Source organism: Mobula hypostoma, chromosome 3 (genome assembly GCF_963921235.1).
Source record: "Mobula hypostoma chromosome 3, sMobHyp1.1, whole genome shotgun sequence".
NCBI classification, from domain to species: Eukaryota; Metazoa; Chordata; class Chondrichthyes; order Myliobatiformes; family Myliobatidae; genus Mobula; species Mobula hypostoma.
In genome coordinates, this window is record NC_086099.1 from 213,531,026 (window position 1) to 213,652,921 (window position 121,896).

Here is a 121,896-nt window from a genome sequence, read left to right on the forward strand (position 1 = left end):
AAACAGTCCTTCCAAACAGACTTCACTTGTGAGTCTGTTGGAATCATCTATTGCATCCGGTGCTCCCGGTGCGGCCTCCTCTACATCGGTGAAACCCGACGCAGATTGGGGGACCACTTCGTTGAGCACCTCCACTCCATCCACTATGACAGACAGGATCTCCCGGTAGCCACCCACTTCAACTCTGCTTCCCATTCCCATTCAGATATGTCCATACATGGCCTCCTCTATTGCCATGATGAGGCTAAACTCAGGTTGGAGGAGCAACACCTCATATACCGTCTAGATAGTCTCCACCCCCCTTAGTATGAACATAGAATTCTCCAACTTCCAGTAATTTCCTCCCCCTCCCTTCCTCTATCCCTATTTCACCCTGCCCCCTCCTCCAGCTGCTTATCACCTCCCTCATGGTTCCACCTCCTTCTACTACCCATTGTGTTTTCCCCTATTCCTTCTTCACCTTTCCTGCCTATCCCCTCCCTGCTTCCCCTCCCCCACCCCTTTATCTTTCCCCTTACTGGTTTTTCACCTGGAACCTACCAGCCTTCTCCTTCCCACTCTCCCCCCACCTTCTTTATAGGGCCTCTGCCCCTTCCCTCTACAGTCCTGACGAAGGGTTCCGGCCCGGAACGTCGACTCATCGTTTGCACGGATGTTGCCCGACCTGCTGAGTTCCTCCAGCGTGTAGTCAGGGTCTTTTAAGAGGCTCCTGGATAGGTACATGGAACTTAGAAAAATAGAGGGCAATGGGTAACCCTAGGTAATTTCTAAGGTAAGGACATGTTCAGCACAGCACTGTGGGCCGAAGGGCCTGCATTGTGCTGTAGGGTTTCTATGTTTCAATATTTCTACTACAGGGGTTAACAAGATGCATTTGGTTGCAATAAATTTACCGGGACTAATAGTAAAGCTGTTATGAATTGTTGAACTGCGCTGTTCGTTAATAGCTTTATGAAGGGGTAGGTTATCTGTCGTTGGAGCCTATAGGGTTCCAGTTCATTAAATACTCCAGTGGATCACATTGAAATTCACTGGTGCTGCAACACATTCTTAAAGAAATTGGCACAAGCAGCAAAAGATCCAATGTCTCAATTGTATTTTTGATGAGGTATAATCAATCAACTGAATATTGCAAAGGTTTCACATAAAATTAGAACTGAAACTGAGGGGGATGAAGAGGGGAAGCCTAAATTATTCATCATCAGCAACGGCATGCTTAATATAAGGGAGATAACTTGTCAGCAGTCCCTGTGGAATGACGTGGTCTATCTGCATGGTAAGATGATCCAACAAATAGTTCTGCAAAGAAAAGTGGCGTTGAAGGGGGAGACAAGCACCACAAAACTATTTGCAATTTTACTCCCTGGAAAGTACTGATAGTCCTTATTCTGTAACATTATTTTTAAGATACATTTTCAGTGGCTGGTCCAAGGAGCTTTGAAGCTTAATTGATTGCTGCACTAAGAGTCATCTCACTCGAGTATGTGTATTTTCACTAAATTGCATTACAATCTCTGTGTTGGAAAAGAAAATTGAAATCTGAAAACTAATCAGATTTTTGTGTTTCAAGAGTTCGGTTTCTAAGAGTTGTTTTTTTTTAAATTACTCTCTTGCACCCTCTATTTCTTTCGTAGTTCCTTCATATCGTACTGGGATGTGTACACATATACTTTATACTTCATTGTCGCCGAACAATTGATACTAGAACGTACAATCATGAAAGCGATATTTGATTCTGCACTTCACGCTCCCTGGATTACAAATCAATAGTAAATATTAAAAATATAAATTATAAATCATAAATAGAAAATAGAAACGGGAAAGTAAGGTAGTGCAAAAAAAACAAGAGTCAGGTCCGGATATTTGGAGGGTACGGCCCAGATCCGGGTCAGGATCCGTTCAGCAGTCTTATCACAGTTGGAAAGAAGCTGTTCCCAAATCTGGCCGTACGGGTCTTCGAGCTCCTGAGCCTTCTCCCGGAGGGAAGAGGGACGAAAAGTGTGTTGGCTGGGTGGGTCGTGTCCTTGATTATCCTGGCAGCACTGCTCCGACAGCGTGCGGTGTAAAGTGAGTCCACGGACGGAAGGTTGGTTTGTGTGATGTGCTTCGCCGTGTTCACGATCTTCTGCAGCTTCCTCCGGTCTTGGACAGAACAACTTCCATACCAGGCTGTGATGCACCCTAGAAGAATGCTTTCTACCGTGCATCTATAAAAATAAAATTCCTAAATATTTAAATTCCTAAAGTGCTTTAGGAAAGAAAGCAAACAGTGGCAGACCAGTCAAACATCAATTAATATCGCAAACACGAGGAAATCTGCAGATGCTGGAATTTAAAGCAACACACATAAAAGTTGCTGGTGAACGCAGCAGGCCAGGCAGCATCTATAGGAAGAGGTACAGTCGACGTTTCGGGCCGAGAACCTTCGTCAGGGCTAACTGAAGGAAGAGCTAGTAAGAGATTTGAAAGTGGGAGGGGGAGGGGGAGATCCAAAATGACAGGAGAAGACAGGAGGGGGAGGGATGGAGCCGAGAGCTGGACAGGTGATTGGCAAAAGGGATACGAGAGGATCATGGGACCGGAGGCCCAGGGAGAAAGGCAAGGGGGAGGGGTAAAGCCCAGAGGATGGGCAAGGAGTACAGTGAGAGGGATAGAGGGAGAAAAAGGAGAGAGCGAAAAAGAATGTGTGTGAATATATATAATAAATAAATAATGGATGGGGTACGAGGGGGAGGAGAGGCATTAACAGAAGTTAGAGAAGTCAATGTTTGTGCCATCAGGTTGGAGGCTAGCCAGACGGAATATAAGGTGTTGTTCCTCCAACCTGAGTGTGGCTTCATCTTGACAGTAGAGGAGGCCGTGGATAGACATATCAGAATGGGAATGGGACGTGGAATTAAAATGTGTGGCCACTGGGAGATCCTGCTTTCTCTGGCGGACAGAGCATAGGTGTTCAGCGAAAAGGTCTCCCAGTCTGCGCCAGGTCTCACAATATATAGAAGACCACATCGGGAGCACCGGACGCAGTATATCACCCCAGCCGACTCACGGGTGAAGTGTTGCCTCACCTGGAAGGACTGTCTGGGGCCCTGAATGGTTGTGAGGGAGGAAGTGTAAGTGCATGTGTAGCACTTGTTCCACTTACAAGGATAAGTGCCAGGAGGGAGATCAGTGGGGAGGGATGGGGGGACGAATGGACAAGGGAATCGCGTAGGGAGCGATCCCTGCAAAAAGCAGAGGGGGAGGGGAGGGAAAGATGTGCTTAGTGATGGGATCCCATTGGAGGTGGCGGAAGTTACGGAGAATTATATGTTAGACACAGAGGCTGGTGGGGTGGCAGGTGAGGACCGGGAGAACCCTATTCCTAATGGGGTGGCGGGAGTATGGAGTGAGAGCAGATGTGCGTGAAATGGGAGAAATGTGTTTGAGAGCAGAGTTGATAGTGGAGGAAGGGAAGACCCTTTCTTTAAAAAAGGACATCTCCTTCGTCCTGGAATGAAAAGCCTCATCCTGAGAGCAGATGTGGTGGAGACGGAGGAATTGCGAGAAGGGGATGGCATTTTTGCAAGAGACAGGGTGAAAAAAGGAATAGTCCAGATAGCTGTGAGAGTCCGTAGGCTTATAGTAGACATAATTAATATCCTTGTGTAGCCCCCCCGCCATCCTCAGGGTTGCTCGGCTCGCTGTTGTCTAGGGAAACAGCCTCAGACCCACCAAACTGGATAATTCGTTTGTATGGATGCTGTGTGATGTACCCCACCCCGCCCAAAGAACAGACAATACACCCGATGCAATTAAATGATTTACAGTTTATAGGTATTACTGGAACTATATAATTAAGAGAAAATAAAATATAACAGGAAAATAAAAGGCGCCACACTTATCAAAGTTCAAACTCTTCGTGCACCGTTGGAGTTCAAGGACCTTCTTCTTCACCCTGCGACCCCTCGGACCACCTCGACCGGCCGCCTGGGACCAACAACGGTGGTCGACCAGACGCTCCACACGAGTCCATCTCCGTCTCCTCGCCGAATGCCCTCCTCGGAGTCGGACCCCGTTAGTGGACATCACAGCACCTCGTCCATCCTCTGTCTCTCTCTCCCGCTTTCTCCCCCAAAACCCCGCACATACAGTATCTTCAAATACACCAAAACCATAACAACTATCCCAATTGGTTAATAGCATTCTCTTATCACCCTCTAAACCAAAACAATCTGCTAGCGCAAACTTTCTCAACATTTAACACAACAAAGCCGCATTCCCCAGATTAACATAACAAAGAGGCCATTTAATTAGCCTCCGCAGTAACATAAAAGTCAAAACCCCCTTACACTCTCCCCCCACCAAATAAAGTCATGTCCTCATGACTTCTAAATAACTCGCCAACCAGTCCTGCAGACACACAACACACACATACACAGATACACACAGTGACAGTGCTCCCCAAACAGTGGACCTTACTCCGGTCCCACGGGCGCTACATAGGCCAACCTATCTGGGAGCTTCTTAACCCTCTGAGACCTCCGTACCCCCTCAGCTAAACCCAAAAGGCTCAGACACTACTAGGGATACCTCAGGCCCGCTTGCCAGCTCCTCTCTCACTCAGGCCACCACTACAGCTCGGAGCCCCCAGTCCGGTGTCCGGGGCCCCGCCTCTCCTCCTTCCTGATCCTGCCGTAACTCAGACTGCCCACAGCTAGCTCTCCCCACTACACCTGACTCAGTGGGAGAAGGGCCAAAGGTCTCTTCCTCAATCCCGGGGAAGTTAGCGAAAGGCAGCATGTACCACAGGTGCAGCACATCATCCTTCGAACCCGTATCCTTCCTCATTCCCTCGATCGGTAGCTGCTGTTTGAGTTTCTCCAAACTGAAACATTTAGCCGGGGCTACCCCTTCAGCCTCCTGCAGTCAAGACGTCAGCTTCTTCGGGGACTCCTTCAACTCTCGCCACAGCCTCCGCAGTTCTGACTCAGGGTTCCCAGCCATCTCAATCTGGGACGCAGTTACCTCACCAGCTTCTTCCACCCTGACCTGAAAAGCAGCAGTTAAAGGACGTTCAGCCTCCGGTGGTTTCTTCCTGAGGGCATCTTCCAGGTCAACTTTCAGTTTTTCCACTTCATTTAAACTCGCGATTGTCATCTTCAGGTTCCTTTCAAGCGTCCGCCTCCCTTTTCCGAGATCTGTCCTCCATTTCTTCATCTCCTCGGGAGTGTAGTCAAACTCCCCTCCCTGGGCTCTCGGTTTTCTGTTGACCTTAGTAAGAACACTTCCTTGATCTTCCCTGTGTCTCATTCAGATTGACAACCTGGGTTTCCATCCCCCGGTCCACCACCGTCTGTCCCAACACCAGGAAGTTCAACTGGTATATCGGGTCATTTTTCTCACATTGCACCAAACTCCTCCGGCCAAAAACTCCTCCACATTTGACACTTCGCTTCGGTCGCCTGGGCTCAGCCACTCGCCTCGCCTCACCTCATAGTCCTCCCAGGCGAATCCAAGCTCTAGGCGGTCAGCCACATACGTCCAAACTCCACACACCTTTCACTTCCCCCATGGTCTTCCTCATGCCCCGCGGGAAGGATGCAGGGGCTCCGGATATGCCCTTGGGCATCTTTTCGGATCGGAAGAATCCTAGGGAACTAGTAACGGCCATCTTCAGCTCAACAGCCGCACTCCTCAGGATCTGGCAACGTCCACCCCTCAGACGCAGCACATTAAACCACATCACATAATCCACACACACGCTGCCTTCATCTTCCACGCCGCTAGGGTCCAGTTGCCGCGACCTCTCTCTCACTGAGGTGTGTTCAGCGGTCAACTCCCCTCCCTCATGGTTGTTCGGAGCATCTACTAAGAGGGTCTCACCCTCAGCTACTTCCCCCAAGCCATACCACCGCTGGGTCTCGCTTAAATTCGGTACCAGCTCAAGGCTGCTACACACGTCCTCAGAAGCAACTCGACACGCTGGGTGCCCAGAAAATGCCTCCATGAACTCCAGGGTCATTAACCAATCATCGTCTTCTGGTTAACCTCTGCCACTAGTACCCAAAGTCTCCGGTGCCCTTGCGGTTGTCAAGGGTAAATGCTTCAGACACCGGTTGTAAAACGAACTGTACAACAACTTGATCTGTGCCCCAGGGTTGAGGATAGCTTTAGCATCGCTTCCCTCTATCCATAGCGACACCCTGGGGCATGGCCCCTCTAAGCCTTCAGGAATAGGGTCTTTTCCTTTCGGAAGTTCATCGGTACATTGCTGGGAACGTGCTTCCCCAGAGACCCCAAGCCGTTCCCCCACTGGGCCTCCACTAAGTTTCCCGACACCTCTCTGATCAGCTGAACAACTGAAGGAGGGGCTGATCCCCTGAAATGATCCCCCTGGCACTGCAAGCAATTTAGCTGCCCTCCTAGCCAGAGAAGACGCACTGAAAACATTCCCCCCTCTTTCAAATAACTGACAGCTGTCACTACGGTGTAAGTGAACCTGACAGCTCTAACACCGTCACCAGCCCGCCTACTTAAACTTTCAACCAATCCCTGTCGCTCTTCCTCAACTGAGCACTGCCACTCATCTAACAACTGAGAGAGCCGCCCCACCCACGTCTCATACGCCTCCACCCCTCCTGGAGTGGACACTATCCCAAGCGCCAGGCGGGGCCTGCCAGAGCTAAAACATTTATTCGCAGACCCTACCTCCAAATCAGACCACTCTTTCCTCTCTCTCCCAACCGCATGGACAGCCCCGAGTGCCACCTCCAACTCGTCAATGCCAGCCCGAACTCGAACAAAGACCGCGCCCATGACACATACAGCAATCACCAGCAAATAACCCACAGAGACACGCATTACAGATTTAAACAGGGCACCCACACAGCATACCAGCAGACTCAATCCCGGACAAAGCCCACACAATGTAGCCCCCCCGGCCACCCTCAGGGTCGCTCGGCTCGCTGTCGTCTACGGAAACAGCCTCGGCCCCGGCAAACTGGGTAATTCGTTTGTGTGGATGCTGTGTGATGTACCCCACCCCGCCCAAAGAACAGACAATACACCCAATGCAATTAAATGATTTACAGTTTATAGATATTACTGGAACTATATAATTAAGAGAAAATAAAATATAACAGGAAAATAAAAGGCGCCACACTTAACAAAGTTCAAACTCTTCGTGCACCGTTGGAGTTCAAGGACCTTCTTCTTCACCCTGCGACCCCTCGGACCACCTCGACCGGCCGCCTGGGACCAACAACGGTGGTCGACCAGACGCTCCACACGAGTCTGTCTCCGTCTCCTCGCCAAACGCCCTCCTCGGGGTCTGATCCCGTTAGCGGACATCACAGCACCTTGTCCATCCTCTGTCTCACTCTCCTGCCTTCTGCCCCAAAACCCCGCGCATACAGTATCTTCAAATACACCAAAACCATAACAACTATCCCAATTGGTTAATAGCATTCTCTTATCACCCTCTAAACCAAAACAATCTGCTAGCGCAAACTTTCTCAACGTTTAACACAACAAAGCCGCATTCCCCAGATTAACATAACAAAGAGGCCATTTTAATTAGCCTCCACAGTAACATAAAAGTCGAAACCCCCTTACACTTGGTTACACAAGAATAAGTGAAATGATCTGGATATTGATTGTCAAGTTGGCCATGTGTCTACTTTGGGATCAAGATATACAACAATATTAGTCAAGCTCTTATCTACCCATAAGCTACCTGATTATCAAAGCATGATCCGATAAAATCCAAATGCATGACATTGACCACAGGTCCTAAGAGTCAAGCCAGCGAAAAGGAAGGACCAGAAAATCCATTTCTTGCATATTCTGTCCAAACTCCACCTGATGCCTTTGAGAGAACAGCAAGATGTAAGTTTTCAGGATGCTCAAACTAATTAAAAAGTTAAGAAAGTTATTTCTAGGCAAAAGTTCAAAGTCAATTTATTTATTATCAGTGTATTGTATGTATGTGTCACCATACACTACCCTAGATTCATTTTCTTCAGGCATTTACAGTAGAATTCCCACTTCTGAACACCCCGCTAGCACCCAGTTCACGTTACTTCTGACAGGGCCAGTAGTATTATACTGTCGTATATTGACTATATATTGACCCTTCCAGTGATGCTACACTGAAGAAGTTTAGATCCTCTCTTCAACGGGAGTTCAGCGAAACCATCTCTCACTGCTCTCCATCTGTAATTTCTTCAGCTCTTCTCCTATCATTTTGGATCTCCCCCTCCCCCTCCCATTTTCAAATCTCTTACCAACTCTTCCTTCAGTTAGTCCTGACGAAGGGTCTCAGCCTGAAATGTCAACTGTACCTCCTCCTAGAGGTGCTGCCTGGCCTGCTGCGTTCACCAGCAACTTTGATGTGTGTTGCTGGTATATTGACTATATGTTGTATTTGTACTTTATCAACTTGTACATCTACAGAATAATTTTATTATAGAACATAGAATAGTACAGCACAGTACAGGCCCTTCGGCCCACAACGTTGTGCTGACCCTCAAACCCTGCCTTCCATATAAGCCCCCACCTTAAATTCCTCCATATACCTGTCTAGTAGTCCCTTAAACTTCATTAGTGTATCTGCCTCTACCACTGACTCAGGCAGTGCATTCCATGCACCAACCACTCTCTGAGTAAAAAACCTTCCTCTAATATCCCCTTGAACTTCCCACCCCTTAAAGCCATGTCCTCTTGTATTGAGCAGTGGTGCCCTGGGGAAGAGGCCCTGGCTATCCACTCTATCTATTCCTCTTATTATCTTGTGCACCTCTATCATGTCTCCTCTCATCCTCCTTCTCTCCAAAGAGTAAAGCCCTAGCTCCCTTAATCTCTGATCATAATGCCTACTCTCTAAACCAGGCAGCATCCTGGTAAATCTCCTCTGTACCCTTTCCAATGCTTCCACATCCTTCCTATACTGAGGTGACCAGAACTGGACACAGTACTCCAAGTGTGGCCTAACCAGAATTTTATAGAGCTGCATCATTACTTCGCGACTTATGAAAGCTAACACCCCATAAGCTTTCTTAACTACCCTATCCACCTGTGAGGCAACTTTCAGGGATCTGTGGACATGTACCCCGAGATCCCTTGGCTCCTCCACACTACCAAGTGTCCTGCCATTTACTTTGTACTCTGCCTTGGAGTTTGTCCTTCCAAAGTGTACCACCTCACACTCCTCCGGGTTGAACTCCATCTGCCACTTCTCAGCCCACTCCTGCATCCTATCAATGTCTCTCTGCAATCTTTGACAATCCTCTACACTATCTACAACACCACCAACCTTTGTGTTGACTGCAAACTTGCCAACCCACCCTTCTACCTCCACACCCAGGTTGTTAATAAAAATCACGAAAAGTAGAGGTCCCAGAACAGATCCTTGTGGGACACCACTAGTCACAATCCTCCAATCTGAATGTACTCCCTCCACCACCACCCTCTGCCTTCTGCAGGCAAGCCAATTCTGAATCCACCTGGCCAAACTTCCCTGGATCCCATGCCTTCTAACTTTCTGAATAAGCCTACCGTGTGGAACCTTGTCCAATGCCTTACTAAAATCCATATAGATCACATCCACTGCATTACCCTCATCTATATGCCTGGTCACCTCCTCAAAGAACTCTATCAGGCTTGTTAGACACGATCTGCCCTTCACAAAGCCATGCTGACTGTCCCTGATCAGACCATGATTCTCTAAATGCCTATAGATCCTATCTCTAAGAATCTTTTCCAACAGCTTTCCCACCACAGACGTAAGGCTCACTGGTCTATAATTACACAGACTATCCCTACTACCTTTTTTGAACAAGGGGACAACATATGCCTCCCTCCAATCGTCCGGTACCGTTCCGGTGGACAACGAGGACATAAAGATCCTAACCAGAGGCTCAGCAATCTCTTCCCTCCCCTCGTGGAGCAGCCTGTGGAATATTCCGTCAGGCCCTGGGGACTTATCTGTCCTAATGTATTTTAACAACTCCAACACCTCCTTTCCCTTAATATCAACATGCTCCAGAACATCAACCTCACTCATATTGTCCTCACCATCATCAAGTTCCCTCTCATTGGTGAATACCGAAGAGAAGTATCCATTGAGGACCTCGCTCACTTCCACAGCCTCCAGGCACATCTTCCCACCTTTATCTCTAATCGGTCCTACCTTCACTCCTGTCATCCTTTTTTTCTTCACATAATTGAAGAATGCCTTGGGGTTTTCCTTTACCCTACTCGCCAAGGCCTTCTCATGCCCCCTTCTTGCTCTTCTCAGCCCCTTCTTAAGCTCCTTTCTTGCTTCCCTATATTCCTCAATGGACCCATCTGATCTATTAATATTATGTTAATATTATGCATGGAGGGATACGGCAAAAAGGCAGAAGGCTGAATGGGAAAATGGATCAGCCGTGAAGAAATGGCGGAGCAGACACGATGGGCCAAATGGCCTAATTCTGCTCCTATATCTTATGGTTGTGGTCTTATTATTGTGTTAATATTATTTTATGTGCTGTGTGTGATATATGTACTGTAAGTGATACGTAGGAACATTGTTTCATTTATCTGCAAGCATGTTGAATGTATACGGTTAAATGTACACTGTACGGTTGAATAACAACAAACGAACTTGAACTAGGACAAAGAAAGACAATATGGTTAATGAAAAACCACAAACATTGTCAGCAATCAAAATGCGAAAGAAGATAAACTGTGCGAATACAAAAAAAAACAAATAGGTAAATGAAAATTGCTGAGAACATGAGTTGTCGAGTCATTGAAAGTGAGTTCATAGGTTGTGGAATCAGTTCAGTGTTGAGATGACTGAAGTTATCCACGCCAGTTCAGGAGCCTGATGGTTGAAGGCAATAACTGTTCCTGAACCTGATTATCAAAGCATGATCCAATAAAATTCATACTTATGATATTGACTACAAGTCAAGCCAGCGAAAAGGAAGAACCAGGAAAACCATTTCTTGCATGACCCAAACTTCAACTGTTGCTTTTGAGAGGAGAGAGAGACATTTTAAGTTTTCAGGAAGAGCAAACTAATAAAAGAGTGAAGTCTGTTATTTTTAAATAAAAAGAAGCTGGGTAATGAAATAGTTTATAATCTATACTTATTATAAATTAATAATTCAGGTATGAACATATTCTCATGTGGTTTTATTCAGACTCTAATAAGAATTGTCTATGTTTTTTTTTAAGGTAAAGTCAGTTTTGACAGCAGGGAAAGCGTGATCTTATGAATCAATCTGTTTTTTCCCCACAGATGAAGTGTCTAATAGCAGTGGGCATGCATTTGAGGCGGGAGGTGATAATTTCAAAGGAGATGTGAGGGGTAAGTTTTTTTTTCCACACAGAGAGTGGTGGGTGCCTGGAATGCACTGCCTGGGGCAGTGGTAGAGGCAGATACATTCGGGACTTTTAACAGACGTTTAGATAGGCACATGAATGCAAGGAAAATGGAAGGGTATGGACTTTGTGTAGTCAGAAGAGATTAGTTTAGTAGGCCATTTTATTGGGTCCGGCATAACATCATGGGCCAAAGGAGCTGTTCCTGTGAGGTACCATTCTGTGTTCTATGAAAGACAAAATAGCAAACTCCTGGACAATTTGGATATGAATCATCTTTATTAGAGTGGTGCAAAGTAGCATTTCATCCAACTATCAAAATCTCAAAATAATTAACATTCTGTTCAATATCTTAGCTCAAACTAAACAACCCTGAAACACTGGTAATAAATTATTATACAAGCACTACCAACATATAAGACATGATATACCTAACACTCTCAACTGATAATTTAAGGGCAATTTTATTTCAACAAGGAAAACAAGTCCCAAGAGGGAACTTTTTTTTAGACAAACTCTTGATGCCATCCAAAATGCTCAGTTTGCATATATCAATACACTCATTAGGATTGTGCTTGGAAACAGTTTCAGTCTTAGAAAACAAACATTATGAAATATAAACATAGCTCTGTCACATGATTTGCAATATAACTTTTTATAAAAGGAAACAAATCCCTTTAATTGAAGCATCTCGTTTCATCAGAAGAAAGGGAGGATTAACACTGCCAGCACTGTTTTACAAAAAACTAGTATATATACTATATCTCAGATCCAAAAAACACTTTGCGTAATAAGCTTAAGTAAAGGGAATAGTTACTGGGACATGAATAGCTAGCACACAGTGAGCTTAATGAAAATGAGTCCAGTCGGTGACCAACTCTACAGCATATACATTCCAAGTACAAATGCCCAGATTTCATTTCGGCAGTGTACCAATACGTCAGTTCTCACGCCCATCCTGTTTTGCAGCCGCCCCTTTATTTCCTACGCTGGAAGCTCTCGTTGTTGTTACTACGACATCACACCAAAAACGGGATTGTGCCGACAGATACTAGGGCCAAATTCTTCATAGTCTTTTTTTGTGTGGCACACCTGGTAAAACTCAGGCTGTTGAGCGGAAAAAAGAAGAAAAATACATCCAAGCGTGATAATGTGCATTAAAAATAATACGATTTTTAAAAATTTCTCATTGGTTATTCCCAATATTCTCTTAGCCATCCCCTTGTTTTTTTGGATCTTCACGCTCACAAGTCTTACAATCAAGGAATCAAATAATTATTACGGAGGAAGCCATTCAGTTTGTACTGGCCCTTAGGTGAGCAACGCTAGCTGACTCCAGTTACAATTTGTTGCTAATGCCCAGAGATGAGTTTGCATCCCTTAATTTTGTGCTGTCTTAGCCTACTTTTTTAACATTAAATTACAGCCTTGCAACAATGAAATCACTACCCACACTGTAAATTAAGTCATCTGTATGTGTTAGGGTTGTTTAGATGTCTGCAACAATGGTTTCAAGTCAGTTGAGCATCAGGGCAGCATCGCAGCATTTCGAACAACAGTATCACTTCCCTCTCTATTAAAAGTCTCACCTTGGAGCTAAATCATTGAGCTTCCCGCTCAGCAGCGTTATGAAGCTCTCTGCAAGCAGTGGCTTTCTCGAGGGCAGTTATGGATGGGTAACAAATGCTGGCCCTGTCGGTCCATGGTCTCTTATGCCACGATGAGGCCACCCTCAGGGTGGAGCAGCAATACCTCACATTCCATCTCGGTAGCCTCCAAACTGACGGCATGAATGTCGAATTCTCCTTCCGGTAAAATACTTCCTTCCCCACTCTGACCTCTGACCTCTTCTCACCTAACACCTCCCCCTGGTGCCCCTCTTCCTTCTCTTTCTCCTGTGGTCCACTCTCCTGCCCTGTCAGACTCCCTCATCTCCAGTCTTTTACCTTTCCCACCACCTGGCTTCTCCTATCATCTTCTATCTATTCTTCTCCCCCTCCCTCCACCTTTTTATTCTGACATCTTCCTCCTTCCTTTCCAGTCCCGATGAAGAATCTTAGTCTGAAACATTGACTGCTTGTTCATTTCTATAAATTCGGTCTGACTTGCTGAGTTCTTCCAGCATTTTGTGTGTGTTACTCTGGGTTTTCAGCTTCTGCAGAATTTCTTGTGTTTATTTTATATATATAGTTAGATATAAATCTTATTGGAATTTATGGTATGTTTTATGTACTGCACTGTACAGCTATTACAAACCAACAAAATTCACGACATACGCCAGTGATATTAAACCTGATTCTGATTTTGAATCAGGGCACCTCCAGCACCCAGGACATGCCCTTTTCTCACTGTTACCAACAGGCAGGAGGTACAGAAGCCTGAAGGCACACACTCAGCAATCCAGGAACAGCTTCCCCTCTGCCATGCGATTCTTAAATGGACATTGAATCTTTGGACACTACCTCACTTTTTTTTAAATATACAGTATTTCTGTTATTGCACTTTTTTAATGTATTCAATATATGTAATTGATTTACTTGTTTATTTTTTTTATTTTTTTAAATTTTTTTTTCTCTCTGCTAGATTACGTATTGCATTGTACTGCTGCTGCTAAGCTAACAAATTTCACGTCACATGCCGATGATTCTGATTCATAAAAATATGCACTTTCAGAAGGAAACCAAAGGATTTTCCTGGCTGCTTCAATCAGAACTGCGTTGTTCACTTACCGTTGATGCCAACATGGAGCCACCAAACCAAACAGCATATCGCTGCATGTGATGCGTTATCGCCTGAACCTCAATTGGCTTCGGCTTATCAAAGAAAACAAAAACGAATAAGCAGTCTTTAAAAGTATATAATTTGCAAGGTTTTACTGCCATTATAGTGTATAAGCATTTGATTCCACTTTAAGAACATGCTCCTGTTTAATTTTTGGTTTATGCATTTTATCAGGTTAATTAGTATAATTAAATTTCAAACATCTTTAAATTGTATTTTTTATATGGAAACTAACTTTCTATGCCCCTGTTTTTATTAAGGTATGTTTCTGCACAATACAGGTAGTTAAAATTATGATTGATTTAGATTAGAAGACCATATCATGTAGTTAAAGCTATAGCTGAAGCATTTAGTACAGAAAGCAGATAAACCTCTACACATTGAAGAGGCTGCATATATCACTCACAGAGCTAAATATTTAAGCAGAATCCACAGTAACATCTTAGTTTAGACTGTTCTCTCATCCATCAATCATTGATACAAATCGATATTAAAACAGGGTGGATTAATTTAGTCAGATGTTGGGTAAAAGCTGAGGTGATTGAGTTCAGCTGTAACTTCAATGCAGTATATGTAGTAGAGCTAAGTGAAAATACTGCCAGGTAATACAAATTGGTGATTTTTTAAAATTACAGCCCAACATATCAAAGTGCCTTTTCTCAAAATGGAATACACACATCATCATCTTTATGTGCCGTGTCACATGACGTGGGCGATCGTGGTCTTTGACCATGGCTGTTCTTGGCAAATTTTTCTACGGAAGTGGTTTGTCATTGCCTTCTTCTGGGCAGTCCCTTTACAAGACAGATGACCCCAGCCATGATCAGTACTCTTCAGAGATTGTCTGCCTGACATAGGTGGTTACATAACCAGGACTTGTGACCATCCACTACCTGCTCCCATAGCTTACACACACACAATACAATCAAATCATATTGAAGGGAACACTGAAAGAAAGCTGTTCTTTTTAAAACAATTCAAGAATTTTAGGCCAACCCAAATTTATCTTTACTAAGTAACAGTGAGGATTTCAGAACAATCACTCAAGTCAAAGTTATTGCTTTAAGTGATATCATTCAACAGTAATTGTATTGTACACATCTGCTGTGATTCAACATATTCTGTCCCCTCTTTAAAGCAAAGCATTGAAGTATATCCGGAAGGAAAATTATCTTTATGGTTGTACTTTTTAAATTAACTAAAAATGAGAGAAAAAGAAGAAAATTGGAAAATATCCACCTTTATGCGACCAGCACTAAGCTGTTCACTAATTTTTAATCTTGCATCCACTACTCTCTTTAGATCTCTTTGTAGACGACGTCCAAAATCCCTAAACATTGTCGAACCTCCAGAAAGCACTATATTCTGCAAGAAACAATCAATTAAAAATTACGTTCTCATGTTGTGTGTGTCTAATTTCAGCTTAAGCTGTGTGACATATCCGTGCATATAAAGAAAATGCAAATGCTGTACAGCTGGAATGATATTAAAAATAAACAAAATTGAAATATAGTGCTCCAGTAAGCCTCTCACCCCCTACTATCAGCTTGATGAAAAGTCCGGCCTGAAATGTAGACTGCTATTTCCCTCCATAGAAGCTGCCTGGCGTGCAGAGTTCCTCCAGTATTTTATTATCAACATAAATACTTCTTTTTCACCATCATCAAATTCAATTCTCCTTAAGTATATCCAAGATAGTACTGTGCCTCCAGGTGATAGCAAGTTCCATACTCTCAGCTATTTCTGCATAAAGAACTACTCATTTATTTGACGTCTGTAATATAAGCACTCAAAATTGACATGTACGGGAGCTCTATTACGACCGTCATGTCTGTGTAGGTTAAAAAGGAGCATCACAACCACATGCCTCTTCTAATACTGGGTCTATGGCCCTGGAAATCTGAGTTTTTTTTAATGTTTTCTGCTTCTCCCATCCTTCCAGGAAGTAAGTGTCAGCATTTTTTTTCTGGTGGAAAGATTTCTTTTCATCTCCCCTCTAATGCATCTACCAAATACTTTGATTCTATGCCATCTGGTTTGGGTCCCTTGGCCAAAGGAAATAAGCCCTGACCATTATCTTTAAAGGGTCATAATTTGAAAAGTCTCATGATGCATCTTCAGTTCAAATGAAAACAACCTAATCTTTTCCTATAAAAGTTGCTGGTGAAAGCAGCAGGCCAGGCAGCATCTCTAGGAAGAGGTACAGTGGACATTTCAGGCCGACACCCTTCGTCAGCACTAACTGAAGGAAGAATGAGTAAGGGATTTGAAAGTGGGAGGGGGAGGGAGAGATCCAAAATGATAGAGGAGGCTGTGGATAGACATGTCAGAATGGGAATGGAATGGGATTACTCCTCTACTGTAAAGATGAAGCCACACTCAGGTTGGAGGAACAACACCTTATATTCCGTCTGGGTAGCCTCCAACCTGATGGCATGAACATCGACTTCTCTAACTTCCGCTAATGCCCCACCTCCCCCTCGTACCCCATCTGTTACTTATTTTTATACACACATTCTTCCTCTCACTCTCCTTTTTCTCCCTCTGTCCCTCTGAATATACCCCTTGCCCATCCTCTGGGTCCCTCCCCCTTGTCTTTCTTCCCGGACCTCCTGTCCCATGATCCTCTCGTATCCCCTTTTGCCAATCACCTGTCCAGCTCTTGGCTCCATCCCTCCCCCTCCTGTCTTCTCCTATCATTTTGGATCTCCCCCTCCCCCTTTCAAATCCCTTACTCACTTTTCCTTCAGTTAGTCCTGACGAAGGGTCTCGGCCTGAAACGTCGACTGCACCTCTTCCTGGAGATGCTGCCTGGCCTGCTGCATTCACCAGCAACTTTTATGTGTGTTGCTTGAATTTCCAGCATCTGCAAAATTCCTGTCGTTTTCTAATCTTTTCCTGGCAGTTCTCAAATCTATACGTTTCAAAACTTGGCAAAATCTTCATAAATCTCCTCTGAATTGTCTTTTCTGTGATGTAGTGACCAGAACTATACCAAATAATCAAGCCCTGGGAAAATGCCTCTGACTATCCACACGATCAAGGAAAAAAGGCTGAGTTCACTTAACATTGAAGCGACGGAGAATGAGAGGTGACCTGATAGAGGTGTATAAGATGATGAGAGGCATTGATTGTGTGGATAGTCAGAGGCATTTTCCCAGGGCTGAAATGGCTAGCATGAGAAGACATGTTTTTAAGGTGCTTGGAAGCAGGTACAGAGGAGATGTCAGGGGTAAGTTTTTTTACACCGAGAGTGGTGAGTTCATGGAATGGGCTGCCGGCGACAGTGGTGGAGGTGGATACGCTAGGGTCTTTTAAGAGACTCCTGGATATCGATATGGAGCTCAGAAAAATAGAGGGCTATGGGTAACCCTAGGTAATTTCTCAGGTAAGGACATGTTCAGCACAGCTTTGTGGGCCGAAGGGCCTGCATTGTGTTGTAGGTTTTCTAAATTTTCTGTTCTCATTAGGCATGCTCCCCAATCCAGGCAACATCCCTGTAAATCTCCTCTGCACCCTTTCTATGGTTTCCACATCCTTCCCGTTGTGAGGTGACCAGAACTGAGCTCAGTACTCCAAGTGGGGTCTGACCAGGGTCCTATGTAGCTACAACATTACCTCTTGGCTCCTAAACTCAGTCCCACGATTGATGAAGGTCAATGCACCGTATGCTTTCTTAACCACAGAGTCAACCTGCACAGCAGCCTTGAGTGTCCTATGGACTTGGACCCCAAGATCCTTCTGATCCTCCATACTGCGAAGAATCTTACCATTAATACTATATTCTGTCATCATATTTGACCTACCAAAATGAACCACCTCACACTTACCTGGGTTGAACTCCATCTGCTACTTCTCAGCCAATTTTTGCATCCTATCAATGTTTTTATGTTGTTTGGCTCTATAACCTGCTCTGAGTGCCTCACAACACTTTTTCCCCTCTAAGCATATTATCTACTGCACTCTTAATTTATCAATAGTTATATCCCTCTGAATCCCACCATACAATTTCTTTACAATATGTTTACAATACAAAGGAAAGACAAACTATGAATTATTTTTTAAATGCAATATTCACTTAAGGCGATCATTAAAAGTGCAACAGTGCCACCTAGCCCCTACACCGTCAGCCTGAGAGAGTAAATAAGGGAAAAAACAAATACAGAAGAACTTTTTCTGAAAAATAAGCTGTTAAAAGAATCAGAGAAAATGGGACCAATGATAAAAAGAATATAGCAACTGAACACAGTACATGATCATCATCATCAGGTGTGCCCAGTTTGAGCTTTGACTGCCATGGCCCACACACTCCTGTTTCGGGTCAAGTGGATCAATTCACTGGTATTCATTCCCAGTTCTCTGGCTGCTGTCTCCATCATCATTTGTTTCTGCCTTCCTCTTGCTTTCTTCCCTTTAATCTTTCCCATAATTAAAGTACATTCTAACTTCTCTTTCCTAATCACATGTCCAATGAAGTTACATTGCCTTTTTATGATCTCATACATTATTTCTCTTTTTGTGCTTGGCCTGTTCATGACATCCTCGTTAGATATTCATTTCATCCATGATATTCTTTGCATCCTCCTCAAAAACCACATCTCTGCTGCTTCAATTCATTTCCTCATGTTACTAGATATTGTCCAACATTCTGAGCCATACAGTATAACTGGATAAACGTAACATTTCAGTACTCTGAGGCATATATAGTTGTTGAAGAAAGTGCAAAAATGGGTCTATCTATCAATTGCAAAAAGACAGAATGTATGGTGATATCCAAAAAGAAGGAGATTCCTATCTGCAGGCTGAGAATAAACGGGGAAGACATAAGACAAGTAAAGAACTTCTGCTACTTGGGAAGCTGGGTGACATCAGATAGCAGGTGCGACTTGGACATCAAAATAAGAATAGGCATGGAAAAAGACACCTTTACGAGAATGAAGTGTATACAGTACATGTTAGGGGCCTATAATCAAAGGGTTTTGACAAAATAAGCAGTCAATATTTTCCTTTAAGGGATACCCAAAACTGGGTTCATTAATGCAAGGCAGGCGCCAATAAATCCAGAACAGAATACAAGACATTGGTATTAGCCCTTCAGTGATTACTTCACTTAACCATTGACCATAAGACAATAATACATAAAAGCAGAATTAGGCTATTCAGTCCATCAAGTCTGCTGTGCCATTCTATCATAGCTGTTCAATTATCCCTCAATCCCATTCTCCTTCTTTCTCCCTGTTTCCTTCGACGCCCTTAGTAATCTGGAACCTATCAACCTCTGCTTTAAATAACTTCTTAACACAAGGAGTGGTTGAGCAAGTAAAGTGGATAGATGTATAAAAACTGTTTAGATCATAACTAAATTTGGGATGGAGGCTTGCATGGTGCATAAATATGGGCTAAGACCAGCTGGGTGAAAACAATTGCATCTGCAATGCAGGTGCCAACAGTTGCAGAGAGCAGAAGCCTATTACGCCATGGAGACACAAGGCATTGAAACAGGTCCTTTCAACCTACTGTCTCCACATCAAACATCAAGGGCAGCACCATAGTATAATGGTTAGCAGCAAGTTTTACAGTACAGGTGACCCAGGTTCACTGCCTGTACGTTCTCCCCGTAAAAATACGGGCTTCCTCCAGGTGCTCCAGGTGTTTCCATCCACAGTCCAAAGATGTACCAGCTGGTAGGTTAATGGGTCATTGTAAATTGTCCTGCGATTAGGGTAGGATTAAAGCAGGGGACTGCTGGGCAGCATAGCTCGAAGGGCCTACTCTATTCCACATTGTAGCTCAGTAAAATAAAGCATCAATCCCACTTTCTCTCCTCTCATACAATCAACTCCCCACTCCCCTCCCACCGGCAACCCTATTGAATTCAAGGGACCAGTTACAAGCTGTTGACTTCTGTTGCTTTAAGCTATTTCATCTTGTAGGTTGAGCTGTCAAAAAAAAGGATGCAGACTTTTACTTTGATCTGCAGTATGCCTTTTATTTTAGCGATTTTATTACCTTATACAGTGGCCGCCTTACATCAATTGGACAATTTTGTATTACTTCATCAACCACATCTGAAATCGGCTGCATAAAATCTGGATTTGCAAACTGTAAAAATAATATAAAATTTGAATTTTCACTTTTTTCAATTGCACATACATGGGGAATGTCATCTACATTCACAATAAAGTCCCCAATTAAATAATAGCATCTCTCATTAATACAAGATAAATCTTTCTGGGATGCTAAGATTTAAAGGTGAAACAATTAAATAGTTAAAGGGTAATGCTCAACTTTAGCAACTGTTTAAATTCACCTCTTTATAATCTACAATATTATGGACCAATGCCCTCAAACTACTGTTAGATTACAGTTGCAGCATATCATGGGATCTAAAGAAGTTTGAGCTGGGGGTTACAAAGTTCAAAGTAAATTTATTATCAAAGTATGTATACCATATACAACCTTAAGATTCATTTTACATTCTGCAGTGGCAAACTTCACCCACACGGTTACCTTCAATTGTTTCTAATCAGCCTCCTTCACCTTTCATCATTATCTACAATCTCTCCTTTCTAAATCTAAATTATTGTTTCCTAGACCTTGCCTCAATGTTTACTCTGCACCCCAAACAGTCACCTCCTTATCCTCCAAAATGTTTTCAACTTTTGTTGCTGCAATCACCCGAATTTCATACACCACCCCTCTCCTTCCCCTAATCCATCCTCTCATTAGGACTTCCATTAAACTATGGCCTCACTTCTCACTTTCTGCCCATTACGCAACTGTCGTTTCGGGCATCAGCAATGATCCCCCATCTCTGACCATGTTCATGGTTTCCTTTATCATGTCAGCAGTTTCCTCTCGGTTCTCACTACTGTCAGTCATGCAAGTCCCAGGTGGAGGCTCAGGAATACCGTCGCGCTCAGATGTAGAAGGATTCTTCATTGCTGTTTCTGTAACAATTCCTTTTTACCAGTCAGGGTTGTTAGCCTGAGTTGAACTCCCGAACCTGGAGGACTGGTGGACCACTCTTAGTCCGGCCTGACTCCAGCCAACACGGCTCTCCAGGTCGTTGAGGCACACCAGCCTCCAAACCCAACAACAAGGCGGTTACACTCTTGGAGGATTAACCCTCAAGCCATTCCACAAATCATTAAAATAGAAATGGTCATTGAAAGTAATTAACAATATTCATTAAGATTGTCTTTGATCTGCTATTTTCCCTCCATCTTTTGGTTGGTTAGACACCATTAAATATTAAACTCCCTGCCACCATTTGATCACATGAGACTGTCCTCCATGACTTTTGGAACGTGGGATGAAATGCTCTTTGACTAGGAGTATTTACAGTGCAGGGAAATTACATCAGTACCAACTTGCAAAAGCACGTCTTCAGGCTCAAAGACAGCTTATATCCTACGATAGGATGGGCCCTTGACCTCAGAATCTACTTCATTAAGGCCTTGCACTTTACTTTCTACCTGTACTGCCCTTTCTCAGTAACTGGAACACTTTATTCCGCATTCTGTTATTGTTTTCCCCTACACTACCTCAATGCACTACTGTAATGAAATGATTTGCATGGATGGTATGCAAGGCAATGTTTTTCACTGACTTTTGACAACAATATACTAATTTACTAGTTTACCAAAGCATTTTCAGACTGGAACAAAGTTTTCTTACATCAGTCTCACTTCTCCTTTTGAACCCATTGCATAATCATAACTGCTCCAATTCAAAGTGCAAGATAGAGAACAAATAGGGAGGTAATGTAAGAGATTGCAAATTATGAAATTAATTGTTCAATAGTTTTCATTCACAGATAAAATCTTTTGGATTTGATCTCTACATTTTTGACCAAGCTGACACAGGATAAGAAACAAGATACAGAACACACTTAAAAAAAAGAATCAGAGCATGGTAGATACTTTCACCTCAGGATGGAAGAAGATTTCGGGCCCCAGAAACCTTTCGTAGCCAACATCCACAGCAAATTGCCGCTTGCTAACAGCATTGATGCCGACATATGGCTTAATCCATTTCCCAGGATCTGTATCATACTTGGTAAATTCCTTAACTATATCTGGGCAGATATAACAGTACCTCTCCTAGAAAAAAATACAAATTACAAAAGCTGTCATCACCAAAGGTCATAAAAATCAGAAAAATCATAAGGGTGTAATGCTGAGCGATTACAAGACTTTAATCAGACCACATTTGGAGTACTGTGGGCAATTTTGGGCCTCTTGTCTATGTTGGCATTGGAGAGTATTTAGAAGAAGTTTATGAGAATGATCCAAGGAATGAAAGACTTAATGCTTGAGGAGCATTTGATGGCTCTGGCCCTGTACTTGCTAAAGTTTAGAAGATTGAGGGGAATCTCATTGAAACTACTGAACATTGAAAGGCCTAGATATATTGCACGGGAAGAGGATGTTTCCAACAGTGGGGAGGTCTAAGACTGAGGCACAGCCTCAGAATAGAAGGGCGTCCTTTTAAAACAGCGACAATGAGGAATTTCTTTAGCCAGAGGGTGGTGAATCTGTGGAACTCATTGCCACAGACGGCTGTGGAGGCCAAGTCATTGGGTATATTTAAAGCGGAGGTTGATAGATCATTGACTAGCTGGGACATTAAAGGTTACGGATAGAAAGCAGGAGAATGGGGTTGAGAGAGAAAATAAATCAGCCATGATTGAGCGGTGAAGCAGACTCAGTGGGACAAATAGCCTAACTCAGCTCTTATAATATATGGTCTATGGGTCTGTGAAAAGTGTGAGCAAATAGCACAAAAATATTTTGATTCTTTGCTGTGAATGATACAATGTAGATGAGATGGCTAATGAAGAGGAAGATTAATCTTGGCCCTAACTAACTGACTGATTATTTGACGTGTTCAATAAAAGACCATGTTCGCACTCAGAATGCATTACAGAAAACTGAAAAAAACCTGGAATTACAGAAATATCAGAATTACTGCCAAAAGAAACTGGAATGGCACATTGGGAAACTGTATGCAACAAACTAGTGAATCTTCAGCAATCAATATTAGTGAACAGAAAATCACCAGTTTGATATAACAATCCACGGCCTCCCCTACTGTCATGAAGATGCCACACTTGGGTTGGAAGAACAATGCCTTATATTCCATCTGGGTAACCTCCAACCCGCCAGCATGAACATCGATTTCTCAAACTTCCAGTGATGCCCTCTCTCCCCTTCACCATTCCCCATCCCCTTTACCCCCTCTCACCTTATCTCCTTGCCTGCCCATTGCCTCCCTCTGGTGGTCCTCCATCCTTTTCTTTCTTCCATGGCCTTCTGTCCTCTCCCATTAGATTCCCCCTTCTCCAGCCTTGTGTCTCGTTCACCAATCAACTTCCCAGCTCTTTACTTCACCCCTCCCCCCTCCCGGTTCCACCTACCACCTTGTGTTTCTCTCTCCCCTCCTCCACCTTTTAACTCTATTCCTCATCTTTTTTTCTCTACACCTGCCGAAGTGTCTCGGCCCAAAACATTGACTGTTCTTTTTTCCATAGATGGTGTTTGACCTGCTGAGTTCCTCCAGCATTTTGTGTGTGTTGCTTGGATTTCCAGCATCTGCAGATTTTCTTTTGTTTATTACCAGTTTGGGGTTCATTACAGAAAATATTTGAATTTAAAATCTAATTCATGAAACCACTTAAATTGTGATAATGAAAGTTAACTTATTAACTTTTTGAGCTTCATCATTACAAATACAAGATTTGAGCTTTAGATATGACATCAATTTATTATACTGCCAATATTTCTGTATTATCTGGTCTGACTGCAGTATCAATGCACGTTATGCTAGAGCCTCTGGAGAAACCCATATTTGACACTTATTATTAACTGCATGTAGTTTGAATTGAGTCACAGCGTTCTACAACCACATCACTCCACCACATCCACATCAGCTTTCATGCCCCATTACGGTGCAATATCCTTCTAGTGACCCTCCTGAGCACCCGGTTCAAAATCATTCCAATTTCCCTCCCCATAACCTCAGCAACCCATCTGTTCTCCGCCTTCTCCAAATGCAAACTAGAGGAACAGCATCTCATTTCCAGCCTGGGTTGTAGATACCCCATGAACATTGAATTCTTTAACTGCAGGCAAACTGCCGCCAACCCTTTCTGTCTTCCTTGCTTCATTCCTTCCAAATCTCTGCACACTTCCCTCGTTCCTTCCCCCCTGCCCCCTTTGTATCCATCGACCCATCATCCCTCAACTGGCTTCACTCACCACCTTCCTTTCATCTCAGATTCTGTAATCTGCAGCTGTTTGTTTCTCCACCAATCACTTCCTAACCTCTGTCACCATCTCCACTCCCACCCCACCTGTCTCCATTTACCTATCAACCTCTCCACACCTCTGTCACCATCTCCACTCCCACCCCACCTGTCTCCATTTACCTATCAACCTCTCCACACCTCTGTCACCATCTCCACTCCCACCCCACCTGTCTCCATTCACCTATCAACCTCTCCACACCTCCGTCACCATCTCCACTCCCACCCCACCTGTCTCTATTCACCTTTCAACCACTCCACACCTCTGTCACCATCTCCACTCCCACCCCACCTGTCTCCATTCACCTATCAACCACTCCACACCTCCGTCACCATCTCCACTCCCACCCCACCTGTCTCCATTCACCTATCAACCACTCCACACCTCCGTCACCATCTCCACTCCCACCCCACCTGTCTCTATTCACCTATCAACCACTCCACACCTCTGTCACTATCTCCATTCCCACCCCACCTGTCTCTATTCACCTATCAACCACTCCACACCTCTGTCACCATCTCCACTCCCACCCCACCTGTCTCCATTCCCCTATCAACCACTCCACACCTCCGTCACCATCTCCACTCCCACCCCACCTGTCTCCATTCACCTATCAACCACTCCACAGATCTGTCACCATCTCCATCACCATCTCCACTCCCACCCCACCTGTCTCCATTCACCTATCAACCACTCCACACCTGTGTCACCAAATCCACTCCCACCCCACTTGTACCCATTCACCTATCAACCACTCCACACCTCCATCACCATCTCCACTCCCACCCCACCTGTGTCCATTCACCTATCAACCACTCCACACCTGTGTCACCAAATCCACTCCCACCCCACTTGTCTCCATTCACCTATCAACCACTCCACACCTCCGTCACCATCTCCACTCCCACCCCACCTGTCTCCATTCACCTATCAACCACTCCACACCTCTGTCACCATCTCCACTCCCACCCCACCTGTCTCCATTCACCTATCAACCACTCCACACCTCCGTCACCATCTCCACTCCCACCCCACCTGTCTCCATTCACCTATCAACCACTCCACACCTCTGTCACTATCTCCACTCCCACCCCACCTGTCTCCATTCACCTATCAACCACTCCACACCTCTGTCACCATCTCCACTCCCACCCCACCTGTCTCCATTCACTCATCAACCACTCCACACCTCTGTCACCATCTCCACTCCCACCCCACCTGTCTCTTTTCATCTATCAACCACTCCACACCTCTGTCACCATCTCCACCCCCACCCCACCTGTCTCCATTCACCTATCAACCTCTCCACACCCCTGATACTGTCTCCACTCCCACCCCACCTGTCTCCATTCACCTATCAACCACTCCACACCTCTGTCACTATCTCCACTCCCACCCCACCTGTGTCCATTCGCCCATCAACCACTCCACACCTCTGTCACCATCTCCACCTCCACCACCCCCCCCCCATGTCCATTAGCCTATTAGCCAGTACGTGTTGGACTGTGGAAGGACCGAGAGGAAACCCACGTACACACTGGAAGGAACATATATATTTGTTTACAGAAGACACCGGAATTGAACTCCAAACTGCAATGCCCCGAGCTTTAATAGTGTCGTGTTAACTGCTACACTACAATGTCGCCCCTTTGATCATCCCTTTGCCCCTACAGATGCTCCATGCCCAGAGAGATCCTCGAACAATTTGCTTTCTCACTCCATGTCCTTTTATACTTTGCCTATCTACAGTAAGTGTTAATGAAATGACTTTTGAATGTGGTGACTATATGCAACTCCACCACCTCCCTCTGGCAGCAAGTTCCTGATGTCAACCACTATCTGTATATGAAACTTTCACTTTAATATTCCTTTCTCCTCCTTAAAGATCTACCCACTCATTTATGATTACTCCTACCAAAAGAATGAGGTTCTGATCATCTACTCTATCCTCGACTCTTATAATTTTATATACTCCTATTAGGTCACTCCTTAACCTGCTTTGCTCCAGTGAAGAGAAGCCTCGTCTATCCAATTTCTTCCCGAAGAGAAGTCCTCCAATCCAGGGAACATCCTGATGAATCGCTGCACTCTCTCCAACACAACCACATCTAATCTATAAGGTGGCAATCAGAAATACGCACAATACTCCATGAGGTCTGACCAATGCTTTGTAAAGTTGCAACACAACATCTCAACTTTTACATTCTATGCTATGCTATAAAGGCAAGTCACCACAATGGCTATTTATGTTTCTAGTACGTATAGCCAGAGAAAAACAGTGTTGTAGAAAAGGAGCAAAATGTAAAACATAAAGATGAGTGTATGGAGATGAAATGATGCAAGGCATGGGTATGGCAATGGAGAATACGCAAAAAATGGTGGCGCATTCGATCGCAGGGGTAAACTAAAGGTGTTAATGTTCTTTTTGAACATATTTTTTATGATCACGATACCCTACTGGACATTAGGAACTCAAGGTACGGCAGGTTGACCCCATCAGCAGGTTGCTTGTTGGTGGAGAAACTGGACGAGATGGACCTGATGTAGATCGCGCTGCAGCCTGCGTCAGAGAGGCTTTGGGGGAGTCGGTGTGCAGTGAGTGACCGTAATAGTTGCTTTTCTTGTGTCTGCAAGATCCTGTTGGACATTGTTAATGTGGAGTTCTGCACTAACTTATTGGTGGAGGGCGGGGGAGCTGTGTGACCTCGGTTGTAGCAAGGACTAGGCCCCCAGCAGCGGTGTCATCTATTTACAGCTGCCCAGAAGCGAGGCGTCGGAGTCGGAGTGCTTCACCGGAATCAGCGTGGCACAGCATCCAAGTGGGAGTCGGTGATGCCTCTTTGTGTTCGCTCAGCAGAAGACAAGCTATATTGTGTTCAACTTCAGACTCTTGCTACATTCATGGACTCCGGGTCTTGGACTTTTTTTTTGTGTGACTGCATTTTACTGATATTTTATAAGTGCTATATGCGCATTGTGCTATGTATGACTGTTGGTACTGTGTTTTCCACCTTGGCCCCAGAGTAACGTTGTTTCGTTTGGCTGTATTCATGTACGGTTGAATGACAATTAAATTTGAATTTGGATTTGAAGAGTGGTGTGTGATCAAGGGAGCAGTGTCTATAATTCAAAGTTGCTGAAATCAGTGTTGAAGTTAGAAAGCTACAATGCCTCCAGGATTAAAATTAAGCTTGGCTTTACTTGTCACGTGTACATCGAGACATGCAGTGAAATGCATCGTTTGCATCAGCAACCAGCGCAGTCCAAGGACGTGTAGCTCGCAAGTGTTGGCATGCTTCTGGCCCAGCATAGCATCCCCATAACTTATCAACCCTAACCTTTGGAATGTGGGAGGAAACTGGAGCATCCGGAGGAAACTCACGCGGTCATGGGGTGAACACGAAATCCATATAGACTGCAGCAAGAATTGAACCCCGATCGCTGATCACTGCGGCTGTAAAATGCTGCACTAACTGCTCCGCTACTGTGCTTCCCTTTTCAGTGGACGAGGGGTTGCTGAACACTGAGCAGTGTGGCTCAAAGAGCTGAAAAAGTCAGCATTGGAGCGAACCAGAAAACTAACTCGGCATGCCTGTCAGTTCAGAGCAGCACAGTAGTATAGTGGTTAGCACAATGTTTTACAGTACCAGGAATCCAGGTTCAATTCCCGCCACTGTCGGAAAGTAGCTCATAGGTAAGTAGTTCCAATTGGTTGGTAGGTTAATTGGTCATTGTAAATTGTCCTGTGATCAGGCTAGGGTTAAATCCGGGGACTGCTAGGTGGCATGGTTAAATGGGCCAGAAGGGCCTATTCCACAAGGTATCACAATAAGTAAATAAATAAACAATTTTGAGTTGTATGTGCTGTGGGGGCAGTCTGCAAGTGTTGCCCGCGAGTGAATACGCTTGTTTGCTTGTTATTTTGAATTATGTTACTCGCTATTTTTGAATGTTTGCTTGCTATTTTGAACGTTGCACAACTTGGCCCCAGAGGAAATGCTATCTCGTTCAGCTGTATCAATATATGGCTCGAATTATCATTAAACTTGATTTGTTTTGACTGAATGGAGGTAATTAACAGTCAGTTTATCATCCAGTCCCTCTGACTTAGAGAAGACCATGTTAACAGCAGCAAGTAGTATATTCTGACAAATATAAACATCTGTTTCAAGTGTCTAGTGATTGAATGAGATGTAGTGAAAAGGAAAATTTGAATCTCCAGTGCCCTTGTGAGAAGGTAGTAGAGATTTGTATCAGATGTTGGTACACACAGGTAACAACATAAAGATAAGAGAGTTTCCCCTCAATTCCTACCTTGATGGCCTTGGCAGTCTCCAGGGATTGTTCAGGTGGTATTCCTATTTCCCTTTCCCTCAAGAGCTGCTGAATAAAGAAGGTAATATCTCTACCTGCTACAGGGATATGTTTAATACAACTGCCAATGACGTAACCTTCAGCCTGTGGTGATTTGGGAAAAAAAACAGAAAGAACATCAAAGAAATTTGCTTTGAAATGAAAAAGACAACGTTATATCCAAATTTCAATAACACATACCAATGGATCAAACCATAAACACAAGAGATTCTACAGAATTCCATTGTGTGTGCATCAATGCATTAAACCATCTCATATAGATTAGTCAATAAGTCACAAAAGACAGAAACAAGCCTTTCAGCCCACCGTTCCAATGCCAACTGTTAAGTACCTTTGCATTTCAATCCCCTTCACCAGAGCTTGTCCGAATGCTTACACATTTTGAGGACCTGCCTCCACCCCCATGTTGGAGAGTGTACAGCAGACTTAATCATTCTCTGGGTGAAACAAAACAACCCTCTTAACCTCTTCTCCCTCATTTTACGTCTATGCCCTTTGGCCTATTATACCTCTACCATGAGGAGAAGTTTCTTACCATCTACTCTATCGATACCTCTCTGAAGTTATGCACAGAATGGTAGCATAGCAGTTAGCATAACACTTCACAGCACCAGCGACCCAGGTTCAATTCCCATTACTGCATGTAACGAGTTTTAATGTTTGCCCCATGACCCCGTGGGTTTCCTCTGGGTCCTCCGACATTCCAAAGATGTACGGATTAGTAGGTTAATGGTCACATGGGTGTAATTGGGAAGCATGGACTCATTAGGCCAAAAGGGACTGTTAGCATGCTGTATCTCTAAATAAACAATAAAATAAGTTAGTGTACGATTGGCAGGACCCCCTCAGTCTCCTCTGTTCCAAGAAGAACAAACCCAGCCTATCCAGCCTCCCTTCATAACTGAAACATCTCAAACCCAATCCTAAAGCATCCCTAGTGAATTTCTATTGCATCCTCTCCAGTGCAACTGTGTCCTTCTTGCAGGCAACATACTGTACATTCCTGCAGTCATTAAATCAATGTTTATAAAGCTGTATCAAGACCTCCCTGTTCTTACTTTCTGTGCTCTGGCTAATAAAAGAAAGTACCCCATATGCCTTACTTCTCACTGCATCTACCTGAGCCATCACCTTCAGTAATCTTCATTCCCTTTGATTTGCAATACTCTCTAGGATTTTATCTTTTAAGGTGTATGTTCTAAAGACAGAGAGGGGGAGCCTGAGCATGGGCAACAGTTTGCTCTCCAGATCACACTGCCCTGGCTTGTGCATCATGTAGACAGCTAGGACACAATATCCATGGTTGACACCAATCAACAAAACAAACCTTGAACGGAATGCAGAAGCAGCCTCTCAAGTTTGTTCAGACACTCAGAGTATGTGGGGCGTAGTGAGACTGAGAGGAAGGACAGGCAAATGATAGGACAAAATTGTAGTGGTGGGAGAGTTGAAGTGGGACAAAATTGAAAAGGGTGATGAATGCAGGGCTGAGCGTGCTACTTGAATGCACACAGTATGTGGAATACGGCAGACAATCTTGTAGCACTGTTAGAGATTGGCAGGTACGACATTGTGCGCATCACTGAGTCATGGCTGAAAGAAGTTCAGAGTTGGGAGCTCAGCGTCCAAGGATACATGTATCGAAAGCACAGGAAGAGGGGTTACGGTGGCTTTTTTGATAAGAAATGAAATGAAATGAAATCCTTAGAAAGAGCTGACATTGGACTGGAAGATGTAGAATACTTAAGTACTTATGGATAGAGTTAAGAAACTGCATGGGTAAATGCATGGGTAAACTGATGGGGGCTATATGTGGGCCTCTAAACAATAGCGCGGATGTGGGATACAAATTAAACAGGAAATAGAAAGGGCATGCAAAATGGGCAATGGTACAATAGTCCCGGGGATTTCAATACACAAGTAGATTGGGAAAATCAGGCTGGTGCTGGATTCCAAGAGAGGATTTGTAGAATGCCTACAAGATGGCTTTTTAGAGCAGTTTGTTGTTGAGCCCACTAAGGGATCAACTATTCTGGATTGGGTGTTGTGTAGTGAACCAGAATTGATTAGGGGGCTGAAGGTAAAGGAACCTTAGGAGGCAATGATCATAATATCATAGAGTTCACCCTGCAGTTTAAGGGGGGGGGGAAGATAAAGTCAGATGTATCAGTATTACAGCAGAGTAAAGGGAATTGCAAAGGATGAGAGAGGAGCTAGCCAAACTTCATTGGAAGGGGACACAAGCAGGGATGACGGCAGAATAGAAAGGGCTGGAGCTTCTGGGAGCAATTCAGAAGATACAGGAGAGATACATCCTGAAGTATTCTAAAGGAAGGATGATGCCAACTGTAGCTAATAAGGGAAGTCAAAGATAGCATACGAGGAAAGGAGGGGGCATATAATAGAGTGAAAATTAGTGGGAAATTAGAGGATTGGGAAACTTTTAAAAACCAACAGAAGGTAACTAAAAAGAACCCACAATGAGAGAAAATATAAAATATGAAGGAAAGCTCAGTAATAATATAGAAGAGGATACCTAAAGTATTTTCAGTTATGAGACCACAAGATATAGGAGCAGAATTAGGCCATTTGGCCCATTGAGTCTGCTCCACCCCTTCATTATGACTGATCCAATTTTCCTCTCATCCCAAATCTCCTGCCTTCTCCCCGCATCCCTCCATGCCTTGACCAATCAAGAATCTATCAACTTCTGCCTTAAATATACATAAAGACTTAGCCTCCACAGCTGCCTGTGGCAAAGAATTCCGCAGATTCACCACTTTCTGGCTAAAGAAATTCTTCCTCATCTTCAATCTAAAAGGACACCCCTCTGTTCTGAGGCTGTGTCCGCTGGTCTTAGATTATTCCACCATAGGAAGCATCCTGTCCACATCCACTCTATTCATGCCTTTAAGCACTTGATGGGTTTCAATGAGGTCACCCCTCATTCTTCTGAATTCCAGTGAATACAGGCCCAGAGCCATCAGATGGTCTTTATATGACAAGCCATTCAAACCTTGAATCATTTTCATGAATGTCCTTTAAACCCTCTCCAGTTTCAGCACATCCTTTCTAAGATAAGGGGCCCAAAGCTGCTCAGAATACTCCAAATGAAGCCTCATAGGTGCTTTATAGAGTTTCAAGATTACATCTTTGCTTTTATATTATGAATGATAACATTTTATCATATACCTCCAAGTACCCTGAGACCTCATCCTTAATAATCAACTCCGACATCTTCCCAATCACTGAGGTCAGACTAACTGGCTTACAGTTTCCTCTCTTCTGCCTCTCTCCCTTCTTGAAGAATGGAGTGACATTTGCAATTTTCTGGTCTTCCAGAACCATTCCAGAATCCACTGATTCTTTACAGATCATTACTAATGCCACCACAATCTCTTTAGCCACCACTTTCAGAACCCTGGGACCAGCCACCATCTGGTCCAAGTGACTTACCTACCTTCAGACTTTTCAGTTTCCAAGAACCTTCTCCCTAGTAATAGCAATTTCACACCCTTCTAACCCTGCTACTCTCGAACTTTCAGCACACTGCTAGCGTCTTCCACAGTGCAGACTGATGCAAAATACTTAATTAGTTCAACCGCCATTTCCTTGTCCCCCATTACTACCTCTCCAGCATTGTTTTCCAGCTGTCTGATATCCACTCTTGCTTCTCTTTTACACTTTATGTATCTGAAGAAACGTTTGGTATCCTCTTTAATATTATTGGCTAGCTTGCTTTTGTATTCCATCTTTTCCTTCTTTTGTTTTTTAAAAGCTTCCCAATCCCCTAGCTTCCCACTCATTGTTGTTCTATTATATGCCCTCTCTTTGGCTTTTATGTTGGCTTTGACTTCTCTTGTCAGCCACAGCTGTGTAACCTTGCCTTTAGAATGCTTCTTCCACTTTGGGATAGATATATCCTATGCCTTCCGAATTGCTTCCAGAAATTCCAGCCATTGCTGCTCTGTCATCATCCCAGCAGTATTCTTTTCCAATCATTTTGGTCATTTCCTCTTTCATGCCCTGCAATTCCCTTTACTCCACTATAATACTGATACATCTGACTTTAGCTTCTCCTTCTCAAATTTCAGGGTGAATTTGATCAGATTCTGATTACCTTCCCCTAAGGGTTCTTTTACCTTAAGCTCTCTAATCAATTCTGGTTCATCACACAACACCCAATCCAGAATAGCACTCCGCTCTGCACATGTACGGGAAAGAGGTGGAGAGAGTAGAGAGTTTCTAGTTCCTCGGTGTCCACATCTCGGCTGACCTCACCTGGACTGCCCATATCTCTTATCAGATGGGGAAGGCCCAACAGAGGCTTTACTTCCTAAGGAAGCTAAAGCACGCTCTCCTCCCTCATCACCTGCTGATCAACTTCTATCGGACAACTATAGAGAGCCTCCTGACGTATTGCTGTGCAGTGTGGTTTGCCAGCTGCACAGAACAGAATAGGAAGGACTTGCAGCGGCTGGTGAGAGTAACAGAGCGGGTTATTGGCACAACATTACCCTCCCTCAGAGATATTTATACTGGCAGACTTCAAAAGAAGGCTACTTGTATTTCAAAGAATCCCACTCATCCTGGACATCACCTGTTTTCCCCTCTACCTTCTGGGAAAAGATACAGAGCATTAAGGACGAAAACAAAGAGACTCCTTAATAGCTTCTACCCACAAGCAGTGAAATATATAACACCCCCTTCCCTTCTCCTGCCCCCCTCCTAAGACGGCGGCAGCTAAATGCATCACACTTCCAGGAATGGCAGATGTGCAATAGTCCTACCCCCCCATCCATATATTATTAATTTCGGACTGCACTCCTGATGTTTTAGAGTTTAATTTATGTATATATTCTTTGTCATGCTGCAAAACGTTGAGCTGCTAAACTGTGTTTCATTGCTCCACAACGATGACAATAAAGATATTCTATTCTATTCTATTCTATCCTCTAGTGGGCTCAACCATGAGCTGCTCTACAAAGTCATTTGATAGGCACTTTAGAAATTCTCCCTCCTGTAATCCAGCACCAACCTGATTTTCCCAATCTATCTGCATATTGAAGTCCCTATGATGACTGCAACATTGTCCTTTTGGTAGGCATTCTGTATCTCCCTTTGTAATTTGTAAGCCACATACTTCATACTGTTTGGAGGTCTGTATACAACACCCATCAAGGTCTATTACCCTTACAGTTCCTTAGCTCTATCCACTATGATTTAACACCTTCTGACCATATGTCACCTTTTTCTAATGATTGGATTTCACTTTTTACCAACAGAGCAACATCGCCCCCCTCTGTTTTCCTGCCTATCCTTTCGATGTAATGTGTCTCCTTCGACATTAAGCTCCCAGCTATAATCTTTCAGCCACGATTTTGTAATGCCTACAACATCGTGCCTGCTAATTTGCAACACTGCTACAAGTTCTTCTACCTTGTTCCATATACTGCGCACATTCAGATACAACACCTCAGTCCTGTATTCACCCTTTTTGATTTTGTCACATCATGTTCAGCTTTTTGATTCCTAACTTTGTCCGAGGTCTTACCAACATCTGCCTTCACAACCTCTCCACTAACTGTTCTGGCACTCTGGTTCCCATCCCCCTGCAACTCTGGTTTAAACCCCACCGTGCAGCATTAACAAACCTTTCTGCTAGGATATTAGTCCCCCTCCAGTTCAGGTGTAAATCATCCCTTCTGTATAGGTCCCACCTTCCCTGGAAGACAGCCCAATGATCCAAAAATCTTATCCTACACCAACTTCTTAACCAATTATTAAACTGCCTAATCTTCCTAGTTCCAGCCTCACTGGCACGTGACATGGGTGGCAATCCTGAGATCACCACCCTGGAGATCCTGCCCTTTAACTTAGCACCTAACTCCCTGAATTCCCTAAACAAAACCTCATCACTTGTCCTACCCATGTCATTGGAACCTACATGGACCACAACTTCTGGCTGTTCACCTTCCCACCTAAGAATGCTGAGGACTTGATCCAAGATAACCTGGACCCTGGCACCCATGAGGCAATGTACCATCCGGGAATCTCATTCTTGCCCACAGAACCTTCTGTCCATTCCCCTAACTAACAAATCCCTTATCACTAGTGTGCCTCTTCTTCCCCTTTCCTTTCTGAGTCACAGAGGCAGACTCAGTGCCAGAGACCAACAACTGTGACTTCCGTTAGGTCATCCTCTCCCCCCAAGTGATATACCTGTTGTGCAGCAAGATGGGGGGATGATCACAGGGCTACTTTGCACTGGTTTCTTAACCCTTTTCCCCTCCCTGACTGTCACCCAGTCTCCTGTGTCCTGCACCCTGGGTGTAACTACCTCTCTACGTGTCCCGTCTATCACCCTCTCAGCTTCCCGAATGATCTGGAGCTCATCCAGTTCCAGCTCCAACTCCTTAACACAGTTTGTTAGGAGCCGTAGCTGGATGCACTTCTCACAGTTTTGTAGTGGTTAGAGAGACTGGAGGTCTCTCTGCCTTCCCACATCCTGCAAGAACAGCATTGCACTATCCTGCCTGACATCTCTACTATCCGAGCTCAACAGATATAAAGAAGAGAAGGAAAAAAAGAGCTTTTCTTTCCTTTGCTTTCCTGAGTGAAGCCTCAAAGAGCTAAAGCCACTCTACTACCACTCTACTCTGTCCGCTCAGCTGACGGCCGCTGTGCTTGCCCCCGTCTTTCTTTAATCTGCTCCTACCAATTAATCCCAAATGCTGATTGGCCGTTAATCAAAGCTCTATTTCGCTGCCACAAACCGCTCCTGCCTTTTATCCTTGGAAGGTGGACCTGACGATGAACCCTCCTCTCTAAACTTCCAATGTCCAGATTGGCCAGATATAGATATAAAAAGGGAGACGAGAATAGATATCAGATCACTAGAAAATGATGCTGAAGAGGTAGTAATGGGGGACAAATAAATGGTAGAGGAACTTAAGTATTTTCCGTCAGTCTTCATTGTGGAAGACACTAACAGTATGACAAAATACAGCTTTACAGGGACGAGGTCCAGCACCTGGCCGCATGGTGTGCCGATAACAACCCGGCCCTTAACACCCAGAAGACCAAGGAGATCATTGTGGACTTCAGGCATGCTAGGAGCCACACTCACATCCCCATCTACATCAACGGAGCTGTAGTGGAGCGTGTATCAAGCTTCAAATTCCTTGGTGTCCACATTTCCAATGATCTCACCAGGTCCCTGAACTCCTCCATCCTGATCAAAAAGGCGCAACAGTGCCTTTATTTCCTGCTGAACATCAAGAAAGCTCACCTCTGTCCCAGGATACCGACGGACTTTTACCGCTGTACCATTGAGAGCATACTCATCAACTGCATCTCAGTGTGGTATGGCAATTGTCCCATATCAGACCGCAACGCACTCCAGCACGTGATGAAAACTGCCCAGTGGATTATCGGCACCCAACTGCCCACCATTGAGAACATCTACCATAAATGCTGCCTGGGCAGGGCGAAAAGCATTATCAAGGTTGCATCTCACCCTAACCATGGACTTTTTACTCTCCTCCCATCCGGTAGGCGCTACAGGAGCCTCCGCTCCCACACCAGCAGGCACAGGAAGAGCTTCTTCCCTGAGGCTGTGACCCTGCTGAACCTCACATCACAGTGCTAAGCAGTATTGCACCCATATTGTACTATCTCAGTACTTTTATATTTGTGTGCTGTAGCACTTACTTTTTGTTCGCAGTTATTTTGTAAATAATACTATTCTTTTGCACTTCTGGTTAGCTGCTAACTGCATTTCATTGGCTTTGTATCTGTACTCGGCACAATGACAATAAAGTTGAATCTAATCTAATCTAATTTATTTTGTAGAGCATGTGCCCGAGCAGACGGAGTCAGAGTAGGAGGGCTTTGGCTCAATGGGGCTTCGGCAATAATGGGTCGAGGCGAGGTAAGTTACTTGTGAAGAATAGGAATAGGAAGTATGTCTGCAAGGTCGATGTTCTGCACTGGGTGTCAGATGTGGGATGTCCGGGAGACTCCCAGTCTCCTGGACGGCCACACCTGCACCAGGTGCGTCAAGCTGCAGCTTCTTAGAGACCAGGTTAGGGAACTGGAGATGTAGCTCGAAAACTTTTGTCTGGTCAGGGAAAGTAAGGAGGTGACAAAGAGGAGCTCTAGGTAGGTAGTCACACCAGGGGCTCGGAGAAACAGATAAGCGGGTGAACGTCAGGAGAGGGAAGGGCAAGGGTCAGATACTAGAGAGTACCCCTGTGGCTCTCCTCCTTAACAATAAGTACTCCTGTTTGAGTACTGTTTGGGAGGGTGGGTACCTACTTAGGGAAAGCAACAGTGGTCGTGCCTCTGACACAGAGTCTGGTCGTGCCTCTGACACAGAGTCTGGCCCTGTGGATTAGAGGGTAGGGCAAGGAAGAGGATGGCAGCAGTGATAGGGGACTCTATAGTTAAGGGGTCAGACAGGTGATTCTGTGAACGCAGGAAAGAAACACGGATGGTAGTTTGCCTCCCAGGTGCCAGGGTTCGGGATGTTTCTGATCGCGTCCACGATATCCAGAAGTGGGAAGGTGAACAGCCAGAGATCATGGTGCATATTGATACCAACGACATAGGTAAGAAAAGGGAGGAGGTCCTGAAAACAGACTACAGGGAGTTAGGAAAGAAGCTGAGAAGCAGGACCACAAGGGTAGGAGTATAGGAATAGAGTGTGGTGGAGGATAAGTGCGTGGCTGAGCTGGTTGAGTGAGTGATTGGAGCTGGAGGCAGGGATTCAGATTTCTGGATCATTGGGAACTGTTTTGGGGCAGGCATGACCTTTATAATAAGGATGGAATGCACTTGAATCCGAGGGGGACCAATATCCTGGCAGTCGGTTTGCTAAGGCTATTGGGGAGATTTTAAACTAGAATTACTAGGGGTAGGAACCAAACTGAAGAGACGGAAAAAGGGGCAGTTGGCTCACAAATAGAGAAAGCTTGTAGACAGTGTGAAAGAGAGGATAGGCAGGTGATAGAGAAGGGACGCACTCAGACCGATGGTTTGAGATGTGTCTATTTTAATGCAAGGAGAATCATGAACAAAGTGGATGAGCTTAGAATGTGGATCAGTACTTGGAGCTATGATGTTGTGACCATTACAGAGACTTAGATGGCTCAGGGGCAGGAATGGCTACTTAGTGTGCCAGGCTTTAGATGTTTCAGAAAGGACAGGGAGGAAGGCAAAAGAGGTGGGGGGCGTGGCACTGCTGATCAGAGATAGTGTCACGGCTGCAGAAAAGGAGGAAGTCATGGAGGGATTGGTTACAGAGTCTCTGTGGATGGAAGTTAGAAACAAGAAGGGGTCAATAACTCTACTGGGTGTTTTTTATAGACCACCTAATAGTAACAGGGACATCGATGAGCAGGAAGGGAGACAGATTCTGGAACGGTTTAGTTCCAGATTTAGTTCCCGGTTTAGATCGGAGATTTTAATTTCCTAAATATTGATTGGCATCTCCCCAGAACAAGGGGTTTAGATGGGGTGGAATTTGTTAGGTGTATTCAGGAAGGTTTCCTGACACAACATGTAGATAAGCCTACAAGAGGAGAGGCTGTACTTGATCTGGTATTAGGAAATGAACCTGGTCAGGTGTCAGGTCTCTCAGTGGGAGAGCACTTTGGAGATAGTGAACTTGGAAGCATAAATTGGGAGCAGATGTTCTCAGGGAAATGTACGGCAGAAATGTGCCAAATATTCAGGAGATATTTGCCTGGAGTTCTGCATAGGTACGTTCCAATGTGACAGGGAAAGGATGGTAGGGTACAGGAACCATGGTGTATAAAGGCTGTTGAAAATCTAGTCAAGAAGAAAAGCTTACGAAAGGTTCAAAAAACTAGGTAATGATAGAGATTGAGAAAATTATAAGACTAGGAGGAAGGAGCTTAATAATGAAATTAGGAGAGTCAGAAGGGGCCATGAGAAGGCCTTGGCAAGCAGGATTAAGGAAAACCCCAAGACATTCTACAAGTATGTGAAGAGCAAGAGGATAAGATGCAAGAGAATAGGACCAATCAAGTGTGTAAGTGTGTATGGAACCGGAAGAGGTAGTGATGGTACTTACTGAATACTTTGCTTCAGTATTCACTACAGAAAAGGGTCTTGGCGATTGTAGGGATGACTTACAGCGGACTGAAAAGCTTGAGCATATAGACATTAGGAAACAGGATGTGCTGGAGCTTTTGGAAAGCGTCAAGTTGGATTAGTCACCGGGACCAGACGAGATATACCCCAGGCTACTGTGGGAGGCGAGGGAGGAGATTGCTGAGCCTCTGGCAATGATCTTTGCATCATCAATGGGGAAGGGAGAGGTTCCAGAGGATTGGAGGATTGCAGATGTCATTCCAGATGGAATACCTGGTAAGGCTCTGAAAACTTGTGCCAACCAACTGGCGGGAGTATCAAGGATATTTTCAACTGCTCACTGCTACGGGCGGAAGTTCCCATTTGCTTCAAAAAGGCAACAATTATACCAGTGTTTAAGAATAACATGAGCTGCCTTAATAACTATCACCCGGTAGCACTCACATCCACAGTGAGGAAAAGCTTTGTGAGGTTGGGCATGACTAGACTGAACTCCTGCCTCAGCAAGGACCTGGACCCGGACCCATTGCAATTTGCCTATTGCCACAATAGGTCAACGGCAGATGCAATCTCAATAGCTCTTCACATGACTTTAGACCATCTGGACAACACAAACACCCATGTCAGGATGCTGTTCATCGACTATAGCTCAGCATTTAATAATATCATTCCCACAATCCTGATTGAGAAGTTGCAGAGCCTGGGCCTCTATACCAATTGGATCCTGGACTTCCTAACCTTTCGGATTGGTGATAACATCTCTTCCTCGCTGACGATCAACACTGGTGCACCTCAGAGGTATGTGTCTCTCTATACCCATGACTGTGTGACTAGGCATAGTTCAAATACCATCTATATATTTGCTGACGATAAAACCATTGTTAGGTGGTGACGAGAGGGTGTACAGGAGTGAGATATGCCAACTAGTGGAGTGGTGCCGCAGCAACAACCTGGCAATCGACGTCAGTAAGACAAAAGAGCTGATTGTGCACTTCCAGAAGGGTAAGACGAAGGAACACATACCAATCCCCACAGAGGGATCAGAAGTGGAGAGAGTGAGCAGTTTCAGGTTCCTGGATGTCAGGATCTCTGTGAATCTAACCTGGTCCCAACATATTGATGCAGTTATAAAGAAGGCAAGACAGCGGCTATACTTTATTCTGAGTTTGAAGAGATTTGGTATGTCCACAAATACACTCAAAAACTTCTATAGATGTACCATGGAGAGAATTCTGACAGGCTGCATCACTGTCCGGTATTGTGGGGGGGGGGTGCTACTGCACAGGACCAAAAGAAGCTGCAGAGGGCTGTAAATTTAGTCAACTCCATCTTGGGTACTAGCCTACAAAGTACCCAGGACATCTTCAAGAAGTAGTGTCTCAGAAAGGCAGCGTCCATTATTGAGGACCTCCAGCACCCAGGGCATGCCCTTTTCTCACTGTTACCATCAGGTAGGAGGTACAGAAGCCTGAAGGCACACGCTCAGCGATTCAGGAACAGCTTCTTCCCCTCTGCCATCCGATTCCTAAATGAACATTGAACCCTTGGACACTACCTCACTTTTTTAAAATATATAGTATGTCTGTTTTTTGCATGATTTTTAATCTATTCAATATCCGTATACTGTAAAAAGTATACTGAATAAGATTTACTTTTTTTTTCTTCTATATTATGTATTGCATTGAACTGCTGCTACTAAGTTAACAAATTTCACGTCAGATGCCAGTGATAATAAACCTAATTCTGATTCTGATTCCTTATTCAAGAAAGGGAGTAGAGATAGCCAGTGAAATTATAGACCAGTGAGTCTTACTTCAGTGATTGGTAAGTTGATGGGGAAGATCCTGAGAGGCAGGATTTATGAACATTTGGAGAGGCATAATATGATTAGGACGAGTCAGCATGGCTTTGTCAAAGGCAGGCCGTGCCTTACGAGCCTGATTGAATTTCTTGAGGATGTGACTAAACACATTGATGAAGGTAGAGCAGATGTTGTGTATATGGATTTCAGCAAGACATTTGATAAAGTACCCCATGCAAAGCTTATTGAGAAAGTAAGGAGGCATGGGATCCAAGGGGACTTTGCTTTGTGGACCCAGGATTGGCTTGCCCACAGAAGACAAAAAGTGGTTGTAGACAGGTCGTATTCTGCATGGAGTGGTGTGCCTTAGGGAATGGGGTTCAACCCAGATAAGTGTGAGGTGGTTCATTTTGGTAGGTCAAATATGATGGCAGAATATAGTATTAATGGTAAATCTCTTGGCAGTGTGGAGGACCAGAGGGATCTTGGGGTCTGAGTCCAGGTTGACTCTGTGGTTAAGAAGGCATACAGTATATTGGCCTTCATCAACTGTGGGATTGAGTTCAAGAGCTGAGAGGTAATGTTACAGCTGTATAGGACCCTAGTCAGACCCTACTTGGAGTACTGTGCTCATTTCTGGTCACCTCACTACAGGAAGGATATGGAAACTAGAGTAAGGGTGCAGAGGAGATTTACAAAGATGTTTGGATTGGGGAGCATGCCTTATGAGAACAGTTTGAGTGAACTTGGCCTTTTCTCCTTGGAGCGACAGAGGATGAGAGGTGACCTGATAGAGGTGTATAAGATGATGAGAGGCATTAATCATGTGAACAGTCAGAGGTTTTTTCCCAGGGCTGAAATGGCTAACACAAGAGGGCACAGTTTTAAGGTGCTTGGAAGGAGGTACAGAGAGTGTTGATTGCGTGGGCTGCTGGCGACAGTGGTGGAGGCGGATATAATAGGGTCTCTTAAGAGCCTCTTGGATCGGTACATGGAGCGTAGAAAAATAGAGGGCTATGGGTAACCCTAGGTAGTTTCTAAAGTAAGTACATGTTCGGCACAGCACTGTGGGCTGTATTGTGCTGTAGGTTTTCTATGTTTCTATGTTTTTAATTCTTTGAGGAAATAACGGACAGGATAGACTAAGGAGAGTCAGTGGATGTCGTTTACTTGGATTTTCAGAAGATCTTTGACAAGGTGCCACACACGAGGCTTCTAAACAAGATAAGAGCTCATGGTATTACAAGAAAGATACTAGCATGGATGGAAGATTGACTGACTGGCAGGAGGCAAAGTGTGGGAACTTAGGCGGCAGTTTCTGGTTGGTTGCCAGTGACTCGAGGTGTTCCACAGGAGTCAGTGTTGGGACCGCTTCTTTTCACGTTATATGTCAATGATTTGATGGCTTTCTGACCAAGTTTGTGGACGAGCCGAAGACAGGTGGAGGGGCAGGTACTGTTTAGGAAACAGGGAGGCTGCAGAAGGACTTGGACAGACTGGGAGAATGGGCAAAGAAGTGGCAGATGGTATATAGTACAGGGAATGCATGGGCATGAACTTTGGTAGAAGGAATAAAGGCCTAGTCTATTTTCTAAACGCGGAGAAAATTCAAAACTCAGAGGTACAAAGGGACTTGGGAGTCTTTGTATGGGATTCCCTAAACTTGCTGGTTAAGTCAGTGAGAAGGAAGATAAATGCATTGCTGGGATTCATTTCAAGAAGACCAGAATGTGAGAACAAGGATGTCAAGCTGAGGCTTTATAAGGCATTGGTCAGACCGCACCACACTTGGAGTATTGTGAGCAGTTTTGGTCCCATTATCTAAGAAAAAAAATATTGGAGAGGATCCGAAGGAGGTTCACAAGAATTATTCTGGGAATGAAAGGGTTAACATATGAGGAGCATTTGATAGCTGAGGGCCTATACTCTCTGGAGTTTAGAAGAATGCAGGGGGATCTCATTGAAACATATCAAATACTGAAAGGCCTAGATTAGTGGTCACCAACCTTTTTAAGCCCAAGATCCCCTACCTCAGCCTTAGTGAAAGGCAAGATCTACCTACTAAATAGTTTAGAGAAAAAACAGCTCAGATTGTACTTCCAACTTGAGGCTTTTATTTGGGCTAACTTTATTTGAATTACATAAGGTGCTTTTGTCAAACTTTCAAATTAATTCAACCAAGAAAACACCGTAACTAGCATATCAAACAGGCCATTGCTGTCTTTCTTTAAGAATATTACAATACTTCATACCTTTAATTCTAAGTTTCATTATTTAATTTTATTTCAACATGAAAAATAAATAAATAAAAAATTGACTGTTGCACTCAGTGTGATGGCTGGGGCTGAATACTTCATGCTAGTTCCCTAAAATTTGGCTCATGACTACAGACAGCTGGTCTGAGACAGTCTATGAGATGTCTGTTAGTAAGACAGCTCCTGTACTTAGATTTAATAATTTTCATCTGTGAAAATGCAGTTTCACATAGATAAGTTGACCCGAAGTAGGCACTGACTTTTAGTGCACATGTGGTGAGATGAGGCAACTTCCCCCTGCTAACAAGCCCCCAAAAGTCACCGTCCCTTGATCTTGCTTTAAGCTCGATGTCATTTTGCAAATCAATTATTTCCATTTCAATACCACTTGGCACACCGAATACTTGCTGAAGTTTGGCTGCTATCTGTTCTAAATCGATTGGCAGAAATGAGGTTGAAATAAATGCAGCAATATCTTTCATGACTCCCCAAAACACCAATCGAACTCTATTGCCAGTTTGTCTAGGTAAGCACAGTACTGCTCAGGGCAAAAAGCATTCCTTTCCTTGATGGCCTGTCACATCTTTTCCAAGTTGGGAAAGTGTGTCAGCCTCCCGTTCTTTAATTTTGAAATCCAAACACGAAGCTTGACCTTAAACGCATTTACTACGCTTATCATGTGGGGCAGGTGTCAGTCTTTTCCCATGAGCTCGTTGATAAAGTGTGTTTAATTTAGCCATTAAGTCTGTCAGAAACCCTAAATCCAGTAGCCACACATCATCTGAAAGTTCCTCATGCTCCTCGTTTCTTGTTGACAGAAAAGTCTTTATCTCAGGCAGCAAGTCAACAAATCGTTGCAACACTTTGCCGCGACTCAACCACCGAACATCAGCATGAAGAATTATGTCTCCATAAGCGGCATCGAGCTCATCCAATAACACCTTGAATAAGCGGTGCTGAAGCGCTTTTGCTCAAATCAAGTTTATCAGTTTGACCACCAGTGTCATTACATGAGAAAAGTCCACCACCTTCCCAGCCAAGGCCTGCTGATGAATCACACAGTGATAATCCAGGAAGTCGGGAAAATCAGGGTCATTACGGCACAGTTCTCTCCTTTAATTGCAAAAGAGTGAGGAAGTCCTCCTTTGTTGTAAAATCCTGGAAAGCCATTCTAACAAATACAACAAGCTGAGTTGAGCTGTTTGCATTACATCCAGGGATTCATCGAACTGTGGTGAAAAATATTCACAGAGTGACAAGTCCTTTAACACTTGTCGATCCACGTCCTCTGACAGTGACTCTACCCTCCTTGTCACTGTTGCAGAGCCAAGCAGTATATTATGTATTGCGGTTGTGATGTCGTTTTTGTTTTTAAAGTCATTAAAAACCGTCTCTGCGGTAATGACCATTGTTTCCTTGAATAAATCGCCATCTGTAAAAGGCTTCTTGTGTTTAGCCAAAAGGTGACTTACATGAAATGATGCTTCAATTGCAGACTTATTTTGAGCAGCATGTTTTGTGAAAAATGATTGCTGGGCCTTCAACCCCGATTTCACCTTCTCAACTTTCCTGGCACAAATTGCACTCTTTGGAGGGTAGGTGTCTTTAAATTCCTGGTGGTTGGTGTTGTGGTGCCGCTCCAGATCCCCTCTTTTAGTCAGTGCTTGTGTTTGGTGGCACAACATACATACACACCTGTCTTTCACCAAGGTAAATAGAAATTCCTCTTCCAATTCTGGATGGAATTTGTACGTTTTCACCTTCTTTCGTGAAGCCTCCGCCATGCTAGCTAGCTACCTTGCAGGATATCACGAGCAAGTGCTGTATATTGATGTTTGCGACAGTCTGTACTCTGATCTAATCTAATTGGTCACTTTGATGCAGCACAAGCTACGCTGAAACAGCAGTGCATGGTGGAGAGGCTATACACACATGCGCACTGGGCAGAAAGAACGGAACTAAAACCCCACAACCCGGAAACAATCTCTCTTTACAAACAGCTTTCCGTAGTGGGAGTATCGCTATATTACCATTATCCTAATTAATATTACTTATTTTTATAATGCTCACATTACAACAGCAACTGTGCATTTATTTTTTCTTTTTTTTTCGGGATCTACTGGGAAAATCTCAAAGATCAACCTAGATAGGCCCTAGATAGTGTGGATGTGGAGAGGATGTTTCCTGTGGTGGGTGAGTCTAGGGGGCACATCCTCGGAATAGAGGGACGTCCATTTAGAACAGAGATGTGGAGGAATTTCTTCCGCCAGAGGGTGATGAATCTGTAGAATTCATTGCACAGACAGCTGTGGAGACCAAGTGTCATTGGGTATATTTAAAGGGAAGTTATTAGGTTCTTCATTAGTCAGGGTGTCAAAGGTTACAGAGAGAAGGCAGGAGAATGGGGTTGAGAGGGATATTAAATTAGCCATGATGGAATGGCGGAGCAGGCTCAATAGGCCGAATGGCCTAATTCTGCTCCTATATCTTACGGTCTTACAATCTAGATCATTGCCAGTTGCCGGCTTAATTAAAGTTACCCGCCTTAGTTTGCTGGCATCAAAAAAACCACTGAACCAGTTTTAAGCGTCCCTGGGGACTTGACATTTAAAACAGCTCTGTAAATGCTTGTCTTCTCTCCACATCCCAAATTGTGGAGACATACGAGTAGGTGAATCACAGTGAATTACAGTCACAGAGTCACACCCATCTCCACGTGCTGAGTTTGCGCGTTCTGTCTGTGAATGCAACACTTCATGCTGATCTAATTAAGCTCTATTTTTTATTCCTCAGCTCACTAATCAGTTGATCATGAATAGGCGCAAGAATAGGCCTCAAGCTTGCCTTGCCATTAACTGAGCCTCATCATCTTCTCTTCTGTGTCAATTCCCCAGAGCCTTCAATTCCCTGATCTTTAAAGACTCCATTTAATTCCTCTTTAGATACCCCACTGATCCAGCTCTCCAGAGGATTAACTCTCCTCAGAAAATATAATTCCAGGGATTCACTACTCTCTGCAAGTTGTTCACAGTCACCTAAACCTTTCATGTAACTCTGTCAGACAAAAGATACAAAAGCTTGGAAGTGTCTTCCTTAAGGACAACTTCTATCCTCTATTAAACTTGCTCCTAATATGATAAGATGAACTCTTGACCTCATAGAACATAGAATAGTACAGCACAGTACAGGCCCTTCAGCCCACAATGTTGTGCTGACCCTCAAATCCTTCCTCCCATATAACACCCCACCTTAGATTCCTCCATATACCTGCCTAGTAGTCTCTTAAACTTCACTAGTGTATCTGCCTCCACCACTGACTCAGGCAATGCATTCCACACATCAACCACTCTCTGAGTGAAAAACCTTCCTCTAATATCCCCCTTGAACTTCCCACCCCTTACCTTAAAGCCATGTCCTCTTGTATTGAGCAGTGGTGCCCTGGGGAAGAGGCGCTGGCTATCCACTCTATCTATTCCTCTTATTATCTTGTATACCTCTATCATGTCTCCTCTCATCCTCCTTCTCTCCAAAGAGTAAAGCCCTAGCTCCCTTAATCTCTGATCATAATGCATACTTTCTAAACCAGGCAGCATCCTGGTAAATCTCCTCTGTACCCTTTCCAATGCTTCCACATCCTTCCTATAGTGAGGTCACAATCTATCTCGTTATGGCTTTTCACCTTATTACACAGCACTTTCTTTGTAACTAACACTTTGTTATTGATTTTCCCTTTTCCCTTTTCCCTCATTTACTCCATTGAGGAAGTAATGTACACCCTCAATGTACCAATGTGATGAAATGATCTGTATGGATAGTAGTTTTTCACTGTACCTCAGTACATATGACACTAATAAATCAATTTACCAATTTACAGCCATACCGACCCAGGGAAAGATTTCTGGAGTAAACCCTGAAGAAGAAATCTGGAGCCGGGGTCCCTAAGGCAGTTTGATGTTGTTTATAACTTCACTCTGGCAACCTCTGCGACAGCACTGGTGCCAAGCTGTATCGGCGCTTGCCCTTCCCTTGGATTACATCAGTGACGTGGAGAGGGGGAACCCACTGCATGGGTAAAAGCCGGTTCTTCATTCTCCACGTCCGGGCTTGCACCCTGGAGAGGACACAGTCCACCAGAGGTGCAAACCCATGATGCCCTGGGGTCGACAGCTGCCTACTACCAATTCAGCCTTGTTTGAGATTCTTCTACTAATGGAAACATTGAAACATCTCTCCTAAAAACTTCTTTACAGGGTAAGTCAACTTTGAACAATCTGGGTGAAGTGCACTTGATATGAAATCTAAATAACTTAAAACAAAATGGCTTACGATGCAAAACAATACAGGATTTTTTTTTAAATACAAGATTCAAGATTCAAAAAACTTTATTGTCATTCTAACCATACATCAACTCTGCAGGGCAGAATGAGACAGCGTTTCTCAGGGGCAGTGCAATCATAACATAACAAACGCAACACTAAATAATAAACATAACAATAAATAGTAAAACACAACAGGCACATGTCAGTTAAAATCAGTTATAAGTGTCCAGTGCAAGTTAAAAGTGTCCAAAGCAGAGTCAGGTAGAGCAGCTATTTAGCAGTCTGACTACCTGTGGGAGGAAGCTGTTTAGTAGCCTTGTGGTTTTAGTTTTGATGCTCCTGTAACGTTTGCCTGATGGCAGAAGAACAAACAGTTCATGGAGAGGGTGTGAGGGGTCTTTAATGATGTACCGTGTCTTCTGGAGGCATCGACTCTGAAAGAGGTCTTGGACAGAAGGTAGGGAGACCCCAATAACCTTCTCTGCTCCCCTAACCACCCTCTGCAAGGCTTTTTTGTCGACAGCACTGCAGCTGGAGTACCAGGTTGTGATGCAAAAGGTCAGCACACTCTCAACCACGCCTCTGTAGAATGTAGTTAAGATGTTAGTTGGGAGTGATGCTTGTTTAAGCTTCCTCAGAAAGTGCAATCTCTGCTGGGCCCGTTTCACAATCCCAGTGGTGTTCCTGGACCAGGTGAGATTGTCCGAGATCTGCAACCCAAGGAACTTGATGTTTTCCACTCTCTCCACTGTGGAGCCGCTGATGCTGAGGGGTGTGTGCTCAGGCTGAGACCACCTGAAATTGACAATCATCTCCTTGGTTTTGGTGACATTAAGCATCAAGTTGTTATCCCTGCACCAGCTCTCTAGGTGTTTGACCTCCTCCCTGTACATAGTTTCATCATTTTTGCTGATGAGCCCCACCACTGTGGTATCATCTGCAAATTTAACGATCAGGTTCTCCTTGAATCTGGCTGCACAGTCATGTGTCAGCAGTGTAAACAGCAATGGGCTAAGCACACAGCCTTGTGGGGATCCAGTGCATTAGAAAGTACATATCTCAGTTAAGTAAGTTTTATTAGAATTTCGGGTGGCTAATAAACCAGAGGGTAAAAGGTTACACACAAAAATCAATAAAAAATATAATTAATTTTAAACAAATAAATTATTGTGAGTCGGTATTGCCATGAAATAATGACAATTAAAGAAGAGCAGCGCCCCCTGGTGCAAAATCAGTCAATGTCAGGTTTAAGATACTTTTAACAAGTTTGAACATAGATTTCCCCAAAACATTCTGCATGTGCACCTGCAGTTCTGCCTTATTCTTCTGCAAATTATACTAGGCAATTTGTCAATTATTTACATAATGCTTCTGAGTGTCAGAACTTGAGAGAAATGCAGATGCAGTCCCTTGAGCTTCCTCAGACATTTAATTAGCTCATTGCCGAAAGCTGGTTTAATTAAGATTACCTATCTTCGTTTGCTGTCATCAAAATACCTTTGAACCACTTTTAAATGTCTCTGAGGATTAGACATTTAAAAACAGCTCAAAAGGGTTTAAACTGCAGAGGTTATGTTTTCTGACTGTGAACTTACCATTTCTAAACCCCTCAGAATTTTGTATACATCTATCATATCTCCTCTCTTAAACAAAGTGCTCCAAATTCAATTTTGAATGTTCCCCAAAACTTATTTTGTTTTACTAAGCTCTAATGATACAATTTAAAGCTCCCAGAGTTAAAGTCCACTTGAACACTGAGAGCTTTAAGTTGTATCACCTCAAATTACACAAGAGGAAAATATTGATGGCATAGATTGCAAGTGTCGTTGTCACAGAACTCCAGATCACAGAAACAAGCCCTTCAGCCTTGCTCGTTCATGTTGAACACGATGCCTTTCTATGCTAATCCCATTTGCCTCCATTATGTCCATATCCCTCCGCACCTTTCCTGTAGCTGTTCAAATAGTTTTAAACCTCATAACTGTATCTGCCTCTCCTACGTCCTCCAACAGATCAATCCATATAATTGACACCCCTTGTGTAAATCCTTACCGCACAGACCCCTTTTAAATTTCTCTCAAAACAGGGGGATACCGACATTGTGTATTCAGAAGGGATTAGTTTAATTGTCCATTTGATTACTAACTGAATTAGTATGGCTGAAGGTCCTGTTCCTGTGCTGCCTTGTTTGATGTTCTCTTCTCGTTCTATTCTGAAAGTGGCACCAACTCTGATCTTAAAAATATTTTCTAAATGTACTTTTCACTATCAGAATGGTGATAGAAACATAGAAACATAGAAAATGGGTGCAGTAGGCCATTCGGCCCTTCGAGCCTGCACCACCATTCAGTATGATCATGGCTGATCATCCAACTCAGAACCCTGTACCAGCCTTCTCTCCATACCCCCGATCCCTTTAGCCACAAGGGCCATATCTAACTCCCTCTTAAATATAGCCAATGAACTGGCCTCAACTGTTTCCTGTGGCAGAAAATTCCACAGATTCACCACTCTCTGTGTGAAGAAGTTTTTCCTAATCTCAGTCCTAAAAGGCTTCCCCTTTATCCTCAAACTGTGACCCCTCGTTCTGGACTTTCCCAACATCGGGAACAATCTTCCTGCATCTAGCCTGTCCAATCCCTTTAGGATTTTATACGTTTCGATCAGATCCCCCCTCAATCTTCTAAATTCCAACGAATATAAGCCTAGTCGATCCAGTCTTTCATCATATGAAAGTCCTGCCATCCCAGGAATCAATCTGGTGAACCTTCTTTGTACTCCCTCTATGGCAAGGATGTCTTTCCTCAGATTAGGGGACCAAAACTGCACACAATACTCCAGGTGTGGTCTCACCAAGGCCTTGTACAACTACAGTAGCACCTCCCTGCTCCTGTACTCAAATCTTCTTGCTATGAATGCCAGCATACCATTCGCCTTTTTCACCGCCTGCTGTACCTGCATGCCCACTTTCAATGACTGGTGTACAATGACACCCAGGTCTTGTTGCACTTCCCCTTTTCCTAATCGGCCACCATTCAAATAATAATCTGTTTTCCTGTTTTTGCCACCAAAGTAGATAACCTCACATTTATCCACATTAAATTGCATCTGCCATGAATTTGCCCACTCACCTAACCTATCCAAGTCACCCTGCATCCTCTTAGCATCCTCCTCACAGCTAACACTGCAGCCCAGCTTCGTGTCATCCGCAAACTTGGAGATGCTGCATTTAATTCCCTCATCCAAGTCATTAATATATATTGTAAACAACTGGGGTCCCAGCACTGAGCCTTGCGGTACCCCACTAGTCAATGCCTGCCATTCTGAAAGGGTCCCGTTTATTCCCACTCTTTGCTTCCTGTCTGCCAACCAATTCTCTATCCACATCAATACCTTACCCCCAATACCGTGTGCTTTAAGTTTGCACACTAATCTCCTGTGTGGGACCTTGTCAAAAGCCTTTTGAAAATCCAAACATACCACATCCACTGGTTCTCCCCTATCCACTCTACTAATTACATCCTCAAAAAATTCTATGAGATTCGTCAGACATGATTTTCCTTTCACAAATCCATGCTGACTTTGTCCGATGATTTCACCACTTTCCAAATGTGCTGTTATCACATCTTTGATAACTGACTCTAGCATTTTCCCCATCACCGATGTTAGGCTAACCGGTCTATAATTACCTGGTTTCTCTCTCCCTCAGTTTTTAAAAAGTGGGGTTACATTAGCCACCCTCCAATCCTCAGGAACTAGTCCAGAATCTAAAGAGTTTTGAAAAATTATCACTAATGCATCCACGATTTCTTGGGCTACTTCCTTAAGCACTCTGGGATGCAGATCATCTGGCCCTGGGGATTTATCTGCCTTTAATCCCTTCAATTTACCTAACACCACTTCCCGACCAACATGTATTTCCCTCAGTTCCTTCCTCTCACTGGACCCTCTGTCCCCTACTATTTCCGGAAGATTATTTATGTCCTCCTTAGTGAAGACAGAACCAAAGTAGTTATTCAATTGGTCTGCCATGTCCTTGCTTCCCATAATCAATTCACCTGTTTCTGTCTGTAAGGGACCTACATTTGTCTTAACCAATCCTTTTCTTTTCACATATCTATAAAAGCCTTTACAGTCAGTTTTTATGTTCCCTGCCAGTTTTCTCTCATAATCTTTTTTCCCTTTCCTAATTAAGCCCTTTGTCCTCCTCTGCTGAACTCTGAATTTCTCCCAGTCCTCAGGTGAGCCACTTTTTCTGGCTGATTTGTATGCTTCTTCTTTGGAATTGATACTATCCCAATTTCCCTTGTCAGCCACAGGTGCACTACCTTCCCTGATTTATTCTTTTGCCAAATTGGGATGAACAATTGTTGTAGTTCATCCATGCGATCTTTAAATGCTTGCCATTGCACATCCACCGTCAACCCTTTAAGTGTCATTTGCCAGTCTATCTTAGCTAATTCACGTCTCATACCTTCAAAGCTACCCTTCTTTAAGTTCAGAACCTTTCTTTCTGAATTAACTATGTCACTCTCCATCTTAATGAAGAATTCCACCATATTATGATCACTCTTACCCAAGGGGCCTCTCACGACAAGATTGCTAATTAGCCCTTCCTCATTGCTCAATACCCAGTCTAGAATAGCCTGCTCTCTAGTTGGTTCCTCGACAGGTTGGTTCAAAAAACCATCCCGCATACATTCCATGAAATCCTTTTCCTCGGCACCCTTACCAATTTGGTTCACCCAATCTATATGTAGATTGAAATCACCCATTATAACTGCTGTTCCTTTATTGCACGCATTTCTAATTTCCTGTTTAATACCATCCCCAACCTCACTACTACTGTTAGGCGACCGGTACACAACTCCCACCAGCGATTTCTGCCCCTTAGTGTTATGCAGCTCTACCCATATCGATTCCACATCCTCCCGGCTAATGTCCTTCCTTTCTATTGCATTAATCTCCTCTCTAACCAGCAATGCTACCCCACCTCCTTTTCTTTCATGTCTATCCCTCCTGAATATTGAATATCCCTGAATGTTGAGCTCCCATCCTTGGTCACCCTGGAGCCATGTCTCTGTGATCCCAACTATATCATATTCATTAATAACAATCTGCACTTTTAATTCATCCACCTTGTTACGAATGCTCCTTGCATTGACACACAAAGCCTTCAGGCTTGCTTTTACAACACTCTTAGCCCTTATACAATTATGTTGAAAAGTGGCCCTTTTTGATTTTTGCCCTGGATTTGCCGGCCTGCCACTTTTACTCTTCACCTTACTACATTTTGCTTCTACCCTCATTTTACACCCCTGTCTCTCTGCACTTGTTCCCATCCCCCTGTTGTGAACTAACCTCCTCTCTCCTAGTCTCTTTAATTTGATTCCCACCCCCCAACCATTCTAGTTTAAAGTCACCTCAGTAGCCCTCACAAATCTCCCCACCAGGATATTGGTCCCCCTAGGATTCAAGTGTAACCCATCCTTTTTGTACAAGTCACACCTGCGCCAAAAGAGGTCCCAATGATCCAAAAACTTGAATCCCTGCCCCCTGCTCCAATCCCTCAGCCACGCATTTATCCTCCACCTCATTGCATTCCTACTCTCACTGTTGCGTGGCACAGGCAGTAATCCCGAGATTACTACCTTTGTGGTCCTTTTTCTCAACTCCCTTCCTAACTCCCTATATTCTCCTTTCAGGACCTCTTCCCTTTTCCTACCTATGTCATTGGTACCTATATGTACCACGACCTCTGGCTCCTCACCCTCCCACTTCAGGATATCTTGGATGCAATCAGAAATATCCCGGACTCTGGCACCAGGGAGGCAAACTATCATCCAGGTCTCCGGACTGCGTCCACAGAATCGCCTATCTGACCCCCTTACTATCGAGTCTCCTATTACAACTGCCCTCCTCTTCCTTTCCCTACCCTTCTGAGCTACAGGGCCGGACTCTGTGCCGGAGGCACGGCCACTGTCGCTTCCCCCGGGTAAGCTGTCCCCCCCAACAGTACTCAAACAGGAGTACCTGTTGTTAAGGGGCACAGCCACCGGGGTACTCCCCATCACCTGCCTTTTCCCCTTCCCCCTCCTAACCGTGACCCACTTGTCTGCCTCCCATGGCCCCTGTGTGACCACCTGCCTGTAACTCCTCTCCATCACCTCCTCACTCTCCCTGACCAGACGAAGGTCATCGAGCTGCAGCTCCAGTTCCCTAACGCGGTCCCTTAGGAGCTGCATCTTGGCGCATCTGACGCAGATGTGGACGTCTGGGAGGCTGGGAGACTCCAGGGCCTCCCACATCCGGCACCGAGAACAACAAGCTGCCCTCACACTCATACCGCCCCCTCCTCAAATAACAACAAAAAATGAATACCAAACCTTCCTCGCCTCGCCCGTTTCCGCCTAAGCCCGTTGAGCCAAAGCCCTTAAACCTTCACTCTGCTCCCGGCTCACTCCGCAGCCCGATCCGATTCTCAGACTTCCTTCTCCGAATTAAACCCGAAGCAGGATTTCTGTCCTTTTAAATCTTTCGCGCTTCACTGCCCGATGTCACACGCCTGCGCAGTCCCGCCTCTCTGAACGCCGATGGAAAAAAAAACGATAACAGACTTTGTCAGGAGCTGTAAAACCCGTTCTTCCTATTTTTTTCAAATTGTCAGATAGGAGTAATTTTATCTAAATATATGAGCATATTTTTATCTACAAAAATATTGAATCAAGCCTTCAAAAATGCAAAGCCTCCCACTCATTGTGCTAGTCAGTGCTAGCAAACTCCACATAAAAGATAAATTTGCTTTTCACAGATACCCATAAAAAGAGCTTATATGGTAAAACAATTGTTTGACAACACAATTTGCCTCGTGCTCCAGTTACAAGGTTCCTTAACTAATACAGTTACATTCCACATAATGAAGGTACTGGGCCTGAAACGTCGACAGATTATTCCTCTCTATGGATGCTGTCTGTCCTGTTGAGTTCCTCCAGCATCTTGTGTGGTTTGTTCTGGATTTCTAGCATCTGTAGAATCTCTGTGTTTACAGAGGCTTTCTAAGGAATTGGTCGGACTGCACTTGAAGTATTGTGAGCAGTTTTGAGCTCCTTATCTAAGAAAGGATGCCTTGGCATTTGAGAGGGTTCAGAGGAGGCTCATGAGAATGATCCCGGGAATGAAGGGTTACTGTATGAGGAGTGTTAGATGTTCAGGGCCTATACTCACTGGAGTTTAGAAGAATGAGGGAGGTTCTCATTGAAACCTAGTGAATATTAAATTGCCTAGATAGAGTAGATGTGGAGAGGATGCTTCCTATAGTGGGTGAGACTTGGACCAGAGGGTACAGCTTCAGAATACAAGAACATCCCTTTAGCACAGAGATGAGGAGGAATTTCTTTAGCCAGAGGGTGGTGAATCCGTGGAATTCATTGCCATAGACGGCTGTGGAGGCCAAGTCATTGGGTATTTTTAAAGCGGGATCGTTAGGTTCTTCATTAGTGAAGGCACCAAAGGTTACGAGGAGGAGGCAGGGGAATGGGGTTGAGAGGAATAATAGATCAGCCATGATAGAATGGTGACAGACTAAGTGGCTTAATTCTGCTCCTGTCTTATGATCTTACATTCATTTTACCAACATCCCAGGAAGGTAAGGGATAGCTGGCCTTTGTTGCAAAAAAATTGGAGCACAACAATAATGGTGTAATTTTCCAATTATATATGACCAGGATGAGACCACACCTGGACAATTCTGGTGTCTTTGCTCAACAAGAAATACACTTACTGAAGAGGAAAGACTGTAAAACATTAGTGGACTGGTCCCTGGGATGGCAAGTCTACAATACGGAAAGACTGAGTAGACTAGATTTCTCATCTCCAGAGGACATTAGGTTGAATGATGACGTCACTAACACATACAATTTTTCAGTCACCTCAACTGGCCAATATGGTTACGGAGACTACCACAAAGGGTTACTGCATCAAAATAAGAGATAGAGCCAAGATGTAGAGAAATGTCTTTCTTCAATACATGTGAATATTTGGAAATCTCCGATCCAGAGAGCTGTGGAGGTTTGGTCACTAAGTGGATTCGAAACAGGCACTGCTAAGATTCCAGGATGTGTGAGGAACCTAGGGGTTTGACAACTGGGCATACTTTGAACTTTGAAATTAATTCCAGAAGTATATCAACCATGAAATTGTTCAATAGCAGAGTACAGCAGGCTCAGTGGACCAAATGATCTACTTCAGTTTGTGGTTCAATGATTCAGACAGGACACTGAGTACAGGAGTTGGAACATCAAATTACAATAATAACAGACATTGATGAGATCACACTGTGTGCAGTTCTGGTCACCTAGCTATCAGGAGGATGTTGTTAAACTGGGAAGGGTGCAGGGAAGATTTACAAGGACGTTCCTGGGAATGGCAAGGGGATTGGGTTATAAGGAGTGATTGGAGCTTTCTTCCCTGGAGCATAGGAGGTTAAGTAGTGACATTATAGAGGTATATAAGATCACAAAGGGTATAGCTAAGGATTAAAGAAGAAAGATTAGCTTTATTTGTCATGTACATCGAAACATACAGTGAAATGCACTGTTCATATCAAATCAAATCAGTGAGGATTGTGGAGGGGCAGCCCACGGGTGTTGCCACACTTCCTGCACCAACACAGCATGCCCACAAGTCATTAACCCTGAACGTATGCCTTTGGAATGGGGAAACCAGAGTGCTGGGGGAAACCCACACGGTAATGGAGAGAATGTACAAACTCCTTACAGACAGCGACAGATATCAAACTCAGATCTTGCAGCTAGTGCTGTAAAGCGCTGCATCAACTGCTGAGGTGAATGGTCAGAGTCTTTTCCCCATGGTAGGGGACCATAAGCTGCAGGAGCGCAGAATTAGGCTATCTGGCTTACTGAGTAGTCTGCTCTAACGTTTCATTATGGCTGATCCAGTTCCCTCTCAGCCCCAATCTCCTACCTTCTCCCAGTGAGAGGGGAAAGATTTAAAGAGGATCTGAGGGACAATTTTTCTCACACAGAAGGCAGGGTTACATGGAACAAGCTTCCAGTGGAAATGGTGAGTACAAATATAGCAATTAAAAGGCGTTTGACAGATACTTGGGTAAGTTTTGAGGGATTCAGGCCAAGCACAGGAAAATGGGACTAGCTCATGTAGGTGACTTGGTCAATGTGGACAAGTTGGGCTAAATAGCCTCATTCTGTGCTCTACAACTCTATAACTCTGATATAAATGTTACTAAATCAGTGTTGGTGAAAGACGCTGACCCCTCATTCTACAGTAACTCAAGGTTGTGAATGTTAATCGCAGCCAATTAAGGTAATCCCTTTCCACCGTCCCTGGAGATAAGTCAGCTTTTGACATCACCCTGTGCCAAACTGCTGGTATAGATTGAAATGCAGTGATCATGGAAATGTTGGTTCTTGTACAGCCAACTGTGAACACAAGAGAGTCTGCAAATGCTGGAAATCCAGAACACACAAAATTGCTGGAGGATCTCTGCAAGACAGGAGGTATCTAGAGGGGAATAAAAGGTTGACATTTCAGGCTGAGACTCTTCATTAGGACTGAATTCCTCCAGCATGTTGTATGTTGCTTTATTGCACAGCTAACTATGATATCCTGCCCTGAATATAGCAAATTCCAGTTTTAGTGTTTTGCAGGTTAAATTACCTGTGGACCCGAGGTAAAATCAATATATAACAATTCTATGTGTTTAGAATTGTGATTTCTAGATTTTTTCTGTCAAACACATTCTCTTTACTTGAGGAGAACAAGAACACCTCGGAGGCAGAAGAGGAGCCAGATATTACAACATCAACATATAACTACTAGCTGCAGCTCCTTGACCAAAGACAGCGGGGACAGTGAGCAATTGTTCATTGTTCTTCTTCCCAAGGTAAAATTGAGAGCAGTGGACCTCATAAATTGTCACTTTCCAGCTCACGATGTATCTTCTGCAGTGGATCAACTTCTCTTTTCACACTTCCTTGTCCTTCTAAACCTTTCAACAGTAGATCGGCTGTGTTTTTATCCTATGTCTCTCTAAGAAGAAGATCAGTGAGGCTGAGTAAAGAACTTCAGGCCCTTAGCTTTTTATTGGGGCATCATAGCATTTCTTTCCACTATGTTGATTGTGTTTGCAATAATAAAACTCTCTGACATTTATATAGTGATCACTATATTACATTACCTGCATATTAATGTAAATATCTAATCAGCCAATCATGAGGCAGCAACTCAAAAGCTTCAGTTCTTCAGACATCAGAAAGGAGAAGAAATGTGAACTAAGAAGCTTTGGCCGTGGAATGACTGTTGGTGCCAGACAGGGTGGTTTGAGTATCTTAGAAAGTGCTGATCTCCAAGGGTTTTCACACAGAACAATTTCTAAAGTTTGCAGAGAATGGTGCAAAAAAAAACCAAAAAAAACATGCAGTGAGCAACAGTTCTGTGAATGAAAATGCCATGTTACTGAGAGAGGCCAATGGCCAGACTGGTTAAGTAGACAGGAAGGTGATAGTAACTCAAATAACCACACTTTACAACAGTGGTGTGCAGAAGAACATCTCTGAACACACATATCAAACCTTGAAGTGGGTGGACTACAGAAGACCATAAACATACACTCAGTGGCCGCCTTATTATGTACAGGAGGTACCTATTAAAATAGCCACTAGGTGTACACCTTCCGAAGCAGAAGATTAGTGAGGCTGAGTAAATAAAAATCCTCTGAAGCCCTATTTAGAGCCTCATTGCATCTTTCCCACTATGTTGACCATGTTTGTAATAACACTGACTAGCGGCTTAGGATGGTGGTGAATATTGGTAGCTCGGTTTGAGGTGACTGATATCGCAGTGCGCACCGATCTTGGCAATTAGCTTGCCAAACAAAGGCGCAGGCAAACACAAAGCAGGCACGAGAATTTTTAAAAGTGTGGTTCTCTTGTGATAACTCCGTAAACAAATATATTGAAATAGACGCCATCTACAAACTCCTAAGAGCCAAAGGGACACAAGCCAATAGAACTGAAAGGTCAGCTGAAGGGGAGGCCAATCAGAATCGGTTAGTCCTGACGAAGGGTCTCGGCCCGAAGCGTCGACTGTACCTCTTCCTAGAGATGCTGCCTGGCCTGCTGCGTTCACCAGCAACTTTGATATGTGTTGCTTGAATTTCCAGCATCTGCAGAATTTCTCGTGTTTGCGTTTATAATAACACTGCTGTCTGACATTTCCTCCAGACTCTGTTCTATTCAAGCACAGCATTTGGAGAGGCCGGAAGCTCTCATGGTTCCCTGCTCCCCTCCGAATTGACCAAGTGATTTGTTGTCTTTCTCAGCTGCACTTGATTCAATCAAACCCACTGGTCTCCGTCACTAACAACAAAAAGGGCATTACCTTCCTTTTGCTACCTTACTTCCTGCAATTAAGGTAAGTGCTTTCTCAAATTGGGCTAAATTTAATTATGTAGAAGGATTCCACTCACCAGTAAGTACTTCTGAACATCTCCCCAGTATGCACTGTCCCATGAACGAACGCTTTATCTACACCAACCTTTTGCATTTAGTTTCCATTTAAAGATCATTAGTTTGCACCTAACACCATTTCTTATTTGTTTGATGTTACGGTGTTTGCTGAGCTTAGTAATTAGCTCGTGGACACTTCATCATCAGTGCGCTGTTGTTGGTGTTTTTCTCTGGGAGTGCTTGCAATCATATAATGCCCCACCCCGCAGTTTGCTTCCCCCGGTTCTGATCGGCCTCCCCTTCAGCTGACCTTTCAGTTCTATTGGCTTGTGTCCCTTTGGCTCTTAGGAGTTTGTAGATGGCGTCTATTTCAATATGTTTGTTTACGGAGTTATCAGAAGAGAACCACGCTTTTAAAAATTCTCGTGCCTGCTTTGTGTTTGCCTGCGCCTTTGTTTGGCAAGCTAATTGCCAAGATCGGTGCGCACTGCGATATCAGTCACCTCAAACCGAGCTACCAATATTCACCACCATCCTAAGCCACTTCCTACTACCTATAATTACTTAGCAGTTCTATAAACCGCAGTTTTTAGCTCATTTAACTCTTATTCTCCAATATTTTACAGTTTGCTCTGTTTTTTTTACCTTTGGAAAAAGGTATCATGGAGCCCTGATAACTGAGCACAAAGAACCCAGTTCTCTCCTACTTGGTTCATTTCTCTTTGGACACTCACTCCGCCGAACACTGCGTCCTCCTTTTCCTCAGACTATTCCAACAGCACCTCCGACATCTAAATGACTGTCCATGAGGATAGTAAACACTGAAAACACCACCACTTGCAAATCCCCCTGCAAGGCACACATTCTGCATTAACTTGGGAAAAGCCTATTGATCCTGTATTGCCACTGGGAAAAAAGAACCGTGGAATCTCTTCTTAGCAGCATTGGGCAAGTACTTTCACCACACAGACCACAGCAGTTCAAGAACATGACCTCTGACAGTGAATTAATGCTGGCTTGGCCAGTGACACCCCTACTCTACAATTTATTAAATAAATAAAGCAATTCTAAGGCTTTTACCCATAGAAACCTGCTTGAAAAACAATTCAAAATGTTTATTGCAATACACACAAAATGCTGGAGGAACTCAGCAGGCCAGGCAGCATCTATGAAAAAGAGTCATGATGAAGGGTCTCGGCCCGAAACATTGACTGTTTACTCTTTTCTATAGATGCTGCTGAGCTCCTCCAGTATTTTGCGTGTGTTGCTTTGGATTTCCAGCATCTGCCTATTTTCTTGTGCTTGTCAAAATGTTCAGTACACTCCACCATAAAAGTTCACCAGGGTGCATTCCAGTGGCACGGGCTCACTGGACTGGAAGGGCCTGTTCCTGTGTTGTATCTTTAAATAACTACGTAGAAACTTTCACTCAGAGCCCCAAAATTGTCAGTATTTTCAACAGGAACCTTTAAATAAACTTAGCCCGAAATTAGGACACAACAAAAGAGCCTTGGTTAGAAAAAGTCATAACACATCTACAAATTGATTTCTCAAACTGCAAACACTTACTGAAGATCTGCATCTTTCACACCACACTCTCGTTTTCCAATGCAATGGAATGTATTACATTGATATTTTAATTTGCACCTCGGAGGAAAAGTTGACTTCAGGAAGAATATTAATAATCCTAAAGTAAAGTATCAATACAGATTATATTGATCCAATTTGATTGATTCATTTTGTGGGTTTGAACTTTGTTTGGGATTTCTTGTCCATCCCCAGCCCACAATTTACTAGTGAGGAACGGCAGTCCCCATGAGATTAAGCACTAAATGCCAAAGGGTTGAGCGTACCCAGACCCGTACCTAGTGATGCTGACAAAACTGATTTTTGCAGCACCGGGATATACCTAGTAGAATTGCTGCCACGGAGCTCTGCAACCCACATCCAATCCTGACCTCTGGTGCCATCTCTGTGGCGTTTGCACATTCACCCCACGACCATGGGTTACACAGCGGCTGTACATTGCCCCTTGTGTGTATATGAGCGGTAGAATATAAAGGTATGATAGCAATGTGGAGAGAATAAAATAGGTTACGGTAGGATGAGTGCACAATTGGCTGTTTGGTGTACTCAGTGAGCCTGCGTCCCCAATGTATCTCCCTATGCGTCAATATTTTCAATTTAAGATGGTACTGTGTGTGATCTGGAGAAGAATGTGCAGGGGATGGTGAACCTTGGTGCTCAGTACTCATGGGTTTTATAAGATCTGCACTACCATAGAGAAGACCAGTGTATGGGGTGCACAGGTTCCCCTCCACACTGGAGTAGCCCACGTTGGTGACAACACCTCATTATGCTGATGGTACACTTGGTGCCCTGGTATGAGAAGAATGAATGGTGGAGATGATATTGAACTTGGTGACTGTGGTTCAAACCAAAAGTCGAAGCAAGTGGAAAGTTTGCTCTCGTGGTCCTGACTTGTGCAAGGTAAGATTCCAGCCATTATGGCGTCTTCCCTTGGATCAAAGTTCAAAGTAAACTTATTATCCAAGTCCGTATATGTCACCATATGCTACCTTGAGATTCATTTTCTTGTGGGCATTCACGGTAGGACAAAGAGTACAATAGAATCAATGGAAAGCTACATCCAAAGGCTGATAAGAAGCCAATGAAGAAAAGAAGACCAATTATGTAAATACAAAAATAAATAAATAACACTGAGAGCATGAGTTGTAGAGTGCTTGAAAGTGAGTCCATAGATTGAGGAATCAGTTCCTCAACGCCCTGGGAGAGGTTTCACTGCTAATGTAATGGTTTTTCTATAGCAGCAGTGTTTGGGTTGTGACTAGAGATAACAGGGGCTTTGGAATGTGTGCCATCCAATCAAGGGAGTGTTTCTTTTCTTGTTGTGTGCCTGAGAGCGAGGTGTTCTAGGTCTTTTGTTCGGTGGAAGATGAAGAGGGAAGATGCCAAAACGGAGAGGTTGTAGACGGAGTGGATTTGGAATGGGACCGGGAGTCGACAACGCCCGGGGAGGGGGGGTGGGAATCAATGGAGGACTAACTGACGGGAAACCATGAGCTCCAGCTTGCACATTAGACTGTTTCATTAAAATGGACCCTATTCTTTTTGTTTTACTTTAAATTAAGAATTATAAATCTAAATCGTTTAATTACATATGGTGTACTGTTATTTCATGCTACTGATTTGTAACAGGGTAACACATCACGCAACATTCACCCAAACAGGAGGTTTTGCACCTCACTCTCACACGTTTGGTGGGACCAGAGGTTGTCTTCCCTAGACTTACACAGCTGACAGAACCTGAGGGTCACATAAGTTATAGCTTTAAGTCATAAGTTCAGCATGGTCACTACTCATTGACACCACAGACGGTCAACTGTAGTCATACATTAAGGGTAACTTTTCTAACCCCACCTCTGGAATTCAGTCCTCAACAGGGTGTGCTGGTATCTCCAGCTATGTAACCCTGACATAACTCAAACCAACTACTTGCGAATGAAGCGAGCCATTTTATTGCACTGTAAACCAGGACAGAACATAAAACATAGAACACAGGAGAAGGCCTTCGGCCCACAATGTTGTGCCGAACCAAATAAATTAGGAATCAAATGGCCAATTATACTAATCTCTTTTACCTCACATACATGTGACTATCTAAATGTCTCTTTAAAAAGGTCCCAATGTATCTACCACCCAAGGCAGCACATTCCAGGCACCCACCACACTGTGTAAAAATATTTGCTTCTCACATCCCCTTTGAAATTATTCCCTCTCACCTTAGATACTTGGGTACTTGGATAACAAACTTACTTTGAACTTTGATATTAAAGAGTAGCAATTATTGATTATTTCCTACAAAGGATCTCTCAAATGTAATTATTAATTTATTTTTAAAAACACCTTCTAAGTGGAATGATTAGTTTTCAGAGAATTAAATCATTCTTATAGGTTGGCCAGGATAAAAAGAATTAATCAAACACTCACACGTAACTGCAGACCTATGAATCAAGCTGCATGTACAATAATTAGCGGGAAAATAGTTTGAGAACCATTCATCCAAAAGTAGTCAATGCAAGATCCCATCAGGCCAACTTCAAAGTCAAAGTACTTTGTAAATTTATTATCAAAGTATGTATACATCACCCCATGCTACCCTGAGATTCACTTTCTCGCAGGCAACTATAGGAAAGTAAAGACGCACAATAGAATTTGTGAAAAACTATACATAAAGACTGACAAACAATTGATGTGCAAAAGAAGACAAATTGTGCAGATGCCAAAGGTAAATAACACTAAGAGGGTAAGCTGCAGAGTCCTTGGAAGCAAGTCTGTAAGTTGTGGAATAAGTTCAGAATTGTGGTGGGGAAAGTCATCCATGCTGGTTCAGGAGCCTGATGGTTGAAGAGTGATAACTGTTTCTGAACCTGGTGGTGTGGGACCTCCTGCCCGGTGGTAGTAGTGAGAAGAGAGCATGGCCTGGATGGTGGGGATCCTTGATGATAGATGTTGCTCTCTTGCGGTAGCGCTGCTTGGAGATGTGCTCAATAGTGGGGAGAGCTTTGCTTGTGACGGACTGTGCTGTATTCACCACTTTTATAGATTTTTCCATTCCTGGGCATTGGTGTTTCTATACCAGGCCATGATGCAACCAGTTAGGATACTCTGTACTGTGCGTCTATAGAAATTCTTCAAAGTTTTAGTTGACATGCAAAATCTGCGCAAACCTCTAAGAAACTTGGTCAACCACTTGAAAGGGACAACGGCACACGGGCATTTGTTTTTATATCACAAACATAAAACATTAACTGAAGAAGATGGGGCCAGCGAACAACGCAACTAAAGGCGACATCCTTCAGACAGTCCACAAGCTTCTTTTATTCCTTCTGTCAAATACAATTCTACTACTAAGCTAAGCATCATTGGAACCTGTGATCCAGGTTTTGATGTTGAGCTTTCAGGCTGATTGAGGGATCTGGCACTTTGCTGTCTCCAAGGGAGTTCAGTGAGGTTTGGAGCGGACTGTACGGCCTAGAGGCCAAGCATCTTGGAAAGTGGAAAACGAGTGTGTGTTCAGCCTCATCTGCCTGCGTGTGACCAGTGTCCCTCTCTCCCTCAGCTCCCCCCCCCCCCACTTACTGCTACTGGAGGAAGGTGCCTGCATTTGACCGGTCTCTCTCTCCCTCTCACTCCCTGTTGCTGGAGGATGGTGCTGGAGTCTTGGGCCTTGGGCAAACTTTAACTTGACACAGTTTGTGGACTGGATTCTGCAGCTCATGTTCTGTGTTTCTAGTTTCTGGTTACTCCTTTATTTTATTGTTATCTTGTGTGATTTTGATTGGGGTAGATTGGCTCTGCAGCCTGTTGTTAACGAACGACACAGCACTAAATTGAACTGAACTAAACTGAACATTCCTCAACTGTTTCACGTACTCTCTGCTTTTAGTAGTTAATATTCTATGTGTTTTTTGCCCATATTTTGCCGTTTGCATGGTTTGTTCCTATTTTTGCACATGAGTGTTTAGTATTTTCTTTGAACGGGTTCCATGGTGTTTCTTTGTTTTGTGGCTGTCTGTGGGAAGAAGAATTTCAGGATTGTATATTGCATAGCTACTTTGATAATAAACGTACTTTGAACCTTTGAAATCTTCTATCATTCAAGACCAAAGGTGCTCCTTGCTGAGAAAAAAATCACTTGTAGATCTGAATGCTACATTAACCTCCAAAGCTCATCTGCCATCTAGTGGTGTAATGTGATGTTCGGCTGTGAACATGAAGGGCCACAGACACATTGGGAACTTCCATTTATATTGCACCTCTAACGTAACAGAGTGATCCACAGTGTTTTACAGGAATATTAACTAAATAAAGTGATAACTCCACTATCAGGTTAGATGATCAGAAGCTTGGCCATGGGAACAAAAATATTAATATTAAACTTTAATAGTAAAAAGCACCAGGACAGGAGTGAAAATGAAACTGCAGACGCTGGAATTCTGAAATAAAAAGAGAACATGGTGGTTGGGCAGCATCTGTGGAAAGGGAGGGCAGGTTAATGAGTGTTCTGAAGAAAGAGATTAAACCTAAAACATTAACTGTGTCTCTTACGAAATCCACCAGTCCTGCTGAAGGGTCTCGACCAAAACAGCAACTGTACTCTTTTCCATAGATGCTACCTGGACTGCTGAGTTCCTCCAGCATCTTATGTGTGTTACTGTATCTCTTGCTTGTTTTCCTTTCCACAGGTGCTCTTTGACCTGATGAGTGTTTCTTGCGTTGCCTACTTTATTTCAGAATAGTTCACCTGTTCAATATCCTGTGTCTATTTATCAACTTTATGGCCCGTTAACCATGGGCCATCTGGAGTTTGCTGTAGCAGTTTATCAGCCTGCTAAAAACAACAGGCTTTTGCAGTGGAGCCTACAGTAAATGTGCAAATCTGATCTGTAGCTATCAAGAGGTGACAACACACCTACTTAACCAACCAGAATGATGAGGCTTCATTGCTTTACTAAGCTTTACTAAATCACACTGATTCTAAACACGGAAATGAAAAGTTAAGTCATGCAGAGAAAACAAAAGAGACTGAATTCAAAGAAAAATAAGAAAGAAGAATAAGAAAGGAGAAAAAGTGTTACAATTCATTTTAATTCTCCAACAAAAATATTAAAATCTGATGGAAAAAGTGGCTGAGAAATTACTGGATCCCAGTTAAGACTTGTCATGGTGTTACTTTCCTTTGGAACTACAGCAGTTATATAAAATCAGCTTTATTTGCCACATGTACATTGAAACGTACAGTGAAAATTGCGCCATTTGTGTCAAGTCAAATCAAATCAAGGTTGTGCTGGTGGCAGCCCACAAGTGTTGCCGCACTTCCGGCGATGACACAGCATGCCCAAATCCATACATCTTTGGGATATGGGAGAGACCTGGAGCAACCGGAGGAAATCCTACGCAGTCACAGAGAGAATGTACAAACTCCTTACAGGCAGAGGCAGAAATTAAACCTCGACCAGTGATCACTGGCGCAGAAACAGCATTATGCTAACTGCCATACTTACCACCCATTTCTTGTGCAGTTCATCGTATGTTTTCTGCATCATTTCACTGGGATGATCATGTTTCAGAAGAATCAAGCTAATTTAAACAGCTACTTGCAAATTTCCACCTTTTGGGTCATTGAAAGCTGTTGTCCAATTTACTGTTTAGTAATAATTGTGCACCCATAGTCTTGAAGTTACTTTCAGTTGGAGGTTTCAGGCTATAAAGAGCAGCGGCTTGGCAAACTTACCTTGACAATACCTTTCTCGTTTACAGCTTCTACAACTAAAGACAAAAACAAAAAAATCTTGGGAATCCAATCACCTCCAGCAATGATTGGGACATCTATTTCTCCATCAGAGCTGAGCGAGTATTCTGGAATTTTCTACCCAGCAACATTATGCAAATATTATCATTACGAGCAGTACAAATAGGAAGCATACCACTTTTATCAGGCATCTGAAAATAGGCAATTACTACAGCCCTACCCTAATGCATTAAGCAGTTCAAAATAATTTTTTAAATTGCTTATCTGCAGGTCCACAATTCCCACCAAAATTAAAGGAGTTCTTGGTTTTATCCCAGGGGCCAATCCTTCAGCAAGACCAGACCTTGCTATGAAGTCCCAGAACAACATGCAATAATGGGCCTGACTCCAAATATTTGTCTGTTAATCCACAGTTCACAGTCCATGCATGCATGTGTAGAATTAACTTCAGTTTGAATGGTAATTGCCAATAGCTCCATTCAGAACCACCACCAGATAAACTCGGTCCAGTAACTATTAAATTACCTTTTTGCAAGTACTGTGTTACCAGAATCTTCCAACCTAATCCCCTCTGCCTATACAATGTCCATTCTTGCTATACTGATATGCCTGTCTAAGAGCCTTTTAAACACCTCTTTCATATTTGCTTCCACAACCACCCCTGGCAGTGCATTCCTGGCACACAACAGTCTGTGTGAAAAAACTTGTCCCACACTGTTTAAGCAACACACATAAAAATTGCTGGTGAACACAGCAGGCCAGGCAGCATCTGTAGGAAGAGGCACAGTCAACGTTTCGGGCCGAGACCCCTTGTCAGGACTAACTGAAAGAAGAGATAGTAAGAGCTCTTACTATCTCTTCTTTCAGATAGTTCTGACAAAGGGTCTCGGCCCAAAACGTCAGCTGTACCTCTTCTTATAGATGCTGCCTGGCCTGCTGTGTTCACCAGCAATTTTTATGTGTGTTGCTTGAAATTCCAGCATCTGCAGATTTCCTTGTGTTTCCGCACTGTTTAACTTCGTTTAGCTTTCTAGCTGACCCGAATCTCAACCCTGTTACAGCAGATATGACGATCATTTGGATGCATTTAACTAATATACTCACCACTGGAATACAATGGGTCACTCCATCACCACTGTCTATTACCAAGCCTGTTAATGTGCGTTCTCCCACCTGCCGTGAGGTCCACGATGCGGCCAAGGCTAGCACGGCCTACAATTTAAAATAAATCCAGAAAAGTTACACATTGTTGTATATCCAGTGGAATTTGTACATGATATTAATAAATATAAAATATCACCCATTCCTCTGAATAGCATTTTAGCAAAATTGTATTTTCTAATTCTAAACGTGCTGCACTGAAAAAAATCATATCTTGTGCTGAATTCAACAATTCTGAAAAAAGGGAAGGGATTTGAGATAATTTAATATTCAGTGAAAACCCCCAACCCCAATCTTTGTAAAGGAAAACAGAGAAAATTAATGTGCTGTACAGGCAACTAGGAAGGCAAATGGGAATTGGTCTTTTACTTCAGTCCAGGAAAGTAAGAAAAATCTTGCCTACAGAGATTTGATGAGGTAATTCCTACGGCACAGTACTGTCTCCTTATTTAAGGAATTGATAACTACCATTGAAAATAACAGAGCAAAGATTCACCAGATTGATTTCTGGGACAAAGAGTTTGCCTGATGAGGAAAGGAGCTGTCTTAAGCACAAGGGGTTCTGCAGATGTTGGAAATCCAGAGCAAAGCACAAAAAATGCTAGAGGAGCTCAGCAGGTCAGGCAACATCTATGGAAGGGAATAAACCATCGACATTTTGGGCTGAATTGGCAAACTTTCTCAACTTTCCAGCTCTTAGCTTCTTCCCTCCCCCTCCTGTCTTCTCCTATCATTTCGGATCTCCCCCTCCCACTTTCAAATCTCTCACTATCTCTTCTTTCAGTTAGTCCTGATGAAGGGTCTCGGCCCGAAATGTCGACTGTACTTCTTCCTATAGATGCTGCCTGACCTGCTGCGTTCACCAGCATTTTGTGTGTGTTGTATAGATTGGATAAAGCAGTTTTAAAACTGTGAGGCAAAACTTCTGAAATATGTCCAAAGGTCAAGATAAATTTATCATCAAAGTATATAAATGTCACCATATACAGGCCTGAGATTCACTTTACAAAATAGTATCATCTTACATAATAGTACATACTAGTGTTTGTTTAAACAATATGTTAAGCAGCTGATCAGAAAACAGGCTATCCTAAATGCATTGTGCAATGATTAGCAATATTTTTGTATGTTGCCCTTTGAGGAAGAGTGAGCACAGCATGATGGAATTCTTCATTAAGATAGAGAGTGAAGTTACCAAAACAGAAACTAGGGTCCTGTATTTGAACAAAAGAATAAAGTACAGATTACTGAAGATAGATTGGGGATAGTCAATGGGTAATAAAGAAAAGGCACATATAATTTGCAACAATTGTCCGTTCCTCCATGACATAGAACATAGAACATAGACTAGTACAGCACAGTACAGGCTCTTCGGCCTACAATGTTGTGCCGACCCTCAAACCCTGCCTCCCATATAACCCCCCACCTTAAATTCCTCCATATACCTGTCTAGTAGTCTCTTAAACTTCACTAGTGTATCTGCCTCCACCACTGACTCAGGCAGTACATTCCACGCACCAACCACTCTCTGAGTAAAAAACCTTCTTCTAATATCCCCCTTGAACTTCCCACCCCTTACCTTAAAGCCATGTCCTCTTGTACTGAGCAGTGGTGCCCTGGGGAAGAGGTGCTGGCTATCCACTCTATCTATTCCTCTTATTATCTTGTACACCTCTATGATGTCTCCTCTCATCCTCCTCCTCTCCAAAGAGTAAAGCCCTAGCTCCCTTAATCTCTGATCATAATGCATACTCTCTAAACCAGGCAGCATCCTGGTAAATCTCCTCTGTACCCTTTCCAATGCTTCCACATCCTTCCTATAGTGAGGCAACCAGAACTGGACACAGTACTCCACGTGTGGCCTAACCAGAGTTTTATAGAGCTGCATCATTACATCGCGACTCTTAAACTCTATCCCTCGACTTATGAAAGCTAACACCCCATAAGCTTTCTTAACTACCCTATCCACCTGTGAGGCAACTTTCAGGGGTCTGTGGACATGCACCTCCAGATCCCTCTGCTCCTCCACACTACCAAGTATCCTGCCATTTATTTTGTACTCTGCCTTGGAGTTTGTCCTTCCAAAGTGTACCACCTCACACTTCTCCAGGTTGAACTCCATCTGCCACTTCTCAGCCCACTTCTGCATCCTATCAATGTCTCTCTGCAATCTTCAACAATCCTCTACACTATCTACAATACCACCAACCTTTGTGTCATCTGCAAACTTGCCAACCCACCCTTCTACCCCCACATCCAGGTCGTTAATAAAAATCACGAAAAGTAGAGGTCCCAGAACAGATCCTTGTGGGACACCACTAGTCACAATCCTCCAAGCTGAATGTACTCCCTCCACCACGACCCTCTGCATTCTGCAGGCAAGCCAATTCTGAATCCACCTGGCCAAACTTCCCTGGATCCCATGCCTTCTGACTTTCCGAATAAGCCTACCGTGTGGAACCTTGTCAAATGCCTTACTAAAATCCATATAGATCACATCCACTGCACTACCCTCATCTATATGCCTGGTCACCTCCTCAAAGAACTCTATCAGGCTTGTTAGACACGCTCTGCCCTCCATAAAGCCATGCTGACTATCCCTGATCAGACCATGATTCTCTAAATGCCCATAGATCCTATCTCTAAGAATCTTTTCCAAGAGCTTTCCCACCACAGACTTAAGGCTCACTAGTCTATAATTACCTGGACTATCCCTTCTACCTTCTTTGAACAAGGGGACAACATTCGCCTCCCTCCAATCCTCCGGTACCATTCCCGTGGACAACGAGGACATAAAGATCCTAGCCAGAGGCTCAGCAATCTCTTCCCTTGCCTCGTGGAGCAGCCTGAGGAATATTCCATCAAGACCCGGGGACTTATCCATCCTAATGTATTTTAACAACTCCAACACCTCCTCTCCCTTAATATCAACATGCTCCAGAACAACAACCTCACTCATATTGTCTTCACCATCAAGTTCCTTCTCATTGGTGAATACCAAAGAGAAGTATTCATTGAGGACCTTGCTCACTTCCACAGCCTCCTGGCACATCAAGGCATGACAATCAAATAAAGTTAGCAGAGGGAGACTCAACTGTGACTTGAGAGATGTTATTAGATTAAAAGAGGAGACATATACAATTATCATAGAAAAACAGGGCTGAGGACTGAAAACAGTTTAGAATTCCAGCAGAGAACAAAATGAATGATTAATAGGGGAAAGATGGATTTTGTGACAAATCTACTCTACATGTTAAAAGAAAGCCTGGATAAATATAGGTAAACAATCATCAGAAGGGAGGGAGGTAATTATGACTGAGGACAGAGAAATGGCAAAAAATTAAGTACATATCTTGGTTCTGTCATCACAAAGGACCCAAATAACCTCCCAGGTATGTTACAGAACCAAGGTTCAGAGGGAGAAAGGAATAGATTATCGTAAAGGAATCATGCTGGGGAAATTAATGGGGCCAAAGGCTAACAAATTGCCAAGGCCTGATAATCTATTTGTGCCATTATTAAAGGAAGTGGCCAGGAAAAGTAGATGGCTTAGTGATCATATTCCAAAATTCTTTTGACTCTGATGATATTTCATAGATTGGAGGGTGGCAAAAAGGAAGAGGAAGAGGAAATGGAGGAAACCATGGAAACGAGCCCAACTGTGGAGCAGAGGGGAAAAAATGTAATTACAGAATATCTGGAAAACATTAATGGAACTGGACAAGGTCAGCTTGAGTTTGTGAAAGGGAAATTGGGATTTACAAATCTACTTTTTAAAGCAAGTAACAAAGAGACTAATAAGGGATAACCTGTGGATATGATATATTTCAACCTTTGAAAACCTTTACTCATATTCCACATAAGAGACCAGTGTATAAATTTAAAGTGTGTTTGTTTGGAGGTAATATACTAGTATGAATTGAAAAATTGGTAGAAAGATAGGATACTGAGCATATAAGTTAGCCGATCTTTGTCCAGGTGGTAGGCAGTAATTAGTTGAGGGCAGTAAGGAATGAGTGCTGTGGTGCCAACTATTCCCAATATGGATCAATGTAACATCTTAGTGTGGGGATTGGGGCTTGAGGATTGGAGTGGAATATGAGTTGCTATGAGCATGCTAAGAAGCTCCAAAGCAAATTGGACAGGTTGGATCAGTGCAAAGATAAACTTATGAAGTTATGCAATTGGTTTTAAATAGAAAAAGACAGATGTGATTTGTGATAGATTGGAAAAAAGGGATAGTGGACAGTGTAAGGAGTCACTGAAAGCAAATGTTCTGTTGCAGCAAGCAGTTTGGAAGTACTGTAAATAGTGTGTTAGTCTTCATTGCAAAAGGATTTGAGGACAAAGTAAGGATGTCTTGCTGTGGTTATACAGGGCCTTGGTGAGTCTCCATATAGAGCTGTGTGTGAAGTTTTGATTGCCCTATACAAGAGATGGTGGGGTGGAGTTACATCTCTGCCAAAGGAGGTGTAAGGCACTCCTTCCCTCCGTTAGGCTGCAGGTCACTCTTGGGCAAAGTGTAGCACCTGCTTAGCTCCCCCAGTCAGGGTCATGTGAAGCTGTGGGAGCATGTGGTCGATGGTCGGATGAGCAGCTGGTGCATATCACAAGTCCTGGTTATGTGACCACTGACACCATGCAGACCAACTCTGAAGAGCATTGATAATGGCTGTAAAGACTGCCCAGAAAAAGACAATGGTAAACCACTTCTGTAGAACAATTTGCCAAGAACAATCATGGTCATGAGATCATGATCGCTTGCATCATACGACACAGCACATGATGACGATGATGATACAAGGAAGGGTGCTTTTACCACGGAGAAAATCCAACAAAGGTAAACTAGATTGATTTCTAGAATGGCAGACCTTACATACAAGGAGAGATTGGGTCACTTAAGCCTATGTACATTGGAGTCATGAAAAACTGTTATGGAATCTCACAGAAGCCTACTCAACTTACAGAGTTTACTAATTAGGACTGAAATCAGAAGAAAACTTCTTCAGAGCATAGTAAACCTTGGTTTCCACGACTCTCTGTGAAAGACAATTCAACAGATTCACCATGTCTTAAGAATTTTTTTTTTCTCTGACCTCGGTTCTAAGTGGCAAATCCTGTTCATGAAGGGGTGAACCACAGAGTAAACCATATTCAAGAAAGAGGTAGATACAATTATTACTGCTAAAAGGAAAATGGCAGGCAGTAGGACCACGTGAGTGAAATGGATGATCAACTACAGTATATCATGTTTAATGGTCCAAACAGCCAAACGTCCCACTCGTTCCTCTTTTCTACATGTCTGTGGGAGTTTTGGGCATCAGATAGGAAGGTTGAATTCAGGCAAGTTATCAGATCAGCTAAGGTCTTATCGAATTGGGAAAAAGACTCAAGAAAGCTGTATAGCTTGGTCCCAGTGAAATTTTTTTTACAGGAGCAAGACCAGTTTCATAACAAAAACAGAGAGAAAAATGGGTCCTTTCCCAACTCTCCCCAGTGCCAATTTCAACTGTATGTTCACCAAATACAGAACTGCCTCTTCTGTTACCTTTGAGCTAAGTCTGATTCATATTTTTTTTTTAAAAATGTGCCTAGTTAATTAACCTGAACAATAAAGCCGGAGCCTTGTTTAATTACCATTGATGTACGCGCTCCACACCTTCAATTTCAGGACAGGTTGAGGTTGTGAAGTTGTGTGCTCCGAAAATCCAATTTGGCCTGCTGAGATTTATTAACCTTTGCTTCTGACCCATAATAATTATCAGAGAAAGAAGTCTGTCACCCCATCTGCACAAACCAGATTTGACTACAAAGTGCAAGGGCAAATTCTAATGAAAACACAACTCTCTGTGACAGTTCTGATTGTGTTCTACCCACCCTCCCGATCAATTGATTGCTTAGGTGAATAAAATGTTATGTCAAGAAAAAATACATCTTGGGTTAACCTTTTTGGTTTCTTTAAGAAACTAATGATGGTTCCCTCTCAGTCACCTTAAATTATATCCAGCCAGGAAAAATGGCAAACAAGCAGCTCGCAAGCCTCTGCCAATGAAATGTCAGAAATTGCAATATGGAACACAATCAGTTCCCTTCTCCCCCAATGATACTGACATCAAGAATTTCACCTCAGTCTCAAATGCTGCTGCGCAAGTGATCTCTGCTAGTTGTAAGCTTTTTACCTGGACAGCAATGTAAAGACCTGGGACGTTAAAGGATTCAAACATGATTTCGGCAAGGTACTCTCGGTTCTCTGGTGTGTTGAGAGGTGGTTCTGTCTGCAAAAGAAAAGGTAACAAATTTACATGCAAGGCTAATGTCTTTGAAGAAATTGGTGCTTTCACCTCAGAAAAGACTTCAACAGCACCCTGATTACTCCACACAGTCCAACATCTTAAAACATTTAAAAAGTGAAGATAACAGAACAACAACTTTCCAAAATCATTATAGGGCAATTTTTCATGAAAGATGTTGAGTTCAGGATAGCTTCAAGTAAACTGTTATTACTCTTCAACTATCAGGCTTCTGAACTATTCTGGATAACTTGACTCACCTCAACACTGTACTGATTCCACATCCTATGGACTCACTTTCAAGGACTCCACAACACCTCTATTATTTATTTACTTATTAATTATCATTATTACTTGTTTTTTTGTATTTGCAGTTTCACTTCTTGTGACCATTGACTGTTTGTCAGTCTTGTGTGTAGTTTTTCATTGATTCTACTGTGTTTCTTTGTTCTACTGTGAACGATTGCAAGAAAATGAATCTCACGGTTGTATATAGTGACACCTGGTAATAAATTTACTTTGAACTTCTTCATAAAATCAATTATTCCGACAGTCAGGCATTCACAACCACGTAATCACCTTATCTTGATCGTTGAATTAATCCAATTTCCTACAATCTGGCCAGCTACTGTGTTGCCATGCAATGATTTTGTGTTTTCCTTGGGTGGTGGGGTTCGTTTCAAACTTATCTATATCCCCTCTGATTTTATATACCTTTGAGGTCACCTCTCAGCTTAAATATTAAAGGGAAGAAAGTCCCACCCTTATTGGTCACTCCTAATAGCTCAGCCCTCCAGTCCACGTAGTATCCTTACAAATGCTTGTGCAGCCTTTCCAGATTATAGCTCGGCAAACTACACTGCACACAGTACTGTGTGCAGTTGTAACATGACATCCCAACTCTTGCGCTCAGGTACATTGACCAACATAGGCAGGCATGTCCACCTTGTCTAATTATTGTCATTGAATCTGAAGTGAAGGGCTGGAACAATATGCAAACATGCTTTAAGGTCACTGCGCAACAGGTAAAAACAGAAGTAGATTTGCTTTCGGAAAAAAAGTTTCTGTGATACAAATTGAGAGAAGTTATAATGAAAGTCAGCCCAAGATGACATCTGGAACAAAGATGAGGGCACATCATAAAAATGAAAACATCACTGCAGGAGCTATTAAATCAGAACCATCCATCATATGGTTTACTATTATAAAGCTATATTCATTTATCACCCACAATCCTGAGCTGGTTAAGATTTTTCCTGTAAGTCATGTTTTATCTGCACAATCTTCCTTTATTTTCTCCCTTTCACTCTCCATGAATCATTTCCCTGACCTACAACCCAGCCACTTCTTCAGCCCGTACACTTAATTCCGTCAGGTAGAAGAGAAAGGAAATATTGATCGATCATAGTATCAACTTGCCTCATATTCATCTGCTATAAGTTTGCATGTCAAGCAATTTCAAAGTGTACCATACGATTTATGTCAATTAAGTTAGTTAACAGAAAAATGACAGTACATGACATACAAATTTTAGTGATAAACTGATCTATGCTTATCAAATAGATTTATGCATTGAAAACTGAGATCAGGGAAATCTATATATCTAAAGCCTGGGCAAATTATTTCTTTCAAACCAAAATAGAAAATGCTGGAAGTGCAAAGGGGTTTGGGACTCCAAAGGTTAACTTGCAGGAAGATTTCATTTCAAATGAGTCCTCATTTTAGGAAGACTGGAATATAAAAGTAAGAATGTAATGCTGAGGCTTTATGAGGTTGGTCAGACAACATTTGGTGCCCTGTGGACAGATTTGGGCCCATATCTTTCCAAAAGCTGACATTGGAGGACTTTATGAGAATGATGTCATGGATTAAAGAGTTAATATATGAGTAGCATTTGGCTCTGGACCTCTACTTGCTGGAGTTTAGACTGTTACGGTGGGGGGGGGGGGGGCTCATTGAAATGCATCGAATGCACCTGGATAGAGTGAACAGGGTGAGGATGTTTTGGTAGGAGATGCATCTATCACTAGAAGGCAAAGCCTCAAAATAAAAGTATGTCCCTTTAGAATAGAGATGAGATGGGATTTCTTTAGCAAAAGAATGGTGAATCTGTGGAATTCATTGCCTAAGGCGATTGCGGAGGACAAATCATTGATTGCTCATAATATCAATTTGCCTCATCTTCATCCGTCATAAAGTGAACTTGAAAGGGTGTTGATTGTGTGGGTGACAAAGAATATGGGGAGAAGGCAGGAGAATGGGTTTGACAAAGAAAAGTAAATCAGCCATGATTGAATGGTGGAGCAGACTCGATGGGCCAAATTTTGCTCCTATGCCTTTTGTGGCAGACAGAGCGAAGTGGCTTTCCAGTCTGCGTCAGATGCCCTCCAATGTACGGGAGGCCACGCCAGATACAAGAGATAGCCCCGATAGACTCAGAAGTGAAGTGTTTCCTCACCTGGAAGGACTGTTTGGGGCCCTGTTTGCAGGGATAAGTGCCAGGAGGGAGATCAGATAGAAGCTGCCTGGTATGCTGAACTCCTCCAGCATTTTGGTGTGTTGCTCAAGATTTCTCTTACAGTATATCACTATGATGATAATTACTCCTCTTAAACCATTCCAATTCATTTGTTTATTTATTTATTTACTTACTTATTTATTGAGATACAGCATGGAATAGGCCCTTCGAGCCACACCACCCAGCAATTCCCCATTTTAATCTTAGTCTAATCATGGGTCAATTTACAATGACCAACTACAAACGGTACATCTTTGGACTGTGAGAGGAAACCAGAGCACCCGAAGGAAACCCACACGGTACAAAACTCATTACAGGCAGCGGTGGGAATTGAACCCAGGTCACTGGTACTGTAAAGCGTTGTGCTAACCACTACACTACCATGCCGCCCCTTTTAGAGATATTTCCACTGTCCATTCCTGTCCCTACCATCTGCCCTAATGAAAACTAAGTTAGAATTCTCTCTGCCAGTTCTGGAAAAGAACCCTAGACTTGAAGAATTAATTTTGATTCTCCTTCCACAGATGCTGTCTGACCTACTGAGTGTTCCCAGCATTTTGTTTTTGATGATTTATTATTTTCAAATTATTTAGTTTACTAGATCCCTGAAAATACAAGTGTTAGCTAAAGCTTCTAAGAAAGTAATTCTAAGCTGAAACATGTCAGATTCCTGAACACAACATCTTCTTTTGCTCTTTCTTCCCCTAATCCCATTATTCCCGGAATACAGTTGCAGGATCATTCCCACTATCCTGGCAGCACTTGTCAACTGTCCATTCAATAATAAAACAATTCATCTGATTCCCATCTTACCTGAAGCAATTGACCAGCTATAAATGACTACACTAGTTGGTTTCCCTTCCCCACCACTCCTCCCCCCGTCCTCACCCAACTCTCTATCCTATACCAGAGCCAACCATAGGTTCCTGTCAAATTCAATTAATAAAACATACATTCAGTGGCCACCTTATTAGAGACCTTCTGTACCTAAAAGTGGACACTGAGTGTATGTACATGATCTTCTGCTGCTGCAGCCCATCCACTTCAAGGTTTAACGTGTTGTGTGTTCAGAGATGTTCTTCTGCACACCACTGTTGTCATGCGTGCTTATTTGAGTTACTGTCAGCTTGAACCCCTGGTCAGCCATTCTTCTCTGACCTCTCTTATTAACACAGAACTGTCACTCACTGGATGTTTTTTTTGTTTTTTGCACCATTCTCTGTAAACTCTAGAGACTGTTTTGCATGAAAAGCCCAAGGGATCAGCAGTTTCTCAGATACTCAAATCAGCCTGCCTGGCACCAGCAATCCTCTTTTTGATATTTTCATTAACAAGCAGGCGTGCAGGTGTACCTAATAAAGTGGCCACTGAGTGTAAACTTGGACGTTCTAATTTCAATGATACCTATACTTATACTTTATACTTTATTGTCGCCAAACAATTGGTACTAGAACGTACAATCATCACAGCGATATTTGATTCTGCGCTTCACACTGATATGGCTGAATAGAGCACGTATCCAACAGGAAATCTAGTTTTATAATCTACAACAGACACACATTTAAAAGAGCATCAATTTAGAGCTAGCTAATAAACAGAAAAATTTCCAATCATAAAATAATACATTTACGAACTATCCTCAAGTTTGAAAGTTATCCTCAAGTTATCTTGACAGAAGCAACTACACTTTAGTCTATCAAGACTTCGTAAGGTATTGCCAGGATATTGTCAACTATAAAATTATTTTGCCTTTCCACTCTTAGGCGCTATTTCATAAACTGAATAAAATAAATCAAGAGATGAAACTATTGTAAATCCAATTTCAAATATTCATCATGAAGATATAGCATATTCTGTAATATTCTAAACCACCCAAAGGTCAAGGGTGCTTCAAAAAAAAACTCCACTTGTTGAAACAATTGCTAATCATATCATCATCATCATCATCATCATCAGGTGCCGTGCCCAGTTTGAGCTTTGACTGCCATGGCCCACACACTCCTGTTTCGGGTCAAGTGGATCAATTCATTGGTATTCATTTCCAGTTCTCTGGCTGCTGTCTCCATCATCATTTGTCTTTGTCTTCTTCTTGCTTTCTTCCCTTCAATCTTTCCCATAATTACCATGCATTCTAACTCCTCTTTCCTAATCACATGTCCAATGAAGTTACGTTGCCTTTTCATGATCTCACACATTACTTCTCTTTTTTTGTTTGCTCTGTTCATGACATCCTCGTTAGATATTCGTTTCATCCATGATATTCTTTGCATCCTCCTCAAAAACCACATTTCTGCTGCTACAATTCGTTTCCTCATGTTACTAGATATTGTCCAACATTCTGAGCCATATAACATAACTGGATAAACATAACATTTCAGTACTCTGAGGTGGGTTGTCATGCCTAGTTTAGTATTGGTCAGTATACTCTTCATTCTCGTAAGGGTGTCTTTTGCCATCCCTATTCTTCTTTTGATGTCCGAGTCGCACCTGCCATCTGATGTCACCCAGCTTCCTAAGTAGCAAAAGTTCTTTACTTGTTTTATGCCTTCCCCATTTATTCTCAGCCTGCAGATAAGATTCTCTTTCTTTCTGGATATCACCATACATTCTGTCTTTTTGCAATTGATAGATAGTCCCATTTTTGCACTTCCTTCAACAATTATATCAATTAAGTTTTGTCGTTCTTCCTCCGTACTTGCAATTAACACAGTGTCATCTGCATATCTAAAACTATTGATATTTTCACCACCAACTTTGATTCCCAAGATGTCTCTTATTTTTTGTAATATTGTTTCACTGTACACATTAAATAAATCAGGGGAGAAAACGCACCCTTGTCTAACGCCTCTCTTGATTTTCATAAACTGACTCACTTCTCTATCTATTCTTACAGCGGCAGTTTGTTCCCAGTACAGATTTCTGATTAGGTGGATGGTCTTTTGAATCTAGATCAAGAGTTTTCTATAATATTTCAAATAACTTATTGTGCTTCACTTTATCAAATGCTTTTGTATAATCAATAAAACAAACAAATTTTTTTGCACTTGAATAGCTCGTTCTGATAGTATCCTTAACATCAATATTGCGTTTCTTATAATTGTATAAACGTATAATTGCTAAATCAAATGGTTGTCCTCTGAATCTAACAAGGAGTATTCTTTCTGATATTGCCCAATGTCCTAAAACATAATATAAGCTAATCATATAGAATCTCATAATTCCTACAGAACAGGAGGTAATTATTTGGGCCATAAATTCTGTGCCATCATGTCACCAGCAGTAGCGGCCTTCTCCCAGGGCTCTTGCACAGCTGTTGATGATGTGTTCCAAGGTCTAACAGGGAGTGATCTTCTTAGTCACTTTTCTTATGATCACAAGATACTGTTGGACATTGGTGGTGTGGAATACTGGAAGTCCAATTCATTGGTTTATTGGCAAATTGCAGGGGCAAATGGTGGATGAGCTGCATGGCGTCAGTCATAGCTAGGACTAAGCCTCAAGCTGCGGAGTTGCCTGTTTGTAGCACCTGGGGGTGGCGACAGAGTTGGCCACTCCACCAGACTGCCAGAGGCAGTGTGGCGCAGTGTCAATGCTGGAGTTGAAGCTGCCCCCCAGTATTCACTCGGCAGGAGACAAGCTGTGTTGTGTTCAACTAGAGACTGCTGCAACATTCATGGACTCCGGGTCTTGGACTATATTTTTTTTGTGTGACTCTATTTTGCTGCTATCTTATACAGTATATGCTTGCAACCTTATTTGTGTTATATGGGCCTTGTGCTGTATATGACTGTTGGTACTGTGTTTGGTACCTTGGCCCCAGATTAACGCTGTTTCATTTGGCTGTATTTGTGGGTGTCCATGTCTGGTTGAATGACAATTGAACTTGAACTTGATACTGAGGCTCAACCAATACCTGTAAGCAGGACTAGTGTTTCATGATGGTATTTTATATTGTTAGCCAAGAGGACAGAGGTCAGCAATAGATCAAATGGAATTAAGCTGCAGATCAGATGGTATCTAAATGAACCGTGGAGCTGACAGAAGGAGTTCAATAACCTTTACCTGTTCATATCTTTTCATAAAGCAGCCTTTGGATTGCCTTCGTCTGCAGCTGACCCAGCACGGGACAAGCTGATTTACCTTCATCTGCTGCTGGCGCAGTGTAAGATGAGGAACTGCTCTGTGCTTGTTCTTGCAGAAACATGGCTCCAGGACAACATCCCTTGCATCACCAATATTATTTTGAGACTGTATGTGCTCTTGTAGCTATATATGCTGTGGGTGATTGTCTGCACTGTGTTTTGCACCTTGCCCCAGAGGAACACTGTTTTGTTTAGCTGTAAACATATATATGGCTGAATGACAATAATTTTGAACTTGAACCTGAACATGAACAGTTTACCTTCCCCACAGCATGACAAGCTAGAATACATAAAACTGAGGAGCTGCATTACCATGTCTAGATGGGGGTGAAAGTGTCACTTGATAAGTTTATGCAGACCATTTGTAACATAAACGTGGACACCAGATATAAGGAAAAATACACAAAATTGTAGTAAAGCATCATAGGAATATAGAAATTACGTGGTTAAGTTACTAAATTGGTATTCAATTTCGACCATTGATCTGGAGGTGTTCAACTCCAACTGATGCAACTGGGGATTTTAAATCCCGTAATTAAATCTGGAATAGAAAAATAGCAACATACACTAAGTGCTAAAGGAATTCAGCAAGCCAGGCAGCAACTACCCTCAGCCTGTTGTGTGCTGGGGCAGCAGGCTGAGGGTAGCAGACACCAACAGAATCAACAAACTCATCAGTAAGGCCAGTGATGTTGTGGGGATGGAACTGGACTCTCTGACAGTGGTGTCTGAAAAGAGGATGCTGTCCAAGTTGCATGCCATCTTGGTCAATGTCTCCCATCCACTACATAATGTACTGGGTGGGCACAGGAGTACATTCAGCCAGAGACTCATCCCACCGAGATGCAGCACTGAGCATCATAGGAAGTCATTCCTGCCTGTGGCCATCAAACTTTACAACTCCTCCCTTGGAGGGTCAGACACCCTGAGCCAATAGGCTGGTCCTGGACTTATTTCCTGGCATAATTTACATATTACTATTTAACTATTTATGGTTCTATTACTACTTATTATTTATGGTGCAATTTCCCCCGGGATCAATAAAGTATGACTATGACTATGACTAACTGTCTTTTTCCCTTCCATAGACGCTATCTGACTTGCTGAGTACCTCCGGCATTTTGTGAGTGTATCTCTAGATTTTCAGCATTGCGGAATCTCTTGTGTGTATGCTATCGGCAATGCAGGCCATGAAATTACTGGATCTTTATGCATATTGGAATACAGTTTTTCCAGATCCATTGATGTGGTTGGCTTTGAAATGACTAAACAAGCCACTCAGATAGGCTGACAAATACCAAAGAGAAGTGACAGAGACATCCATAAGATATAGGAGCAGAATTATGTCTTTTGGTCCATTCACTCTACTCTGCCATTCCATCATGGCTGATTTATTATCCCTCTTAACACCATTCTCTTGCCTTCTCTCAATAACCTTTGATGCCCTTACTAATCAGAAACCTATCAACCTCAGCTTTAAGTCTACACAGTGACTTGGTCTCCACAGCTGTCTGGGGCAATGAATTCCACAGATTCACCACCCCCTGGCTAAAGAAACTCCTCCTGAAATCAGCTCTAAAGCAACGTCCTTCTATTCTGAGGCTGTGCTCTCTAGTTCTGCACTTCCCAACTATAGGAAACCCTCTCTCCATGTCCACTCTATCTAGAGCTTTCAACATTCAAGAGGTTTCAATAAGAACCTCCCTCATTCTTCTAAACTTCAGCAGGTACGTGCCCTGAGCCATCAAACACTCCTCCTATGTTAACCTTTTCATTCCCAGGATCATTCTTGTGAACCTCCTCTGGACCCTCTCCAATGCCACGGCACGTCCTTTCTTAGATAAGTGGTCCAAAACTGCCCACCAAATTCCAAGTGTGGTCTGACCAATGCCTTATAAAGCCTTAGCATTACATCTTTGCTTTTATATTCTAGTCCTCTCAAAATGAATGCTACCATTGCATTTGCCTTCCTTACCACTTGCAGGATTACCTTTAGGGAACCCTACTAGAGGACTCCCAAACCCCTTTGCAACACTGAATTCTGAATTTGCTCCCTGATTAGAATATAGACTGTGCTTTTATTCCGTCTCCCAAAGGGCATGACCATACACGTCCCTACGCTATAATCCATCTGCCACCCATCAACCATATGGTTGGCTCAGAAATGATTGAACAAGCCACTCAGTTCAGCCAACAAATATCAATGAACAATGACAGTGTCATCCACATCGTATGAACAGGTACACTTAAAACAAATTATTTGCACAGATATTAAGAGTTATAATATTTTTGTGACTAGCTTGCTTCAATTCCACTATAGCTTAGATTGTGGCTAAACATTATGCAGAATATACACATGACACCAGCAATGTGAAAGAAACAGTAAACTATGACAATTGGCTACTAATATTGATTATATTAATATTTTATTATTAATTAATAATATGAATAATTACCATTAGAAAGTGATGGTCTTCAGGTTCTGCCCGTAGATATTTGAATATCACATGTTCCATGAACCTCTCCATTAGATCCCAGTCTTCAACTATACCGTGTCGAATGGGCCACTAGAAATTTGAAAAGAAAGCTATCATCTTTATTATCACAAGCAACGGTGGTAGAGGCGGATACGATAGGGTCTTTTAAGAGACATCTAGATAGGTACATGGAGCTTAGTAAAATAGAGGGCTATAGGTAAGCCTAGTAATTTCTAAGGTAGGGACATGTTCAGCACAACTTTGTGGGCCGGCGGGCCTGTATTGTGCTGTAGGTTTTCTATGTTTCTATGTTCTATGTTTCTATCAGGTATAGTTTTCCCATCTGTTGTATGTCCACATTTAACATGAAGCACAACTTTTGTGCAACAATTCTATATTAATTCTACAAGTCTTTGCAACATATACTGAACAGAAATAAAATTAGTTCTCATTGACATACCATGCCATACAAATCAAATAAAAATCTGAATCAGATTTATCATCATTGACAATTATAATACAAATTGAAATATTTTGCAAATGAGCCATGTTACTACAGTTAAGAACTTAGGTAATGCTAAGGATTTATAAGGCATTGGTCAGATGGCACTTGGACAGTTGCGGACCCCTTATGTAAGAAAAGGTGCTGGCATTGGAGAGGATCTAGAGGAGGTTCATGAGAGTGAAAGTGTTAATGTAAGAGGAATATTTGAGAGCTCTGGGCCTGTGCTCGCTGGAGTTTAGAAGAATGAGGGGTTCTCATTGAAACCCATTGGATATTGAAAAGACTTGGATAGAGTGGATATTGAGAGAGATGTTTCCCATAGTGGAGGAGTCTCGGACCAGAGGGCACAGCCTCAGAATAGAAGGACATCCCTTTAGAACAGAAGAAGAGGAATTTCTTTAACGAGAGGGTGATAAATCTGTGGAATCCGACTGTGGAGGCCAAGTCATTGGGTATATTTAAAGCAGAGGTTGATAGCAAGGGTGATTAATCAGGCTGTCAAAGGTTACAGAGAGAAAGGCAGGAAGGTTGGGAGGAATAATAAATCAGCCATGATGGAATGCCTAAAGGGCTAAATGGCTTAATTTGCTCCTTGTCTTACGATCTTAATTATGAATTTTGGGCCATGAAACTGATAAATATATACTATTCAGAGTACAACTACATCACAAAAGAAGGTAGATTGTACAATTTTAACATTTGTGGGTGTGTAAGGCAATTGGAAATATATTCTTCACCCACCAAGAAGGCAACATGAAGAAAAGGAATAGCAATGGCTCAAATCATAATATCAATACGGGTTGAAAGCTTGGTTCACATATATATAGGAGGAAGAAGGAAGACCCAACAGACCTGTCCTTCTTCATCCTATTGTACATGAAGTAAGTTTTCAACCCATATTGCTTCCAAAGGCATAAGGGAAATCTCAAAAAATCTCTTTGTATAATTATACACTGAGGGAATTGAGTCTATAGAGCTACAGAGTGAAAGGTAATCTGTTCATATCACCTGACAGGTTATGCATTTGAAATGGCAGCAAGCAACAGGCTTGGAAAAGTTTCTAAGCTTCCTTCCCTCATGAGACAGGAAGACAAGAGATGAGATTTTTGAATCAGGGTTAGACTTGCTTCTTCAATATTCTAGCACTTTCACCATCCAACTACAGGGACTTAAACATTTTAAATTAGAATCACCTGAATTATTTGGGCCCTGATGTAGGGTCTCAGTCTGAAACGTTGGCTCTTTATTCTTCCCCATAGATGCTGGCTGACCTGCTGAGTTTCTCTAGCATTCTGTGTGTGTTACTCTTTGTGTTTAATTGGCTTATGGATTTCAGGATACCAAGTGATGGCATGAGTGAAATCAGAAGAAGAAGAAGGAAATTTAGACTGTTTCTCCAGGTTCTATTATGGATTAAGAAGATGTTTTCTGAGTGACCTGACATACTGTTTTCTCAAAGCAGCAGATACTGTAAGTAGAGAGCACTGAACAGAGATGTATTTGAGGCTAGAGAAATGACCTTAAGAATGTGTAAGTTACTTAAACAGAAGAATGAAGAACATACCCTACATATGCTAATTTGTGGAGCAGGAGGACTGTAGTAAGGTACAATAATAATAGCTTAATGACCTTGCATAATATACATGAGAATACAAGATAAGCCTCTCCAATACTAAGTGCAAGGTGTTGTGTTTTGTTGGGTAACAACACATTCCTTGGACAAGATCTTTAAAGGGTAGAGAAGCAAAAGAATTCGGAGACCTAAAAATGCATACAAAGCCATGGGTTTCTGTTTGTAAATTTAAAAGGCATCCAAAGGGAAGGAGGCCAAAACAAGAGCAATAAAAAAGCACTATCAAAGACGTCCATGGTTCTGCAAGAGATAATTCATTGTGTTCCATTCCTGAGGCAGGACTAGGACTGTGAGGTTGGTTCAAGAACCTGACAGTTGTAGAGAATTGCCTGTTCCTAGACCGGTGGTGTGGGACTTCAAGCCTCTGTACCTCCCACCCGATGACAGCAGCAAGAAGAGGGCATGCTCTTAAAGGTCGAAATCTTTGATGATAGATAGCTCCTTGAGGCAGCACTTCATGTAGATGCTTTCAGTGGTGGGGAGAACTATGCATGTGATGGACTAGACTGCATCCACTACTCTAGCCAGCCTCTTGTGATCCTGTGAATTGCAACTGCCATACCAGTCCATGATGCCAACTAATCAGGACACTTTCAGTAGTGAATTGGTAGAAGTTTGTTGGAGTACTTGATGGTATTCCAAATCTTCTTAAACATCTAAGGAAGTAGAGAAACCTTCTTTATGATTGCTTCTATGTGCTAGTGCAAGGGCAGTTCATCCAAGAGGTTAACACCAAGGAAGATGCAGAATGTCTCTCACCTCTGAGCCTCCATTGAAAGCTGGCATGTGCCTCCTGACTTCCCCTTTTGGAAGTCAATGGATTGGTTGACGCTGAACTAGAGGTTGTTTTCACAGCAACACTCAACCAAGTGTTTTATCTCACACTTGTAGGGTGGCTCTGCACCACCCATGTTTCAGCTTGTTACAGCACATTCTAGACTTAGGGTGTATAGCAAGATATTAGCTTCAACAATTAACTTCAGCCACCAATCTGTAGACCTGAACATGGACTGTAGATTAAATTTAAATTGCAGCTCTGGACAATAGGTTCCTAGAGCTGTTAATTGAAAAACCAGACAATGTGGATGAACATTTATTTCGGTTGTCTGGAGCATGGGTGCAAGGATGGAGGTGTGTAAGTTATATGTAATTCAAAGAAAGCAATGTAGATACATTGTAAATATAGAATTGACCTTTGATCTTTAGCAAATAAACTATCATGTAATATTGGGTCAAGCAGGCCTCTTCCTCCAAAAGGGTCTCAATTTGATGCCTGCTGCGGCTCACTTTGTCGAATAGAAGAGTACTTCATATCTACCAGCTACATCCCTCCAGTGACTTTGTTCAGTCAACAGTGGTGTCATCATGTAGATGGTGCTTAGCCACACAGTTGTGGGTTTGAAGAGATCAGACCAGGGATCTAGGCAAACAGCTTTGAGGTGCACCTTTGTTAATAGTCAACGAGGAAGAGATGTTGTCAATGATCTGTATTGATTGAGCTGTACCAATGAGTACGTTAAGGATGCAGGTGCAAAGGAAGGTTCAGTACAGAGAGCCAGGTCTTTAAGCTTGACAATAACTTGGAGGGGATGATTATGTTGAACGTTGAGCTGATGAAGGAAGTAATGCCTAACTTGGCTCAGTCCAATTCCTGTTCCCTTTCAACCTTTCTACTCCCAAACTTTCCTTCAGTACTAACTTCCTGTGTGATTCCTGTTGAGACTTTACAAATTCCATGCAGCTACAGAGGCCAATGGCTCATCTTTGGCTGGTGATGGGAGAAAATCCATTTCCGCTATTCTCTCTGAATGCTACGAATAATGTGCTGAGAGCAATACTGAGATGAGATCATCATTATCATGCTCAGTTCATTGACAGTGAGCTACTGAAAACAGTCTGGAATAATGCCCAGTCCCTGCAAAACAGCAATTAGTGCTGTGGTTGAGGATGACTTTCTATATTTAAATGTTCATGCAATCAGGTTCCAGCAAATTCCATTCTCCCTGCCAATGCATTGAAAATTGATCCTGCACAGCCCTTTGGAGAACAGTCTCTAACACAATGAGCATCCATATCAAGCAAACAACAGAATACTCGACCTCCATCCACCCACAAACACAATAAGCATTTTTAGCCACTTCTTCAGAAGCTTTCCCTAGTGGTTCAAATGACCTGCTCCACACATCAGTTGAAATTATTGTAACCATCTACATTGTTAGAATTTTATTTGGCCAGATTATACATGCCTTTATCCAAGCATTCTGTAGAATCCTACAGAGGAATATGAACACTGCATCCAACCCCCCTCAGCTAGGTTGCTAGGTTGGCTAGCATTAGCGAAGTAATCCATTTATTTGAATGGGACTCCTGACCATGAGCAAAAATGTAATTTCAAGTATTTCTATTTAATTAAAACATTTAGCAAAATATATAACATTTTAATTGAACTGAATTTATTAATAAATTTGTTTTAATTGCAAGGTCTATTTAAAAAAATTTAAATGTCCTGATCAGAGAAGCATTTATAAACAGTTTATAAACAATATAAGCAATGATGAGGAGGCAAAAGGTCAGTCGGGCTTTCCAGGGCCAGACACTCAGAATACACGAGCTGTGGCCCAGTTTTTGTTAGTGTACTCTAGTTTGTTGGATATCTCTTGGGTTCCAAGGTCAACTCAGCCACCCCTCTGTTTCTTGAGCAGGTAGCTACTGTGGGTGGCAAATTTGGACAATGGGCTAGTCATAATCCATCCTGAAAGTCTGTGCAGATTTTTCATACTTGCTCTCTGTCACCCTAGCCTCCAGCATTATGGTTACCTAGCACAAGCGGCAAAGGGAAAACATTAAGAGTTCCTTGGGCTGAATCTATTGAAGAGAAGTACATGCTGAGGCAGAAGTGAACTTTTGTTCAATTAGAGCATTTGCACTAAAATTCCTGTTTTAGGAATTGTTTGTAACCTTCCTCCCTCAATTATATTGTTCATATGGCAACAGTACTAATACACTCCAAAATGTGTTCTTGTTATCTGCATTGGGATACAAAGTGATAGGATCATAGGTAACCTCTTTCTTTTCCATTTGAAAGAAAGCAGACCACTATTTGTCAAGTTTCCCTCACATTTTTTTAATATAGCATTAGCTTAATGCTATTACAGTACCAGCAGCCCGGGTTCAATTTCACAGCTGTCTGTAAGAAATTTGTACATTTTCCTTGTGACCGTGTGAGTTTCCTCTGGGTGCTTCGGGTTCCTCCCACATTATAAAGACATACAGGTTAGTAGATTAATTGATCACTATGTGTAGTTGGGCAGCGTGAGCTTGTTGGGCCGGAAGAGACTTGTTTTGTGGTGTATCTCTAAGAAATAAAAGCCATGATGGAATGGTGAAGCTGAATGGCCTAATTCTACTCCAGTGCCTTATGGTTTTATGGCCTAGCCCGGATGGATTACAATAATGACACATGAAATGAAAGAAAATTTGTCCACAAAGGATTTTCTGTCACAGTGATTTGTAGAACATGTTGGCTTACAACTTTTAAAAAATTCAGTAGTTTTAATTTGTCTCCTGCAATGTAATGACAGCAAGGAAAACAGAATGTTTTAATTACCTTGGTGGCATATGTAGGTTTGTCTACAGCTTCATCTCCTATATAAAAGTCTAGGTCATCCACTCCCCGCACTAATCGGCGCTGTGCATGGTCGCCTACTTTGGCTGACTCTTTGATAGCTATACCTGGTGAGATACAATATTCAGGAGGTCAATACGAACCTGCATCCAATCAATTACATCCACTTAAACAGTGTTAATGCATCACTGTTATTGCAATTTGACAGCCTCTTAAAAATCTGACAGTTCAAGGTAACTATGGCAACTGATGTACCCAAGTGCTAGAAGCCAACTATAACATGTTATCATGTTTGTTCAGTCCAGCTGAATAAAGTGAAAATCTATTGAAGGAAGTGTTTTCACTAAAAGGAGCTGGGCGTGTTAAAAGCTGCTTAACTGGACTTGATCTGTAACAATATACCTTAGGTCAAAATTAGCCTTCTTGTGCTAAAGTGAACTTTGGCAACCAAGTACTTCAAAGACTTCGAGATAAATGAAAATTCTTGATATAATGATTTTAAGTTGTAATTAAACACACATAAACTTAAAAAAACACTACCAAAGCAAAATCATTGCATGATATCAGCAGCTAAATGACTAAGGAATTGATTGTGGACTTCAGGAAGGGGAAGTCAAGGAACACACACTGGTCCTCAGTGAGGGGTCAGCAGTGGAGAGGGTGAGCTCCCACAAGATCCTGGGTGTCAACATCTCTGACGGTTTATCCTGGCCCCAACATTTGATGCCATTATGAAGAAAGCATGTCAGTAGCCATAATTCATTAGGAGCTTGAGGAGATTTGGTAATACACTTGCAATTTTCTACAGATGTACCATGGAGAGAATTCTAACCGTCTGGTATACAAGATCGGGAAAAGCTTATCGTAACTTACAGTATTTTTTAATGTAATGCACTGTACTGCTATTGCAAAACAACAGATTTCATACCACATGTATCAGAGATAATAAACCTAATTCTGATTTGCCCCATTGTGATTGAAACTATGCGATTTGCCTCAAACTCTGACCCTGTCCCCACAACCCTCCAAATTCTCTTTGATAATATTGAATTCACTTCTAGTATCCCCTGAGGGAGAGCATCCAAGATCATAACTGTTTGCTGTGTGAAAAGAAAAACCTTAAGGCGCTTCTAATCTTAACTGTACCTTCCGGTTACCCAACCTTTCTGTCAAAGTTCAAAGTTCAAAGTAAATTTATTATCAAAGTTCATATACGTTACCAGATATTAACCCGAGAATAATTTTCTTGCAGACATTCACAGTAGAACATAAAAAACAATCAAATCAATGAAAAACTACACACAAAGAGTGATGAACAACCAATGTAAAAAAGACCATGGATATTGTGTCCTAGTTCTCTGTGATACGCAAGCCAGGGCAGTACGATATGAAGAGCAACCTGTCTCCCATGCAGCATGCAGCAGTGTCACAGGAGTTGCTAGTCAGCATTGAACTCAACTTAGGACTGCCTTAGGGACTCTAGCTTTGGAATTTTCCCTCAGGATTTACTCCCAAAGCCTTCCCCATAAGTGGGCAGTGGAGGTTTGAGACCCAAGTTTTCCTTCTCCTAGCTGAGCTGCCAGCCATGGCTGACATACCCCATCTGCCCAAAGCAACTGGTTTTCATAAATAAATAATACTGAAAACCTGAGTTGTAGAGTCCTTGAAAGCAAGTCCATAGGTTGTGGAGTCAGTTCAGTGTTTATTTTAGGTAAGTGACGTTATCCACACCAATTCAGGGGCCTGATGGTTGAAGGGTAATAACTGTTCCTGAACCTGGTGGCATGGGACTGAAGGCTCCTATACCTCCTTCCCAATGGCTGCACTGAGAAGAGAGCGTGGCCTGGCTGTTGGGGGGTCCTTGAGGATGGATGCTGCTTTCTTGTAGCAGTGCTTCTTGTAGTTGTGCTCGGTGGTGTGGAGGACTTTTCCTGAGATGGACTGGCTGCATCCACCATTTTTTTGTAGGCTTTTCCATTCTTGGGCATTGGTGTTTCCATATCAGGCAGAGTTGCAACCAGTCTGGATCACCATGGATGACTTCTCAATATTGCACTGTCAAAATTAACGCTGACATCAAATACCTTCATCAAAAATTTTCCAAGGTCAGCTTGGAACTTCCACCTCTAGTACAGCACATGTCTGCAGCTTTTCATAAACACCTCTACTATCAGTACAGCACATGTCTGCAGCTTTTTGAAAGCCCTGACAACAGCTTGATAGCGTGGAGACCTGAACTGAAGATATTAGTTGGAGTCTCGTCCATGCATTATAAAGATTCAGCATAACTTTCTTGCTTTTGTACTCTTCACATCCATATAAAGCCATGATGCCGAGACCATACTGCATAGGAGCAGAATTAGGCGATTTGGACCATCGAGTCTCCTCTGCAAGTTGATTATGGCTGATTTATTTTCCCTCTTAACACCATTTTCCTGCCTTCTCGCCTTCACCTTTGACACCACTACTAATCAAGAACCTCTCAATCTCCACTTAAAACATATCCAAAGGCTTGGCCTCACCAGCAGTCTGTGACAATGAATTCCACAGATTCACTACCCTCTGGCCAAAGAAATTCCTCCTCATCTCTGTTCTAAGAGGTCGTCCGCTATTCTGACACTATGACACTATCCCACTATTGGAAACACCCTCTCAACATCCACTCTATTCAGGCCTTTCAATATTCAATAAGTGTCACTGAGATTACCCCCTCATTCTTCTTAACTCCAATGAGTACAGGCCCAGAGCCAACTAATTCCCCTCATATGTTAACTCCTTAATTCCCTGGATCATTCTCATGAACCTCCTCTGGACCCTGTCCAATGCCAGCATCCTTTCTTAGATATTCGGACCTTGTGCTTTTTAGTAATCAACAGCCTTCTCAATTTATCCTACCACCCTCAAAGATTTTTGTGCACATACCTCCATGGATATGGCAGACTGCAAAGTTCCAGGATTTTGAATAGAAAATAGAGGTTGGAGATGGGGAGCTTCTTTTTGGCAAGGACTGGGGACTCAGGATGTCACAGCTAATCTCCTCACTGGTTGCAATGGACTTTGTGATGTTTAGAAGACCATAAGATATAGGATCAGTGTTAGGTCATTTGGCCTATCGAAGTCTGGTGATCCATTTTTCCTCTCAGCCCCAGTCTCCTGCCTTCTCCCCTATCCCTTCATGCCCTGAGCAATCAAGAATCCATCAACTTCTGCCTTAAATACATATAAAGACTTGGTCTCCACGGCTGCCTGAGGCTAAGACTTCCACAGATTACAGTTTATTGGTTTATTAATGTCACATGTCATTTCAGAGGCTTTTTTTTAAAAACAGAGGGTGGTAGGTGCATGGAATTCCCTGCCAGGGGTGATGGTAGAGGCAAATACATTAAGGGTATTGAAGAAACTCTTAGATAGGCATATGAATGATAAAAAAAAATGGTGGGCAATGTAGGAGGGAAAGATAAGATTGATTTTAGGGTAGGTACAACATCATGGGCTGAAGAGTCTGGACTGTGTTGTAATGTTCTACATTCTATGTTAAGGGAAACTAGCTAGTCAACTATTCAGCCGGAATAGGTTCAAAAGACTAATAATGTGTTAAAGAGATAGCAGGGCCAGAAGCTAGAAAAGTTAAAGAAATATCCAGTGTCAGCTCCAGATCAGCAGAGAGTATTATGGGAAGTTTGTCCAATGTAAAGAATATAAATAGCCATGACATTCGTGACAAATGAAACCATTAGTTCCACACATGCATTGATCAAGATAAAAGTGGAGAAGGTGGAGAAGGCAGTACACAACGATCATTTGTTCAGAGAAGCTGGTTCTTAACATATATCATTTCTTGATGAACTTGACCAGCGTAACCACAAGATGTTTAATGTGATCCAGACAAATCTATTGATGGTGTACCGAGCTGTTTATCAACTGAAAGCAATGGCAGGGATATATATAAAAAAAATAGTTTTAAATCAGCTAAAATCTCTCAAACCACTTCACAAGTTTTAGACAACATTTGACACTGTGCCAAGCAGAGACTTCAGGGGAAATGATGATAAGCTTGCTCAAGAGAAAAAGATTTTGAAAAATGCATCTTAAAAGAGGGTACAGAAAGAGAGGACTGCAAAGAGATTTATAGAGGGAGGTCAAGATATTTGGGCCTTTAAAAGGGGGGGTGGAAGAGTACAAGCTAGAATGTGATAGGTGGAGCTAAGTGGGTGAGGGAGGGTGGACGAAGTAAGAAGCTGGGAGGTGATAGGCAGGAAAGGAAAAGGACTGAAGAAAAAGGAATCTGATTGGAGAAAAGAGTGGACCATGGGAGAAAGGGGAGGAGAGGAACCAGAGGGAGGTGGTAAGGAGAAGATAAAGGGTAAGAGGTGAGCCAAAATGGGGAATGGAAAAAGAGAGAAGGGAGAGAGGGAAGAAATAATCGGATGTTAGAGAAATCATTGTTCATGCCATCAGGTCAGAGGCTACCCAGACAGAATATGAGGCGTTGCTCCTCCAACCTGAGAGTGGCTTCATCATGGCCATAGAGGAGGCCACAGGCTGACATATCTCCAGCACCTACAGGTTTTTTATGATCAAGAAGGTAGCCAGCTACAATAAAATTGCCACATGGGCGCCATAGTAGCATAGTGTTTGTGCAATGATAATACTCCGCAGGGCATTGGACATCAGAGTTCAATCCTTGCATCCTCTGTAAGGAGACCCCTCCCCAAGGAATACCTGGGTTTTCTCCGGGTCCTCCGACTTCCTCCCACACTCTAGAGACGTATCCGGTCGGTTAATTGGTTGTTATAAATTGTCCTGTGATTAGATTAGGGTTAAATCAGATTTGCCAGGCATTGCTGGGCAATGCCGCTCAAAGGACTGGAAGAGCCTATTCTGCACTGTATCTCTAAATTAAATAAAACAACAAAACAGAGAACTGGAGGTGAAAAATCAAACTTGAAGGCAATAAACTCGATTGGGTAAGTAACAAGGATTGAGATGTGTTTTGAAATCACAGAGGTGTTAAATGAAATGGACAACTATCACCCAGTAGCACTCACATCTACTGTGATGAAGTGCTTTAAGAATCTGGTCATGGGCTAGAATTAACTCCTGTCTGAGCAAGATTTTGGACCTGCTGTAATTTGCCTACTGCCACAACAGCTCTGCAGATGACCCAATCTCATTGCCTCTCCACTTGGCTGTGGAGCACCTAGACAACAGCAAAACTTATGTCAGGCTGCTGTTTACTGATTACAGCTCAGAGTTCACAACTGTCATCGCCTCAGTCCTATTCAACAAGCTTCAAAACCTGGGACTCTGTAACCCTGTTTGAATCTAGATCATCGACTTCCTTATAGAGATATCAAAGTCAGTGTGGATCACATTGACAATCAACTCAGCAGCACCTCAAGAATGGGTGCTCAGCTCACTGCTCTATGCTCTCTACACTCGTGACTGTGTGGCTAGGTACAGCTCAAATGCCATCCATAAATTCGCCGATGACACAGTGTTGGAGATTTTAGATGGTGACAAGAGTGAGATCGATCGGCTATATGAGTGGTGTTGCAACAGTGTCACACTCACTGTCAGCAAACAAGGAAATGATTGTAGCCTCAGCAAGGTGAAGTCAGGAACACATTCTGCAGTCCTCATCAAGGGGCCTGTGGTGGAAACTGACAGCAGCTTCAAGTTCTTGGGCATCAGCATCTCAGAGGATATATCCTGGGCCCAACACCTTGATGAACTGTCTATGAACTGTTCAACACTACCTCGCTATTCCTCTTTTACACTGTCTATCTTTGTAATGTTCAGTCATTTTTAATATCTTGCACTGTACTGTTGCCACAAAACAGTGAACTTCATGAAACAAGAACAAGAAGCTGTGGATGCTGGAACTATGAAGCAACACATAAAACAGTGGAAGAACTTAGCAAGACAGGCAGCATCTTTGAAAGGAAATAAACAGTCGACGTTTCGGGCCAAAACCTGATTCTGGTTCTAAAATATTTTCCAAGAAACAGGCCATGATTGTTCAGTAGATGGTAAAATAAGAGCTGAGAGTCCGGGACTATAATTCATCTGCATTCACCCATATTTGGATGATTAGATAGCTTCAAAATATCCTGACAGGCAGGATTTATGAGCATTTGGAGAGACATAATCTGATTGGTGATAGTCTGCATGGTTTTGTCAAGGGCAGATCATGCCTTATGAGCCTAATTGAATTATTTGAGGAGGTAACAAAACATAATAATGTAAGTAGAGCAGTGGATGTAGTATGTATAGATGTTAGTAAGGCATTTGATAAGCTTCCCTTATTAAATAGAACGGTGGGTTAGTAAGTTTGCTGATGACACAAAAGTTGGGACGTTGTGGATAGTCTGGAGGTTTGTCAGAGGTTACAGAGGAACATCGATAGGATGCAGAACTGGGCTGACAAGTGGCAAACGGATTTCAATCCAGATAAGTGTGAAGTGGTAGGTCAAATCTGAAGACAGAATATAGAAACCATAGAAAAACTACAGCACAGAAACAGGCCTTTTGGCCTTTCTTGGCTGTGCCAAACCATTTTCTGCCTAGTCCCACTGACCTGCACACAGGCCATATCCCTCCATACACCTCCCATCCATGTATATGTCCAATTTATTCTTAAATGTTAAAAAAGAACCCACATTTACCACCTCGTCTGGCAGCTCATTCCATACTCCCACCACTCTCTGTGTGAAGAAGCCCCTCCTAATGTTCCCTTTAAACTTTTCCCCCTCACCCTTAACCCATGTCCTCTGGTTTTTTTCTCCCTTTGCCTCAGCGGAAAAAGCCTGCTTGCATTCACTCTGTCGATACCCATCATAATTTTATATACCTCTATCAAATCTCCCCTCATTCTTCTACGCTCCAGGGAATAAAGTCCTAACCTATTCAACCTTTCTCTGTAACTGAGTTTCTCAAGTCCCGGCAACATCCTTGTAAACCTTCTCTGCACTCTTTCAACCTTATTTATATCCTTCCTGTAATTTGGTGACCAAAACTGAACACAATACTCCAGATTCGGCCTCACCAATGCCTTATACAACCTCATCATAACATTCCAGCTCTTATACTCAATACTTTGATTAATAAAGGCCAATGTACCAAAAGCTCTCTTTACGACCCTATCTACCTGTGACGCCACTTTTAGGGAATTTTGTATCTGTATTCCCAGATCCCTCTGTTCTACTGCACTCCTCAGTGCTTCCCCAATCCAGGCAACATCCTTGTAAATATCCTCTGCACCCTTGCTATGGTTTCCACATCTTTCCTGTAGTGAGGCGACCAGAACTGAGCACAGTTCTCCAAGTGGGGTCTGACCAGGGCCCTATATAGCTGCAACATTACCTCTTGGCTCCTAAATTCAATTCCACAATTGATGAAAGCCAATACACCGTATGCCTTCTTAACCACAGTCAACCTGCGCAGCTGCTTTGAGTGTCTTATGGACTCGGACCCCAAGATCCCTCTGATCCTCCACACTGCCAAGAGTCTTATCATTAATACTATATTCTGCCATCATATTTGACCTACCAAAATGAACCACTTCACACTTATCTGGGTTGAACTCCATCTGCCACTTCTCAGCCCAGTTTTGCAGCCTATCCCGCTGTAATCTCTGACAGCCCTCCACACTATCCACAACACCTCCAACCTTGTCATCAGCAAACTTACTAACCCATCCCTCCACTTCCTCATCCAGGTCATTTATAAAAATCATGAAGAGTAAAGGTCCCAGAACAGATCCCTGAGGCACACCACTGGTGACCGACCTCCATGCAGAATATGACCCGTCTGCAACCACTCTTTGACTTCTGTGGGCAAGCCAGTTCTGGATCCACAAAGCAATGTCCCCTTGAATCCCATGCCTCCTTATTTTCTCAATAAGCCTTGCAAGGGGTACCTTATCAAATGCCTTGCTGAAATCCATATACTTTGCTGAAATCCATATTATGGTACATATGACCATAATAAACCAATACAAATTCCAGCTTTCCAAAAACTCAGCACTAAACTATGTATATTTGAAATGTCCTCAGCTATTCTTGTTCTGAACAGTTCCCTGACCCTGGAACTTTTCCCCCTCACCTTCTCTATACTGGATGAGAAGAGTGCAGTGAACTCTACTAAAGGTGTGTTACTGTAGTTGCCACATTTGCTTTCTAGTAGGCAACTTCCAAATTATCTGTTATTAAAAGCTAAAAAGGTTCCATTAGGTCACAAATTTTGTTTATCATCTTACACCCTTTCATCTTTATCCAAAATTATTCTTCTTCACTGCTGTTGCAGCCATCAAATAGTCTTTTCCAACCCACTGCACTGAGACATCGTATGTATTTTCCCTGTCTACAGGAACACTGTGCATACTAACAGCAGATGTTCCAAACTCTCTGACAGAATTTATGCACTTGACTTCAGGTACTGAAGCCACACGCTGTGCCAAACAGCTGCTGAAAATTAGATTTATAGATAATTGGGCAGTTTTCCAGGGAAGGTGGGACCTGTTTCGGCTGGACGGTTTACATCTGAACTGGAGGGGGACAATATCTTTGCAGGTAGGTTTGCTAGAGAGGCTCCAGTGGATTTAAACTAGATTCAGGGGGGGAGGGGAACCAGAATGTAGGAACAGATGTAGGGGAGAAGGAAGAAAAAGAAAATAGTAAAGTTGTTTGCACCGTTAGTGATAAACAGAGAGTAAGAGGTGGAAAAATTCTTAAATGCATTTATTTTAATGCTAGGAGCATTATAAGGAAGGTGGATGAGCTTAGAGCATGAATTGATACCTGGAAGTATGATGTGGTAGCTATTAGTGAAACATGGTTGCAGGAGGGGTGTGATTGGCAACTAAATATTCCTGGATTTCGTTGCTTCAGGTGTGATAGAATCAGAGGGACAAGAGGGGGAGGTGTTGCATTGCTTGTCAGAGAAAATATTACAGCGGTGCTCTGGCAGGATAGATTAGAGGGCTCGTCTAGGGAGGCTATTTGGGCGGAATTGAGGAATGGGAAAGGTGTAGTAACACTTATAGGAGTGTATTATAGACCACCTAATGGGGAGCGAGAAGTGGAGGAGCAAATTTGTAAGGAGATAGCAGATATTTGTCGTAAGCACAAGGTTGTGATTGTGGGAGATTTTAATTTTCCACGCATAGACTGGGAAGCCCATACTGTAAAAGGGCTGGATGGTTTAGAGTTTGTAAAGTGTGTGCAAGATAGTTTTTTGCAGCAATACATAGAGGTACAAACTAGGGAAGGGGCAGTGTTGGATCTCCTGTTAGGGAATGAGATAGGTCAGGTGACAGAGGTATGTGTTGGGAAGCACTTCGGGTCCAGTGATCACAATACCATTAGTTTCAATATAATTATGGAGAAGAATAGGTCTGGACCCAGGGTTGAGATTTTTGATTGGAGAAAGGCTAACTTTGAGGAGATGCGAAAGGATTTAGAAGGAGTGGATTGGAACAATTTGTTTTATAGGAAGGATGTAATAGAGAAATGGAGGTCATTTAAAGGTGAAATTTTGAGGGTACAGAATCTTTATGTTCCTGTTAGGTTGAAAGGAAAAGTTAAAAGTTTGAGAGAGCCATGGTTTTCAAGGGATATTGGAAACTTGGTTCGGAAAAAGAGAGATATCTACAATAAATATAGGCAGCATGGAGTAAATGACGTGCTCGAGGAATATAAACAATGTAAAAAGAATCTTAAGAAAGAAATTAGAAAAGCTAAAAGAAGATACGAGGTTGCTTTGGCAAGTAAGGTAAAAATAAATCCAGAGGGTTTCTACAGTTATATTGATAGCAAAAGGATAGTGAGGGATAAAATTGGTCCCTTAGAGAATCAGAGTGGACAGCTAAGTGTGGAACCAAAAGAGACGGGGGAGATTTTGAACAATTTCTTTTCTTTGGTATTCACTAAGGAGAAGGATATCGAATTGTGTAAGGTAAGGGAAACAGATAGGTAAGTTATGGAAACTATGACGATTAAAGAAGAGGAAGTACTGGCACTTTTAAGGAATATAAAAGTGGATAAGTCCCCGGGTCCTGACAGGATATTCCCTAGGACCTTGAGGAAAGTTAGTGTGGAAATAGCAGGGGCTCTGACAGAAATATTTCAAGTGTCATTATAAACCAGGATGGTGCCGGAGGATTGGCGTATTGTTCATGTTGTTCCATTGTTTTAAAAGGGTTCTAAGAGTAAACCTAGCAATTATCGGCCTGGGAGTTTGACGTCAGTGTTGGGTAAGTTGATGGAAAGTATTCTTAGACATGATATATATAATTATCTGGATAGACAGAGTCTGATTAGGAACAGTCAACATGGATTTGTGCATGGAAGGTCATGTCTGACAAATCTATTGAATTTTTTGAAGAGGTTACAAGGAAAGTTGACAAGGCTAATGCGGTGGATGTTGTCTATATGGACTTCAGTAAGGCTTTTAGGAACATAGAAAAATAGAAAATAGGTGCAGGAGTAGGCCATTCGGCCCTTCAAACCTGCACCGCCGTTCAGTATGATCATGGCTGATCATCCAACTCAGAACCCTGTACCTGCCTTCTCTCCATACCCCCTGATCCCTGTAGCCACAAGGGCCATATCTAACTCCCTCTTAAATATAGCCAATGAACTGGCCTCAACTGTTTCCTGTGGCAGAGAATTCCACAGATTCACCACTCTCTGTGTGAAGAAGTTTTTCCTAATCTCGGTCCTAAAAGGCTTCCCCTTTATCCTCAAACTGTGACCCCTCGTTCTGGACTTCCCCAACATCGGGAACAATCTTCCTGCATCTAGCCTGCCCAATCCCGTTAGGCTTTTATACATTTCAATAAGATCCCCACTCAATCTTCTAAATTCCAATCAGTATAAGCCTAGCCGATCCAGTCTTTCATCATATGAAAGTCCTGCCATCCCAGGAATCAATCTGGTGAACCTTCTTTGTACTCCCTCTATGGCAAGAATGTCTTTTCTCAGATTAGGGGACCAAAACTGCACACAATACTCCAGGTGCAGTCTCACCAAGGCCTTGTACAACTGCAGTAGTACCTCCCTGCTCCTGTACTTGAATCCTCTAGCTATGAATGCCAGCATACCATTCGCCTTTTTCACCGCCTGCTGTACCTGCATGTCCACTTTCAATGACCGGTGTACAATGACACCCAGGTCTCGTTGCACCTCCCCTTTTCCTAATCGGCCACCATTCAGATAATAATCTGTTTTCCTGTTCTTGCCACCAAAGTGGATAACCTCACATTTATCCACATTAAATTGCATCTGCCATGAATTTGCCCACTCACCTAACCTATCCAAGTCACCCTGCATCCTCTTAGCATCCTCCTCACTGCTAACACTGCCGCCCAGCTTCATGTCATCCTCAAACTTGGAGATGCTGCATTTAATTCCCTCATCCAAGTCATTAATATATATTGTAAACAACTGGGGTCCCAGCACTGAGCCTTGCAGTACCCCACTAGTCACTGCCTGCCATTCTGAAAAGGTCCCATTTATTCCCACTCTTTGCTTCCTGTCTGCCAACCAATTCTCTATCCACTTCAATACCATACCCCCAATATCATGTGCTTTAAGTTTGCACACTAATCTCCTGTGTGGGACGTTGTCAAAAGCCTTTTGAAAATCCAAATATACCACATCCACTGATTCTCCCCTATCCACTCTGCTAGTTACTTCCTCAAAAAATTCTACAAGATTCGTCAGACATGATTTTCCTTTCACAAATCAATGTGACTTTGTCCGATGATTTCACTGCTTTCCAAATGTGCTGTTATCACATCTTTGATAACTGACTCTAGCATTTTCCCCACCACCGATGTCAGGCTTACCAGTCTATAATTCACTGGTTTCTCTCTCCCTCCTTTTTTAAAAAGCGGGGTTACATTAGCCACCCTCCAATCCTCAGGAACTAATCCAGAATCTAAAGAGTTTTGAAAAATTATCACTAATGCATCCACTATTTCTTGGGCTACTTCCTTAAGCACTCTGGGATGCAGACCATCTGGCCCTGGGGATTTATCTGTCTTTAATTCCTTCAATTTACCTAACACCACTATTATCATGTATTTCCCTCAGTTCCTCCATCTCACTAGACCCCTGGTCCCCTACTATTTCCAGAAAATTATTTACGTCCTCCTTAGTGAAAACGGAACCAAAGTAGTTATTCAATTGGTCTGCTATGTCCTTGTTCCCCATGATCAATTCACCTGTTTCTGACTGTAAGGGACCTACATTTGTCTTAACCAATCTTTTTCTTTTCACACATCTACAAAAGCTTTTACAGTCAGTTTTTATGTTCCCTGCCAGCTTTCTCTCATAATCTTTTTTCCCTTTCCTAATTAAGCCCTTTGACAAGGTTCCACATGGAATGTTAGTTAGGAAGGTTCAATCGTTAGGTATTAATATTGAAATAGTAAAATAGTTTCAGCAGTGGCTGGATGGGAGACGCCAGAGAGTAGTGGTGGATAACTGTTTGTCAGATTGGAGGCCGGTGACTAGTAGTGTGCCTCAGGGATCTGTACTAGGTTCAATGTTGTTTGTCATACACATTAATGATCTGGATGATGGGGTGGTAAATTGGATTAGAAAGTATGCAGATGATATTACGATAGGTGGCATTGTAGATAATGAAGTAGGTTTTCAAAGCTTGCAGAGAGATTTAGGCCAGTTAGAAGAGTGGGCTGAAAGATGGCAGATGGAGTTTAATGCTGATAAATGTGAGGTGCTACATTTTGGTAGGACTAATCAAAATAGGACATACATGGTAAATGGTAGGGCATTGAAGAATACAGTAGAACAGAGGGATCTAGGAATAATGGTGCATAGTACCCTGAAGATGGAATCTCATGTGGATAGGGTGGTGAAGAAAGCTTTTGCTGGCCTTTATAATTCAGAGCATTGAGTATAGGAGTTGGGATGTAATGTTAAAATTGTACAAGGCATTGGTAAGGCCAAATTTGGAGTATTGTGTACAGTTCTGGTCACCAAATTATAGGAAAGATGTCAACAAAATAGAGAGAGTACAGAGAAGATTTACTAGAATGTTACCTGGGTTTCAGCACCTAAGTTACAGAGAAAGGTTGAACAAGTTAGATCTTTATTCTTTGGAGCGTAGAAGGTTGAGGGGGGACTTGATAGAGGTATTTAAAATTATGAGGGGGATAGATAGGGTTGACGTGGATAGGCTTTTTCCATTGAGAGTGGGGAAGATTCAAACAAGAGGACATGAGTTGAGAGTTAGGGGGCAAAAGTTTAGGGGTAACATGAGGGGGAACTTCTTTACTCAGGGAGTGGTAGCTGTGTGGAATGAGCTTCCAGCAGAAGTGGTTGAGGCAGGTTCGATGTTGTCATTTAAAGTAAAATTGGATAGATATATGGACAGGAAAGGAATGGAGGGTTATGGGCTGAGTGCAGGTCGGTGTGACTAGGTGAGAGTAAGCGTTCGGCATGGACTAGAAGGGCCGAGGTGGCCTGTTTTCTTGCTGTGATTGTCATATTGTTATATGGAAAAATACTGTTTCTGCAAAGTAATTGACACCATGATCTTGGAAATCAGATTTGAACTATTTTATTTATTGTGAGAGAGCAAAAACTCTTATTATGGTATGTAAAGGTTTTATCATTTGATAAAGAGTGGTTTCCTGAAAGCGTCCAGACATGGTCTTTAAAGTTGAGATACAGATGACATTAATTTAACATCAGGTTCACAGCAAGACTGTATAAAATAAATCCTCTTGAGAACCTCACAAAGAAAGAAAACTTCTGGCAAACAATTAAAATCCTGATTATGGTTCTTCTGAAGCTATATAATTTAAATTATTGATAAATCACTAATTTGCTGTACACCATGAAGTACTTTTAGAACATAGAACATAGAAATCTACAGTACATTACAGACCCTTCGGCCCACAATGTTCTGCCGACCATGTAACCTACTCTAGAAGCTGCCTAGAATTTCCCTAGCACATAGCTCCCCATTTTTCTAAGCCCCATGTACCTATCTAAGAGGCTCTTAAAAGATCCTATTGTATCGACAATTTTTATGGTTATTTTAGGGTGTTACTAACAACCAAATGTTGCATCTTTCCTAGCTTTTAATAGTTGAATAGCATCAGAGAAGATATCCCATTCCACTAAAAGAAACCTCTAGGTAGGGTGGAGAAAGGATGAAAGAGAAGTCAAATTCCATTGTCCATAGAGAAGATGAGATGGTTATATATTATAGTGGAGTGTGGAGTAGAGCATGGAGAGAAGCAGCAGTGACCTAAACTACATTAAGTATGGAGGAAGACATTGAAAATAAGACCAACATCAGAAACTTTGCTAAGTAAGTATCTTCAGAGCGAACAGATTTTGAATGGTATGCTAAATCTTCTAACTTCTCACTGCCTCAGTAAAGCAGCCAGAAAAATCAAAGAAACCACCCACCCAGATATAGATACAGCACAGCACAGCACATCACAGAAACCAGCCGCCCCTCCATGGATTCTGTCTATTACTTCTCACTGCCTCAGTAAAGCAGCCAGCATAACACTGGACAACAAAGATTTTGCTTCCTCAATACCTTTAGGTGTATCTTATGAATTTTGGGCTACTGATCACGAAAATCACCATGAAATTTCCCTATCACACACCATTTTCTAATAAACTTATGTTTATTATTTCAATTCATAATTCAAGTCAATTAAAACATGATCTTGCACCTTACTATCTCCCTGCACTGCACTTTCTCTGTAAGTGTAACACTCTATTCTGCATTGTTATTACCTTCCCCTGGTACTATTTTGATGTACTGTTGTAATGAAATGATCTGTATGGGTGTCATCCAAAACACGTTTTTTAATGTATCTTGTGTACATATTGGAATTTGTTTATTATCTTCACGTAGTGAGATACAGTGAAACATTTACCTTGTAATACTTATTTCAGAGGATCTGTCTTGGGTCCTCCACATAAGTACAATTACAAAAAGAGCACAGCGTAGAAGTTTGCAAAGATTTGGCATGACATCTAAACTTTGACAATCTTCTATAGATGTGTGGTGAAGTGTTTATTGACTGGTTGTATAATAGTCTAGTATGGATGCCTTTGAACATAAAATCTTACAAAAAGTAGTGGATATTGCCCAGTCCATCTTGGTAAAGCCCTCCCCACCAATGGGCACATCTACATGGAGCACTGTCACAGGAAAGCAGCATCCATCATCATGGACCCTGCACCACCCAGGCCATGCTCTCTCTCGCTGTGGTCATCAAGTACAGGAGCCTCAGGACTTACACCACCAGGTTCAAGAACAATTATTACCCCTCAGCCATGAAGTTCTTGAACCGGAGGGGATAACACACAGTTTCACATGTCCCATCACTGAACTGTTCCCGTAACCTATGGACTCACTTTCAAGGACCCTTCTTCTCATGTTCTTGATATTTATTGCTTATTTATGTATTTATTTTTTTTCATATTTGCACAGTTTGTTGACCTCTGCACATTGGTTATTGTCCGTAACTGTTGGGTGCAGTCTTTCATTGATTCTATTGTGTTACTTGAGTTTGCTGCGTATGCCCGCAAAAACGAATTACAGGGTTATATATGGTGACATATATAAACCTTGATAATAAATTTACTTTGAACTTTAAATACTATTCTCACAAGCAGATCATTACACAGTGTTAAGGGAGAACAAGGTAAAACAATAACAGAATGCAGATTAAAGTATAACGGCTACAGAGTAAGTGCAGTGCAGGTAAACAATAAGGTGCAAGATCACAACAAGGTTGATTGTGAGTCCAGAGTCCAATTTATTGTTGACCTCACAATCTAAGGAACTATTTAATAGTCTTATACAGTGGAGCAGATACAAATGAAAAGATTGTTTGTATTTATCCTCTACATTAAAAGAAAACATTATGTCATTAGACTAAAATTATTCTAGGGGGCATAATTAGAATAAAACTGTGAAAGAGCTCTGAAAATATTTGTTTAAAAGTCTTTCGTAGTACTTACATGAAGGAATGATGAACTGTGGCTCTGTGTTACCTGCATAGCCAAGCTTTGTATAGCTGAGGAAAAGCGCAGGGAGGCAGAAAGAGAGAAAGAAAAAGAAACATAGACTTAGACTTTATCTTTCATATAACCAGATTAGTAAGGAGGGAATGTCTATTTTTACTGTGTTTTCCATGAAAAACATGTGCCAATAGAAGCAGCTTTGAAGCTGTCCCTCTTGTTCTAGACTCCCAAAATAAGAAACATCCTCTCCACAAACAAGAGAAAATCTGCAGATGCTGGAAATCCAAGCAACACACACAAAATGCGTGAGGAATTCAGCAGGCCAGGCAGCATCTATGGAAAAAAGTACAGAAAGTACAGTCGACAAAGGGTTTCGGCCTGAAACATTGACTGTATCTTTTTCCATGGATGCTGCCTGGCCTGCTGAGTTCCTCCAGCATTTTGCATGTGCTGCTCAAGCATCCTCTCCACGTCCATTAACTAGGCCTTTCAATATTGAATGGGATTCTCCCCCTCATTCTTCTAAATTCCAGTGAGTAAAGCCCCAAAGCCATCAAACACGCCTCATACGTTAACCCTGCCACTCCCAGGATTATTGTCATGAACCTCCGCTGAATCCTCTCCAATGCCAGCACATCCCTTCTTTGATTCTTCTTCCTCTTAAGGCCATCACTCCCACTGGGGCATAGGCCGCTGACAGCAGCTCACTCGAGTCCCCTGTCCTGGGACAGTCTTTGAAGCTGTCGCCAGGTATAGCCCATCTTGCAAGATCCTTCCTCTTGATAATTTCATGTCCAAAAGAACGACTTTATCCAGAACGGCAAAACCAATGTGTGTGTGTGTGTGTGTGTGTGTGTATATATCTCTGCCATCTCTGCCCCTAGTCCGTGCCGAACTCTTACCCTATCCTAGTCCCACCGACCTGCACTCAGCCCATAACCCTCCATTCCCCTCCCATTATACTAATTTAGTATTAACTTACTTTTAATAATGTTCACATTACAACAGATGATATCTTTGTGCTTCTGTTGGAGTTTCTGTAGCTCTGGGTTTTTGTGGGATGGGGTGGCTAGCCCCAAGCCCAAACCTCCTCCTTTCACATCCAGGCTTGGAACCATCTATGGCAGAGTTCCTTTCTTAGATAAGAAGCCCAGAACCGCCCACATTCCTGCCATGTGTGGTCTGACTAATGCCTTATAAAACCACAGCATTACTTCTTTGTGTTTATATTCTATATAAATATAAATCCTTTGTTACATCACAGAAGAGGTATTTGAATGAAGCAACACACACAAAATGCTCAAGGAACTCAGCAGGTTAAGTAGCATCTACAGAAATAGTCCATGGCCTCCTCTTGTGCCAAGATGAGGCCACCCTCAGGATGGAGGAGCAACACCTTGTATTTCATCTGGGTTGCCTCCAACCTCATAGCATGAATATCAATTGTCCTTCTGGTAAAAAAAAAACTCTCTTCTCCCCTCTTCTTCTATTCCCCATTCTGGCCTCTTACCTCTTCTCACTTCTCTATCACCTCTTCCTGATGCCCCACTTCCTTTCCCTTTTATCCCATGGTCCACTCTCCTCTCCTATCAGATACCTTCCACTCCAGCTCTTTATATTTCCTACCCACCAGGCTTCACCTATCACCTCCTAGCTATCCATCTTCCCCTCGTTCCCCCCCCCCCACCTTTTAATTCTGGCAACTTCCCCCTTCCTTTCCAGTCCTGAAGAAGGGTCTCGGCCCAAAACATCGACTGTTTATTCATTTCCATAGATGTTTTCTGACCTGTGAGTTCCTCCCGCATTTTGTATGTGTTGCTTTGGATTTCCAGCATCTGCAGACTTTCTCATGTTTTTGAATGAAGCATGTAATTGTCTGCAGTTACGATGCAGGGCTTTTGCATGGGAAGTTGATGACAGTAGTAAAAATGTACCTATAATCACCACCTCATTCCTTTAATCTTTCACTCTGCTGCAAGATAATCTAAGATATCATTTCAAAATAATCCAGCAAATCAACGTTGAACATAGAGACGTTTCTACTTGCAAGGTCAGGAATACAAAAGAATTTATGATTTAGAACTAACTTGAGGTAAAAGCATATTACCCCACAAGTAGAACTTGCTGTGCATTTAATATCATGGGTGCATTTAAGGTAAAGCTAGATAAGCAAAAGAAGTCAAATTAGAACAGTAAGGTTAAAAGGTTAAATCACCAGGAATAGACACGGTAATGTGGACAACGTGCATGCGGTAACTAATACCTAATGAAAACCTCACATGATTATGGAATTACAACAGGGAAAGGGCAAAAGGACGACTGCATTAAATAGCTCTCACAAAATTCTAATGATTCAAATTTGGGATCAAAATTATTTTAATCTAACACAGTGGATTTCGCTTCTCATTATTCAAAATCTTATTCAATCTGCATCAATGTAATTTTATCACCGCTAATTATTACTGCTCTGACCCTGAAGGGTCATAACTAATTTGATTTTCAAATAAATCATTATTAAAATCATAATTACACCAATACATAGTTTTTAAAAAATCAGAGTATTAAATTATTCAGTGATTGAAGAATCTATTATTATTATTCATTTCATATGAGGCAAGAAAAAAATTATATTAATTGCAACAATGTCACACTTAACTAACTTTAAAGTTCATTTTTGATTTGCCCAATTTTTGGATAAGGAATCACTGACGAGGCCAAAATTATTTCCCACCCCTGATTGACCATGAGGAAGAGGAGGAGGCCCCCAAATTGAGCAACCGATGTTCTTCTGACGAAGGTATTTCCACGTAGTAGTTGACAGGGATACCCTGCCTTTGATAGTTCTCACTGTTCCCTTGTCTACCAAGATTCCAACTCTGTGCTTACGTTCACTTCCTCCTGAATAGATCAGTTGGTATCCATCATCCCTTTTGAGCCATCCCCCTTCTGTCCATCTCATTTCACATAGTCCGAGTATGTTTATCTTCAGTCTTCACATTTCCATAACCACATTTTATAGTTTAAGAATATAAGAAGAGATCTAATATTCCACGTAGCTATCCTGACATGAGGTTTTCGCTTGATGACGACCCTGGTAGCCTCATTCCTACCATTGCCGGACACGAGTCCACTACTGTTATTCATGGCTCCGTTACCGTCTTTCTTTTGATCCTTTATTAAGACTAACATATTGGGAAATCATGTACTTGGCAGGTTACAGCAGTGGTTTGCCTTTGCCTTCTGCCCAAGCCCGAAGGGTCCTACAGTCAAAACTTCTCTTGCGCTGCCAGCTTTGGCATTAAAATCACCAAGAATCACTATTACTTCGTTGTTTTTAGTCTCTTTCATTAGTTTTTCAACTTCTCTGTAGACCGTATCGACTTCGTCATCGTCATGGTCTGTGGTTGGCACATAGACCTATATGATGTTAATCTCAAATGGTTTAGCCGAGATTTTAATCATCATCATCACTCTTTCGTTAATGGTTACAGTGCCTTTGATAGTTCTCGCTGTTCAACCTCTACGGAGAATGGATTTTTCGGGAATGCGACCATCAGGAGACAGGTATTCCAATCGGAGGCCGGAAGGTGGATAACATCAGGTATGCGGACGACACCGCGTTGTTAGCTGACAGCGAATGCGAATTGCAAATTATGCTGAATAAAGTGAATGAGAAAAGCCTTGACTACGGACTAAAAATCAACCCTAAGAAAACAAAATCAATGGTGGTAAGCAAAACAAACACTAAAGACTCATTCATGATGTATCGTTACAAGTGAATGGACGAGACATTGAACAGGTGCGAAAATTTCAATATCTTGGCAGTTGTCCGACAGATGACGGGAGATGTGAAGTTGAGATGAGAAGGAGAATAGGTACGGCTAAGACCCAGTTCATGAAGCTAAAAGATCTACTATGCAATCGAAAGGTAGATATCCAAAGTAGAATCCGCTTCTTCGGGTGTTACGTATGGCCAGTACTGAGGTATGGATCAGAAACATGGACCCTGAAGAAGGATGACATGAAACGAGTTAATGCTTTTGAAATGTGGTGCTAACGACGAATGTTGAAGATCAGCTGGGTAGAGAAAGTTTCAAATGAGAGGGTTTTGTCTGAAGTTGATAGACCACAGATACTGCTGGAGAAGATTATGAAGTTAAAAGTTGCTTATTGTGGACACGTTATGCAAAGAGGTAACATCTTGTCAGACTTGCTATATGGAAAGATGGAGGGAAAGAAAGGAAGAGGAAGGCAAAGAACAACGTGGCTGGATTACATCAAGGATTGGACCAAGCTGGACAAGACTAGGGATGTCAGGACAGAGCGGCGTAGAGGGAAATTGTCCACCAACTGGAAGTTCCAGATGCAACCTAACAACGAAGTTGACAGGGAGCTCCAGGTCTTAAACTCAACTATATATTCCCCAATCAGGGTGATGTGCAACTGGAAGGGCAGATGGCAAGTGGTGATTTTCACATCTGCTTAATGCCTACATAATCCTTTTTTGTGATACAGGACTTGGGTTTTAAAGGAACTGTCACAGCAACCCATTTGAGTAACATCAGTGCATTTTGTAAACACTGCTGGTAGTGGTGGGAAATATACATTTATAGCAGTGGATGGATTGCCAATCAGGCAACAGCTTTGCCCTGGATGAGTTTGAGTTGAGGTGTACTCATCCAGGCAACTGGAGATTATCCCCTGTCGCTCCTGATTGTGCCTTGTAAATGGTGAGAGGACCATATGCTGTCAGGAAAAAAAGTCTCTTGTCACAGAACATCTTACCTTTCACCTGCTCTTTTAGCTCTAGATTTACAGTACAGTTAGGGTGCCTAAGACTTTTGCACAGTACTGTAGTAAATTTATGTATTGCACTGTACCGTTACCACAAAAAGAAATCATGAAATAAGTTTGTGATGATAAACCTGATTGTGATATGGGTCTCCATTGTGGACTGAGAGATGGAAGGGGGCAGGGAGAGGGGAATCATGGTTGGGAAAAGGGGAAGGGAGAGGGGAGGGAGCAGGAAGCACCAGAGAGATATTTTGTAATGATCAATAACATAAAGTAAACCAATTGTTTGGTATCAAATTACGCTGTCTGGCGTCTCAGAGCTAAGTGTATCTACACCCATGCCACCCTGACAAATACAGTATTGTGCAAAAGTCTTAGGCACCCTAGTTATATATATGTGGCTCAGTCTTTTGCACAGTACTGTAAGTGACTTGTACAGTTGAGTTTCTGGTCAATGGCGAGACCTGAGATGTTGAAGATGGTGGATTTGCCTATGGTATTACAATTGAATGCCAGAGTGGATAGATAATCTCACTGTCCACACCCTCCCATCCACGTACAATCCAAATTTCTCTTAAACACTGAAATCGACCCCATACCCACCACTTCCGCTGATACTCTGACCACCCTCTGAGTGAAGAAGTTCCACGTCATGTTCCCCTTAAACATTTCAGCTTTCACATTTCACTCATCACTTCTAGTTCTAGTCCAACCCAACTTCAGTGGAAAGCAAGAGAAAATCTGCAATTCCAAGCAAGACACACAAAATGCTGGAGGAACATCAACTATATTCTTTTCCATTGATGCTGCCTGGCCTGCTGAGTTCCTCCACTGGATTCCATTCTTGTACCTAATAAAGTGGCCACCAAATGAGTTCATCCAGTTGAGTTTCAACATACAGTTCATGGATCGGCCACGATGAAAAGCCAGAGTACACCAAGGGGCCAGATGGCCTAATTCTGCTGCTTACCATGCTTCACACCCAGGTTCGGAGAAACGTTGTCTCATTTCTATCAAGGATGAGCTAGGGAATGAAAGGGTTAGCATATGAGGAGCGTTTGGCAGCTTTGGGCCTGTACTCACTGGAATTTAGAAGAATGCGAGGGGATCTCATTGAAACCTACCGAATGTTGAAAGGACTAGACAGGGTGGATGTGGAGAGGATGTTTTCTATGGTGTGGGCACAGCCTTAAAATTGAGGGGCGACCTTTTAGAACTGAGGTAAGGAGGAATTTTTTTAGCCAGAGAACAGTGATACTGTGGAATGCTCTGCCACAGGCTGTGGAGGAGGCCAAGTCCGTGGGTATAATTAAGGTGGAAGTTGATCGTTTCCTGATCAGTCAGGGCATCAAAGGTTATGGCGAGCAGGCAGGTGTATGGAGTTGAGTGCGATCTGGGATCAGCCATGATGAAATAGCAGAGCAGACTCGATGGGCTTAATAGCCTAATTCTGCTCTTATGTCTTATGGGCTTATATACTACATATACGTGTGTGTGTGTGTGTGTGTGTGTGTGTGTGTAGTTAAATGACAATAAATTTGACTTGACTTGGTATTTATGGTCTTTATTAACATGAATCCCAAAAAGTAAGGAACCATGTTGTAAATCCTAACTACACATTGTCCTCACTAAAACTCTTCTTAATTACTACCATAACCTTTCTCCCAGTAAGAAAACTTCTAATCCAATTTGTCTTGGATCCTGTGGGGTTTTTTTTCCCTGATCATAAACACAAGAAATTTTGCAGATGCTGGAAATCTTGAAGAACAAGCATAAAATGCTGGAGGATGTTGGCAAGTCGGGCAGCATCTATAGAGGGGAATAAACAGTAACGTTTTGGGCAGAGACCCTTCATCAGGACTTTATTTCCTCATCAATTTGCCATGTGGACTTAGCCACTTTTCTAAAATCCAGATAGACTACATGAAATTCATTACCTGTATTTGTTAACTTCTGTAACTGCATACATTTGCTACTGCATGAAATGAAAATCATACACAATTTACTTTAATAAATCCAAGCTTACTTACCTTGATTAACCTGCCCTTTCCCAAACGTTGATTACTTTTTTTGCCCACCAAGAATTTTTCCAATAACTTATATACTACATATGCTGGATGACTGCTCCATAATTACTAGATTGAGACCTTTTTTTTTAATGAAAAAGTATCGGTACCATATTACTCATTTTCCGTACAAACATACAAATTAGGAACAGAAGTGGGACTCTTGGCCTCTCAAGCCTACTGTGACAATCAATAAAATCACAGAATATCCAATTGTAGCCTCAAGTCTGCAATCGTGCCCTGGTAAACATCCATCCCCTTATCAAGAATCTATCTAACTCTGCTTTAAAAATATGCTAAAACACTGCTTCCTCCGTTCCTTGAGAAAGAGAATCCAAAAACTCACGAGAAAAAAATATGCACATCACCTCTATCTTAGATGGGTAACCATCTATTTTTAAGCAATATCTCAAACTGCAATCTCAGAGGCCACAGCTCAACCAAAAGGGAACCGGAAAATCATAGACCCTATGTTATTTCCTCATTTTCCTTCCATTTTAAAAGTCCAAACTGCAATTAATTCAGGTTTGGGGATTTATCGCCATCACCTTCCAGTTTGTCCTCCTTCATCTCCCTCCACCTTTTTATTCTAACATCTTCACCCTTCCTTTCCAGTCCTGATAAAGGATCTCAGCTCAAAGTATCAACAGTTCATTCATTTCTATAGATGCTGCTGACCTGCGGAGTTCCTCCAGCATTTTGTGTGAGTTGCTCTCGACTTCCAGCATCCACAGAGTCTCTTGTGTTGCGGATTTATCCACTTTTACATATTTCAATCCCATTTTTCCCTTTCTCTCCAGATTTCTGATATTTGCATTCTTCCCTGACTTCCAGACTCATTGGCTAAATCATTACTGTTTGCATCCATATTTGCCATTCTCCCTATAGAATCTACTGGTAATTTCCCAAACCCACCCAGCAACACCAGCAATCCTCCCTGCAAGGGTATGTTCCCTGGTCCTCCTGAGATCTCACTTAGCCAGCTTATATAGGTTTTGCCCTGTCTTAGAATTGTTCCCATTGTGACAGAAATTTAAAACCTTTCTCATGAGCCAGCCATTCATCTACATCTACCTCTTAAATACTCTATCCACTCGTACCAGAGCTCTCCATGTCCTTTCTATTCCAATGTCATGTAGTTACCACAGGCTTGACTCCAGCTGAACCACTACTCATCCAGAAGCTTAAGGTCCGTGGGATCTTGGCAGTTCGGATTCAGAATTGGCTCACCTATAGAATCGGACTCAAGATCAAAACAAGGTTTATTATCACTGACATATGTTGTGAAATTTGTTGTTTTGTGGCCGCAGTACAGTACAATACATTAAAAATTACTAAAAAAATACATAGAACATTGAAATCTACAGCACATTACAGGCCCTTCAGCCCACAATGTTGTGTCAACCATGTAGCCAACTCTAGAAACTGCCTAGAATTACCCTACCGCAGAGCCCTCTATTTTTCTAAGCTCTGTGTACCTATCTAGAGTCTCTTAAAGACCCTATTGTATCCACCTCCACCACTGTTGCTGGTAGTGCATTCCACACACCCACCACTCTCTGTGTGAAAAACTTATCCCTGACAGCCCCTCTGTACCTACTTCTAAGCACCTTAAAACTGTGCTCCCTCGTGTTAGCCATTTCAGCCCTGGGAAAAAGTCTCTGGCTATCCACACGATCAATGCCTCTCATTATCTCATACACCTCTATCATGTCCCTTCTCATCCTCCATTGCTCCAAGGAGAAAAGGCCAAGTTCACTCAACCTATTCTCATAAGGTATGCCCTCCAATCCAGGCCTTGTAAATCTCCTCTGCACCCTCCCTACAGTATCCACATCCTTCCTGTAGTGAGGTGACCAGAACTGAACACAGTACTCCAAGTGGGATCTGACCAAGGTCTTATATAGCCATAACGTACAATACAAAATATAAAAATAAATAGTAAGTACAAAAAGCAAGCAGAAGTGAGGTAGTGTTCATAGTCTGACAGAGAAGACAGTGGCCAACAGGGCTTATTCTGACTGGAAATCCCTGTGTTTCACAGGGATTTGCACTGGGAGCTCTGCTATTTGTGATATACACTCCGTGGCCACTTTATTAGGTACACCTGTACAGCTGCTCATCAATGCAAATATCTAATCAGCCAATCATGTGGCAGCAACTCAATGCATAAACGCATGCAGACACGGTCAAGGGGTTCAGTTGTTCAGACCAAACATCAGAAAAAGGAAGAAATGTGATCTAAGTCACTCTGACCATGGAATGATTGTTGGTGCCAGACAGGGTGGTTTGAGTAGTTCAGAAACTGCTGATCTTCTGGATTTTCACACACACAGCAGTCTCTAGAGTTTACAGAGAAATGGTGCAAAAAACAAAAAAAAAACATCCAGTAGGCAGCAATTAATGAGAGAGATCAGAGGAGAATGGCCAGACTGGTTCAAGCTGACAGAAAGTCAAGTAACCACACTTTACAGCAGTGGTGTGCAGAAGAGCACCTCTGAACGTACAACACATTGAACATTGAAGTAGGTGGGCTACAGCAGCAAAAGATCACAAGCATACACTCTGTGGCCACTTTATGAGGTAAAAGAGGTACCTTACAAAGTGGCCACTGAGCGCAGACCTGTTGCAGCTAAGGGTCGAGGAATGGCAGACAGTTTAATCCAGCCAAATGTAAGGCTTTAGGAAATCAAATGTAATGGTAAGTATGCCTTTAATGGCAATTCCTTTACAGTGTTGATGTTGAGGGATCTTGAAAAGGTTGGAAAAATAGGCAAATGGCATGCTTGCTTCTATTAGCTGAGGCACTGACTTCGACTCAAGAAGTTCTGTGGCAGCTCTATAAAACTCTAGTTAAGGAGCAGATGAGGTCTTGCATTCCATTCTGATTACACCACTACAGGAAGGATGTGGGGGCTTTGGAGAGGGTGTAGATGGGGGTGGATGAAGTAAGAAGCTGAGAGATGATAGGTGGAAAAGATAAAGGGTTGGAGAAGAAAGATTCTGATAGCAAAGAGTGGACCATGGAAGAAAGGAAAAGAGGACAGGCACCAGGAGCGGTAAGGAGGAGAAGAGGTAAGAGTGGGAGCAGAGTGGAGAATTGAAGAATATGGAAAGGGAAGGGGAAAGATTTATCAGAAGTTGTAGAAATCAATGTTCACGCCATCAGTTTGGAGACTACCCAAATGGGAATATGAGGTGATGCTCCTCCAACCTGAGGGCGCAAGACTGGGAATGGGAAGTTTAATTTAAGTGGTTGGCCACCGGGAAATCCTGCTTTTTGCGAATGGAGTGAAGGTGCTCAACAAAGCGGTCCTCCAGTCTACGTCAGGTCTCACCAGTAAAGACGAAGCTGCACTGGGAGCACTGAATACAGTTGACCACCCCAACAGATTCACAGATGCAGTGGTTAGGCCCTGAATGGAGGTGAGAGAGGAGGTGAATGGGCAGTTGTAGCATTTCTTCTGCTTGCAGGAATCAGTGCTGTTAACAAACATGTGCTGTTTTCTCTGAAGCATTTAATAAGCTCTTAGATAAACACAAGAACGTACAGAGAATGAACAGGCACGTACAAAGGATTAGTTTCATTCGGCATCAAGTTTAATTAGTTCAGCACAACAGTATGGTAGCGTAGCAGTCAACATGATGCTATTACAGCTCAGGGCACTCCAGAGTGTGGAGTTCAATTCCAGCACCCTCTGTAAGGAGTTTATATGTTCTCCCCATGAACCGCGTAGATTTCCTCCGGGTGCTTCCGTTTCCTCTCACTGTCCAAACACGTACCAATCAGTAGGTTAATTGGTCAATTTGTAAATTGTCCTGTGATTCAGCTAGGGTTAAATAGGCAGGTGGCGCAACTCACTCAGCAGAAGGGCCTGTTCTAAATAAGAACAAGCAAATATCAGAGGACACATGCTGCTCTGCTATATGTTCTACGTAACATGACACACTCAAGGCATTGCTGCACTCTGTTCTTTATCTTCTTTGCATTCCTGATGGTCATCCATTCATTCTCCATCCATGTGATTAAGCTGTGGGGATGTAAGAGGCATCCCAAATTCCCAAACGAGACAGGATACACAATCAAAGGATTGAGCAGTCCTGATCTCTTCCATTCACGGAAAAATATGCCACCGTTAGGACAACATTTCACACTTGGATGCCTTACTGATTTACCTAATGCAATAAATGCTATTTTCTTCTAAATTTAACCATTTTTTATCTTTAATACCAGCAGCATCTCAACAAAACTCATCATAATTCTAATGACTTCCTTACTGTTCTATATTAATCTCCTCCCAGTAAAGGAATACTATATTCAGTACTGGTCACTGCATTACAGGAAGGACGTGGAAGCTTTAGAGAGGATGCAGAGGAGATTGATTTATTGAAATACGGTACAGAATAATCCCTTCGAGCTCAGCAACAACCCAAAGCTAATCAAGGGACAATTAATAATGACCAACTAACCTATTAAGCAGTACGTCTTTGGACTGAGAGAGAAAATCGGACACCCAGAGAAAACCTGCACATTCCATGGGGACGACATACAGGCTTCTTACAGATGACGTGGGAATTCATTGCTGATCTCCGCCACCCCTATCTGTAATAACCGTGCTAACCACTATGCTACCATGGGTGCTGCTTGAATTAGAGATCAAGTCTTATGAGGAAAGGCTGACTGAGCTAAGGCTTTTCTCTTTGGAGTGAGGAAGGATGAGAGGTGACATGATAAAAGTGTATAAGATGATAGGAGGCACAGACAGAGTGGACTACATGTGCCTTTTCTCAGGGTAGCAAGGGCTCATACCAGAGGGCCTAATTTTAAGGTGATTGGAGGGAATGTTGGAGGTTTCCCCAAGACTGCGGTAGCTAATCCCAGAAGCCACCCTTTTAAGGTGAGTGGTGTAAAGTTTAGGGGGGGATGTCAGAAGGAGAGCAGTAAGTACATGGAATGCACTGCCAGGGGAGGTGAGAGATACAATAGGGACGTTTAAAGGACTCTTAGATAGGCACAGGAAAATGGGGGGCTATGTGGGAGGGAAAAGTTAAATTGATTTTAGAGTAGGTTAAAAGGTCAGCACAATACTGTGGGCTGAAGGGCATTATGTTCTATGTCCACTGTAAAGGCAAACATGACATTTCTGTTTTTAGTTGTTGGTTGTACCCCAAGGATATTATTGAAAAAGCACTCGTTGGCATCTCTGTCAACTGTTCATTCTAAGGCCTTACAGTTGATAAATCAGCACTGGATTTGTCCTCATTTTCGAGGACAGGACTATGTGCCACTTTAATTTAGAAGACGCCAAAGTCGCCACACTTGAGTAGCTCAGCTGGTGATGCAGCTATGCCTGCACCATGATATTCAGCACAACAGCCTTTACTGTCGCCAGCTCAGCTGATCCTTCATGTAATTGCATCTACCTCTCTCTACAGCAGGGCTTCCCAATGGTTTTTGTGCCATGGACCCCTGCCATTAACCAAGGGGTCCCTGCTTCAGAGAGTCAGAGTAATAGAACACTACAGCACAGACAGGCCCTTTGGCCCATCTAGTCTGTGACAAACTATTAATCAACCTGCACCCAGACCAAAGCCCTCCGTACCCCTCCTATCCATCTACCTGTCCAAACTTCTCTTAAGTGTTGAAAATGAACCACTATCCACCAATTTCGCTGGCAGAATACAACTTTAATTTGGCAAAACGTCTCAAGGTACTTTGCACCAGCCGCACAGAAGATCTTAAGCAGATAATCAAAAGCATTGTCAAAAGACAGAAGATTTAAAGGGGAAAGCTAGGAGGTGAGGTATCAGATTTAGGGATGCTATTCTGATTCCACAATGAGTGGTGACACTTGCCCCCAGCACATCCTTGCGTGTGTTGGTTGTTAACGCAAATGATACATTTCACTCTACATTTCGGTGTACACATAATAAGTAAATCTGAATCCTGACTAGCAACTGAAGATTTCACAACAACAGTAAAACCTAAAAAGATCCGAGGTTCAATTCTCACCGCTGTGTGTGAGGAGTTTGTATGTTCCCTCCTGGACCTCATGGTTTTCCCCCCAGGTGCTCTGGTTTCCTCTCACTGTCCAAAGACATATGGTTAAGGTTAGTGAGTTGTGCATGTTATGTCAGCACCAGAAGCACGGCAACACTTGCAGGCTGCCCTGCTCAGTCCTCGCGTATTTGCTTTGACACAAATGACGCACCTCACCGTATGTTTTAAGACCATAAGAACATAAGATATAAGAGCAAATTAAGGCTCTCTGGCCCATCGAGTCTGCTCCACCGTTTCACCATGGCTGAACCATTTCCCTCTGAACCCCAATGTCCTATCTTCTCCTCGTATCCCTTCATGCTCCGACTAATCAAGAATCGATCAACTTCTGCCTTAAATATACCCAATGTTTTGGTCTCCACAGCTGCTTGTGGCAATGAATTCCACAGATTTACCACCTCTCTGGCTAAAGAAATTCCTCCTCATCTCTGTTCTAAATGGATGTCCCTCTATTCTGAAGCTGTGTCCTCTGGTCTGAGACTCTCCCACATCCACTCCACATTCACTCTATCAATGCCTTTCAGCGTTCAATAGGTTTCAATGAGATCATCCCTCATTCTTCTGGATTCCAGTGAGTACAGGCCCAGAGCCATCAAAAGCTCTTCACATTGATAAGCCTTTCAATCCTGGAACTATTTTAATGTATTTGTGACAAATAGAGCTATTGTCCTGTTTCAAATTTATTAACCTTGACTTTTAGATTCGTATACTTGGTGCTTATGGGAATGTTTGTGAGGACACTCAAAGATGTAACTCAAAATACAATCAAGAACCTTCATAAAAACAGTGAACAGATGAGATATGACAGATGCTAGAAATCCAGTTTTTTTTGTAATTCTATTCACAATCTGAAAATGGAAACTTGGATTCTGGTTACCCAGCATCCCAACAAACTCTACAACCAACAAAGGACTTCTGAAGTTTTAATACAAGAAACTCAAGAATCAATTTACACAGATTGTGATCACGAACAATTGATATATTTTAAGTACTGCCGATTGGGGATAAATATACTTACCCATGGAAATCATTGGGGCCTGGGCTTAACATTTCAACCAAAAGGTAGCTCCAAAAACCATGTTACACTCACTCAGTCAGACTGGAGCATAAACCAAGCTTTCCAGATCAAGTCACCAGAACCCAAAAAGACTGTTGCCAGCCAGAATTGTTACTGGTTTATTATTGTCACATGTACTGAGATACAATAATAACCTTGTCCCACATACTGCTCAAATAAGCTTTCCACAGCATGCAAGACAATTGAACCGCAATTGACAAATGCAGATAGTACATGAGGCAATTATCTTTATCAAACAAATGCAAGATTATTCACATGAAGTGTGAAATTTGATTCTGCCTGTACTAGAACTGCTTACAGTTCTAGGAATTAAGATTTTTTAAAAAAGCAGTATTACATTCCACACAAAATGCTGGAGGAACTCAGCAGGTCAGGCAGCATCTGTGGTGGGAAATAAACAGTCGACGATTTAGGCTGAGCCCCTTCATCAGGATTGGAAAGAAAGCGGGCAAAAGGTGGGGGAGGGGACGCAGTACAAACTGGCAATTGAGAGGTGAGATGCCCCTTTTCTTTACAGTCCTGATGAAGGGTCTCGGCCCGAAACGTCAATTGTTTATTATCCTTCGTGGCTGCCGCCCGGCCAGCTGAGTTCCTCCAGTGTGTGTCACTCGAGGTTTACAGCCATCTGCAGAATCTCTAGTGCATTATTACATCATCCTCCATCTACTTTTTCCCCTGCAAGAACCAAACTCTCACAAATGCACACGTGCTGTTTAACCCATGTCGGAGAGTGCACATTAGCATCAATACTTGGCAACTCTGCCAGTTTGGGCCGAGACGGGGGAGCGGCCGCCACGCCAGCAGAGATCAGCAGGACTCGGCCGTTGCCAGGGCAGCCGCTGTGATTGACAGCCGGGCAGCCGGTCGGGCGGGGCCTCCGTGCAGCGCGCTCACACCAGCATCAGCGACTCACCCAGTTCCACAGTCGATGACACACGGAGGTAAATAGCCGGCCATGCCGATCCAGTCCGTTCGGTTCCAGGTGGAACTGTTCTCCTACCCTGTGAGATGAGCAGCCGGAGAAACCCCTCGACAGATCATGGAGCCGCCGGCCGCCGCGTCTCTGCAGTAACCAGGCGCCGAGCACTTCCGGGGTCACTGCCGCTAGGGGGCGATGTCGACCTGGATTCTGCAGCACTGAGGGGTAGCGAGACCTAGAGTGGTCCCGTCCTGTCGGTGCCCCAATCCACTCACTCCCTGTCCCAGAACATGCTGGTGTATACCCGTCCCTTTCAGTCCCCCCACCACTCCCTGCCTCAGAATATGGTGTTGTCCACCTGCCCCTTCAGCCTCCCATCCATTCCTTATCCTAGATCATGGTGGTGTCCACCTGTCCCCTCAGTCTCCCACTCACTCCCTGTCCCAGAACTTTGCAGTGACCACCAGTCACCTTCAGACCCCCCCCCACCCAACTACCTGTCAAAGAATGGGCTCCGCCACCCACTCCCTGGCCCAGAACGTGGTGTTGTCCGCCTCGCAACACACACAGAAAATGCTGGAGGAACTCAGAAGGTCAGGCACACTCTATGTCTCAGCACGTCTATGGAGAGCAATAAACATTCGATGTTTCAGGCCAACACCAGAATCAGGTTTCATATCATTGGCATATTTTGTGAAATTTGTTGTTTTGCAGCAGTACATTGCAACACATAATAATAAAAACTATAAATTACAATAAATATGTGTAAAAAAATTAATTTAAATAAGTAGAGTAAAAAGAGAAGAAAGAAAAAAAAGTGAGGTAGTGTTCATTGGATTGATTGGCCATTCAGAAATCTGATAGCAGAGGGGAGGAAGCTCTTCCTGAAATGATGTGTGTGTGCCTTCAAGCCCTAAAGATCAATTCATTACACAGTGCATTGAGGTAGAACGAAATAAAACAATAGCAAAGTAAATAAAGTCTTTAACAGCTGCAGTGAAAGTGCAGTGCAGGTAAACAATAAGGTGCAAGATCATAATGAAGTAGATTGTGAGGTCAAGAATCTATCTTATTTAGAGATACAGCAGCTCTTCGAGCTGCACTGCCCAGCAAACCCCGACAACTCTAACCCTAATCTAATCGCGGGACAATTTGCAATGGCCAATAACCTACCTGGTATGTCTTTGGACTTTAGGAGGAAACTGGAGGACCCAGAGAAAACCCACACCTTCCATGGAGAGATTCCCTGCAGGGGAAACCGGGACTGAACTCTGAACTGCAATAGCATCGCGCTGTGACGGTTCCATGGTGCCCAATCTTAGGAGGGAGCCATTTGGAAGTCTTTAACAGTGAAATAGAAACAGTCCTTGAGCCTGGTGGTATGTGCTTTCTGGCTTTTGTAAAGAGAATGCCTGATGAGAGTTGGTTGCAATAGAGTTACAGATTCATAGAGTTAGGCAGCACAGACTACGATGCAGATATAGAAGATAATTTTAAAATCTAAGAGAATATTTCTATTTATTGTGAGGTGAATTGAATACAAAAATAGAGAAGTTATAATTCACTTATAGGTCAAGTTTTGGTGAGACTGCAACTCAAGTGCTGTGTAGAGTATAGACCACTATGTTAATTAATTTATTATTTTATTAAAGATACAGCATGGTGACATGCCTTTCCAGCCCAATGAGCCGATTACACTCATGTAACCAATTAACCAACTAGCCCATACATCTTTGGACTGTGGGAGAAAACCAAGCACCCAGAGGAAATCCACACGGTCATAGGGAGTATGTACAAATTCCTTACAGACGGCAGCAGAATTGAACCGGGTCGCTGGCACTGTAATAGCATTACGCTAGCCACTAAGTTACCATACTGTCCCTCCGCTTAGGGAAGAAGTTAATTTCATGGGAACTAGAATGTGTAGATTATGAGGAAAGGTTGGACTGACCAGGTTTATATTTACCGGAGAAGGGGCTTGATTGAGGGCAGCTTGGATGTGTAGAGGAAGAATCTGAGACTAAGGTTGCTACATCAAACCAGTGACTTCCTATTTAAGACTGAGAGGCAAATGTTTCTTTTGCCAGAGGGTTCTGAATCTCCGGAACTTCCTTCCTTTAAAGCGTGGTGGCAGCAGAGTGCATGAATATATCTAGGGTCAAGGTAGAGATAGATTCTTGATAAACAAGTAAGTGGAAGGTTTCGTAACTTCTTAACATTAAACTAATTCAAAGGAAGACACGGGAGTCCGAAATGTGTGTCTAACTTAGTGTTTACTTTAAGCGAGGCACGCGGATATCACGTGGCACTGGGATGACGTATGCAATTTGCATAAAATATACACAAGATTACTTAAATTTTATTGACATATTAAATACACAACACCAGGGGTAACCAGGGATGTGGAAATAAGGTAGCAATCAGCTTTACGATGATCTTATTAAATGGTGCAGCAGGTTTGAG

At 42.7% G+C, this 121,896-nt stretch overlaps 1 protein-coding gene across 4 annotated transcripts; it reads right to left on the reverse strand.

Annotated features, from left to right (window-relative positions):
- Window positions 1-11,621: 11,621 nt before the first annotated feature.
- On the reverse strand, window positions 11,622-119,592 carry LOC134343662 (actin-related protein 3B). Of its 4 annotated transcripts, XM_063042422.1 has the most exons (12): window positions 119,428-119,592; window positions 104,513-104,568; window positions 88,470-88,594; window positions 82,704-82,814; window positions 73,477-73,572; window positions 67,241-67,348; window positions 28,761-28,904; window positions 22,068-22,241; window positions 20,146-20,238; window positions 15,376-15,501; window positions 14,085-14,168; window positions 11,622-12,462 (listed from the first exon to the last, which is right to left on the reverse strand). In XM_063042422.1, exons 1-12 carry the CDS (start codon window positions 119,469-119,471, stop codon window positions 12,367-12,369), a joined length of 1,257 nt encoding a protein of 418 aa, XP_062898492.1. In that variant the 5' UTR covers window positions 119,472-119,592; the 3' UTR covers window positions 11,622-12,366. The 4 variants fall into 4 exon arrangements, with proteins under 4 accessions (XP_062898492.1, XP_062898493.1, XP_062898494.1 ...); XM_063042423.1 differs by lacking the exon at window positions 88,470-88,594 and having other exon boundaries at window positions 119,428-119,567; XM_063042424.1 differs by lacking the exon at window positions 104,513-104,568 and having other exon boundaries at window positions 119,428-119,559.
- Between the last annotated feature and the right edge of the window lie 2,304 nt (window positions 119,593-121,896).

Bases quoted from the DNA above. Each gene is read 5' to 3' on its own strand.
- LOC134343662 (XM_063042422.1), bottom strand. From the start codon at position 119,471: ATGGCCGGCTATTTACCTCCGTGTGTCATCGACTGTGGAACTGG. The intron at 73,573-82,703 runs GTAATTATTCAT...TTTCTTTTGCAG, and splicing joins AAGACCATCACTTTCTAATG to ACAGAACCACCTCTCAACAC. The intron at 22,242-28,760 runs GTAGGAATTGAG...ATTTTTTTCTAG, and splicing joins AGACTGCCAAGGCCATCAAG to GAGAGGTACTGTTATATCTG.